Below are 144,179 nucleotides of genomic sequence, written 5' to 3'. Positions count from 1 at the left end.
TGTACTCTTTCACCTCCATCTCTCCATCTCCCCCCCGCTCACCTTTGGCAACCACCTTTCTACTCTCTATTTCTATGTATTCAAGTTTTTTTTTTTAAGTTTCCATGTATAAATGAAATCGTGCAGTATTTTCTATATGTGTCTGATTTGTTTCATTCACTATTCACTTAGCATAATGTCCTCTAGGTTTATCCACGTTGTGGCAAATGGCAGGATTTCCTTCTTTTTAAAAAATTTGTTTTTATTATGTATTATTATTATTATTATTATTTTAAATTATACTTTAAGTTCCAGGGTACATGTGCATAACGTGCAGGTTTGTTACATATGTATACCTGTGCCATGTTGGTGTGCTGCACCCATCAACTCGTCAGCACCCATCAATTCGTCATTTATATCAGTTATAACTCCCAATGCAATCCCTCCCCCCTCCCCCCTCCCCATGTTAGGCCCCGATGTGTGATGTTCCCCTTCCCGAGTCCAAGTGATGTCATTGTTCAGTTCCCACCTATGAGTGAGACCATGCGGTGTTTGGTTTTCTGTTCTTGTGATAGTTTGCTAAGAATGATGGTTTCCAGCTGCATCCATGTCCCTACAAAGGACGCAAACTCATCCTTTTTTATGGCTGCATAATATTCCATGGTGTATATGTGCCACATTTTCTTAATCCACTCTGTCACAGATGGACATTTGGGTTGATTCCAAGTCTTTGCTATTGTGAATAGTGCCGCAATAAACATATGTGTGCATGTGTCTTTATACAAGCATGATTTATAATCCTTTGGGTATATACCCAGTAGTGGGATGGCTGGGTCATATGGTACATCTAGTTCTAGATCCTTGAGGAATTGCCATACTGTTTTCCATAATGGTTGAACTAGTTTACAGTCCCACCAACAGTGTAAAAGTGTTCCTATTTCTCCACATCCTCTCCAGCACCTGTTGTTTCCTGACTTTTTAATGATTGCCATTCTAACTGGTGTGAGATGGTATCTCATTGTGGTTTTGATTTGCATTTCTCTGATGGCCAGTGATGCTGAGCATTTTTTCATGTGTCTGTTGGCTGTATGAATGTCTTCTTTTGAGAAATGTCTGTTCATATCCTTTGCCCACTTTTTGATGGGGTTGTTTGTTTTTTTCTTGTATATTTGTTTGATTTCTTTGTAGATTCTGGATATTAGCCCTTTGTCAGATGAGTAGATTGCAAAAATTTTCTCCCATTCTGTAGGTTGTCTGTTCACTCTGATGGTAGTTTCTTTTGCTGTGCAGAAGCTCTTTAGTTTAATTAGATCCCATTTGTCAATTTTGGCTTTTGCTGCCGTTGCTTTTGGTGTTTTAGACATGAAGTCCTTGCCCATGCCTATGTCCTGAATGGTACTACCTAGATTTTCTTCTAGGGTTTTTATGGTATTAGGTCTAACATTTAAGTCTCTAATCCATCCTGAATTAATCTTCGTATAAGGAGTAAGGAAAGGATCCAGTTTCAGCTTTCTACTTATGGCTAGCCAATTTTCCCAGCACCATTTATTAAATAGGGAATCCTTTCCCCATTTCTTGTTTCTCTCAGATTTGTCAAAGATCAGATGGCTGTAGATGTGTGGTATTATTTCTGAGGACTCTGTTCTGTTCCATTGGTCTATATCTCTGTTTTGGTACCAGTACCATGCTGTTTTGGTTACTGTAGCCTTATAGTATAGTTTGAAGTCAGGTAGCGTGACGCCTCCAGCTTTGTTCTTTTGACTTAGGATTGTCTTGGCAATGCGGGCTCTTTTTTGGTTCCATATGAACTTTAAAGCCGTTTTTTCCAATTCTGTGAAGAAAGTCATTGGTAGCTAGATGGGGATGGCATTGAATCTATAAATAACTTTGGGCAGTATGGCCGTTTTCACGATATTGATTCTTCCTATCCATGAGCATGGTATGTTCTTCCATTTGTTAGTGTCCTCTTTTATTTCACTGAGCAGTGGTTTATAGTTCTCCTTGAGGAGGTCCTTTACATCCCTTGTAAGTTGGATTCCTAGGTATTTTATTCTCTTTGAAGCAAATGTGAATGGAAGTTCATTCATGATTTGGCTGTTTGTCTGTTACTGGTGTATAAGAATGCTTGTGATTTTTGCACATTAATTTTGTATCCTGAGACTTTGCTGAAGTTGCTTATCAGCTTAAGGTGATTTTGGGCTGAGACAATGAGGTTTTCTAAATATACAATCATGTCATCTGCAAACAGGGACAATTTGACTTCTTCTTTTCCTAACTGAATACCCTTGATTTCTTTCTCTTGCCTGATTGCCCTAGCCAGAACTTCCAACACTATGTTGAATAGGAGTGGTGAGAGAGGGCATCCCTGTCTTGTGCCAGTTTTCAAAGGGAATTTTTCCAGTTTTTGCCCATTCAGTATGATATTAGCTGTGGGTTTGTCATAAATAGCTCCTATTATTTTGAGATACGTTCCATCAATACCGAATTTATTGAGCGTTTTTAGCATGAAGGGCTGTTGAATTTTGTCAAAAGCCTTTTCTGCATCTATTGAGATAATCATGTGGTTCTTGTCTTTGGTTCTGTTTATATGCTGGATTACGTTTATTGATCTGCGAATGTTGAACCAGCCTTGCATCCCAGGGATGAAGCCCACTTGATCATGGTGGATAAGCTTTTTGATGTGCTGCTGAATCCGGTTTGCCAGTATTTTACTGAGGATTTTTGCATCGATGTTCATCAGGGATATTGGCCTAAAATTTTCTTTTTTTGTTGTGTCTCTGCCAGGCTTTGGTATCAGGATGATGTTGGCCTCATAAAATGAGTTAGGGAGGATTCCCTCTTTTTCTATTGATTGGAATAGTTTCAGAAGGAATGGTACCAGCTCCTCCTTGTACCTCTGGTAGAATTCAGCTGTCAATCCATCTGGTCCTGGACTTTTTTTGGATGGTAGGCTATTAATTATTGCCTCAATTTCAGAGCCTGCTATTGGTCTATTCAGGGATTCAACTTCTTCCTGGTTTAGCCTTGGGAGAGTGTAAGTGTCCAGGAAATTATCCATTTCTTCTAGATTTTCTTGTTGATTTGCGTAGAGGTGTTTATAGTATTCTCTGATGGTAGTTTGTATTTCTGTGGGGTCGGTGGTGACATCCCCTTTATCATTTTTTATTGCGTCTATTTGATTCTTCTCTCTTTTCTTCTTTATTAGTCTTGCTAGCGGTCTGTCAATTTTGTTGATTTTTTCAAAAACCAACTCCTGGATTCATTGATTTTTTGGAGGGTTTTTTGTGTCTCTATCTCCTTCAGTTCTGCTCTGATCTTAGTTATTTCTTGCCTTCTGCTAGCTTTTGAATGTGTTCGCTCTTGCTTCTCCAGTTCTTTTAAATGTGATGTTAGAGTGTCAATTTTAGATCTTTCCAGCTTTCTCTTGTGGGCATTTAGTGCTATAAATTTCCCTCTACACACTGCTTTAAATGTGTCCCAGAGATTCTGGTATGTTGTATCTTTGTTCTCATTGGTTTCAAAGAACATCTTTTTTTCTGCCTTCATTTCATTATGTACCCAGTAGTCATTCAGGAGCAGGTTGTTCAGTTTCCATGTAGTTGAGCGGTTTTGATTGAGTTTCTTAGTCCTGAGTTCTAATTTGATTGCACTGTGGTCTGAGAGACAGTTTGTTATCATTTCTGTTCTTGTACATTTGCTGAGGAGTGCTTTACTTCCAATTATGTGGTCAATTTTGGAATAAGTGTGATGTGGTGCTGAGAAGAATGTATATTCTGTTGATTTGGGGTGGAGAGTTCTATAGATGTCTATTAGGTCCGCTTGGTGCAGAGATGAATTCAATTCCTTGATATCCTTGTTAACTTTCTGTCTCGTTGATCTGTCTAATGTTGACAGTGGAGTGTTGAAGTCTCCCATTATTATTGTATGGGAGTCTAAGTCTCTTTGTAAGTCTCTAAAGACTTGCTTTATGAATCTGGGTGCTCCTGTATTGGGTGCATATATATTTAGGATAGTTAGCTCTTCCTGTTGAATTGATCCCTTTACCATTATGTAATGGCCTTCTTTGTCTCTTTTGATCTTTGATGGTTTAAAGTCTATTTTATCAGAGACTAGGATTGCAACCCCTGCTTTTTTTTGTTCTCCATTTGCTTGGTAGATCTTCCTCCATCTCTTTATTTTGAGCCTATGTATGTCTCTGCATGTGAGATGGGTCTCCTGAATACAGCAGACTGATGGGTCTTGACTCTTTATCCAATTTGCCAGTCTGTGTCTTTTAATTGGAGCATTTAGTCCATTAACATTTAAGGTTAATATTGTTATGTGTGAACTTGATCCTGCCATTATGATATTAACTGGTTATTTTGCTCGTTAGTTGATGCAGTTTCTTCCTAGCCTCGATGGTCTTTACATTTTGGCATGTTTTTTGCAATGGCTGGTACCGGTTGTTCCTTTCCATGTTTAGGGCTTCCTTCAGGGTCTCTTGTAAGGCAGGCCTGGTGGTGACAAAATCTCTAAGCATTTGCTTATCTGTAAAGAATTTTATTTCTCCTTCACTTATGAAACTTAGTTTGGCTGGATATGAAATTCTGGGTTGAAAATTCTTTTCCTTAAGAATGTTGAATATTGGCCCCCACTCTCTTCTGGCTTGTAGAGTTTCTGCCGAGAGGTCTGTTGTTAGTCTGATGGGCTTCATTTTTGTGGGTAACCCGACCTTTCTCTCTGGCTGCCCTTAAGATTTTTTCCTTCATTTCAACTTTGGTTGAATCTGGCAATTATGTGTCTTGGAGTTGCTCTTCTCGAGGAGTATCTTTGTGGTGTTCTCTGTATTTCCTGAATTTGAATTTGAATGTTGGCCTGCCCTACTAGGTTGGGGAAGTTCTCCTGGATGATATCCTGAAGAGTGTTTTCCAACTTGGTTCCATTTTCCCTCTCACTTTCAGGCACCCCAATCAGATGTAGATTTGGTCTTTTTACATAATCCCATACTTCTTGCAGGCTTTGTTCATTTCTTTTTCTTCTTTTTTCTTTTTTCTTTTGGTTTCTCTTCTCGCTTCATTTCATTCATTTGATCCTCAATCGCTGATACTCTTTCTTCCAGTTGATCGAGTCAGTTACTGAAGCTTCTGGATTTGTCATGTGTTTCTCGTGTCATGGTTTTCATCTCTGTCATTTCATTTATGACATTTCATTTATGACTTTCTCTGCATTAATTATTCTAGCTATCAATTCTTCCACTCTTTTTTCAAGATTTTTAGTTTCTTTGCGCTGGGTACGTAATTCCTCCTTTAGCTCTGAGAAGTTTGATGGACTGAAGCCTTCTTCTCTCATCTCGTCGAAGTCATTCTCTGACCAGCTTTGATCTGTTGCTGGCGATGAGCTGCGCTCCTTTGCAGGGGGAGATGCACTCTTATTTTTTGAATTTCCAGCTTTTCTGCCCTGCTTCTTCCCCATCTTTGTGGTTTTGTCTGCCTCTGGTCTTTGATGAGGTGACGTACTGATGGGGTTTTGTATAGGTGTTCTTCCTGTTTGATAGTTTTCCTTCTAATAGTAAGGACCCTCAGCTGTAGGTCTGTTGGAGATTGCTTGAGGTCCACTCCAGACTCTGTTTGCCTGGGTATCAGCAGCAGAGGTTGCAGAGGGGAGAATATTGCTGAACAGCGAGTGTACCTGTCTGATTGTTACTTTGGAAGCTTCCTCTCAGGGGTGTACTCCACCCTGTGAGGTGTGGGGTGTCAGACTGCCCCTAGTGGGTGATGTCTCCCAGTGAGGCTACTCAGGGGTCAGGGACCCACTTGAGCAGGCAGTCTGTCCGTTCTCAGATCTCAACCTCCGTGTTGGGAGATCCACTGCTCTCTTCAAAGCTGTCAGACAGAGCCGTTCGCGTCTGCATAGGCCTCTGCTGCTTCCCCTGTTGTTTTTTAGCTGTGCCCTGTCCCCAGAGGTGGAGTCTAAAGAGGCAGGCAGGTTTCCTTGAGCTGCTGTGAGCTCCACCCAGTTTGAGCTTCCCAGCGGCTTTGTTTACCGACTTAAGCCTCAGCAATGGCGGGCGCCCCTCCCTCAGCCTCACTGCTGCCTTGCGGTTAGATCGCAGACTGCTGTGCTAGCATTGAGGGAGGCTCCGTGGCCGTGGGACCCTTCCGGCCAGGTGTCGGTATAATCTCCTGGTGTGCCCGTTTGCTTAAAGCTCAGTATTGGGGTGGGAATTACCCGATTTTCCAGGTGTTGTGTGTCTCAGTTCCCCTGGCTAGGAAAAGGGATTCCCTTCCCCCTTGTGCTTCCCAGGTGAGGCAATGCCTCGCCCTGCTTCAGCTCTCGCTGGTCGGGCTGCAGCAGCTGACCAGCACCGATTGTCCGGCACTCCCCAGTGAGATGACCCCAGTACCTCAGTTGACAATGCAGAAATCACCGGTCTTCTGTGTTGCTCGCACCGGGAGTTGGAGACTGGAGCTGTTCCTATTCGGCCATCTTGCTCCGCCCTCTATTATGTATTATTTTTAATTGCATTATTTTTTATTTATAAATACACATTATGTGTTATAAATACATTATATGTAATCAAATATATTACAATTATGTTATATATAATTTTATATGTATGATATATAATATAGACTAATGTATATAAGAGAATATGTAATATATAAATATATTTATTCACATATGAAATATTTATGTTTAGTATATTGATATTATTTTTCATGAATTTCTTTCTTTGTTAAGGCTGAATAATATATATCCATATTTTGGCTATTGTGATTAATGCTCTGATGAACATGGGTGCACTTTCGCTCTGTGTCACTACCCAAATCTCATGTCAAATTGTAATCTCCAGTGTTGGAGGAGGGGCCTGGTGGATGGTGATTAAATCATAGAGGCTGACTTCACCCTTGCTGTTCTCGTTTAGTAAATGAGTTCTTATGAGATCTCATTGTTGTAAAAGTATGTAGCACTTCCCCCATCTCTTTTTCTGTCTCCTGCTCCACAATGTGAAGATGTGCTTGCTTCCCCTTCTGCTGTGATTGTTAAGTTTCCTGAGGCCTCCCCAGCCATGCTTCTGGTATAGCCTGTGGAACTATGAGTTAACCTCTTTTCTTCATAAATTACCCAGTGTCAGGTAGTTCTTTATAAATTAACCAGTCTTGGGTAGTTTTTGTTTTTTCTTTTTTGTTGGTTTGTTTTTGAGATAGAGTTTCAGTGTCACCCAGGCTGGAATGCAGTGGCACCATCTTGGCTCACTGCAACCTCTGACTACCAGGTTCAAGTGATTCTCCTGTCTCAGCCTCCCAAGTAGCTGGGACTACCAGTGCCCGCCACCATGCCTGGCTAATTTTTGTATTTTTGGTAGAGATGGGGTTTCACTGTGTTAGCTGGGGTGGTCTTGAACTCCTGACCTCGTGATCCACCTGCCTCGGCCTCTCAAAGTCCTGGAATTACAGGTGTGAGCCACCACACCCAGCCTCAGGTAGTTCCTTATGGCAATGTGAGGACGGACTAGCATAGAAAATTGATACTAGAGAAGTGGAGTATTGCTACAAAGATACTTGAACATGTGGAAGCACCTTCAGAACTGGGTAATGAACAGAAGTTGAAACAGTTTGGAAGGCTTAGAAGAAGACAGGAAGATGAAGGAAAGTTTGGAACATTCTACAGACTTGTTGAATGGTTGTGACGAAAATGCTGATAGTGATATGGACAGTGAAGTCCAGGCTGAGGAGCTCTCAACTGGAGATGAGGAACTTACTAGGAGCTGGAAATAAGAAGTTTCTAAGCAGCAAAGCATTCAAGAAGGGACCTGGCTACTTCTAACAACATACACTCATATGCATGCACAAAGAGATTATCTGAAACTGGAACATACATATACATACATATTTTTTTAGAGGAAGCCTCTCTCTGTCAACCAGGCTGGAGTGCAGTGGTGTGATCTCGGCTCACTGCAACCTCCACCTCCCCGGTTCAAACAATTCCCCTACCTCAGCCTCCTGAGTAGCTGGGATTATAAGTGCATGCCACCACTCTTGGCTAATTTTTTTGTAATGTTAGTACAGACAGGGTTTCACCATGTTGGCCAGACTGGTCTCGAACTCCTGACCTTATGCAATCTGCCCACCTTGGCCTCCCATTGTGCTGAGATTATAGGTGTGAGCCACCGTGCCTAGCCTGGAACTCGTATTTGAAAAGGAAGCAGAGCGTAGATGTTTGGAAAATTTGCAGCATGATTGTATGGTAGAAAAGAAAAACCCATTTTTCTGGGGAGAAATTCAAGCCTGCTGCAGAAACTTGTATAAGTAAAGAGGAGCCAAATGTTAACAGCCAAGACAATGGAGGAAGTGCTGCCAAGGCATTTCAGAGACCTTCACAGCAGCCCCTCCCATTACAGGCCTAGGGGTCTAGGAGGGAAAAATGATTTTGTAGGCCAGGGCATCACTGCTCTGTGCAGCCTCAGGACATCTCAGGACAGTGCCCTGCATCTTGGTGACTCCAGCTCCAGCTGAGGCTAAAAGGTGCCAAAGTACAGCTCAGGCCATTGTTTCAGAGGGTGCAAGTCCCAAACCTTGGCAGCCTCCATGTGGTGTTAAGCCTGTGGATTGGCAGAGGGCAAGAGTTGAAGCTTGGGAGACTCTGCCTAGGTTTCAGAGGATGTATGGAAATGCCTGGATTTCCAGGCAGAATGCTGCAGGGGTGGAGTCCTCATGGGGAACCTCTACTAGGGAAGGGTGAAGGGGAAATATGGGATTGGAGTCTTCACACAGAGTTTCTACTGGGGCTGCCTAGTGGAGCTGTGAGAAAAGGGCCTCTGTTCTCCAGACCCCAGAATGATAGATCCACTGACAGCTTGCATTATGCACCTGGAAAAGCTGCAGGAACTCAATGCCAGCCCATGAAAGCAGCCAAGGAGGCTGTACCATGCAAAGCTACAGAGGCAGAGCTGCCTAAGGCCTTGGGAGCCCACCCCACATGTTAGTGTGGCCTGGATGTGAGACATAGAGTCAAAGGAGATTATTGTGGGGCTTTAAGATTTAATGACTGCCCTGCTGGGTTTTGGACTTGCATTGGACCTGTAGCCCCTTTGTTTTGGCAGATTTCTACCTTTTGGAATGGGAGCATTTATCCAGTGCCTGTATCCCCATTGTGTCTTGGAAATAACTAATTTGTTTTTCACTTTACAGGCTTATAGGTGGAAGGGACTTGCCTTGTCTCAGATGACACTTTGGACTTGGACCTTTGAGTTAATCCTGGAATGAGTTAACATTTTCGGGGAGTGTTGGAAAGGCATGATTGTCTTTTGAGATGTGAGAAGGACATGAGATTTCAGAGGGGCCAGAGGAGAATGTAATTATTTGACTCTGTGACCCCACCCAAATCTCATGTTGAATTGTAATCTACAGTGTTGCAGGAGGGGTCTAGTGGGAGGTGATTGAATCATGGGAGCAGCTTTACCGCATGCTGTTCTCATGATAGTGAGGTATCATGAGATCTGGTTGTTGTAAAAGTATGTAGCACTTCCTCCAGCTCTCGCTGTATCTCTTGCTCCACCATGTGAAAATGTGCCTTCTTCCCCTTCCACCATGATTGTAAGTTTTCTTTTTTATTTAGTTTAATTAATTAATTAATTTTACTTTACGTTCTAGGGTACATGTGCACAACGTGCAGGTTTGTTACATAGGTATATGTATGCCATATTGGTTTGCTGCACCCATTAACTCGTCATTTACATTAAAGTATTTCTCCTAATGCTATCCCTCCCCCTGCTCCCCACCCCACGACAGGCCCCAGAGTGTGATGTTCCCTGCCCTGTGCCCAAATGTTCTCATTGTTCAATTCTCACCTGTGAGTGAGAACATGTGGTGTTTGGTTTTCTGTCCTTGTGATAGTTTGCTCAGAGTGATGGTTTCCAGCTTCATCCATGTCCCTGCAAATGACACGAACTCATCCTTTTTTATGGCTGCATAGTATTCCATGGTGTATATGTGCCACAGTATCTTAATCCAGTCTATCATTGATGGACATGTGGGTTGGTTCCAAGTCTTTGCTGTTGTGAATAGCGGCACAATAAACATACGTGTGCATGTATCTTTATAGTAGCGTGATTTATAATCCTTTGGGCACATACGTAGTAATGGGATCACTGGGTCAAATGGTATTTCTAGCTCTAGATCCTTGAGGAATCATCACACTGTCTTCCACAATGGTTGAACTAGTTTACAGTTCCACCAACAGTATAAAAGCATTGCTATTTCTCCACATCCTCTCTAGCATCTGTTGTTTCCTGACTTTTTAATGATCGCCATTCTAACTGGTGTGAGATGGTGTCCCATTGTGGTTTTGATTTGCATTTCTCTGATATTCAGTGATGATGAGCATTTTTTCATGTGTCTGTTGGCTGCATAAATGTCTTCTTTTGAGAAGTGTCTGTTCATATCCTTTGTCCACTTTTTGATGGTTGTTTTTTTTTCCTTGTAAATTTGTTTAAGTTCTTTACAAATTTTTGGTATTAGTCCTTTGTCAGATGGATAGATTGCAAAAATTTTCTCCCATTCTGTAGGTTGCCTGTTTACTCTGATGGTAGTTTCTTTTGCTATGCAGAAGTTCTTTAGTTTAATTAGATCCCATTTGTCAATTTTGGCTTTTGTTGCCATTGCTTTGGTGTTTTAGTCATGAAGTCCTTGCCCATGCCTATGTCCTGAATAGTATTGCCTAGGTTTTCTTCTAGGCTTTTAATGGTTTTAGGTCTAACATTTAAATCTTTAATCCATCCTGAATTAATTTTTGTATAAGGTATCAGGAAGGGATCCAGTTTCAGCTTTCTCCATATGGCTAGCCAGTTTTCCCAGCACCATTTATTAAATAGGGAATCCTTTCCCCATTTCTCGTTTTTGTCAGATTTGTCAAAGATCAGATGGTTGTAGATGTGTGGTGTTATTTCTGAAGCCTCTGTTCTGTTCCATTGGTTTATATATCTGTTTTGGTACCAGTACCATGCTGTTTTGGTTTCTGAAGCCTTGTAGTATAGTTTGAAGTCAGGTAGCATGATGCCTCCAGCTTTGTTCATTTTGCTTAGGATTGTCTTGGCACTGCGGGCTCTTTTTTTGTTCCGTATGAACTTTAAAGTAGTTTTTTCCAATTCTATGAAGAAAGTCATTGGTAGCTTAATGGGGATGGCATCGAATCTATAAATTACCTCGGGCAGTATGGCCATTTTCACGATATTGATTCTTCCTATCCATGAGCATGGAATGTTCTTCCATTTGTTTGCATCCTCTTTTATTTCGTTGAGCAGTGATTTGTGGTTCTCCTTGAAGAGGTCCTTCACATCCCTTGTAAGCTGGATTCCTCGGTATTTAATTCTCTTTGTAGCAATTGTGAATGGGAGTTCACTCATGATTTGGCTCTCTATTATTAGTGTATAGGAATGCTTGTGATTTTTGCACATTGGCTTTGTATCCTGAGACTTTGCTGAAGTTACTTATCAGGTTAAGGAGATTTTGGGCTGACAGTGGGGTTTTCTAAATATACAATCATGTCATCTGCAAATAGGGACAATTTGAATTCCTCTTTTCCTAATTGAATACCCTTTATTTCTTTTTCTTACCTGATTGCTCTGGCCAGTACTTCCAACACTATGTTGAATAGGAGTGGTGAGAGAGAGGATCCCTGTCTTGTGCCTGTTTTCAAAGGGAATGCTTCCAGTTTTTGCCCATTCAGTATGATATTGGCTGTGGGTTTGTCATAAATAGCTCTTATTATTTTGAGATACATTCCATCAATACCTAGTTTATTGAGAGTTTTTAGCATGAAGAGCTGTTGCATTTTGTTGAAGGTCTTTTCTGCATCTACTGAGATAATCATGTGGTTTTTGTTGATGGTTCTGTTTGTGGGATGGATTACGTTTATTGATTTGCATATGTTGAACCAGGCTTGCATCCCAGGAATGATGCTGACTTGATCATGGTGGATAAGGTTTTTGATGTGTTGCTCAATTCAGTTTGCCAGTATTTTATTGAGGATTTTCACATCGATGTTCATCAGGGATATTGGTCTAAAATTCTTTTTTTGTTGTTGTTGTGTCTCTGCCAGGCTTTGGTATCAGGATGATTCTGGCCTCACAAAATGAGTTAGGGAGGATTCCCTCTTTTTCTATTGATTGGAATACTTTCAGAAGGAGTGGTAACAGCTCCTTTTTGTACTTCTGATAGAATTTGGCTGTGAATCTCTCTGGTCCTGGACTTTTTTTGGTTGGTAGGTTATTAAATATTACCTCAATTTTAGACCCTGTTATTAGTCTATTCAGAGATTCAACTTCTTCCTGGTTTAGTCTTGGGAGGGTGTATGTGTCCAGGAATTTATCCATGTCTTTTAGATTTTCTAGTTTGTTTGTGAAGAGATGTTCATAGTATTCTGTGATGGTAGTTTGTATTTCTGTGGGATCAGTGGTAATATCCCCTTTATCATTTTTTTATTGCATCTCTTTGATTCTTCTCTCTTTTCTTTTTATTAGTCTGGCTAGCGATCTATCAATTTTGTTGATCTTTTCAAAAAACCAGCTCCTGGGTTCATTGATTTTTTGAGGGGTTTTTTGCTTCTCTGTCTCCTTCAGTTTTGCTCTGATCTTAGTTATTTCTTGCCTTCTGCTAGCTTTTGAATGTGTTTGCTCTTGCTTCTCTAGTTCTTTTAGTTGAGATGTTAGCGTGTAGATTTTAGATCTTTTGTGCTTTCTCTCATGGGCATTTAGTGCTGTAAATTTCACTTTACACACTGCTTTAAATGTGTCCCAGAGATTCTGATATGTTGTGTCTTTGTTCTCATTGGTTTCAAAGAACATCTTTATTTCTGCCTTTATTTTGTTATTTACCGATTACTCCTTCAGGAGCATGTTGTTCAGTTTCCATATAGTTGTGCAGTTTTGAGTGAGTTTCTTAATCCTGACTTCTAATTTGATTGCACTGTGGTCTGAGAGACAGTTTGTTGTGATTCCTGTTCTTTTACATTTGCTGAGGAGTGCTTTACTTCCAACTATGTGGTCAATTTTGGAATAAGTGCGATGTGGTACTGAGAGGAATGTATATTCTGTTGATTTAGGGTGGAGAGTTCTGTAGATGTCTATTAGGCCCACTTCGGGCAGAGCTGAGTTCAAATCCTGGATATCCTTGTCAACCTTCTGTCTTGTTGATCTGTCTAATATTGACAGTGGAGTGTTAAAGTCTCCCATTATTACTGTGTGGGAGTCTAAGTCTCTTTGTATGTCTCTAAGGACTTGCTTTATGAATCTGGGTCCTCCTGTATTGGTTACATATATATTTGGGATAGTTAGTTCTTCTTGTTGCATCTTTTTAACATTATGTAATGCTCTTCTTTGCCTCTTTTAATCTTTGTTGGTTTAAAGTCTGTTTTATCAGAGGCCATGATTACAACCCCTGCTTTTTTTTTTTTTTTTTGCTTTCCATTTGCTTGGTAAATATTCCTCCATCCCTTTATTTCGAGGCTATGTGTGTCTTTGCATGTGAGATGTGTCTCCTGCATGCAGCACACTGATGGGTCTTGACTCTTTATCCAGTTTGCCAGTTGTGTCTTAATTGGGGCATTTAGCCCGTTTACATTTGAGGTTAAGATGGTTATATGTGAATTTGATCCTGCCATTATGATGTTAGCTGGTTATTTTGCCCATTAGTTGATGCAGTTTCTTCATAGTGTTGACTGTCTTTACAATTTGGCATGTTTTTGCAGTGGGTGGTACCAGTTGTTCCTTTCCATGTTTAGTGCTTCCTTCAGGAGCTCTTATAGGGCAGGCCTGGTGGTGACAGAATCTCTCAGCATTTGTTTGTCTGTAAAGGATTTTATTTGTCCTTCACCTATGAAGCTTAGTTTGGCTGGATATGAAATTCTGGGTTGAAAATTCTTTTAAGAATGTTGAATATTGACCCCTGCTTTCTTCTGGCTTGTAGGGTTTCTGTAGAGAGATCTGCTATTTTTCTGATGGGCTTCCCTTTGTGGGTAACCTGACCTTTCTCTCTGGCTGCTCTTAACATTTTTTCCTTCATTTCAGCCTTGTAAATCTGTTGATTATGTGTCTTGGGGTTGCTATTCTCATGGAGTATCTTTGTGATGGTCCTTATATTTCCTGAATTTGAATGTTGGCCTGCCTTGCTAGGTTGTGGAAGTTCTCCTGGGTAATACCCTGAAGAGGGTTTCCAGCTTGGTTCCATTCTCCCCATCACTTTCAGGCACACCAATCAGACGTTGATTTGGTCTTTTCACATAGTAGCATATTTCTTGGAGGCTTTGTTCATTTCTTTTCACTCTTTTTCCTCTAATTTTGTCTTTCTGCTTTCTTTTATTGAGTTAGTCTTCAATCTCTGATGTCCTTTCTTCTGCTTGATAGATTCGACTATTGATACTTGTGTATGCTTCACAAAGTTCTTGTGCTGTGTTTTAAACCTCCATCAGGTCATGTATATTCTTCTATAAACTGGTTATTCTAGTTAACAATTAGTCTAACCTTTTTCAAGATTTCTTAGCTTCCTTGCATTGGATTAGAACGTGCTTCTTTAGCTTGGAGGAGTTTGTTATTACCTCCTGAAGCCTACTTCTGTCAATTCATTGAACTCCTTCTTTGTCCAATTTTGTTCCCTTGCTGGCAAGGAGTTCTGATCCTTTGGAGGAGAAGAGGCATTCTGGTTTTTGGCTTTTTAGCCTTTTCACGCTGTTTTCTCCCCATCTTTGTGGAGTTCTCTACCTTGGGTCTTTGAAGTCAGTGACCTTTGGATGGTGTCTCTGAGTGGACGTCCTTTTTATTTATGTTGATACTGTTCCTTTTTTGTTAGTTTTCCTTCTAAGAGTGAGGCCCCTCTGCTGAAGGTCTGCTGGAGTTTACTGGAGGTCCGGTCCAGACCCTGTTTTCCTGGATATCATTGGCAGAGGCTGCAGAACTGCAAAGATTACTGGCTGTTTTTTCCTCTGGAAGCTTTGTCCCAGAGGGGCACCTGCCAGATGCCAGCCAGAGCTCTCCTGTATGAGGTGTCTGTCAGCCCCTACTGGGAGGTGTCTTCCAGTCAGTATACATGGGGGGTCAGGGATCCACTTCAGGAGGCAGGCTGTCCCTTCTCAGAGCTCAAATGCTGTGCTAGGAGATTCCCTCCTCTCTTCAGAGCTGCCAGGTAGGTATGTTTAAGTCCACTGAAGCTGCACCCACCACCACACCTTCCCCCAGGTGCTCTGTCTCAGGGAAGTGGTGGTTTTATCTATAAGTCCCTGACTGGGGCTGCTGCCTTTTTTAAAGAGGTGCCTTGCCCAGAGAGGAGGGAATATAGAGAGGCAGTTTTGTTTCAGTGGCCTTGCTGAGCTGCGGTGGGCTCCACCTAGTTCGAACTTCCTGGAGCTTTGTTTTCACTGTGAGGGTAAAACTGCCTACTCAAGCCTCAGCAATGGCAGACACCCTTCCCCCCACCAATCTTGAGTGTCCCAGGTCATGCTTAGACTGCTGTGCTGGCATGAGAATTTCAAGCCAGTGGACCTTAGGTTGCTGTGCTCCGTGGGGGTGGGACCTGCCAAGCCAGACCACTTGGCTCCCTGGCTTCAGTCCCCTTTCCAAGGGGTGTGAACGGTTCTGTCTTGCTGGCATTCCAGGTGCCACTGGGGTATGAAAAAAACTGCTGTGGCTAGCTCAGTGTCTGCCCAAATGGCCGCCCAATTTTGTGCTGGAAACCCAGGGCCCTGGTGTTGTAGGCACTGGAAGCAATCTCCTGGTCGGTGGGTTGTGAAGGCCTTGGGAAAAGTGCAGTGTCTGGGCCAGAGTGCACGATACAGTCCCTAATGGCTTCTCTTTTCTAGGAAAGGGAGTTCTCTCACTCCTTGCACTTCCCAGGTGAAGTGATGCCCTACCCTGCTTCAGCTCATGGTCCTTGGGCTGTACCCATTGCCCAACCAGTGCCAGTGAGATGACCCAGGTACCTCATTTGGAAATGCAGAAATCACCCGGCTTCTGCGTTGATTTCGCTGGGAGTTGCAGACTGGAGCTGTTCCTATTTGGACATGTTGCCAGCAAATCAGACTGACCTTTTTCAACTGTCAATTCCTTAGCTGAAAAATAGGAATTGCAGAAATATGTCTCTGGATTTCTGTGGAGGCGTATGGTGAGAAAACAAACTGGATCAAGGTACTACTGAAATGCTTTTAAAACAGTAAAATGGAATGTAATATAAAAGATGAATATTACCTTTGATTATCTTTCTAAGATCTTACCTTAAATGCTAAGTTTAATATGTTTGAAATAAAGTATTATGTTTCATGTATGATTATATATTTGTTAGTGGTAGGGATATGTAAATATATGTTATGTATATATAGTTATACATATATACATATATATACACATAACATGTATTTTACATATTCCAATCTATCTCTTCCTTGTGCTTGGCAAAGTTATACATAGTAGAAGCCTATAAATGCTGCTGAATAAATTATTAGATTTATCCTTTTTTAGCTCTATAAGGCTTTTCCTGTTTTGATTAATAATATTGCTTCCCTCAAAACTCTTGTTTTGGAGAATGTTAAAAAGCTCTTCTGTGTCTCAGCAACCATTAAGAGTTCATTGGCTGTTTCCTGATCAATAGGGTACAAGTAAAATGTGACCCATTGAGTGGCTGCTTGGTTCTCACTACTTATGTAAGTCACTGGCTGTTTCTCCCATTGATATTTAGGTGTGCCACAAACATGATATCTGAAAGATATTTAAATACCTAAGAACTATATGTGATTTTCACACTTTATAAGCATTAAAAAAATTAAAAGGTAAAATATTTAGAAGTTATGATTCTTGCTACATAAAAGCTGATGCTAGACAGAAGACACATGCACGTGTGCACGCCCACACATGATAATGATAAGCAATGTGCTGTCATATTTAAATGAATCATCACAGAAGATTGTGATTAGATTAGGCTGATTAGATTAACATATGTGATTAGATTAGGCTGATTAGAATCTGGAAAGGATTCATCAAAGAAATCACCCGAGGCAATGTTAACTTTGAATGAGAGACTGAGGGACACAGAAAATCCAGGGAACCATGGGCCGGGGACCGAGAAGAATAGGGCAGATACAGAGATTGACTGGATCCACATGAATGGGCATGGAAGGTGTGTCAAAACAGTAGGTGTAATTAACAGAGGCAACTGTTTGAATCTGAGTTCTGGATGACAGTTTTGAATCTGATAAAATAGCAGAGTAGGGGCATGAGTATCAGTAAAGGCATGATAAAAATGTTTATATTCTGAGGTATTGGGGGTTGGAACTTCAACATGTGAATTTTGGAAAGCACAATTCAGCCCATAACAAACTTTACAAAAATAGAATAATTCAGTCTGTATGTCCTTGTGTCTGACTTTTTACATCAGCATTTTGTCTTTAGAATTCTTCTAAGTTGTTTCATATATCTCAAATTTATTAATTTTCATTCCTATACAGTATTTCATTGTATGAGCATATAAAAATTTCTTTATATTACTATTGATACACGTGTAGGTTATTTCTAGTTTTTGACTGTTGGGAACAATGATGCTATAAATATAATTACACATTTACCCTGGTACACATGCACATACACACATATATGCACTTTTAATTTTTTTTTTTTTTTTTTTTTTTTTTTGAGGCGGAGTCTTGCTCTGTCACCCAGGCTGGAGTGCAGTGGCCGGATCTCAGCTCACTGCAAGCTCCGCCTCCCGGGTTCCCGCCATTCTCCTGCCTCAGCCTCCCAAGTAGCTGGGAGTACAGGAGCCCACCACCTCACCCGGCTAGTTTTTTGTATTTTTAGTAGAGACGGGGTTTCACTGTGTTCACCAGGATGGTCTCGATCTCCTGACCTTGTGATCCGCCCGTCTCGGCCTCCCAAAGTGCTGGGATTACAGGTTTGAGCCACCGCGCCCGGCCTGCACTTTTAATTTTAATACGATCAAATTTGCCCTTCTTTCCCTTTATGGTTAATGCTTTTTGCAGCTTATGTAAAAAAATTCTTCCCTTTCTTAAAATAATTAAGATTTTCTTCTATGTTATTAAAAACTTTATAATTTGGCCTTTTATATTTGGCCTATAATACATCTGAAGGTGATTTTTGTGTATGGTAGCATGTAGTAGTCCATTTCATTTTTTTTTTTTTTTGAGATGGAGTCTCACTCTGTCACCCAGGCTGGAGTGCAGTGGCACAATCTCAGCTCACTGCAACCTCTACCTCCTGGGTTCAAGCAGTTCTCCTGCCTCAGCCTCCTGAGTAGCTGGGATTACAGAGGCCTGCCACCACACCTGGCTAATTTTTGTATTTTTAGTAGAGAGAGGGTTTCACCATATAAGCCAGGATGGTGTCAAACTTCTGACCTTGTGATCTGCCCACCTCGACCCCCAAAGTGCTCAGATTACAGGTATGAGCTGCCACACCCAGCCCATTTCCTTTTTTCATAATGATACACATTTAATAATTTTACCCACACTATTCATTGAAAAGACTATGCTGCCATTTTCATAAATCAAGCATTCACATATTCTGTTCTGTCACTGTGTCTATCACCTATTACTTAGTTTTATAACAAGTCTTGATTTCTGGTAGAGTAAAACTTTATTTCTTCTTTTCCTCTTCCTTTTTCTCCTCTTCCTCCTATTACTTATCTTTGCATTTTGAAATACATTTTAGAGTCAGCTTGTCAAATTGTATTACAAAAAGGAAAAAAGTTAGACATGGTGGCTCACGCCTCTACTTCCAGCAATTTGGAATGTCAAGGTGGGAGGATGGCTTGAGAGCAGGAGTTTGAGACCAGTCTGGGCAACATAGTGAGACCCCTGTCTCTACAGAAAAATTAAAAAATTAGCCAGGCATGATTGTGTGTTCCTGTAATCCCAGCTACTTGGGAGGCTGAAGTGGGAGGATCGCTTCAGTCCAGGAGGTCAAGACTGCAATGAGCTGTGATCACACTACTGTACTCCAGCCTGGGTGAAAGAGTGAGACCCTGTCTCAAAACCCAAACCAAAACAAAACAAAAAGGAAAGGAAAAAAAGCCTATTAGGGTTTTGATTGAAGTTGCACCAAATCTACTGGTAAGTTTGGAGAGAATTAACAATTTATAATAAGAATTGAGAATGTATATTATTGAGTCTTCTAATCAATGGACTTGGTATATCCCTTCATTTATTCATTTTCTCAAATGCCTCTCAATAAAGTGTTATAGTTTTTTGGAGAATTTTTGCATGTAATGTCTTAGATTAAGGGTTATATAATTTTTTGACATTATAAATGACAGTTTAAAAACTTCATTCTTGGCCAGGCTCATGCCTGTAATCTCATTTTGAGAAGCTGAGGTAGGCAGATTGCTTAAGTCCAAGAGTTAGAGACCAGCCTGGGCAAAACCTCATCCCTACAAAAATTAACTGGGTGCTGTAGCATGCGCCTGCAGTCCCAGCTACTCAGGAGGCTGAGGGAGAAACATGGATTGATCCCAGGAAGTCAAGGCTGCAGTGAGCCATGATGGTGCCACTGTACTCAGTCCTGGGCAACAGAGCAGACCCTGTCTCAAAAACAAAACAAAATAGGCCGGGTGCGGTGGCTCATGCCTGTAATCCTAGCACTTTGGGAGGCCGAGGCAGGTTGATCACTGTCACGCACTGTGTGAAGAGACCACCAAACAGGCTTTGTGTGAGCAATAAAGCTTTTTAATCACCTGGGTGCAGGCGGGTTGAGTCTGAAAAGAGATTCAGTGAAGGGAGATAGGGGTGGGGCTATTTTATAGGATTTGGGTAGGTAAAGGAAAATTAGAGTCAAAGGGGTGTTGTTCTCTGGCGGGCAGGAGTGGGGGTCACAAGGTGCTCAGTGGGGGAGTTTTTAAGCCAGGATGAGCCAGGAAAAGGAATTTCACAAGATAATATCATCGCTTAAGGCAAGGACCGGCCATTTTCACTTCTTTGTGGTGGAATGTCATCGGTTAAGGCGAGGCAGGGCATTTGCACTTCTTTTGTGATTTTCAGTCACAAAAGTGTGATTTTCTTTTGTGATTCTTCAGTTACTTCAGGCCATCTGGGTGTATATGTGCAAGTCACAGGGGATGCGATGGCTTGGCTTGGGCTCAGAGGCCTGACAATCATGAGGTCAGGAGTTTGAGACCAGCCTGGCCAAGATGGTGAAACCCTGTCTCTACTAAAAATACAAAAATTAGCCGGGTGTTGTGGTGGGTGACTGTAATCCCAGCTACTCAGGAGACAGAGGCAGGAGAATCTCTTGAGGCGGAGGTTGCAGTGAGCTAAGATAGCGCCACTGTACTCTAGTATGGGCGACAGAGCAAGATTCCATCCCAAAAAAACAAAACAAAACAAAACATTGTTTTCAACTTCATTTAAAGCTACTCTTGGATCTCCTCTGTGGACTGTATGTCACAGAAGGCCACGGTGGCTAGGTTTTTCACGATAGGCATCTCCACAGTGCAGTGGCCTCAGTCCAGGAATGCCACTGGGGTCTGGGGGTTGCTGGGGTGCAAAGGACCTGTTCACGTTCTGAAAGCGGATACCTTCACAAATTCCGTTCAATCGCTGTCTCTTGACTTTGTGCTTATCCATAGGGCCATTATTTATTGAACTTTGCAACTCAGATTCAAAAACTAAAGCAACCCTCTAAGAGCTTAGGGAAACTTGGCTGAACCTGTGTGCCTGATGGCACAATGAACCCAGTGTAAATCTGTCCACAGACGCTGTAGGTCGCATGATGGGTGGTCCATCTTTTTAAGTAAATACAGCTTCATTGGTTCAAAACCTGTTTCCTTGCAAGTCTGGTACCATTGTGCAATCAACGAACCTCCTTTAGAGTCCACTAGAGGGGCCAGGAACGCCACGACCCCAGGTCTTTAGCTCCCTGAGTCTGCGATCACTTGGAGTGGAGGTGGCTCATACACAGTCCTGCCAGGTCCTTGCTGCTTCTCTAATCCTTGGTCGCAGGCTAGGGCCCCACCCAAATATCCCTTGTGGTCTTGTGTCTTCTCCTCTACCAGGCCCCGCAGATACGAGGGGCACCAGTGACCTCGCTGGTGTAAGGCCCTGCTGGGTCAGACCTCCACTTTGGTCCAAGCTGGCCCACCCAGCACTTTTCTTTTTTATTGAGATAAAATTTAGCACAGGAAAATGTATTTTTTCATTGTAAGTTGACAATGTACAATTGTATAAATTTATGGGGTATAAAGTGATATTATAGTTTATTAAAACAATGTAGAATAATTACATGAAGCTGGTTAGAGTGTGTGCATATTTGCAGTAAAGGGCTGCCGCTTTCTTATGTACTTTGACCTCATGTTTAATTACTTAGCTCTCCTAAATTGAGTTACATTAAATTAAATTAAGACAGGTGGTGCCGAAACCCGGGAGGAGACCCCTCCTCAGGGCTCCCCAAGGTCCGAGGAGCCTCCTCCTTCCACGCCGCAGACGGACCAGGACCTAGACTTCGCTTTCCACACCTCCAAGTCTCCTAGGGGTGAGTACCTCTTGCCTCCCTCTCATACTCCTTGGCCAGAAGTCCTGCTCAGGCCCAAGGCTTTTTGGTCACCAGGTGACCCACAGGAGAGTTCCCAAAGGTAGAGACGTCTGCCCAAAGGAACTCCATTCCAATCCGCGTGAGACCCGTCCAGGACAGAGACATCTGCTGGAGGTAATCTCCATTCTGGCTCCAGGAGCCTCCCCATCTCTAGTGGCTCCAAAGGATGCTTTGTAGCCAGATAGAGTTTGGTTTCCGCCTATAGGCAAGAGAAAGGCAATGGGAAATCCCCAATCCAAAATACCAAGAGACACCCATTTAGGGTGTCTTCTGGCCAATCTCAAAACTTTACAATTAGAACAAGATCTTAAACGAAAGCGACTAATTTTCCTCTCCACAGTGGCATGGCCGCAATACAAGTTAGATAATCAGTCTCAATGGCCACCAGAAGGAACCCTTGACTATAATATTTTACTTGATTTGTCTAATTTCTGCCAAAGGCTAGGAAAGTGGTCAGAAATCAGTTATGTCCAAGGCTTTTAGGACTTGCGCTCTTGCCCGGACCTGTGCGCCCAATGTTCAATGGCCCAGGTCTTGTTAGCAAAAACCTGGCCCTCGACCCCCACCTCAGCAACTGAGGAGGACTCCACTTCCATTTCAGATGGGGCCGATGGCGGGCGACCTCCCTCCCGACCTTCCAACCCCCCTTCATGGACCTCCCACCGCCCCCCGGACGCCCCTCCCTCAGCCACTCCCCTTACCCCTCCCTATGCACTTCCCACCGCCCCTCTCGACACTCCTCCCTCAGCAGCCACTCCTCTCACCTCTCCCATTGCAGCCCATACCGTTCAAAGACTACTATACCAAACCTTACAAATCAGCCTTCCACTAACCAACCTAACCCTGCCTCCCCTACCAATCTACTGGCCCCCGCTTCCGAGAGTTCGCTGGAGCCGAAGGGCTAGTTACAGTCCATGTCCCTTTTTCCTTGACTGATCTCTCCAAAATTGAACAACGACTTGGCGATTTCTCAGCCAACCCCACGCAATATTTCAAAAAATTTAGGTACCTTTGTCAGGCATATGATCTAACCTGGCATGACTTACAGGTCATTTTGTCCTCCTCCCTTAACCAAGAGGAACGAGAGTGCATTCTTGCAGCCGCCAGGCAACATGCAGATCAATGGCATTTAACCGATGCCACCGTCCCATTAGGAGAGATGGCTGTCCCGTCCATAGAACCAGATTGGGACTACCAACCACAGCAGCCTGGCTGCCATAGGAGGGACATTATGATTCAATGTCTCTTGGCCGGTATGCAGGCAGCCTCTAACAAAGTGGTAAATTTTGATAAATTAAAGGAAATTATCCAACACCCAGATGAGAACCTGGCTTCCTTCCTAAATCGCCTTACAGAGGCACTGGCCCAATTTACCCAGCTAGACCCCACTTCCCCATCCAGGGCAGCTGTCCTAGCCTCCTATTTTATTTCCCAGTCAGCCTCAGATATTCGAAAAAAGCTAAAAAAAAAAAGGTTGAAGATGGGCCTCAGACTCCCATACAGGACCTAGTGAAAATTAGCCTTCAAAGTTTTTAACTCCAGAGAAGAAGCAGCTGAGGCCGCAGAGCTAGACAAAGAGAAAAGAAGGGCCGCGCTTCAGGCGCAAGCTTTAGTGGCTGCCCTCCAACCAGCGTTTCCCACTCTGCCGGCAGGGAAGACACAAGTCTCCTAAGGGCTCCTACAAGTCTCCTAAGGGTTCCTGCTATAAATGCAGAGGCCCAGGACACTAGGCAAACCAGTGTCCCCAAGCCAAGCCGGCCACTCCATCTCGTCCATGCCTTAAGTGTGGCACAACCGGGCATTAGGCAAAACAGTGTCCAAATCCTCGCCTGCCTACCACGCCGTGCCCAACCTGCCAACAGGAAGGACACTGGAAGTCTGATTGCCCAGCCAGCAAGGCAGGAAAAGAGGCACTCTGTCTTTTTGACTTTTTGAGTTTTCAACATTTTTGCATTGATTCTTTCTCCTTTTGTGGGCTTATCTACGTTCAGTCTTTGAGGTTGCTGATCTTTGAATGGGGTTTTTGTGGGTCTTTTCTATTAATGTTGTTGCTTTCTGTGTGTGTGTGTGTGTGTGTGTGTGTGTGTGTGTGTGTGTTTTAACAGTTAGGCCACTCTTCAGTGGGCCTGCTGCAGTTTTCTAGGTAGGGGCACACTCCAGACCCTAGTCACCTTAGACCCTTCTGCACCTGGAGATATCACCGGGGAAGCCTGTGAAACAGCAAAGATGACAGCCTGTTCCTTCCTCTGGGAGCTCTGTCCCTGGGAGCACCAACCAGGTGCTGGCCAGAATGCCCCTGTGGGAGGTTTCTGGAGGTCCCTGTTGGGAGGTCTCACACAGACATGAGAAACAGACTCGGGGACCCACTTAAAGATGAAGTCTGGCTGCCCCTTGGCAGAGCAAATGTGCTATGCTGACCTCTGGCCTCTCCAGAGCCAGCAACCTGGAAAGACTAAGTCTGCTGAACTGCAGAGAGAGAAACTGCCCCTCCCCGCAGGGACTCTGTTTCAGGGAGACATCAGAGTTCTCTTTGTATAATCATGGCTGGAGTTGCTGAAATTCCTGCAGGAAGGCCCCACCCAGTGAAGAAGGATGGATCGAGGTCCCACTTAAAGAAGCAGATTGCCCATAATCTGGTACAGCAGCGGTGCTGCACTGTGGGGAATTTCTCCCAGTGCCCCCATACTGGCAGGCTATAGTGGCCAACTGCAACCACAGATATGGCAGCCAGCTCTCCCCACTCCCCTAACTTCAGTCCATGTCAGGCCATCTCCAGCCTGCTGCCACTGGCTGGCTGGAATTCCAAGCTAGTGGGCCTTGATTTGTGAGATGCTATGGGAGTGGGGCCCACAGAATGATGCCTCTTGGCTCCCTGGATTCAGCCCCTTCCTAGGGGCATGCATGAGATCTCCTGCTTTGTCAGAATTCCTGGGGCTGGAATATGCAAATCTCCTGGGGTTCTCTGCATGCTGAATGAATGAGTGGCTATCTGCTGAGATGCCACACAGCCCTGTGCTGTGGACCCAAGGCCCTGGTGATGTGGGCTCATGAGGGGATCTCCTGCTCTGTTAGGTTGCAAAGATGCCTAGGAAAAGCATGTTTTCCTGGGCAGGGTTGCACAGTCACTTGCTGCTTCCCTTGGCTGGGAGTGGGGTCTCCCCTGGCTCTGTGCCACTCCTGGGTGGGCTGTTACCTCATCCTGCTTTCCTCACTTTCCATGGGTCTAGCCATCTGCCTAGTCAGTCTATGTGAGAAACTGGATACCTCAGGTTTGTTTTCTTTCCCTCTCCCTTTCTCTCTTTCTCTCTTTCCCTTCCTTCCTTCCTTCCTTCCTTCCTTCCTTCCTTCCTTCCTTCCTTCCTTCCTTCCTTCCTTCCTTCCTTCCTTCCTTCTTTTCTTTTCTTTTCCTTTCTTTCTTTTCTTTTTTCTTTTCTTTTCTTTTCTTTTCTTTTCTTTTCTTTTCTTTTCTTTTTCTTTCTTTCTCTCTCTCTCTCTCTCTCTCTCTCTCTCTCTCTCTCTCTCTCTCTCTCTCTCTCTCTTTTCTTTTCTTTCTGTCTTTCTTCCTCTTTTTGAGACAGTGACTTGTTCTGTTGCATAGGCTGGAGTGCAGTGGTGTCATCACAGTTCACTGTAGCCATGAACTCCTGGGCTCAAGTGATCCTTCTGCCTCAGCCCCCTGAGTAGCTGGGACTATAGGTGCACCCCACTACACTTGGCTAATTTTTTAATTGTTTTTGTAGAGATGGGATTTTGCTATGTTGCCCAGGCTGGTCTCAAACTCTTGCATGTTTTCTTCTAGTAGTTTTAGAGTTTCTGGTCTTATGTTTAAGTATTTAATCCATGTTGAATTGAATTTTGTTTATAGTGTGATATAAGGGTCCAGTTTTATTTTTCTGCACATGAAAATCCGGTTTTCCCAACACTATTTATTGAAGATACTCTTCTTTTCCTGAAAATGTACATATCTTGTGTACAATTTGATGTTTCCAAAAGTTCCACACTCATGTAACAACCACCCAAATCAAGATAGAGAACGTTATCATTCATTACCTCTGAAAGTTCTATTGTGTTCCCTCTAGGCAATTGCTGTCCCCAGTTGTCCTAAAGAAATACTTATCTGATTGCTATTACCATAAATTAAAATTTTTATTTCTTGAAATTTCTATATGTGAAATAATATAGTATGTATCCTAGGTATATGACCTTTTTTTGCTAAGCAGTATGTTTTTGAAATTAATCGGTGCTGTTGATGACATTTTCTTGTGCATATCGGCCATTCATATATCCTCTTTTGTGAAGCATCTGTTTCTTTTGTCCATTTTTAAATTGGATGGTTTGTCTCTTCACCATTGATTTTCTAAGATTCTTGGCTGGGTGTGATGGCTTACACCTGTAATCCCAAAACTTTGGGAGGCCAAGGTGGGCAGATCACAAGATCAGGAGTTCAATACCAGCCTGGCCAATATGGTGAAACCCTGTCTCTACTAAAATACAAAAAATTAGCTGGGCGTGGTGGCATGCACCTGCAGTCCCAGCTACTTGAGGGGCTGAGGCAGGGGAATCACTTGAATCTGGGAGGTGGAGGTTGCAATGAGCTGAGAACGTGCCTCTGCACTCCAGCCTGGCAACAGAGGAAGACACTGTCTCAGGAAAAAAAAAAAAAAAAAAAAAAAAAAAAGATTCTTTGTATGTATTCTAGATATAAGTCCTTTGTTGGGTATATGTCTTGTGAATATTTTCTCCCAGTCTATTGCTTATATTTTCATTTTTTAAATAGGATCTTTCAATGCAATAAACTTTTAAAGACATTTCTGCCTCAAAATTATGAAGATATATTCTTAGTTTTCTTCTAGGAAATGTATAAATTTAACATTCATGTTTAAACCTAATATTAATTTTGATATTTGGTATGAAGTAGATGTTAAGGTTCATTATTTTCCATAAATTTATCCATTTGTGCTATTAACTTTTTTTGAGAGAACTGACATATTCTCTATCAGTCAGGATTCTACCCGAGAAAAAGAACCAAGAACCAGTAGAAGATTATACATATCTCTTACTGAGAGATAGAGAGTGAGTGGGAGGCCAGTAGGGGAAAGAGAGAAAGAGACAGAGAGAGAGAGAGAGAGAGAGAGAGAGAGAGAGAGAGAGAGAGAGAGGTATTATTGCAAGAAATTGGCTTACATTATTGTGTAACCTGGCTAGGTAAGTCCAAAGTTTGTAGGGCAGGCTCACAGACTGGAAACTTGAGGGCAGGAGCTGACATCACAGTCCACAGTAGAATTTCTTCCTCAGGCAAACCTCAGTTTTGTTCTTAAGGCCTTTCAACTAATTGGATAAAGTCCAAACACATTATCAAGGAAATACGTCTTTACTTAAGGTCAACTGGTTATAGATATTTATCCTGTCTACAAAATACCTTTGCAGCCACATCTAGATTAGTGTTTGATTACATAACTCAGTACTATAGCCTAGCCAAATTGACCCATAACTCTCAGTTTTATCACAGTTCACTCCTTATCAACTTGGCACCTATACACATCTTAAATCATACCTAATCTCTAAATAATAACAACAACCAAGTCATACTTCTACCTAATACAACTGTAAACATGCTAATTCTTTACTCAGAGGAGGATACAAGTCTTTGAGTGATGTTCACTGTTTTCTTTAATATTCTGTAATTTAAATACTGTGATACAAAGTGAAGTATTATGAATATCTCTTATGTTAGATGATAAAGGAATGAGAAAGAAGAAAATGAAAATATTAATACTTGTATATATAAAATGTTTGATAAAATAAGGAAAAAACACTCATAATTATAGTCCTCAGTTTTGCAAATGGTTATGTGGTCATAGCTAGTATTTATGACTACCTCCTTTGACTGTCCACCTCATATTTGCTTTCAGCAAGCAACTGACAGTGGTTCTTTGCCTAGTGTAATGACCCAAACCTGAATTCCTAAACAGTCTCAGCCATAGGGAGTCTTGCCTGGATTGGTCTTTTGTAGTTTTTCATTGACTTTCATCGTGGTAGTACTATGAGACACTCTAAAAGAACCCTCTGTGTTCCATACATGCTCTTTGTACTACCATTGTGTAGTAGCAGCTCAATTTCTCTTTGGTAATCAGTATCCGTCACCTCAGCCAGTGTAGTATCTTCCTTTTTTGCCTGTTGATTCAGAAGCATGTGGAGCCCACAGTGGCTGAGTGGGAATTTAACTTATAGTTTAATGGAATTGTTGTTGTGTCTCCTGGTGGGAATAATTCTGTCTAAAACTAAGGTCTCTAGAAGAGCAGAGCATAAAGTTATAGAAACAGGAATAAAAAATTTTGCTAGTGGATCACTAGGGGGAATAGTGAGTGATGCCATTCTCATTTTCATACCTTGATTTCTGGACCCATGAATCCTGGCTAGGGAAGAAACAGCTGTGTATGTTGAATGCTGATTTAGAGCATATACATCCTCCTGGAGGACACTGCTGCAGTCATGCAAGATATTGCCACCAACTTGGTACTGTAAGTTTCTTCAAAAGGCCATTCCAGCATTCTATCATGCTAACTTTCAAGATGATAGGGAACATGGTAAGACCAATGAATTCTATAAGCATGGACCCATCATTGCATTTCATTTGTAGTGAAGTGAGTTCCTTGATCACAAGTAATGCTTTGTGGATTATCATGATGGGTGGATAAGACACTCTATTCTGTAAGTTCACAGATGGTGCTTTGGCAGATGCATTTTATCCAGCATATGTGTTTCTTATGGTAAGAACAAAATGCTACTCTTTCCATGATGAAGGTGGTTCAGTATAATCAACCTGCTACTAGATGTCTGACCGATCACCCTGAGGAATGGTGCCATACTGAGGACTCAGTGTTGGTCTCTGTTGGCATATTGAACACTCAGCAGTGACTGTAGCTAGGTGGGCCTTGGTTAGTGGAAATCCATGTTGCTGAGCCCATGCATAACCTCTATCCCTTCCACTATAGCTACTTTCTTCATGAGCCAATTAAGCAATGACAGGAGTGTTGTGGGAAGTCAGGGACCCCAAACGGAGGGATCAGCTGAAGCTGTGGCAGAAGAACATAAATTGTGAAGATTTCATGGACATTTATTAGTTCCCCAAATACTTTTATACTTTCTTACACCTGTCTTTACAGCAATCTCTGAACACAAATTGTGAAAGTTTCATGGACACGTATCACTTTCCCAATCAATATCCTTGTGATTTCCTATGCCTATCTTTAATCTCTTAATCCCATCATCTTTGTAAACTGAGGAGGATGTATGTCACCTCAGAACCCTGTGATGATTGCGTTAACTGCACAAATTGTAGAGCATGTGTGTTTGAACAATGTGAAATCTGGGCACCTTGAAAAAAGAACAGGATAACAACAATGTTCAGGGAACAAGGGAGATAAGACTTTGGACTCTGACTGCCAGTGAGCCAGACAGAACAGAGCCATATTTCTCTTCTTTCAAAGGCAAATAGGAGAAATATTGCTGAATTCTTTTTCTCAGCAAGGAATATCCCTGAGAAAGAGAATGCACCCTGAGGGCAGGTCTATAAACGGCCCCCTGGGAGGTGGCCATCTTTTATGGTCAAACCTGAAGGGATGAAATAAGCCCTAGAAATATTGCTGAATTCTTTTTCTCAGCAAGGAATATCCCTGAGAAAGAGAATGCACCCTGAGGGCAGGTCTATAAACGGCCCCCTGGGAGGTGGCCATCTTTTATGGTCAAACCTGAAGGGATGAAATTACCCAGGCTTATTAGGATGAGGAAATTCCCACCTAATAAATTTTGGTCAGACTGGTTGTCTGCTCTCACACCTTGTCTCCTGATAAGATGTTATCAATGACAATGTGTGCCCAAAATTTCATTAGCAATTTTAATTTTGCCCTATCCTGTGGTCCTGTGATCTCGCCCTGCCTCCATTTGCTTTGTGATATTTTATTACCTTGTGAAGCATGTGATCTCTGTGACCCACACCCTAGTTGTACACGCCCTCCCCTTTTGAAAATCACTAATAAAAACTTGCTGGTTTTATGGCTCAGGGAGCATCATGGAACCTGCCCACATGTGATGTCTCCCCCGGACACCCAGCTTTAAAATTTCTCTCTTTTGTACTCTGTCCCTTTATTTCTCAAACAAGCTGAGATGCTTAGGGAAATAGAAAAGAACCCACATTAACTATCGGGGGCGGGTTCTCCCAATACAGGAGTAGCTGGGGAGAGGCTAGCTAGTATTCACAAAAAGGGTCATCCTATCCACCTGATGATTAAAATCCGTTCCTGCCAAGGTCACCTTGTAGTGAGCACTGAGATGGGCACAAATATCTTCTTACTTTTTTCCATTCAGAGAGTTCTATCCAGATACTTCAGCCCCAGGTCTCCTTGTTACTAATTTTCTAAACATTTTTCTTCCAAACCCTTGTCTACCCAGTAAAACCATTGGCCACAGCTCATGAAATGGTATAGACTTGTACCTCTGGCCTTCCAAGCAAAATGAACAAGTAGGTGCACTGCTTGAAGTTCTACCTACCTGGAGCATGTTGCCTCATCACTGACCTTCAGGGATGTTATAGAAAGGTGCTGTAGTGCTTCAGTTGTCCACTTTCAGATGATGCCTACATGCCATGCTGAACTACCTGTAAACCAGGCCCAAATTTTCTCTTCCTTAGTCAACTGATCATAAGAAACTCTCCATGAGGCCATAGTAGTCTGGAAGAGAGAAGGTAGTGTATCTGGAGTGGGGACAATGGGCATTTGGGCCACTTCTTCATGTAGGTCCAGTCAACATAATATCATCAATGTAATGACCAGTGTGATGCCTTACAGAAGGGAAAGGTGATCGAAGTACCTATGGACTAAATTATGACACAAGGTTGGAAAATTGATAGACTCCTGAAGTAGGAGAGTGAAAGGGCTGTTACTGGATTTCTCGGCTTAAAGCAAACTGATTCCAGTGCTATTTACTAACATGTATCAAAAACAGTATTTGCCAGATCAGTAGCTGCATACCAGTTACCAGAGGATATCTTAATTTGCTCAAACAATGAAATCATATCTGGAACAATGGCTTTAGTTGGAGTTGCCACCCGGTTAAGATTATGATAATTCACTGTCTTTCTCCAGAACCATTTGTTTTCTTCATAGTCCAAATAGCTGAGTTGAGTGAGGATGTGGTGGGAATCACCATTCCTGAATCTTTCAATTCCTGATGGTGAAAATAACATCTGCAATCCTTCCAGGAATATGGTATTACTTTTGGTTTCAATTTTCCTAGGCAGAGGCAGTTCTAGGGGCTTCTACTTTGTCTTTCCTACCATAATAGCTGCCACTATATAGGTCGGGGAAGCAATCTGAGAATCCTACCAGTTGCTGAGTACATTTATTCCATTATGCATTCTGGAACTGGGGAAATAAACACAAGATGATTTTGAAACCCTACTGGGCTCACTGGGAGACAGACCTGAGCTAAACCTCCATTGATCACCTGACTTCCATAAGACTTTACTCTGACTGGTGGATCAAAGTGGTGTTTTGGGTCACTCAGAATTACTGTCAATTTAGATCCTGTTACAGTAATTTCTCCAAAGTCCAATTATTTGCTCTTTCTCAATGCACATTCACTGTGGTAAAACATCAGATTTTGGGAAAGTCTGGAAGAAAGATTCACAGTATACATTTTTAGGAATTTAGCAGGGCAATTCTTTAAGGGGAACTGGATGCTTCTTCAACAGGGTTCTAGGTCTGTAAACTGTCTCAAATCCAGGAATAGATTGAGGGGTCATGATTCAATGTTTGGGTGATTCAAGTTAGACTTCTGTTCACTCGCTGTAGAACTCTTCTATTGTCTATACAGACCAGCTGAGAATTTGGTAGACTGGTCATCCATTCCTCTTGTAGGGACACTATGATCAGTGCCATAAGTAGATAAGAGTCAGATTATTCTGATTATTGCTTTAACTCCACTGTCCATTATGATAACTACGAACATTTTGCCTTTGGTGGCTAAGTGCTACAATTTGACCCTTGTTAACCTGGGATTCAATTATCTTCATTGCACTGAAGGATTCTAGTTCAGTTTGCATTATAATTTCTGACTTACAGAGAAGAACAACTGCAGAGTTCTTCAAGGATGCTGGGGATCCCCTTACAAATTTATTTCTCATAGCTGTGCTGAATGGTGATCCACTGGACCCTCCTTGGGATGTGTGAGCAGTTTTGATAAGATAAATTCATTCTGACATTTGAGTCTCTCTGAGTCTTTGAATCCCTTCATCTACAGTGTACCAAGAAGTTCTGGCATATTAACTTTGTTTGGTGCAGGCCATTTTTTATTCTGTGTTTCAGCCAAGCAACCACCAACTAAACAAACAGGCTCTTTCTAGCCCATCAAGCTACAACATTGAATTTAGAATTTCTGCTTAGTGAACTCATGTCAATAAATTGGCCTGATCCAACTTTGTATTCCATTCACCATTATCCCACACTTTTAGTATCCGCTCTTACACATATTACGCAGATTAGTATCTGCATGAATTGGAAATATCATGCAATCATTTTGGTGTTTAGGCTACCTCTTCACGGGTTACCCTTTCAGGCCTGCTGGGGCTTGAGTCTAGTTGTAGGTCTAGAAGCAAAGAAGGTTGCTGGGGGCCCTGCAGTGTCATGCAAGGCCTCAAAGGAGGCCATTATAGGTTCTTCAGGCAAAACAATTATAACCTCCACAGACAGGGCTGGAGGGCTGCTTCTACTGGCAAAGGAGCCACAACAGATTTTAAGGTTCAATCTTCCCAGCTGCATTGGGATCTACTCTATATGCTCCTATTCCAACATTCACAATTCCATTCCTTCCAAGTCCAGGCCCTCACTTTAACAGAAGACACCCTGCAATGTTGGGAATTCAATTTGTGTTGTAATTTTGCGACTTACAGAATGAAAGTCTGGGTTTGGTTTTCAGCAGTCTTAGTTGTAGCTACAGGAGATAAAGCTTGCTTTCTTTTTTTTTGAGATGGAGTCTCACTTCTGTTGCCCAGGCTGGAGTGCAGTGGTGTGATCAAAACCCACTGCAGCCTCATCCTCCTGGACTCAAGTGATCCTCTCCACCTCAGCCTCCCAAGTAGCTGGGACTGTAAGCACACGCCACCCACACCACAACTGGCAATTTTTTTTTTTTTTTTTTGTAGAGATGGGGTTTTGCCTTGTTGCTCAGGCTAGTCTCAAACTCCTGGGCTCAAGCGATACACCCACCTTGGCCTTCCAAAGTGCTGGAATTACAGCTGTGAGCTACTGCACCCTGCCTTAAGCATTTCTTTCAAGGCAGACATAGACACTTTCAGATAATTTATGTGGAGCTTATGTGGAATTTGAAGCCCTGAGTTGAGAATTTGAAGCCCTGAGATCATCCTTTTCTATCCCCAGTTTCTCCAGAGCAGTTATGAGCAGCCAACCAGTTGTTACATTCATTATTTTTACTAATGTGTTGTAAGGTATCAAATACGTGGCACTCAGACCATGCCCTTTATAAATATTTAATTATGAGTATTCAATGGCAACATCTTGCATATTTCTATTGCCGCATTATGCCATGACCAATGATCTCATTATCAATGGAAATAAAGTCATTAGTGCCTTTAAATCTAATCAGACGAGAAAACCAATTTCAGACAGACCAGAATCAATTTAGAAAACTCATCCTTAAGATTCTGTTCCTTTACAACCACTCTACGTACTAAAATCTGTGTTATTCACGTTTCTTCAGAGAAACAGAACCAATAGGACACACACACACACACACACACACACACACACACACACACACACACACACAGAGGGATTGGCTTACCTGTTTGTATGGGCTGACAAGTCCAAAATCTATAGGGCAAGCACGGAGGCTGGAAACTCTTGGGCAAAAACACAATGCTGTAGTTCCTAGGTGGAATTCCTTCTACTTCAGAAAAACCTGTTTTGCTCTTAAAGGCCTTTCAATTAATAGGATGAGCCCTGTCCACATAATCAAGGATAATCTTCTGTACTGAAAATCAAGTGACTATAGATGTGAACTATATCTACAAAATACCTCTACAGCAATACCACATTACTACTAGATCAAATAACCTGGGTACTACAGCCTAAACAAGTTGATACATCAAGTTAACCATCACAAATGAGAATAACTTAAATAATATTGATTTAATATGACTATCCTAAAAATTATATTACATTCAGGATATTTCAAAATTGCTGTAAGAGTAGATTTTTAAATATTCACATCATACAAAAATAAGTAGGTGAGGTGATGGATATGTTAATTAGCTTGATTTAATCATTCTACAATATATGCATATGTCAAATACATATATAAAAACATTACATTGCACCCCATAAATATATGCAATTATTATTTGTCATTTAAATACTTTTATGAGTGGTTTTACTTTCCTCACGTTGCATTTTTAAAAAAAAATTTAAAAAAATTTTTAAAAATAATTAAAAAAATGCAACATGAGGAAAGTCCCTTTGTCCCTTCTGTTACGTGTGAACACAGAGAGAAGTAGCCATGTATGAGCCAGAAAGTGAACCCTCACCAGGCACTGAATCTGCCAGCACTCCATTATTGAAAAATATAAAGTGAGCAAAGTAAAACCACTCATGTAAAAAAGTATTTTACTCTAAAAATATACATTGTAGAAATACTTATGAAGAAAAAAACCATAGACTGTCCCACGGGCCAGGCAGCTGCTCATCTCATAGGGGACCCATTTGAGCATAAACTTCCACAAAAAATCTAGAGGAAAACTAAGAAACAAAAACCTGTCTAGAGCAGCTACATGATTCTGGTGACTGTTGGCCTTATTACTAGTAGTCTGGGTGCTTTCATTGGTTTATAATATGGAGCCCTAAGTTCTTCAGATAAGACATTGTTACCTTTTTCTTTTCTTCTGTTTTTTTTTTGTTTTTTTTGTTTTTTTTTTTTGAGACAAGATCTTGCTTTGTCACCCAGGATGGAGCGTAGTGGCATGATCATAGCTCACCACAGTCTTGACCTCTCAGGCTCAAGCGATCCTTCCACCTCAGCCTCCTGAGTAGCTGGGACCACATGTGCATGCCACCATACCCAGAAAATTTTTATATTTTTAGTACAGACAGGGTTTCACCGTGTTGCCCAAGCTAGTCTCACTACACCTGGCCGTAGGCCATTGTTTCAACCAAGCATGGTAAATATGAAGACCCATATTCACTCAAATGTGTATGCCCTTAGAAGGGACACCATGATCCCACATCCCAGATGACATTACCTTGGCCCAGGAGTTCACTACTAGAGATTACATCACCTCAGATGATATCACTCAAGTCCAAGACCTAATCAATGGAGATGACTTCACCCTTTTATCAGGGATGATTTCATCCTAGATACTAAAACGTCTGCCCCAGCAACACCCATGGATTACCTTTCACAAGGCATAAATTGAACACAGGACATTTATTTCTTTTCTTTCTCTGATATTAGAGGTCCTATTATATTTCTGAGCTTGTTGACTGTTTAGCTTACCATCCTGGTATTCTCCTTGCTCTCTGCCAAAATGTACATCCTTACACTCCTATGCCTAAAGAAAAATCTGGTAGAGGTTTGCTATTGACTGAATGTGTCCCTCCAAAATTCATATGTTGAAACCTAATCTCCAGTGTGATGGTATTTGAAGGTGGAGCCTCTTGGAGGTGAATGGGATAGTTCCCTGACAAAACAGGCTCCAGAGAGCTCCTTTATCCCTCCTGTTATGTGTGAACATAGCCAGAAGGGACAAAGGTACATCTATGAACCAGAAAATAGCCCCTCACCAGACACTGAATCTGCCAGCTCCTTGATCTTGGATTTCCCTGCCTCAAGTACTGTGAGAAATAAATTTCCATTGTTTATAACTCATGTGGTCTAAGGCATTTTTGTTATAGTAGCCCAAATGGACTAAGACAGGATTAATACTATCTGTGCCATTCTAAAAATTAGAGGAGATTATTGCTTTCCCCAGGGAGCACCTGCCTCATCTCAGTTAACCCCTTGACCCCTGGAGAGAGAACCATACACTCCTCCATGCCTTCTCCCATTAACACCTCTCCAGCTTTCACCATGGCCTTCTGCCCTGCATCTCTAACTATAACCCCCTTTTTCCCCTTAGTTACACACAACAACCACACTGTCTCCTCTTTCTGAGACAGTTGTAAGGCTGGTGCTTTTACTTCCTTCAACTTGATAGAATTTGTGAGGAAACTCATCTAAAGTTGAAGTTGACTTTGTGTGGTCAATTTTGATTATAAAATCAAATTTTTTAGCCAACATTGCTTACAGATTCCCTATATTCCTTTACATATACTTTACTAACTTATTAGTTCAAACTCTCCAACAATATAACTGCTGGACCTGCCACCTTAACTTGAGAAATACAATGAGACATTATTGTCAAACTCATATTTTCACTTAACAGCTCCACAAAGATATTGTTAGAAACCCTCAAAATTTCAGGCCCATTTTATTGACTAATGCCATATAAGTGGGAACTTAGGACTCCTTATACCTCTAGTTGTGTTCCTCCTTTCTGCTATCATAACAATATTTTCTGTGCTCTTGAGGGCAATGTATGCTCTACTCTTTAAAAGTCCCCACTATTATCACCTTAAAGTTCTCTTAATATGATGTCAAACCATTAGAGGACAAATCATACTAATCATGCTTTTTATTTTCTATGTTTTATGAAGTTTTAACATCAGGTCCTCACTGACCAAGGAGAGATTGCTTCTCCCTCCCCGGGTTAACTGATTCCTAGAGATAGTAAATGACTTTCCTGTGAGCATGCCAGGCAGACCAAGCAATCCTGAGTTCATACTCTCACCCATCCTCTCTATCTGGCTCATACACTCCAAGACACAATATTCCTGTCCTAATCATCCCAGGGCAGCTTGGGTCAGTTCTTACACCCCAGAGCCTGCCGAGATAATTCAAACTAGCCAGTCCTAAACTTACTCAGCTTACCTACTCGGTCTTGCCCGTTACTTCCCACAGAAACTACAACAAAGGCTTTTGCTCCTGCTTCTCTTATGCCCCTCTTCCGGCTCCTGACCAACACGGGTGCTTCCCACATGGCCTGTATCACGCGGGGAATCTTGTTTGTAGGGGATAGTGAGTAAAAACCTCTTCCCTCATGACAAGAGTTTCTGTGTCTGCATGTCCTACCATACCTGATTAAAACCAGTCTCAGGTACATTTTATTGCAAGTAGTTTTTAAGAACTAATGGGTTAAGTTTTCTACATATAAGTTGATGCCTTTGTGAAGAGGGAAAATTTTACTTCTTCCTTTCCAACATTCTGATCTGTTTTCTCTTTTCTTTGTCATGTTGCATTTACTAAGTCCTCTACCTAATGTAGAGTAGAAGTGATGAGAGCTTACCTTATTCTTAAAACTGTTGGGAAATTTTTCCATCCTTCACCATTAAAGATAAAGCTAGTTCAGATTCTTTATAGATAAACTTTATTACATCCAGGAAATCCCCTTGTACTTTAATTTTACTGAGAGTTTTTACCCCCATAATGAAATGGTGATGAAATTTTTCAAATGATTTTCTTGAGTGTATTGAGGTGAATTTATGCTTAAATTTATCATTTAGTTAACAAAGGTGGACTTCAAATATGGATTTTAAAAAGTTAACATGCCTTTCTGTTGATAAATACCATTGGTTATGTTGTCTTGTTCTTGTCATATGTTGCTGGATCAATATATGTACCCTTTGTTAACACTTTGTATAAACATGCTCTTGAGACATACTGGTATGTTATTTCATATGATGCTTTTGGCATGTTTGGTGTCAGGGTGAGACTGGTGCTCTACAACAAATCAGGAAGTGTTCTTTCTTCCTCCTCTTTCTGAGACAGTTGTAAGGCTGGTGCTTTTACTTCCTTCAACTTGATAGAATTTGTGAGGAAACTCGCCTAAAGTTGAAGTTAACTTTGTGTGGTCAATTTTGATTATAAAATCAATTTTTTTAGCCAACATTGCTTACAGATTCCCTATTTTATCCTGTGTCATTTGTGTAACATTTAATACTTAGTGCATCTTGGGGCCTGTCCTTCGTTGAAAAGCTGTACACGTAGAGATCTCACTCCTTGTAGTTTCTGCTTCTCAGGTAATCCCCTCTAGGATCTGCTTGATTTGAGTGGCTTTTGAATGCATTCTGTGAATTATTTTCTGATGAATAAGTTGTTCAGAATTAATAATTGTTATCTGTAAGAAAGTGAGGCTGGACTAGTGACTCACCATTATTAGAAAGTGAAAGTCTCACACTGTATCAGTGAACAGAAATGAGAGGACCCCTCTTGCCTACAATACCCTTTTGCTCAACAGCGCCAAACAGTCTGCCCTTAAGTGAATCACTGGGAATTAGGCTGGACAACTCTGCTGCTAATTCCAAAGAATTTTGGATTTGGAATTTATTTATATTGGAAACTTCCCAGGACCTCTGATATGCATTGATATGATTTGGATATTTGTTCCACCCAAATCTCATGTTGAAATGTAATCCCTAGTATTGGAGACTGGGCCTAGTGGGAGGTGTTTGGGTCATGGGGGCAGATCCCTTATGGCTTCAGGCTTGGTGTTGTCTTTGTGATAGTGAGTGAGTTTGTGTGAGGTCTGTTTGTTTTACAATGTGTGGCAAGCCCCTGCAACCCCCACTCTCCCTTCTGTTCTCATTTTCACCCTGTGAGATGCCAGATCCTCCTTTTGCCCTCCACCATGATTGCAAGCTTCCTGAGGCCTCCCCAGAAGACAAGTAGATGCTGGCGCCATGCTTCCTGGACAGCCTGCAGAACTGTGAGCCAATTAAACCTCTTTTTTTTTTTTTGAGACGGAGTCTTGCTCTGTCGCCCAGGCTGGAGTGCAGTGGCCAGATCTCAGCTCACTGCAAGCTCCGCCTTCCGGGCTTACACCATTCTCCTGCCTCACCCTCCCAAGGTAGCTGGGACTACAGGCGCCTGCCACCTCACCTGGCTAGTTTTTTTGTATTTTTTAGTAGAGACGGGGTTTCACCATGTTAGCCAAGATGGTCTCGATCTCCTGACCTCATAATCCACCTGTCTCGGCCTCCCAAAGTGCTGGGATTACAGGCTTGAGCCACTGCACCCGGCCCTCTTTTCTTTATAAATTACCCAATCTCATGTATTTCTTTCTTTCTTTTTTTTTTTTTTTTTTTTTTGAGACAGGGTCTTACTTCATCACCCAGGCTGGAGTGCAGTGGCTCATTGCTGCCAGGGTCCAAGTGATTCTCATGCTTCAGACTCCTAAGGAGTTGGAATTACAGGCATGTGCCACCATGCCTGGCTAATGTTTTGTATTTTAGTAGATATGGGATCTCGCCATGTTACCTAGGTTGGTTTTGAACTCTTGGACTCAAGCAATCCACCCACCTTTGCCTCCCAAAATGCTGATTATTACAAACATGAGGCACCTCACATGTCCTCAGGTATTTCTTTATAGTAATGCAAGAACTGCCTACTACAGGCATTTCGTAATACTGGATCCACATACAGATAGGAAACCTGAGACTCTGTGGTGGTCAAACAGTCTGCAGTTTCAACAGTGTCATTACAAACTTTGATCTGGCTAACACCAAGGATCTGTGACACAGTTCTGCTGAGGATTCTGACAGCTACTTTGCTGAAAATGTTTGTGGCTCTGGACCAGGCTCAGAATCAGCACAACCTCATCTGTCATTTGTAGTGTAAGACGGGTCTGAGCCTCAGACACAGGACTTGTTGCCTAAATTCCTGAGACCTCAACTGTGCTTTCTTCTCCCACACCTTCCCACATGCCAACCCTGGGGATATGCTTGATTCTGTTTTTGCCCCTTGTGGCTGCTGAGCAGAACTACCTCTGTACTTTGTCCTCAAGCAGCAAAGTCCCACACTCAAGCTTTTGGGGAAGATGTCAATGATGACAATAGCAGGTGAAGCCCAAAGACAGCATTTTGGCAAGGAGGCGATATTGGGATAGGATTATTTTTCTTATGAAACGTTTGAGGGCCCCAGTGGCCATCAGGTCTCCTGATAAGTTGGAACGGAGGAAAGGAGTCACAAGTCTAAGTCTTCCTCCCTCTTTAGTGAGACTCTATAGTAGTTGCTTGTAATCCCAGCTGAGGCAGGAGGGTTGCTTGAACCCAGGAGGCAGAGGTTGCAGTGAGCCAAGATCTCGTCACTGCATTCCAGCCTGGGTGACAGAGTGAGACTCTGTCTCAAAGAAAAAAAAAAAAAGGAAAAGATGAGCTATAATATCTTGCTATGCCAGAAAGTAAGGAATTGCTTAAGGATTGAGGGGAACATGACAAAAGGACTCAGAATCCAGTCATTAGAAGATAATTTGAGCACCAAAGTAAGTAATGTTATAATGGATTATAACCCATTGAACACAACTGAATTCATGATTCCATAATGATATAAATAAATACATGAATACATTAAAAACTTGATGAGGAATATATAGTTATGTAGCATCAAAGAATCTACCCACAAAATATTTCTTTTTTTTTTTTTTTTGAGATGAAATCTCGCTCTTGTCTCCCAGGCTGGAGTGCAATGGTGCGATCTTGGCTCACTGTAACCTCCGCTTCCCGGGTTCAAGCAATTCTCCTGCCTCAGCCTCCCATATTTCTTAATTACAAATGCAGGAAGAATGACATTATGGTGGAGGACACAACCAGACATCACAATCAAAAATCAAAGTAAACATCACCCATAATAGAACAGATTGAAATTATTTGTCACTAGATATGATGCAATGAGAAGTCAAAGCACCTTCTATGATATTCCTGCCAAAGTTGCATAGCCAGAATCTGATTATGAAGAAACCTCAGATAATCCCAAATTGAGAGAAAGTTAAAAAATTCCCAACCTATGCTTTTCAAAAGTGACAAGGTCAAGGAGGTTGAGGAAAGACTGAAGAACTGTGTCAGGCTGTGGTTGACTAAGGAGACATGAAAACTAGTTGCAAAATGTGATTCAGGATTCTAAACTGGATTCCAAAATGAATATAATGAATATCATTGGGATTTATTGAGGAAACACTAATGGAAATGAGGATTAGATGGCCCTAATGCATCAATGTTAATTTCCTGAATTTGAAAGTTATATTTTGGTTATATAGTCAAATTGCTTTGCTTATAAGAGCTGTATACTAAAATATTTCAGGTTTGGAACTTCAGGTCCAAAATTACTCTCAAATGTTCAAAATAGAGAAAATTCTCTGTTTGTACCTCCAACTTTTTATTACATTTATAGTTATTAAAATTATATAAATATATATGCACTTGTGTATATATATGTATAGATATGCATACATATAGATATGCATATACATAGATAAATGATACATATAAAACCAACAATAGACTCATATCTAATCTATGCAAGCCCTTCACAAAAGATTTGATATTGCCAAAAGACATTTGAAAAAGCACCCGGCATCATGAAGCTCCACTGAAATGAAAATTGAAACTACAGTAAGATATTATTACACACACATCAGAATGGTTAAAATGAAAAAAGACAATATACTAAGGGTTGGCAAGAAAGAGAAGCAGTTGGCACTCTCAGTAAAATTGTAAATTTCTTAAACCATTTGGACAATTATTTGGCAGTCATTAATAAAAGTGAACACATGCACATCCAGCAATTATGCTCATAGTTGTATCAATAGAAATCCTTATATTGGGATAACAATGTATTAGAGTAACAACAGCACTATTCACGATAGCCACAAACTAGAATCAACTCAAAAGTCCATAACAATACAATGAAAAGATAAATTTTGGAATTGTTATAAAATAAAACACTCTAAAGTAACCCTAACTTACCTACTGCTATTTGTGACAACATGAATGAATCCTACAAACACAAAATTAAGTGAAAATACTAGATACTTAAAAATACATAATGTGATTCCATTTATATTAAGTTCACAAACAGGCAAAACTAACCTATGGCATAATACTGGAGATACCTAGTGGGGGAGGAAGGTAGGAGGAGACATAAAGGGACTTCTGGGGTCCTGGCAAAATTACTTTTCTTGATCTGTGTATTGATTACACAGATATGTTCAATTCATGATAATTCATTGAGCTATATACATTTAGGATGTTTCCAACATTCTCTTTGTATATTACATTCCAGTGAAAAGGTTTATTTAAAAAGAAGCAGTTTGCATTCGCCCAATTCCACCCAAGCTGAGGTTTGCATTACTCTGTCACTGTGGAGGGCTTCAGCCAGATGCCCTCCTGACAATCCATTTGGGCAATAATAGGAAATCTCTGCAATGTGACAATCACTGAACTGGGAATTAAAACCTGGATTCAAAAAAAAAAAAAAAAAAAGATTATGTGCTGATGCACTGGTGGCAGTTCACCTCACTTATTCACCAATTCCTTATTTCTAATAATAAAGTAGGGATTAGGTTAGTGGATCTCTGAGACCCCTTCTGTCTCTAACTGTCTATGTTTCTTTCATTCTTTGACGGGACCAGGCAGAAGTCTCAACAGAAAGGAGGAACAGAAACCCGTTTTTCAAGAAATAAAATGATTGTTTTAAAGAAAGCCAGTGAGGTCATTTTATCTAAAAGAAGGTAGTGCACTTCTTTTAGAGTTCAGAGCTATGTGAACCAAGCAGTAAAATAACTGTTTCTCTTTGTCTCAGATAAATTATTCACCACAACCTGGACTGACTCGAATCCCAAAGGTTACAAAACCACACCCTAATTGTAATCAACCTATGTTGCACATGTTGAGTTGGTTAATGTGTATTTGAAAGTCAGTGATTATCCTGAGTAATGAAATATTGCCTCATAGTACATGGTAAGTAAATGTTGGTGACTCTGGTTGAACTGAATTTCTTGCTTGGAGGGAATGATGTAAGAGTTAGGAGATAGGGTTCCAGCCTCGGCCCTATAATTTTCAGCCTCTGTGTCCTTGAACAAAATACTGAATCTCCAAGGCCCAGCTTCCTTATCTCTAAAGTGGGAATAATTTTACCATAGGCAAGGGTAATTGAGAGAATCAAAAGAGTTATGATGGGTATAAAAATTCTCTGTGAATTGTCAGAATCCCTGTAAACATGTTTGATAAATCATTGTTGATATGGGATCTTGACAAAACTTAAATTGTCCTTACTGCAGTTAGAAATAACTGCACGAATCCAGTATTATTTCCAATAGCCAAGATATAGAAACAACCTAAGTGTTCATTCACAAATAAATGGATGAAGAAATTGTGGTGTTTATTTATATACACAATGGAATATCTTTGAAACTTTAAAAGGAGATACTGCCATTTGCAACAACAAGGAATGAACCTGGAGGATATTATGCTAAGTGATATGAGCTAGATACAGAGGAAAAAAGATTGCATGATTTCACTTATATGAAAAATCTTTAAAAAGTCAAATACATAGAAACAGAGAGTAGAATGGTGGTTACCAAAAGTGGGAGGGGGAGAAAATGGAAAAAAGTGCGTTAAAGAGCCCAAATTTGTGGTTAGATAGGATGAATAAGTCTAAAGATCTAATAGACAGCAAGAGCACTATAGTTAATATACTATCCTGAAAATTTGCTAAAAGAGTAGATTTTAGGTGCTTATACCACAAAAAAGAAGGTAATTATAAAATTGATGAATATGTAAATTTAACTGTAGTAATCATTCCACTGTTTATGTCTACCAATGTTGTATACCTTAAATATATACAATGGAAATAAATAACTGTACTAGTCGTTTAGAATACCACAATGATATCTTTACAGAATATGCCTTTGTACAAGCATTGCCATTAATGATCCAGAAATGTGTGTATCATTTTAGTGATATATAGAGCCTCATGAGCACTAAATGTCATCTTCTGTTCAGGTCTGCACAACTGTGTTTGTTCTGTGCTGTGGGTCTGTTTAATGATTTCCCTACCTCCCATTCACCACTGAAGCACATCCTGTTGTTCTGCCTATAATTCCCCTTCCTTGCTGTGGAATATTTCATTCCATTATTTCTGACATAGACCAAAAAAGCAATAGAAACAGTTGTGTCTGGAGGCGAGTGGGAGGTGGAGAAGCCATAGTTTCTGAGCTCTTACCCACTTAATTCTCTGAGATTGGCTCTTTCCTCAGTTACACTAAGTTTCAGCTCTTCAGTAGTAACAGAGAGGGGAGAAACCCTAGCTTTTATTTCTTCTGTTGAGAATGTACAGCCCTGTTATTTTGTGAACAGTGTGGTGTAGATTCAGACTGATGAAAGTTTTTAGGATTTATTTTATTTTGCTGAAACTGTTCACAAGTCAGCTCAGGTGTAAGTGATAATATACTGCAGCGGGCATCAGAAGATCTCAGTTCAAATCCCAGCCTGCATTTATGAGCTGTGGAACACTGAATAGGTTATCTCTTCTCCTAGAGTCTCCCTTTCCCCATTTGAAAAATATGAAATAATATTCTCAGGTGTCCAGTGTTTTTCAGGGGGGTTAATGGAAAAAGGTGTGTATGTTTGCTTAGTTAATTGATAACCGGTTTAGCCATTTAAGATGAATGAGTTTGTTAGCTGCGCTATGTTTAGGCAGCTATAATGTTAGTACTACACTAAAATATTTCAAAAGGATCTCATTTTCAAGGAAAATGATCCCAGTGCTTGAGACAGCATTATAGTGTTACAGTCTTGCTGATCCTTAGCTCAGCTAGGTCCGAGTTGTTGTCTCATGCAGGAAGAATTAGGCACACAGACACCGGAGAGTGAGTGGAGTAGAATTTATTAAGTGAAAGGAAAACTCTCAGCAAGGAGAGAGGCCCTGAAAGCAGGTTGTGGATTGCTACTTCACAGTTGAATACCAGGATTTTTACAGAAAAGCTGATGAGGCTGGGATCTTTATTTGCATAAGGCGTGAATTCCTGGTGTTTCCACGCCTTCCTTCCATTGCGCATGTGGACTGTTAGTGTAAGCCGCTCCATATTGATTTAATTCTCTTACTGCACATGTGTTAAAGGTAGGAATTTTTCACTGCGGGCATATTTAGGCAAGCTCCCTGTGCAAGTTCCCTTATCTGCACAAAACATCTAGTGTAAGTACCTGGGGTTTGTGTGGATTGGGCAATGACCTGGAAGGGTTGGAGGTTCTCTGGGGACCCTTCCCTTACTGCCTGCCTAAAGCAAGCTGGCTATCTCCTCTCAATAGGATAAATATTATTTTATATACGAGGGATATAATACACAGATTCCCCTCAAAGTCATATTTCCAACTGTTCATCAATCTAAGAATCCAAAATTTTGAATACTTTTTTTGATGAAATAATTTATTTCATTGGTTCTCAATTTTGGCTGCACAGTGGAACCACCTGGGGTTTTGAAAAAAACCTAGGCCTGGCCGGGCACAGTGGCTCATGCCTGTAATCCCAGCACTTTGGGAGGCCAAGGCGGGCGGATCACCTGAGGTCAGGAGTTCGAGACCGACCTGGCCAACATGGTGAAACCCTGTCTCTGCTAAAAATACAAAATCAACCAGGCATAGTGGTGCATGCCTATAATCCCAGCTACGCCGGAAGCTGAGGCAGAATCGCTCGAACCCAGGAGGTGGAGGCTACAGTGAGCTGAGATCTTGCCCTTACACTCCAGCCTGGGCAACGAGAGCGAAACTCCAGCTCAAGAAAAAAAGAAAAACAAAACAAAACAAAAACCTGGGCTCTGCTTCAGACTAGTTAAACCAGAATCTCCAGGGTGGGGCATTGGAAATGAGAACAAGAAAAAAAGAACACCTTATTTTTATCTTTTTCAGTGAGCCAATGTTCATTCAGAAGAGAGATTAAAGTGCTTTTTGCTGACTAGTCACAGTCAGAGTTAGAATCACAGGTGGATTAACAGGGAGTGTTATAAAAGCCTTGAAGTGAAAGCCCACAGTTTTCTTACTAAGAAGAGAAGACTTCAATGGATCCAGCTGTGGCTCTGGTGCTCTGTCTCTCCTGTTTGTTTCTCCTTTCACTCTGGAGACAGAGCTCTGGAAGAGGGAGGCTCCCGTCTGGCCCCACTCCTCTCCCAATTATTGGAAATATCCTGCAGTTAGATGTTAAGGACATGAGCAAATCCTTAACCAATGTAAGTATGCTTTATGCTCCTCTAGTAATGTACAAGGTGTATTTAACGTCACGATTCCTAAAGTTTTATTTCATTTTAAAGTGATACATGGTAATTGAATATATTAATGGGGTGCAATATTACATTTTGACACATGTATACATTGTGAATTGATCATCAGGGTAATTAGCATATCCGTCATCTCAAATATTTGTCATTTCTTTATAATGAGGACATTTAGAATCCTCTTTTTTAGCTGTTTTGAAATATACAGTACATTAACATTAATAATAGTCACCTTGCTGTCCAGTAGAACACCCGAGCTTATTCCTCCTATCTAACTGTAACTCTGTACCTGTTGACCAAAGCATTCCCTTATTTGGCCCATTTCCAACTGCCAGCCTCTCGTAGCCACCATTCTAATCTCTACTTCTATGAATTCAACTTTTTAAGATTCCACATAGAAGTGAGATCATATATGATATTTGTCTCTCTATGCCTGGCTTATTTTATTAATATGATGTTCTCTAGATTCATCCATGCTGTAATAAATAAGAATATTTTTTCCTTTTTAAAAGGCTAAATAACATTTCATTGTACATATATGCCACATACAAAATCGATTAATTTATTGATGAACACTTAGGTTGTTTCCATATTTTGGAATAGGAAGGCCTGGATGTCTAGGCAAAGTTTGCTGCAGGGGTAGAGCCCTAATAGAGAACCTCTGCCGGGGAGTACAGAAGGGAAATGTGGGGTGGGAACCCCCACTCAAAGTTCCCACCGGGGCATTGCCTAGTGAAGCTGTGAGAAGAGGGCCACCATCTTCCGGACCCCAGAATGGTAGATCCACCAACAGTTTGGCTTGTACTGTGTGCCTGGAAAAGTCACAGATACTCAACACCAGCCTGTGAAAGTAGTCAGGAGTGGGGCTGTACCCTGCAAAGCCACAGGGGTGGAGCTGCCCAAGACCATGGACACCTATCTCTTGCATCAGTGTGACCTGGATGTGAGTCACAGAGTCAAAGAAGATCTTTTTTGAGCTTTAAAATTTGACTTTCCTGCTGGATTTCAGACTTGCATGGAGCAGTACCTCCTTTGTTTTGACCAATTTCTCCCATTTGCAATGGGTGTATTTACCCAATGCCTATACCCCCATTGTATCAAGGAAGTAACTAACTTGCTTTTGATTTTACAGGCTCATAGGCAGAAGGGACTTGCCTTGTCTCAGATGAGATTTTGAACTGTGGACTTTTGGGTTAATGTTGGAATGAGTTAAGGCTCTGGGGGACTATTGGGAAGGCATAATTGTTTTGAAATGTAAGGACATGAGATTTGGGAGGGGCCAGGGGTGGAATAATATGGTTTGGTTCTGTCCTCACACAAATCTCATCTTGAATTGTAGGTTTCATAATACCCACATGTTGTGGGAAGGACCCAGGTGGGAGGTAATCAAATTGCAGGGCAGGTTTTTCCTGTGCTGTTCTTGTGACAGTGAATAAGTCTTATGAGATCTGATGGTTTTATAAAGGGCTGTTCCCCTGCATATGCTCTCTTGCCTGCCACCATGTAAGACATGCCTTTGCTCACCTTCTGTCATGATTGTGAGGCCTCTCTAGGCATGTGGAACTGTGAGTCCATTAAACCTTTTCTTCTTTACAAATTATCCAGTCTCAGGTATTTCTTCATAGCAGTATGAAAATGGACTAATATAGTGTCTTTACATAATCTCTTTTTTTGGAGGTTTTGTTCATTCTTCTTTTATCTTCTTTATTTTTGTCTGAATGAGTTATTTTGGAGAACTGGTCTTCAAGCTCTGAGATTCATTCCTCAGCTTGGCCTATTCTGCTGTTAATACTTATTATTGCATTATAATATTCTTGCAGTGGTTTTTCAGCTCCATTATGGTGCTAGTTTGTTTCTTAAAATGATCATTTCATCTTTCATCTTACAACTAGTCTGTTAATTCCCTCTGGTCATTTGATTTTTCAATTGGTTGCCTTTAAACCTAGGTTCCTGGCTTAAAACTATTTTGCAAACTGAGATTATCATGCTACTATTAATTTGCTTGAGCCTTCCAACAAGAGAGTTTTTATGCAATCACTGTAAAATGGGGGAGCCCTAGAAGCCAGGTTTCTACACACTCTAGCTTGTTTTTTCTTGTGGTTTTACCTGTAACTTGTTAAATTTCTGCAGAAGTGCAATTCTTAACAGAAGAATGCTGGTCCAGCACTTTGAGATTATAGCCATTACCTACAGAACAGACAAAATTAACTTAACAGCCTGAGGACCACTTTTCTGAATCTTCCTTGTTGCTCAGATGTGGCTAAAAGGGTTTTGGCAGTGACTGCTAGTCACCGATCACTTCCTTCCAATGTGCAAGGGACCACATTGGAAGGGACTGTAAGGGACCAGTCCAAATCAAATAGATAATGCTTCTTCTCAGCACCACGAGACCTCAGCATTTATCTAAATGAGTTGAAAACTTATTTCTACACAAAAACCTGCACATGAATGATTTTAATAACTTTTTATTTGCCATTGCCAATACTGGAAGCAACCAACATGTCTTTCAATAGGTGAATAAAAAAGTTGTAAATCCATACAATGGAATATTGCTTATTGTTAAAAAAATGAGCTGTCAAGCCATGAAAAGACATGGGGGAAACATATGTATACCAGTAACTGAAATAAACTAACCTGAAAAGGCTATATACTGTATGATTCCATCTACATGACATTCTGGAAAAGGCAAAACTCTGGTGACACTAAAATATCATATTTTTAACCAAGGGCTTGAGGAAGGAGAGTAATGAATAGGCAGAGCACAGAGGACTTTTATGGGATTGAAACTATTCTGTATTATATTAACATGCTGGATACTGTCACACATTATCCAAAGCCCATCGAATGTACAACACAAAGAGTGAACCCTATATAAGCTGGACTTTGTTGATGGTGATGTGTCAATATTGGTCTATTGATTGTAGCTATGAAACCTCACTGGTGAGAGTAACTAATTGTTGGGGAGGTTACCTGTGGGTGAGAAGAGGGAGTATGTGGGAACTGTGTATTTTCCAGTTAGTTTTGCTGGGAACCCAAACCAATCCTAAAAAATAAATTCTAATTAAAAAATCCCCACTGTAATCCACAATTCTAGCCAAGCTGAGGTTTGCATTATTCTGTGACTGTGAAGGGCTTAATACTGATACTCTCCTGATCATTTAACTGAGATGTGTGTTTTACAGGATGGGATGTGCAATATCATTAAACTGGGAGTTGAAAAACTGAAATTCTCACACACTTTTGCATTGGTGGCACTTTATCTCATTGAGTCACCAAATGCTCATTCCTTAAAAATGAATCAAAATTAAAGTCCCCTTCTATCTTTAACTTATCTATGATTCTTTCATTCTATAAAAGGCCCAGGCAGGAGACTCAGTTCATCAAAAGGGAGGAGGGCAAATCAGGGATACTCACCTCCTAAGGAATAAAATAATTGCTGTAAAGAGAGCAGTTGAGTTTATTTTATCCAAAATAAGGTGGTGTAGTTGTGGTTCTTCTAGAATTTGTAGGTATGGGAGTTAGGCAGTAACTCTTTACCTTCGGTACGGAATTAACTAAGATCTAGACTCACTCAAGTTACTAAAGGCGTATAAAACTACACTCTCTGACCCCCATTTTAATCAATTTGCACTCACTGTAATTATTAACTAAATTAATATTTACTTTGCAAGTCACTCACTAGGCTGATCCATGAAATATCAAAACACAGCACACAATCAGTCAATGTTAGCAAACCCAGTTGAACTGAATGTTTTATTTGGGAGAAAGGGTGCAAGACTCAGAGGTTATGGGTTCCATAGCACCTGCAGACACCATGTCCTTGGTTAAGGTATTGAATTTCTGAGGCCCAGCTTCCTCATCGTTAAATTAGAGTACTTTTACCTTAGGCAAAAGTCATTGAGAGAATAAAGAGGAGTATGATGGGTGTGAAAATCTATATTAATTGTCAGAATCCCTGTAAACATGACTCATAAAACATTGTGTAACTGCATATTGATTTTTTTAATTTTAATTTTTGTGGGTATGTTGTAGGTACTTATATTTATGGGGTGCATTTGATGTTTTGATACAGGTATGCAGTGTGTAATAATCACAACAGGGTAACTGGGGTCAAGCCAAGCATTTATCATTTTTTTGTTGTAGGTACATTCCAATTCTACTCTTTTAGTTATTTTCAAATGTACAATAAATTATCATTGATTGTAGTCACCCTACTGTGCTATCAAATACTAGATCTTATTCATTATATATAACTATATTTTTACACTCATTAACCATCCCCACTTTATCCCCCAATTTCTGCTACCCTTCTCAGCCTCTGGTCATCATCATTCTACTCTCTATCTCCATGAATTTAATTCTTTTGATTTTTAGCCCCCACATATGAGTGAACATGTATTTGTCTTTCTGTGCCTGGCTTATTTCATTTAACATAATATCTTCCAATTATGTCCATGTTGTTGCAAATGACAGGATGTCATTCTTTTTTATGACTGAATAATATTCTTTTGTGTAAATGTACCACATTCTTTTTATCTATTTATCTGTTGAACACACTCCCAATCTTGGACATTATGTATAGTGTTGCAATAAACGTGGGAATGCAGGTATCACTTTGCTGTACTGATTTTTTTTCTTTTGAGTATATATCTAGCAGTCGGATTGCTGGATAATACAGTAGTTCTATTTTTAGTTTTTGAGGAACCTCCATACTAGGTTGCTGAAATGTTTTCCATAGAGATTGTACTAATTTCCATGCCCACTAACAATATACAAGTGTTCTCCTTTATTTTTTTTTTATTTTTATTTTTTTTTGAGACAGAGTCTTGCTCTGTTGCCCAGGCTGGAGTGCAGTGGCCGGATCTCAGCTCACTGCAAGCTCCGCCTCCCTGGTTCCTGCCATTCTCCTGTCTCAGCCTCCCGAGTAGCTGGGACTACAGGCGCCCGCCACCTCGCCCGGCTAGTTTTTTGTATTTTTTATTAGAGACGGGGTTTCACCGTGTTAGCCAGGATGGTCTCGATCTCCTGACCTCGTGATTCGCCCGTCTCGGCCTCCCAAAGTGCTGGGATTACAGGCTTGAGCCACCGTGCCCGGCCAAGTGTTCTCCTTTATCCACATCCTTGCTAGATGATGTCTCATTGTAGTTTTGATTTGCATTTCTGTGATGATTAATGATGTTAAGTATTTTTCATATATCTCTTTGCCATTTGTATGTCTTCTTTTGAGAAATTTCTATTCAAATCTTTGACCCATTTAAAAAACAGAATTATTTGATTTTTTTCATATTGAGTTGTCTGAGTTCCTTACATATTCTTGTTATTAATCCTTTGTTAGATGGATAGTGTGTAAATATTTTCTCTAATTCTGTGTGTTGTTGCTTCACTTTGTTGAATGTTTGCTTCACAGAATCTTTTTAAACTTGATATATCCCATTTGTCCATTTTGCTTTGGTTGTCTGTGCTTTTGAGATATTACTCAAGAAATCTTTGCCAAGACCAATGTCCTGGAGAGTTTCCTGGATACTTTCTTTTAGTAATTTCATAGTTTGAGGTCTTAGATTTAAGTCTTCAATTTATTTTAATTTGATTTTTGTATATGGTGAGAGATAGGGGTCTAGTTTCATTTTTTTCTGCATATAGATGTCCAGTTCCCCAGTACCATTTATTGAAGAAAATATCCTTCCTCCAGTTTATGTTCTTGGCACTTTTGTGAAAAATGAGTTCATGGTAGGTGTGTGGATTTATTTCTGGGTTCTCCATTCTGTTTCATTGGTCTGTGTATCTGTTTTAATGCCAGTACCATGCTGTTCTGATTGCTATAGCTCTGTAGTATAATTTGAAGTCAGGTAATGTGATTTCTTCAGTTTTTTTTTTTTTTTCTTTGGATAGCTTTGGCTATTCTGGGTCTTTTGTGGTTCCCTATAAATTATAGAATTTTTTTTCTATTTCTGTGAAGAATGTCATTACTGTTTTGATAGGGATTGTATTGAATATGTGGAGTGCTTAGGATATTATGGACATTTAAAAAGTATTAATTATTCCAGTCCATCAACATGGAATATCTTTCCATTTTTTGTGTACTTTTCCATTTCTTTTATCAACGTTTTATAGTTTTTATTGTAGAGATCTTTGGTCAAATTATTCCTAGATATTTTATTTTGTGTGTAACTATTGTAATGGGATTACTTCTTTTATTTATTTTTGATTGTTCACTGTTGGCACATAGAAATGCTACTGATTTTTGGATGTTGATTTTGTATCCTGCAACTTTACTGAATTTGTCAGTTCTAATAATTTTCTTGGGAAGTTTTTAGACTTTCCCAATTATGAGATTATATCTTCTGCAAACAAGAGTAATTTGACTTCTTCCTTTCCAATTTGGATGCCCTTTATATCTTTCTGTTGTCTGACTGCTCCAGCTAGGACTTCCAGTACCATGTTGAATAACGGTGGTGACAGTGGGCATCTTTGTCATGTTCCAGGTTATAGAGGAAAGGCTTTCAGTTTTCCTCATTCAGTATTATACTAACAGTGGGTCTATCATATATGACTTTTATTATGTTGAGGTATGTTCCCTCTATCCCCAGGTTTTTTAGGGCTTTTATCATGAAGTGATGTTGAAATGTATCAAATGTTTTTTCAGCATAAGCTCTTATCCTTCATTCTATTGGTATGTCACATTGACTAATTTGTGTATATTAAACCATCCTTGCATCCCAGTGATAAATCCCACTTAGTCATTATGCATCATCCTTCTAATGTATCGTTGATTTTGGTTTGCTAGTATTTTGTTGAGGATATTTGCATCAATATTTATCAGATATATTAGCCTGTAGTTTTCTTTTTTTGTCTGGTTTTGGTGTCAGGGTAATACTGCCCTTGTAGAATGAGTTTGGAAGTATTTCCTCCTCCTCCTCCTCCTCCTCTGTTTTTCAGATTAGTTTAAGTAGGAATGGTATTATTCTTCTTTAAATGTTTGGTAGAATTCAGCAGTGAAGCCATTAGGTTCTGGGTTTATCTTAACTGAGAGATTTTTTCTTAAGGCTTTGGTCTTGTTCTTTGTTACTATTCTGCTCAGGTTTTGGTTTTCTTCATGGTTCAATCTTGGTAGCTTGTATGTGTCTAGAAAATTGTCAGTTTCTTCTATATTTTCCAATTTATTGGCATGTCGTTGCTCATAGTAGCCACTAATGATCCTTTGAATTTCTGCAGTATCAGTTGTAATGTCTCCTTTTTCATCTCTAATTTTATTTATTTGTATTTTCTCTCCTTTTTTCTGAATCTGGCAAAAGGTTTATCAATTTTGTTTAACTTTTCAAAAAACAAATGTCTTGTTGCATTCGTCTTTTGTATTGCTTTTAAATTTCAATTTTATTTATTTCTGCTCTGATCTTTATGATTTCTTTTTTTCTATTAATGTTGGGTGGGTTTGCTCTTGCTTTATTTATTTATTTATTTTTATTATACTTTAAGCTCTAGAGTACATGTGCACAATGTGCAGGTTTGTTACATATGTATACATGTGCCATGTTGGTTTGCTGCACCGATTAACTCATCATTTACATTAGGTATGTCTCCTAATGCTATTCCTCCCCCTTACCCCCTGCCTACAATAGGACTTGGTGTGTGATGTTCCCCTTCCTGTGTCCAAGTGATCTCGTTGTTCAATTCCCATCTTTGAGTGAGAACATGCGGTGTTTGGTTTTCTGTTCTTGCGATAGTTTGCTGAGAGTGAAGGTTTCCAGCTGCATCCATATCTCTACAAAGGACACGAACTCATCCTTTTTTATGGCTGCAGAGTATTGCATGGTGTATATGTACCACATTTTCTTAATCCAGTCTGTCACTGATGAACATTTGGGTTGATTCCAAGTCTTCGCTATTGTGAATAGTGCCACAATAAACATATGTGTGCATGTGTCTTTATAGCAGCATGACTTATAATCCTTTGGGTATATCCCCAGTAATGGGATGGCTGGGTCAAATGATATTTCTAGTTGTAGGTCCTTGAGGAATCGCCACACTGTTTTCCACAATGGTTGAACAGTTTACAGTCCCACCAACAGTGTAAAAGTGTTCCTACTTCTCCACATCCTCTCCAGCACCTGTTGTTTCCTGATTTTTTTAATGATTGCCATTCTAACTGGTGTGAGATGATATCTCATTGTGGTTTTGATTTGCATTTCTCTGATGGTGAGTGATGATGAGCATTTTTTCATGTGTCTGTTGGCTGTATGAATGTCTTCTTTTGAGAAGTGCCTGTTCATATCCTTTGCCCACTTTTTGATGGGTTTGTATTTTTCTTCTAAATTTGATTGAGTTCTTTATAGCTTCTGGATATTAGCCCTTTGTCAGATGAGTAGATTGTAAAAATTTTCTCTCATTCTGTAGGCTGCCTGTTCACTCTGATGGTAGTTTCTTTTGCTGTGCAGAAGCTCTTTAGTTTAATTAGATCCCATTTGTCAATTTTGGCTTTTGTTGCCATTGCTTTTGGTGTTTTAGACATGAAGTCCTTGCCCAGGCCTATGTCCTGAATGATATTACCTAGATTTTCTTCTAGGGCTTTTATGGTTTTAGGTCTAACATTTAAGTCTCTAATCCATCTTGAATTGATTTTCCTATAAGGAGTAAGGAAAGGATCCAGTTTCAGCTTTCTACTTATGGCTAGCCAATTTTCCCAGCACCATTTATTAAATAGGAAATCGTTTCCCCATTTCTTGTTTTTGTCAGGTTTGTCAGATGGCTGTAAATGTGTGGTATTATTTCTGAGAGCTCTGTTTGGTTCCATTGGTCTATATCTCTGCTTTAGTATCAGTACCATGCTGTTTTGGTTATTGTAGCCTTGTACTATAGTTTGAAATCAGGTAGCTTGATGCCTCCAGCTTTGTTCTTTTGGTTTAGGATTGTCTTGGCAATGTGGGCTCTTTTTTGGTTCCATATGAACTTTAAAGCAGTTTTTTCCAATTCTGTGAAGAAAGTCATTGGTAGCTTAAAGGGATGGCATTCAATTTATAAATTATCTTGGGCAGTATGGCCATTTTCACAATATTGATTCTTCCTATCCATGATCATGGTGTGTCCTTCCATTTGTTTGTGTCCTCTTTAATTTCACTGAGCAGTGGTTTGTAGTTCTCCTTGAAGAGGTCCTTTACATCCCTTGCAAGTTGGATTCCTAGGCACTTTATTCTCTTTGAAGCTATTGTGAATGGGAGTTCATTCAAGATTTGGCTCTCTGTTTGTCTGTTACTGATGTATAAGAAAGCTTGTGATTTTTGCAAATTGATTTTGTATCTTGAGACTTTGCTGAAGTTGCTTATCAGCTTAAGGAGATTTTGGGCTGAGACAATGAGGTTTTCTAAATATACAATCTTGTCATCTGCAAACAGGGACAATTTGACTTCTTCTTTTCCTAACTGAATACCCTTTATTTCTTTCTCTTGCCTGATTGCCCTAACCAGAACTTCCACCACTGTGTTGAAGAGGAGTAGTGAGAGAGGGCATCCCTGTCTTGTGCCAGTTTTCAGATGGAATGCTTCCAGTTTTGCCCATTCAGTATGATATTGGCTGTGGGTTTGTCATAAATAGCTGTTATTATTTTGAGATACATTCCATCAATACCGAATTTATTGAGAGTTATTAGCATGAAGGGCTGTTGAATTTTGTCAAAGGCCTTTTCTGCATCTATTGAGATAATCATGTAGTTTTTGTCTTTGGCTCTGTTTATATGCTGGATTATGTTTATTGATATATGTATGTTGAACCAGCCTTGCATTCCAGGGATGAAGCCCACTTGATCATGGTGGATAAGCTTTTTGATGTGCTTCTGGATTCATTTTGCCAGTATTTTATTGAGGATTTTTGCATCGATGTTCATCAGGGATATTGGTCTAAAATTCTCTTTTTTTGTTGTATCTCTGTCAGGCTTTGGTATCAGGATGATGTTGGCCTCATAAAATGAGTTAGGGAGGATTCCCTCTTTTTCTATTGATTGGAATACTTTCAGAAGGAATGGTACCAACTCTTCCTTGTACCTCTGCTAGAATTTGGCTGTGAATCCGTCTGGTCCTGGACTTTTTTTGGATGGTAGGCTATTAATTATTGCCTCAATTTCAGAGCCTGCTATTGGTCTATTCAGGGATTCAACTTCTTCCTAGTTTAGTCTTGGGAGAGTGTAAGTGTCCAGGAGATTATCCATTTCTTCTAGGTTTTCTAGTTTATTTGCATAGAGGTGTTTATAGTATTCTCTGATGGTAGTTTGTATTTCTGTGGGGTCGGTGGTGATATCCCCTTTATCATTTTTTATTGCATCTATTGGATTCTTCTCTCTTTCCTTCTTTATTAGTCTTGCTAGTGGTCTATCAATTTTGTTGCTCCTTTCAAAAAACCAGCTCCTGGATTCAATGATTTTTTGGAGGGTTTTTTGTCTGCTCTGATCTTAGTTATTTCTTGCCTTCTGCTAGCTTTTGAATGTGTTTGCTGTTGCTTCTCTAGTTCTTTTAATTGTGATGTTAGAGTGTCAATTTTAGATCTTCCCTGCTTTTGTGAGCATTTAGTGCTATAAATTCCCCTCTATACACTGCTTTAAATGTGTCCCAGAGATTCTGGTATGTTGTATCTTTGTTCTTATTGGTTTCAAAGAATATCTTTATTTCTGCTTTCATTTCATTATGCATCCAGTAGTCATTCAGGAGCAGGTTGTTCAGTTTCCATGTAGTTGAGTGGTTTTGATTGAGTATCTTAGTCCTGAGTTCTAGTTTGATTGCGCTGCGGTCTGAGAGACAGTTTGTTGTGATTTCTGTTCTTTTACATTTGTTGAGGAGTGCTTTACTTCCAACTATGTGGTCAATTTTGGAATAAGTATGATGTGGTGCTGAGAAGAATGTATATTCTGTTGATTTGGGGTGGGGAGTTCTGTAGATGTCTATTAGGTCTGCTTGGTGCAGAGTTGAGTTCAATTCCTGGATATCCTTGTTAACTTTCTGTCTCGTTGATCTGTCTAATGTTGACAGTGGGGTGTTAAAGTCTCCCATTATTATTGTATGTGAGTCTGTTTGTAAGTCTCTAAGGACTTGCTTTATGAATCTGGGTGCTCCTGTATTGGGTGCATATATATTTAGGATAGTTAGCTCTTCCTGTTGAATTGATCCCTTTACCATTATGTAATGGCCCTCTTTGTCTGTTTTGATCTTTGATGGTTTAAATTCTGTTTTATCAGAGACTAGGATTGCAACCCCTGCTTTTTTTTTTTCTCCATTTGCTTGGTAGATCTTCCTCCATCCCTTTATTTTGAGCCTATGTATGTCTCTGCATATGAGATGGGTCTCTTCAGTACAGCATACCAATGGGTCTTGACTCTTTATCCAAAGTGCCAGTCTGTGTCTTTTAACTGGGCCATTTAGTCCATTTACATTTAAAGTTAATATTGTTATGTGTGAACTTGATCCTGTCATTATGATATTAGCTGGTTATTTTGCTCATTAGTTGATGCAGTTTCTTCCTAGCATCAATGGACTTTGAATGTTGACATGATTTTGCAATGGCTGGTACCTGTTGTTCCTTTCCATGTTTAGTGATTCCTTCAGGATCTCTTGTAGGGCAGGCCTGGTGGTGACAAAATCTCTAAGCATTTGCTTGTCTGTAAAGAATTTTATTTCTCCTTCACTTATGAAACTTAGTTTGGCTGGATGTGAAATTCTGGGTTGAAAGTTCTTTTCTTTAAAAATGTTGAATATTGGCCCCCACTCTCTTCTGGCTTGGAGAGTTTCTGCCAAGAGATGTGCTGTTAGTCTGATGGGCTTCCCTTTGTGGGTAACCCGACCTTTCTCTCTGGCTGCCCTTAACATTTTTTCCTTCATTTCAACTTTGGTGAATCTGACAATTATGTGTCTTATAGTTGCTCTTCTTGAGGTGTATATTTGTGGTGTTCTCTGTATTTCCTGAATTTGAATGTTGGTCTGCCTTACTAGGTTGGGGAAGTTCTCCTCGATGATATCCTGCAGAGTGTTTTCCAACTGGGTTCCATTTTCCCTGTCACTTTCAGGCACACCAATCAGACATAGATTTGGTCTTTTCACATAGTCCCATATTTCTTGGAGGCTTTGTTCATTTCTTTTTACTCTTGTTTCTCTATACTTCTCTTCTCACTTCTTTTCATTCATTTGATCTTCAATCGCTGATACTCTTTTTTCCAGTTGATCGAGTCAGTTACTGAAGCTTGTGCATTTGTCACGTAGTTCTTGTGTTATGGTCTTCATCTCTATCTGTTCTTTTAAGGACTTCTCTACATTGGTTATTCTCATTAGCCATTCGTCAAATCTTTTTTCAAGGTTTTAAGTTTCTTTTTGCTGGGTACATAGTTCCTCCTTTAGCTCTGAGAAGTTTGATTGACTGAAGCCTTCTTCTCTCAACTCATCAAAGTCATTCTCCGTCCAGCTTTGTTCCATTGCTGGCAATAAGTTGCATTCCTTTGGAGGGGGAGATGCGCTCTGATTTTTTGAATTTCCAGCTTTTCTGCACTGCTTTTTCCCCATCTTTGTGATTTTATCTGCCTTTGGTCTTTGACGATGGTGATGTACTGATGGGGTTTTGGTGTGGGTGTCTTTTCTGTTTGTTAGGTTTCCTTCTAACAGTCAGGATTCTCAGCTGCAGGTCTGTTGGAGTTTGCTTGAGGTCCACTTCAGACCCTGTTTGCCTGGGTATCAGCAGCGGAGGCTTCAGAAGATAGAATATTGCTGAACAGCGAGTTTTGCTGTCTGATTCTTGCTCTGGAAGCTTCGTCTCAGGGGTGTACCCAGCCGTGTGAGGTGTGAGGTGTGAGGTATCAGTCTGCACCTAGTGAGGGATGTCTCCCAGTTAGGCTACTCAGGGGTCACAGAGCCACTTGAGCAGGCAGTCTGTCCATTCTCAGATCTGAACCTCCATGCTGGGAGATCCACTGGTCTCTTCAAAGCTGTCAGACAGGGACATTTACCTCTGCCAAGGTTTCTGCTGCTTTTTGTTTAGCTATGCCCTGTCCCCAGAGGTAGAGTCTACAGAGACAGGCAGGCCTCCTTGAGCTGCGGTGGGTTCCACCCAGTTCGAGCTTCCTGGCAGCTTTTTCCCCCTACTTAAGCCTCAGCAATGGGAGGTGCCCCTCCCCTAACCTCGCTGCCTCCTTCCAGTAAGATCTCAGACTGCTGTGCTAGCCATGAGGGAGGCTCTGTGGGTGTGGGACCCTCTGGGCCAGGTGTGGGATATAATCTCCTGGTGTGCCCTTTGCTAAGACCCTTGGTAAAGTGCAGTATTAGGGTGAGAGTTACCCGATTTTCCAGCTGTAGTGTGTCTCAATTTCCTTTGGCTAGGAAAAGGAATCCCTTCCCCCTTGAGCTTCCTAGGTGAGGCGGTGCCTTACCCTGCTTCAGATCTCGCTGGTCGGGCTGTCCCCGTGGACCAGCACCAACTGTCTGACATGCCCCAGTGAGATGAACCCGGTACCTCAGTTGAAAATGCAGAAATCACCCGTCTTCTGTGTCACTCACGCTGAGAGCTGGAGGCTGGAGCTGTTCCTATTCGGCCATCTTGGGCGTGCCCCCTACTTATTTTTTAAGATGCATTATTAGATTTCTTTTCTACAGTTTTTCCTGTTTGTGATGCAAGCAGTTATAGCTGTGAACTCCCTCTTTGTACTCCTTTTGCTGCATTCCATAGGTTTTTGTATGTTATGGTTCCATTTTTTTTCCACAAATTTTTTCAATTTCCTTCTTAATTCTTTATTGACCTGCTGGTCTTTCAGGAGTGTGTTGTTTAATTTTCATGTATTTGTATAGTTTCCAAAATTTCTTGTTATTAATTTCTAGGTTTTTAATTTTTTATTTAGTTTTTTTCTTTTTGAGATGGAGTTTTGCTCTTGTTGCCCAGGCTGTAGTGCAATGGCACGATCTCGGCTTACCACAACCTGTGCCCCTGAGTTCAAGTGATTCTCCTGCCTCAGCCTCCCAAGTAGCTGGGATTATGGGCATGCACTACCACACCTGCCTAATTTTTGTATTTTTAGGAGCTATTGAGTTTCTTCCTGTTGGTCGGACTGGACACAAACTGCCGACCTCAATTGATCTGCTCACCTCGGCCTCGCAAAGTGTTGGGGTTACAGGCATGAGACACTGCACCTGGCCGATTTCTAGTTTTATTCCATTGTAGTCAGAGAAGATGCTTGATATTATTTCAATATTTTTGTATGTGTGTGAGAGGGAAACATTACGTTTCTTCCTATCTAGGACATGGAGCTGGTGCAGCCCACTCACCCTTTACAGAGACATCAATGAATCTTATCAGGAGCTCCTGTCAGCCATACTCATCAAACCCCATGCCTATGCTCATCACTGAGTTATTTATGGGCAAGCCAGCTTTGCCCAGCTGTGGCTCTGCATCCCCACAGAACAGGAAGCTCAGGGAACTGGGTACTCCAATGTCCAGCCTATCACTTGAAACAACAGAGAACATCTCACAGTAAACAAAGATCCACTACATACCCATCTGCTTGTGACACAGCTGGTTCTTACCTGTAAGTGCCATCTACTTGCTTGTAAGTTGAATCAGACAGTTTAATATAAAATCTGTTGACAAAGGGCATAGGGCTGTAGAAGAAAAGCCAGAAGACCTTACCCAATATACTCTACAGTCACACCCCATAGGAAGGGAGAGAAGGATAAAGGAAAAGAAAAAAATAAGAAAAGAAAAAATTCTATCCACAGAAAAATAGTTTAAAAAATTAAAAGTGGCAGCCTCTCCAAATGAGAAGGAACCATCATAAGAATTCTGACACCATGAAATATCTGAAAATTGTAAACCACCAAAGGATCATGCTAGCTCCCCAGAAATGAACTCTAAGCAAAATGGGAACTCAGAAATGACATATAAAGGATTCAAAATATAGATTGCAAAGAAGATCAATGAAATTCAAGATAAAATTGAAAATTAACACAAAAAACTACCAAAGCAATCTGGGAAATGAAGAAAAAGACAGACATCTTTAAAAAATCAATCAGAATTCTGGAATTGAAAAATTCGCTTAAAGAATTTCAGAATACAATGGAAAGATTTATAAATAGACTAGACCAAGCCAAAGAAAGAATTTCAGGGTCTGAAGACCAGTCTTTTAAACTAAACCAGTCAGATAGAAATAAAGAAAAATAGTTTTTAAAAATGAAGAAAGCCTTTGAGAAATACGTGATCATGTCTAGCAACCAAACCTATGAATTATTGGCATTCTTGAGAGAGAAGATAAAGTAAACAACATGGAAAATGCATTTGAGGGAATACTTCAAAAATTTTCAAGAAAAAAGAGCAGCAAAGTCTAGATGACAGCACATCAGTGTGCATGATAATTTGCTGAATATCTTAAGACCACTTTTGAGATCTACCACTCAGAAAAAAGTTCTTTTGAAAATACTACTGCTCCTTGACCATGCACCTAATCATGGCACCCATGAGCTCTGATGGAGGTGTATCAGGAGAGTTCTTTTCATTACTGACAACACAACTTTTATTTTGCAGTCATGAATCAAGTAGTAATTTCAAATTGTAAGTCTTATCATTTGATATATACAGTTCAGAAGGTGATACCTGCTAGAGATAGTCATTCCTCTGATTAATGAGGGCAAAGTAAATTAAAAACCTTTTCAAAATGGTTAAGAACATTGGTAATTCATGGGAGGATTCAAACTATCAATATTAACATGAGTTAGAAGAAATTGATTCCAACCCTCATAGATGACTTGGAGGTTCAAGACTTCAGTAAAGAAAGTAAATGCAGATGTGGTGGAAATAGCAAGAGAATTAGAAGTGGAGCTTGAAAATGTGACTAAATTGCTGCAATATTATGATCAAACTGTAATGGATGAGAAGTTCCTTCTTACAGATGAGCAATGACATTGTTTCCTTGACAATGAATCTACTAGTGTTGAACATTGTTAATATGACAAAAGAAAGGATTTAAAATATTATATAAATTTTGTTGGGGAAGAAGTAGCAGGATTTCAGAGGATTGATTCCAATTTTGGAAGAAGTTTTACTGTGGATGAAATGTTATCAAACAGCATCACATGCTATAGAAAAGTCTTCTCTATAAAATCTATAAAAAAAAGATTCTCTCTTTTTCTGTTGATTGGAATAGTTTCAGAAGGAATGGTACCAGCTCCTCTGTGTACCTCTATAGTATTCTGTGATGGTAGTTTGTATTTCTGTGGAATCGGTGGTGATATCCCCTTTATCATTTTTTATTGCATCTATTTTATTCTTCTCTTTTTTCTTATTTATTAGTCTTGCCAGTGGTCTATCAATTTTGTTGATCTTTTCAAAAAACCAACTCCTGGATTCATTGATTTTTTGATTTTTTTTTCTTTTGTGTGTGTGTGTGTGTGTGTGTGTGTGTGTGTCTCTATCTCTTTCAGTTCTGTTCTGATCCTACTTATTTCTTGCCTTCTGCTAGCTTTTGAATGTGTTTGTTCTTGCTTCTCTAGTTCTTTTAATTGTGATGTTAGGGTGTCGATTTTAGATCTTTCCTGGTTTCTCTTGTGGACATTTAGTGCTATAAATTTCCCTCCACATACTTCTTTAAATGTGTCTCAGAGATTCTGCTATGTTGTGTTTTTGTTCTCATTGGTTTCAAAGAACATCTTTATTTCTGCCTTCATTTTGTTATTTAAGCAGTAGTGATTCAGGAGCAGGTTGCGCAGTTTCCATGTGGTTGTGCAGTTTTGAGTAAGTTTGATCCTGACTTCTAGTTTGATTGCACTGTGGTCTAAGAGACAGTTTGTTGTAATTTCTGTTCTTGTACATTTGCTGAGGAATGCTTTACTTCCAACTATGTGGTCAGTTTTGGGATAAGTGTGATGTGGTGCTGAGAAGAATGTATATTCTGTTGATTTGGGGTGGAAAGTTCTGTAGATGACTATTAGGTTCACTTGGTGCAGAGCTGAGTTCAAATCCTGATATCTTTGTTAACCTTCTGTCTCATTGATCTGTCTAACATTGACAGTGGGGTGTTAAAATCTCCCATTATTGAGTGGGAGTCTAAGTCTCTTTGTAGGTCTCTAAGGACTTGCTTTATGAATCTGGGTGCTCCTGTATTGGGTGCATATATATTTAGGACAGTTAGCTCTTCTTGTTGAATTGATCCCTTTACCATTATGTAATGGCCTTTTTTGTCTCTTTTAATCTTTGTTGGTTTAAAGTCTGTTTTATCCAAGACTAGGATTGCAACCTCTGCTTTTTTTTGCTTTCCATTTACTTTGTAGATCTTCCTCCATCCCTTTATTTTGAGCCTATGTGTGTCTTTTCATGTGAGATGAGGCTCCTGAATACAGCACACTGATGGGTCTTGACTCTTTATCCAAAGTGCCAGTCTGTGTCTTTTAATTGGAGGATTTAGCCTATTTACATTTAAGGTTAATATTGTTATGTGTGAATTTGATCCTGCCATTACGATGTTAGCTGGTTATTTTGCCCGTTAGTTGATGCAGTTTCTTCCTCCCATTGATGGTCTTTACAATTTGGCATGCTTTTGCAGTGGCTGGTACCAGTTGTTCCTTTCCATGTTTAGTGCTTTCTTCAGGATCTCTTGTAAGGCAGGCCTAGTGGTGAGAAAATCTCTCAACATTTGCTTGTCTGTAAAGGATTTTATTTCTCCTTCCCTTATGAAGCTTATTTTGGCTGGATATGAAATTCTGGGTTGAAAATTCTTTCCTTTAAGAATGTTGAATATTGGCCCCCACTCTCTTCTGGCTTGTGGAGTTTCTGCCGAGAGATCTGCTGTTAGTCTGATGGGCTTTGCTTTGTGTGTAACCCATCCTTTCTCTCTGACTGCCCTTAACATTTTTTCCTTCATTTCAACCTTGGTGAATCTGACAATTATTTGTCTTGGGGTTGGTCTTCTCGAGGAGTATTTTTGTGGTGTTCTCTGTATTTCCTGAATTTGAATGTTGGCCTGCCTTGCTAGGTTGGGAAGTTCTCCTAGATAATATCCTGAAGAGTATTTTCCAGTTTGGTTCCTTTCTCCCTGTCACTTTCAGGTACACTAATGAAAGGTAGATTTGGTCTTTTCACATAGTCCCATATCTCCTGGAGGCTTTGTTTATTTCTTTTTACTCTTTTTTCTCTAATCTTCTCTTCTTGCTTCATTTCATTAATTTGATCTTCAATCACTAATACCCTTTCTTCCACTTGATTGAATCAGCTTCTGAAGCTTGTGCATGCATCATGTAGTTCATGTGCCATGGTTTTCAGCTCCATCAGGTCATTTAAGGTCTTCTCAACTTTGTTTATTCTAGTTATCCATTTTACTATTCTTTTTTCAAGGTTTTTAGCTTCCTTACCATGGGTTCAAACATCCTTTAGCTTGAAGAAGTTTGTCATTACCGACCTTCTGAAGCATGCTTCTGTCAACTCATTAAAGTCATTCTCCATTCAGCTTTGTTCCATTGCTGGTGAGGAGCTATGATCCTTTGGAGAAGAGGTGGTCTGATTTTTAGAATTTTCAACTTTTCTGCTCTGGTTTCTCCCCATCTTTGTGGTTTTATCTACCTTTGGTCTTTGACAATGGTGAACTACAGGTGGGGTTTTGATGTGTATGTCCTTTTTGTAGATATTGATGCTATTTCTTTCTGTTTATTAGTTTTCCTTCTAACAGTCAGGTCCCTCAGCTGCAGGTCTGTTGGAGTTTGCTGGAGGTCCACTCCAGAACCCGTTTGCCTGGTTATCACCAGTGGAGGCTGCAGAACAGCAAATTTTGTAGAACAGCAAATATTGCTGCCGAACAGCAAATATTGCTGCCTGATCCTTCCTCTAGAAGCTTCGTCTCAGAGGGGCACCTGGCTGTATGAGGTGTCAATTGGCCCCTACTGGGAGGTGTCTCCCAGTTAGGCTACATTAGATTCAGGGACCCACTTGAGGAAGCAATCTGTCTGTTTTCAGAGCTCAAACACTGTGCTGAGAAAATCACTGCTGTCTTCAAACTGTCAGACAGGGACATTTAAGTCTGTAGAAGATTCTGCTGCCATTTGTTTAGCATTGCCCTGCCCCCAAAGGTGGAGTCTACAAAGGCAGGCAGGCCTCGTTGAGCAGTGGTGGGTTCCACCCAGTTCGAGCTTCCTGGATGCTTTGTTTACTTACTCAAGCCTCAGCAATGGGGGATGCCCTTCCCCCAGCCAGGCTTCCACCTTGCAGTTTGATCTTGGACTGCTGTGCTAGCAGTGAGCAAGGCTCCATGGGTGTGGGACCTGCTTAACGAGGCACAGGATATAATCTCCTGATGTGCCGTTTGCTAAGACCATTGGAGAAGTGCAGTATTTGGGCAGTATTTCCCCAATTTTCTGGGTACAGTCTCTCATGGCTTCCCTTGGCTAGAAAAGGGAAATCCTCCAACCCCTTGTTCTTCCTAGGTGAGGTGATGCCCTGCCCTGTTTTGGCTTGCCTTACATGGGCTGCACCCACTGTCCAACCAGTCCCAATTAGATGAACCAAGTACCTCAGTTGGAAACACAGAAATCACCCATGTTCTGCATCGATCACCCTGCTCCTATTTAGCCATTGTGGAATTGAGGGACCTCTATTTTTATTATTTTTTATCTTTAGATATCAACAGTCTGATTGTAAAGTTTATATGGAGAGGCCAAAAAACCCAGAACAGCCAATGGTAAGGAGAACAAAGTCAAATGATTAACCTTACCCAATTCAAATTCAAGACTTATTTTGAAGCGACAGTAATGAATAGAGTGTGCCATTGGTGAAAAAATAGTCAAATAGATTAATGCAAATGAGTAAAGAGCCTGAAATAGATAATCAGAAATACAGTCAAGTGATCTTTGAAAAAAAAAGCAAAGGCAATTCAATGGGAAAAAACAGTCTTTTCCACAAAGACTAATGGAGTAACTGGAGAGTCACATACAGAAAAATGAATTTGGAAATAAACCTTACATCTTTAATGAAAGTTAACTTCTAAATATAAAATGCAAAACTATGAAACTCTGATAACATAAGGTAGGAGAAAATAAAGATGACCTTGATCTGACAATAGTTTTTAAAATACTACAATGAAGGTACAATCCATGAAATAAAGAATAACTAAGCTGACCTTTATTAAAATTTAAAATTTCTACTCCACAAAAGACACTTATCAAGGGGATGAGATGACAAGACACAGATTGGAACAAATATTTTCAAAAGATATATCTGATAATGACAGCTATCTAAAATTTTTTAAAACTCAATGATTAGAAATCAGACACCTTGTTTAAAAAAATGGGCAACTGATCTGAACAGATACCTCACCCAAGAAGACATACAGGTGGCAAATAAAGATATGAAAAGTTCTCATCATTAAATGTCATTAGGGACCTGCAAACTAAAACCCCAATGAGATATTATTACACACTTATACAATGGCTAAAATTCAAAACACTGAAAGAACCAAATGCTGACAAGGATGTGCAGCAATGAGAACTATTAGTCATTGCTGGTGGAAATGCAAAATGGTACAGACACTTCAGGGGACAGTTGGGCAGTGTCTAATAAAACTAAAATATGTTTACTATGTTATCTAGTAGTTGTGCTCCTTGGCATTTGCCAAATGAATTGAAAATATATTTCCACACAAAAATCTGCACATGGATATTTATAGCAGTTTTATTCATCATTGTCAAAAATTAGAAATCGCCAAGATGTTCTTCAATAGATAAATGAATAAACAACGTGGTAAACCTATACAATGAATGTTATTTAGTGTTAAAAAGAAATGAACTATCAAGACTTGAAAAGATGTGGAGAAACTTTATATATATTAGTAAGTTAAATCTTAAAAGGCTACATACTGTATGATTCCAAACACATGACATTCTGGAAAAGGCAAAACTATGCTGACACTGCAAAGATTATTTGTTGCTAGGGCTCACAAGGAAGAGAGGGTGAACAGGTAGAGCACAGAGGGTTTTAAGGTCAGTAAAGCTGTTTTATATGATACTACAATGGTGGATACATGTCATTATGCATTAGTCAAATGCCATAGAATGTACAACACAAAGAATGAACCCCACATAACCTATGAGCTTTGGATGATGATGATGTGTCAATGTTGGTTCATTGATTATAACCTATGAGAGTTCTTAATTGTGAGAGAGGCTGTGTATGGGTGCAGGGAAAGAGGCATGTGGTAATTATATACTTTCCACTTAGTGTTGCTGGAAACCCCAAACTGCTGTTAAGAAATACATTTTTCTAAAGCCTACTCTAACCCACCATTCTAGTCAAGCTGAGGTTTGTATTAATCAGTGACTGTGGAGGGCTTAATGTTGATACTCCATTGATCATTTGGACTGAAATGTGAATTCTATGAGATGGGATACGACATGTCACTGAACTGGGAATTGAAAAACTGGGATTCTAATTCTTATACGGAGGCATTGTGATACTGTCTCACTGAGTCAACAATTGCTCGTTTCTAAAAAAACAAAGCAAATCCTGTTTAGAATAGTTGATCTCAGATCCTTATGTCTTCAAATTATCTATAATTCTTTCATTCTATACACTGAAAGGTCTAAGGAGAAGCCTCAGCTCAACAGAAGAGAGTAGGAGCAGAGCTGAGACACCTAGCTGTCAAGGAATGAAATGATTATTCTAAAGAGAGCAACTAAGCTTATTTTACCCAAAATAAGGTAGCATATTTCTGTTAGAGTTCAGAGTTACATGAGTCAGGGACCAAGTTTTTGCTTTTCTTTAATCTATATAAAGGGTTCTCCAAGGTCTTTGACTTACCCAAGTACTAAAGGTTATAAAACCAAACTCTTCTGACCCCCAATCTAGTCAATTTGGGCTGTAATTATTAATGAAATTAATGTTTATTTTGAAAATCATTTACTAGACTGAATCACAAAATACTGAACCTTAGTACACAATCAGTAAATATCTGTGAACTCAGTTGAACTGAATGTTTTGCTTGAAATGAAAACTTCAAGATGCAGGGCTTATGGGTTCTAGTCTCATCTCTAGCAGCAGCAGACACCATGTTCTTGGGTACAATACTGAATCTTCAAGGCTCAGCCTCCTCATTCCTGAAATGGGTCAATTTTATTGTAAGCAAAGGCAATTGAGAGATTCCCAAGGGACATGAGGTGTGAGAATTCTCTGTAAATTTTAGAATCCCTGTTAAAAATGACCAGTAAAACATTGCACAATTGTGTCTTAACATAACTTAATTTTTCTTAATAAGACAACTGGAAATAACCTCAATGGGGAATTTAGAACAAATATGATGATATCTTTAAAGAAAATGGCTTTGCATAAGTATTGTCATTAGTGATCTAGTAAAGTGTATCTGTCTAGTTGTATTTAGGCCCTCAACTCAAAATGTCAGTTCCCATTAAGGTCTATACATCGAGGTGGTTTTGTGCTATGAGTCCATTTAGTGATTTCCCTACCTCCCACCCTCTATTAGATTCACAGCTGTTGTTCTGTCCATAATTTCCTTTGCTTGCTTTGCTTTACTACATTATTTTTGAAAATGAGAGACCAAAAACAATAGAAAGCAGCCGTGTCTGGAAGTGACTGGGAGGTCAAGAAGCCTTAGTTTCTCAAGTCCTTAGCATCAAATTCTCTGAGATCAGTGGTTCTCTCAGTTACACTGAGTGTTTCACCTCCACAGTGATGGAGAAGAGAGAACTCTTATTTTTTCTCATGAGCATCCCTGGGGCTGTTTTGCTTAGATAAATAAGGGGTTCTATTTAATGTGAATCCTGTTTTATGAACAGAATCAATGGGGTATATATTCAGAATGACTAATGTTTGGAAGTTTGTTTTGTTTCGCTAAAACATAGTTTTAGCAAACAATTTTTTTTTTTTTTTTGAATTTGGGTCTTCTGTTCTGAAGGCATCTCTAGATGTAAGAGATAATGCACCATGATGGGCATCAGAAGACCTCAGCTCAAATCCCAGTTCTGCCAGCTATGAGCTGTGTGGCACCAACAGGTGTCCTGTTCTCCCAGGGTCTCCCTTTTCCCATTTGAAAAATAAAAAATAACAATTCCTACCTTCATGTGTTTTTTCAGGGGGTTTAATGGTAAGGGTGTTTATATCTGCTAAGCTAATTTGCTTGATATATGTTTGGTTATTTAAGATATATGAGTTATGTTAGCTATTTCATGTTTAGGCTGCTGTATTTTTAGTAGGCTATATTAAATAGACGATTTCATTATAAAAGACAAAGTCTCCTAATCTTTGATATAGCATTGACATCCTTTCAAAATATACAAGGCATAGACTACATCAATTTTCCTCAAAATCATAAATTCCCAACTGGTTATTAATCTAAGAATTCAGAATTTTGAGTAATTGTTTTTCCATCAGATTATTTACTTCAGTGCTCTCAATTATGATGGTGCGTTGGAACCACTTGGGTTAACCTTTTTTTTTTTTTTTTTTTAATTACCAATACCTACGCTCCAAAGTGGGCACTGGAATGAAGGAGAACAAGACCAAAGGACATTTTACTTTTATCTTTATGAGGGGGTCAAAGTCCTTTCAGAAGGAGCATATAGTGGACCTAGGTGATTAGTAACTTTATATGTCAAAAAGGCACACACTTAATTAGCATGGAGTGTTATAAAAGGCTTGGAGCACAAGGTCACGGTTGTCTTAACAAGAAGAGAAGGCTTCAATGGATTCTCTTGTGGTCCTTGTGCTCTGTCTCTCCTGTTTGCTTCTCCTTTCACTCTGGAGACAGAGATCTGGGAGAGGAAAACTCCCTCCTGGCCCCACTCCTCTCCCAGTGATTGGAAATATCTTACAGATAAATATTAAGGACGTCAGCAAATCCTTAACCAATGTAAGTATGGTCCTTCAGTGGCTTGCAAAAGGTAAGTAAATTCACCTGTAGTTTTTGAATAAAATATATCCCTAGAGGTACATTGTTACAAGAGATCATTGTAAAGTAAAATACTTGGAAAGGCTTTTGTTGTCTTTTCTCCATCACTGCAGAGGTGAAACCTCAGTGCAACTGAGTCTGTCAGGGTCAGAAATACTGGAATGCAATCATGTATTTTGTGAGTAGAGAAAGATTTAGGTCTTTGCATGTTAGATTCAAAATAACAAAGTGTCAATAGTTTGAAGTGTTGTGTTCCTTCTTTATTTCATAGTCATTTGCTATAATTTTTGGCTGAAGGTAAATGGTAAGGGACGTGTTTGTTATTAGAGGTTTTATTATGTAGGTCCTCTACTATATTAGCCATGTGTTTTATTCAGAATAGCTGTGAAAATTGAACTTTTCTGAAGAAATAATTTATGACTGTTGTAAAGGAAATAGCTGTGGGTTCAGGACCAGCAAAAGCAGATAAGTAGTAGATGGGAAGTTATAGATTTCCATTATTGGATCCACAAATTAATGTTTTAATTAAACTATAGCTACAATATATAAACCCCAACATGACCTTAGGGTTTAGTAATAGTAGGAAGAGGGGTAGAAGATGTATAAGTATTAGGGTTTTCTTCTCCAGTGAAAGATGGTTTAACAGTGTTAATATGATATGTGAATACCCCTCATTGTGTAATAATTAACACATACAGAAAGTAAAGGGCTGCGATTAGTATAGTATAGTAAGCCTTGTAAGCATGCTGGTATGATTAGACCAAGAGAATTAGGTATAGTTATGAAGACTACTACTAGAGTGATGGTAGGGGGCAGGGCAAGGTTGGCAAGGCTAGTTAGGAGTCATCATGTGGCTCTCAGGGGGAGAAGTGTTTGAAGGCCCCATGTTATTAGTATGGTTTGGCTGTGTACTTGTTTGTAGTTTGAGTTTGCAAGGCAGAATAGTACAGATGAGGTTAGTCCTTGGGCAATTATTAGGGCAGTTGTGCCTGTAAAACTTCAGGTGGTTTGAATGAGAATAGCCATGATAATAAGGGCCATGTGGCTTATGGAAGAGTAAGTAATGAGTGATTTTAGATCAGTGTGGCACAGACAAATGGAGCTTGTTATGATTATTCCTCATAGGGGTAGTATGAAGGAGGAATAAGCTATAAACTCTGTTAGGGGGTTAAGGATTAAGGTGATTCGTATAATCCCATAGCCACATAATTTTAGGAGTACTGCTGTGGGGACTATTGATCCAGCAATGGGGACCTCTACGTGGGCTTTTGGGAGTCCTAGGTGGAGTCCATATGGAGGTGATTTTACTGTAAATGCTATGATGCATGCTAATCATAAAAGGCTATTAGACCAGGAAATTATTAGTTATTGAAGCTGCATATTTGTGTTAAGGTAGACACGAGAGTGCTGCTGATAAATTTCTCAAGCATGAGTGTTTGAATAAGTGGAGTTTCAAATTTGGGTCTTCTGTATATTAGCTGTGGGACACTGCAAATGAATTTGTCATTGTCTTAGCTCAGTTTGTTTGTTTAAAGTAGAGCGAATAGACCTGCTGAATATGTTGATGTGAGGATTAATTGTAATCTGTGTAGCAAGTGTCTGACCATTGCCTTGCACATCATAGGCCATCTGAGTGGCAAGTATAATAATCATCATCATGTTTATATATATAATTCAGAACTATTTGAGCCTATATGACTGAATAAAAGCATACAAATACAATGAAAATATGAATCTAAGTCAGGCTTAGTAAATGGATGAAATAGTGACTTCATTTGCTGTTACCTGTATCTCTTTTTCTAGCTCTCAAAAGTCTATGGCCCTGTGTTCACTCTGTATTTTGGCCTGGAACGCATGGTGGTGCTGCATGGATACGAAGCAGTGAAGGAAGCCCTGATTGATCTTGGAGAGGAGTTTTCTGGAAGAGGACATTCTCCATTGGCTGACAGAGCTAACAGAGGATTTGGTAGGTGTGCATGTGCCTATTTCAGCATAGGTCATGGGGATGGGGAGGATGGAAAACAGACTAGCAGAGCTTTTCATGCAGAGCTTGGCCCATCCACGTGGCTGCCCATTGTCAGCTTCCTTTTTCTTGCCTGGGATCTCCCTACTAGTTTCTGTTTGTCTTCCTGTTAGGAATCGTTTTCAGCAATGGAAAGAGATGGAAGGAGATCCGGCGTTTCTCCCTCATGACACTGCGGAATTTTGGGATGGGGAAGAGGAGCACTGAGGATCGTGTTCAAGAGGAAGCCCGCTGCCTTGTGGAGGAGTTGAGAAAAACCAAGGGTGGGTGAACCTACTCTGTATCACTGACCTTACTGGACTGCTGTCCCCTCTACTGGCATTCTTGGAAACATTTCAGGGGTGGCCAGATCTTTTATTATGAGTCCTGGTTGTTAGCTCATGTGAAGTGGGGGTTTGAGGCTGAGAGCCAAGGGAATTTGCACATATTTGTGCTGTGTGTGTACAGGCATGATTGTGCATACAGTGTGGGTATAAAAGGTTCATTTAATCCTATGTTCTCCTGAACTTTGCTTCTTTGTTTTCAAATAAGAAATCATGAATAATATAGGTTTTGAGTTCATTTTTTGAAAGAGTTAAAGAGCAGTGTTTTTCCCATTACCTATTCCAGAACAAGTCACCAGAGAATACTTGGCAAGTGGACATGGTGGGAATGACCCTATCACACCCCTAGGTAGCATGAACCAAATGGCATGTGCTTTTATTTAATTGGACTGTGTTTGTATGGTCAGCCTCACTGACTTGTCTGGGGTTTCTTTTAGGCCCGTGCTTGACGTTCTGGCCAGTAATGACATTCTACAGTTTGTGTTGCTTAGGCATATCTTATTACAGTTCTCATCAATTTTTATTTCTCTGTAAACAGAGCATTATTTAAAAAATAGTGTTACTTCTTGTTACTCTATTGATTTATGTGTTTTGAGTAAACATATGCTGTAGCATAGTTCTGTGAAATACACAAATGTCAATTTATAAAATGATTTATTTACCTACATTTTAATTATTAGTAATAACTGTAATCTGTATTCCTTAAGTACAATTTGGCTCCATTTCAGTTTTGGTTATCTTTTTCCAACCATATTTATGAAATTTTGGCTTCAAAATTTATGGTAATTATTATTTTCCACTGCCAACTCTGCTCACCTATGAAGCTTTACAATGAATCAGTTTATCAGCTTGGATGCCAAATTACCTTGTTTTTAAATTCTGTTTTCCATATGAAATGAAAGACTGAAAATCAGATTTGTCTGTGAATGATACACACACTCAACAGACTTCCAGCTGTTCAATGCCTTGCTCTTCATTCAGAGTACTTTTGATTAAAGTCACTATTTAGGGCCTATGGGTGTGAATTTGGAAGCTGTTTAAATGTAAAGTTTAATATTTCAAAATAATAAGAGCTATGCATAGCAAACTCATAGCCAATATCATATCAAATGGGCAAAATCTGGAAGAATTCCCTTTGAAAACCAGAGTAAGACAAAGATACCCTCTCTCACCACTCCTATTCAACATAGTATTGGACGTTCTGGCCAGGGCAATCAGGTAAGAGAAAGAAATAAACGGTATTGAAATAGGATGAGAGGAAGTCAAATTGTCTCTGTTTACGGATGACATGATTGTATATTTAGAAAACCCCATTGTCTCAGCTCCAAAACTGTTTAAGCTGATAAGCAACTTTAGCGACGTCTCAGGAAACAAATTCTATGTGCAAAAATCACAAGCATTCCTATACACCAATAATAGATAAGTAGAGAGCCAAATCATGAGTGAACTCCCATTCACAATTGCTACAAAGAAAATAAAATGCCCTGAAATACAACTTAAAAGGGATGTGAAAGACCTCTTCAAGGAGAACTACAAACCACTGCTCAGGGAATTAAGAGATGATACAATCAAATGGAAAAACATTCCATGCTCATGAATAGTAAGAATAAATATTGTGAAATTGGCCATACTTCCAAAAGTAGTTTACAGATTTAATGCTATTCCCATCAAGCTGCCATTGACTTTCTTCACAGAACTAGAAAAAACTACTTTAAATTTCATGCAGAACCAAAAAAGAGCTTGTAAAGCCAAGACAATCCTAAGCAAAAGGAACAAAGCTGGAGGCATCACACTACCTGACTTCAAACTATACTACAAGGGTACAGTAACCAAAACAGCGTGGTACTGATACCAAAACAGATATATAGACCAATGGAACAGAACACAGGCCTCAGAAATAAAGTCACACATCTACAACTATCTGATCTTCAACAAACCTGACAAAAACAAGCAATGGGGAAAAGATTCCCTATTTAATAAATGGTGTTGGAAAAACTGGCTAGCCATATGCAGAAAACAGAAACTGGATCCCTTCCTTACATCTTCTTCTTCTTCTTCTTCTTCTTTTTTTTTTTTAATTATACTTTAAGTTCTATGGTACATGTGCACAATATGCAGGTTTGTTACATATGTATACATGTGCCATGTTGGTGTGCTGCACCCATCAACTTGTCATTTACATTAGGTATATCTCATAATGCCATCCCTCCCCTCTCCCCACATCCAATGACAGGCCCTGGTGTGTGATGTTCCCCACAGTGTGTCCAAGTGTTCTGACCGTTCTGTTCCCACCTATGAGTGAGAACATGCAGTGTTTGGTTTTCTGTTCTTGCAATAGTTTGCTCAGAATGATGGATTCCAGCTTCATCCATGTCCTTACAAAGGACATGAACTCATCCTTTTTTATGACTGCATAGTATTCCATGGTGTATATGTGCCACATTTTCTTAATCCAGTCTATCATTGATGGACATTTGGGTTGGTTCCAAGTCTTTGCTATTGTGAATAGTGCCACAATAAATATACATGTGTATGTATATTTCTTTATAGCAGCATGATTTATAATCCTTTGGGTATATATCCAGTAATGGGATAGCTGGGTCAAATGGTATTTCTAGTTCTACATCCTTGAGGAATTGCCACACTGTCTTCCACAATGGTTGAACTAGTTTACAGTCCCACCAACTGTGTAAAAGCTTTCCTATTTCTCCACATCCTCTCCATCACCTGTTGTTTCCTGACTTTTAAATGATGGCCATTCTAACTGATGTGAGATGGTATTTCTGGTTTTGTAGTATTTGTAGCATTGTGGTTTTGATTTTCATTTCTCTGATGACCAGTGATGGTGAGCATTTTTTTAATGTGTCTGTTGGCTGCATAAATGTCTATAAATGTCTTCTTTTGAGAAGTGTCTGTTCATATCCTTTGCCCACTTTTTGATGGGGTTGTTTTATTTTTTCTTGCAAATTTGTTTAAGTTCTTTGTGTATTCTGGATAAAAGCCCTTTGTCAGATGGGTAGATTGCAAAAATTTTCTCCCATTCTGTAGGTTGCCTGTTCACCCTGATGGTAGTTTGTTTTGCTGTGCAGAAGCTTTTTAGTTTACTTAGATCCCATTTGTCAATTTTGGCTTTTATTGCCATTGCTTTTGGTGTTTTAGTCATGAAGTCCTTGCCCATCCCTATGTCCTGAATGGTATTGCCTAGGTTTTCTTCTAGGGTTTTTAAGGTTTTAGGTCTAACATTTAAGTCTTTAATTCATCTTGAATTAATGTTCGTATAAGGTGTAAGGAAGGGATCCAGTTTCAGCTTTTGCCATATGTCTGGCCAGTTTTCCCAGCATCATTTATTAAATAGGGAATTCTTTCCCCATTTCTTGTTTTTGTCAGGTTTGTTAAAGATCAGATGGTTGTAGATGTGTGGTATTATTTCCGAGAGCTCTATTCTGTTCCATTGGTCTATATCTCTGTTTTGGTACCAGTACCATGCTGTTTTGGTTACTGCAGCCTTGTAGTACAGCTTGAAGTCAGGGAGCGTGATTCCTCCAGCTTTGTTCTTTTGGCTTAGGATTGTCTTGGCAATGCAGGCTCTTTTTTGGTTCCATATGAACTTTAAAGCAGTTTTTTCCAATTCTGTGAAGAAACTCATTGGTAGCTTGATGGGGATGGGATTGAATCTATAAATTACCTTGGGCAGTATGGCCATTTTCACGATATTGATTCTTCCTATCCATGAGCATGGTATGTTCTTCCATTTGTTTGTGTCCTCTTTGATTTCACTGAGCAGTGGTTTGTAGTTCTCCTTGAAGAGGTCCTTTACATCCCTTGTAAGTTGGATTCCTAGGTATTTTATTCTCTTTGAAGCAATTGTGAATGGAAGTTCATTCCTGATTTGGCTCTCTGCTTGTCTGTTACTGGTGTATAAGAATGCTTGTGATTTTTGCACATTAATTTTGTATCCTGAGACTTTGCTGAAGTTGCTTATCAGCTTAAGGAGATTTTGGGCTGAGACAATGGGGTTTTCTAAATATACAATCATGTCATCTGCAAACAGGGACAATTTGACTTCTTCTTTTCCTAACTGGATACCCTTGATTTCTTTCTCTTGCCTGATTGCCCTAGCTAGAACTTCCAACACTATGTTGAATAGGGGTGGTGAGAGAGGGCATCCCTGTCTTGTGCCAGTTTTCAAAGGGAATTTTTCCAGTTTTTGCCCATTCAGTATGATATTAGCTGTGGGTTTGTCATGAATAGCTCATTATTTTGAGGTACGTTCCATCAATACCGAATTTATTGAGCGTTTTTAGCATGAAGGGCTGTTGAATTTTATCAAAAGCCTTTTCTGCATCTATTGAGATAATCATGTGGTTCTTGTCTTTGGTTCTGTTTATATGCTGGATTACGTTTATTGATTTGCGAATGTTGAACCAGCCTTGCATCCCAGGGATGAAGCCCACTTGATCATGGTGGATAAGCTTTTTGATGTGCTGCTGAATCCGATTTGCCAGTATTTTATTGAGAATTTTTGCATTGATGTTCATCAGGGATATTGGTCTAAAATTCTCTTTTTTTGTTGTGTCTCTGCCAGGCTTTGGTATCAGGATGATGTTGGCCTCATAAAATGAGTTAGGGAGGATTCCCTCTTTTTCAATTGATTGGAATAGTTTCGGAAGGAATGGTACCAGCTCCTCCTTGTACCTCTGGTAGAATTCAGCTGTGAATCCATCTGGTCCTGGACTTTTTTTGGTGGGTAGGCTATTAATTGTTGCCTCAATTTCAGAGCCTACTATTGGTCTATTCAGGGATTCAACTTCTTCCTGGTTTAGCCTTGGGAGAGTGTAAGTGTCCAGGAAATTATCCATTTCTTCTAGATTTTCTAGTTGATTTGTGTAGAGGCGTTTATAGTATTCTCTGATGGTTGTTTGTATTTCTGTGGGGTCAGTGGTGATATCCCCTTTATCATTTTTTATTGCGTCTATTTGATTCCTCTCTCTTTTCTTCTTTATTAGCCTTGTTAGCGGTCTGTCAATTTTGTTGATCTTTTCAAAAAACCAACTCCTGGATTCATTGATTTTTTGGAGGGTTTTTTGTGTCTCTATCTCCTTCAGTTCGGCTCTGATCTTAGTTATTTCTTGCCTTCTGCTAGCTTTTGAATGTGTTTGCTCTTGCCTCTCTAGTTCTTTGAATTGTGATGTTAGAGTGTCAATTTTAGATCTTTCCTGCTTTCTCTTGTGGGCATTTAGTGCTATAAATTTCCCTCTACACACTGCTTTAAATGTGTCCCAGAGATTCTGGTATGTTGTATCTTTGTTCTCACTGGTTTCAAAGAACATCTTTATTTCTGCTTTCATTTCGTTATGTACCCAGTAGTCATTCAGGAGCAGGTTGTTCAGTTTCCATGTAGTTGAGCGGTTTTGATTGAGTTTCTTAGTCCTGAGTTCTAGTTTGATTGCACTGTGGTCTGAGAGACAGTTTGTTATAATTTCTGTTCTTTTACATTTGCTGAGGAGTGCTTTACTTCCAATTATGTGGTCAATTTTGGAATAAGTGCGATGTGGTGCTGAGAAGAATGTATATTCTGTTGATGTGTCCTCTTTTATTTCATTGAGCAGTGGTTTGCAGTTCTCCTTGAAGAGGTCCTTCCCATTCCTTGTTAGTTGGATTCTTAGGTATTTTATTTTCTTTGAAGCAATTGTACATGGGAATTCACTCATGATTTGGCTCTCTGTTTGTCTATTATTGGTGTATAGGAATGTTTGTGATTTTTGCATATTGATTTTGTATCCTGAGACTTTGCTGAAGTTTCTTATCAGCTTAAGGAGATTTTGGGCTGAGATGATGGGGTTTCTAAATATACAATCATGTCATCTGCAAACAGGGACAATTTGACTTCCTCTTTTTCTAACTGGATACCATTTATTTCTTTCTCCTGCCTTATTGCCCTGGTCAGAAGTTCCAACACTATGTTGAATAGGAGTGATGAGAGAGGGCATCCCTGTCTTGTGCCAGTTTTCAAACGGAATGCTTCCAGTTTTTGCCCATTCAGTATGATATTGGCTGTGGATTTGTCATAAATAGTTCTTATTATTTTGAGATATGTCCCATCCATACCTAGTTTATTGAGAGTTTTTAGCATGAAGCGCTGTTGAATTTTGTCGAAGGCCTTTTCTGCATCTGTTGAGATAATCATGTGGTTTTTGTCTTTGGTTCTGTTTATATGATGGATTACCTTTATTGATTTGCATATGTTGAACCAGCCTTGCATCCCAGGGATGAAGTCAACTTGATTGTGGTGGATAAGCTTTTGGATGTGCTGCTGGATTAGGTTTGTCATTATTTTTTTGAAGATTTTTGCATCGATGTTCATCAGGGATATTGGTCTAAAATTCTCTTTTTTTGTTGTGTCTCTGCCAGGCTTTGGTAACAGGATGACATTGGCCTCATAAAATGAGTTAGGGAGGATTCTTCCTTTTTATTGATTGGAATAGTTTCGGAAGGAATGGTTCCAGCTCCCCTTTGTACCTCTGGTAGAATTCAGCTGTGAATCCATCTGGTCCTGGACTTTTTTTGGTTGGTATGCTATTAATTATTGCCTCAATTTCAGAAGCTGTTATTAGTCTATTCAGGGATTCAACTTCTTCTTGATTTAGTCTTGGGAGGGTGTATGTGTCCAGGAATTTATCTATTTCTTCCAGATTTTCTAGGTTTTTTTGCATAGAGGTGTTTATTGTATTCTCTGATGGTAGTTTGTATTTCTTTGGGATTGGTGGTGATATCTCCTTTATCATTTTTTATTGCATCTATTTGATTCTTCTCTCTTTTCTTCTTTATTAATCTTCCTAGCAGTCTATCAATTTTGTTGATCTTTTCAGAAAACTGGCTCCTGGATTCAGTGATTTTTTGAAAGGTTTTTTGTGTTTCTATCTCCTTCAGTTCTTCTCTGATCTTAGTTATTTCTTGCCTTCTGCTAGCTTTTGATTGTGTTTGCTGTTGCTTCTCTAGTTCTTTTAATTGTGATGTTAGGGTGTCAATTTTAGATCTTCCCTGCTTTCTCTTGTGGGCATTTAATGCATTTAATGTTCTAAATTTTCCTCTACACACTGCTTTAAATGTGTCCCAGAGATTCTGGTATGTTGTGTCTTTGTTCTCATTGGTTTCAAAGAACATCTTTATTTCTGCCTTTATTTTGTTTTGTACGCAGTAGTCATTCAGGAGCAGGTTGTTCAGTTTTCATGTAGTTGAGCAGTTTTGAGTGAGTTTCTTAATCCTGAGTTCTAGTTTGATTGCACTGTGGTCTGAGAGACAGTCCGTTAGAATTTCTGTTCTTTGTCATTTGCTGAGGAGTGCTTTACTTCCAACTATGTGGTCAATTTTGGAATAAGTGTAATGTGGTGCTGAGAAGAATGTATATTCTGTTGATTTGGGGTGGAGAGTTCTGTAGATGTCTATTAGATCTGCTTGGTGCAGAGTTGAGTTCAATTCCATCTGACTAAGGTCTCATATCCAGAATTCACAAGGAACTTAAAGAAATTTACAAAACAACAACAACAACAACAACAACAACAACAAACTACTGAGTCTGTCCTGCAGACCCTGGCCAATGGATGAAATGAGTACTCATATACAGATATGCAGTGTAAGAGCAGCTAGGGGACTGTCTGGCTTAAGTGGCCAGAGTGTAGCCTCGAGAAGCTGGAGCTGCATGCTTTTATTCAGTGCAGGCACAATGCTGAAAACCTGGAGCCCACATAATCTGTAGGTAATTAATATTTATTGTTCCCCTTTCAGGGAACATGAAGCAGGTATGATCAAAGGTCAGCTCCTGGTCAATATAAGTAAACAAGCCTGTTCATGATGACTTCCCCTTCCCTCCCTTGTGCATATTCTTGCCCTCTGGCTCAGGGTCAGAGAACAGCTGCCTTCATCTATTCTCACCTAAAGCTAGCTATGCAGATCCTTTTCACCTTTCAGAAGAGCTGTTCCTTTCCCTATACTTTCTCCCACCACTCTGACTGATCTCCTACAAACAAGTTCATCAAAAAGTGGGTGAGCAGACACTTCTCAAAAGAAGAGATTTAAGCAGCCAACAAACATATGAAAAACAGTTCATCATCACTGATCATTAGAGAATGCAAATCAAAACCACAATGAGATACCATCTCATGCCAATTAGAATGGTGATCATTAATAAGTCAGGAATCAAGAGATGCTGGTGAGAATGTGAAGAAATAGGAACACTTTTACACTGTTGGTGGGAGTGTAAATTATTTCAACCATTTTGGAAGACAGTGTGTTGATGCCTCAATGATCTAGAACCAGAAATTCTATTTGATCTAGCAATCCTATTACTGGGTATATATCCAAAGGATTATAAACCATTTTACTATAAAGATACATGCACATGTATAGTTATTGCAGCACTATTTACAGTAGCAAAGACCTGGAACCAACCCAAATGCCCATCAATGATAGACTGGATAAAGAAACTGTGGGACATACACACTACGGAATACTATGCAGCCATAAAAAATAATGAGTTCATGTCCTTTGCAGGGACATGGATGAAGCTGGAAACCATCATCCTCATCAAACTAACACAGGAACAGAAAACCAAACACCACATGTTCTCACTCATAAGTGGAATTTGAACAATGAGAACACATGGACACAGGGAGGGGAGCATCACACAACCAGGGCCTGTCGAGGCATTGGAGGGCAAGGGGAGGGAGAGCATTGGACAAATACCTAATGCATGTGGGGCTTAAAACCTAGATGACAAGTTCATAGATGCAGCAAACCACCATGGCACATGTATACCTATATAACAAATATGCGCAATGCTGCACATGTATCCCAGAACTTAAAGTAAAATAAAAAAATTTAAAAAGTTTATCAACCACTTGATTACAACTTTATTTCAGAGATCCTCCACCAAACAAGAAAACCTTTCCTATAATTTAATTGATTTAGCTATTAAATGATAAACTTGGCCTAATCAATGTCAAATTTCAAATAAGTTAAACTTGAAGGATGATTAGAGATGATGGGCATTTAGTTCCTAAAGAAGAAAATTCATTTTTAAAAAACTAAAGAAGAAACAAAAAACTCCTTTTATTAATTTCCTTTCCCTTTTTTATTTATTTCTTTTTTTTTTTTTTTGAGTCAGAGTCTCGCTTTTTTGCCAGGCTGAAGTGCACTGGTGCGATTTCGGCTCACTGCAACCTCTGCCTCCTGGATTCAAGAGATTCTCCTGCCTCAGCCTCCCAAGTAGCTGGGATTACAGGCACCCACGACCACACTCGACTAATTTTTGCATCCTTAGCAGAGATGGGATTTCACCATGTTGCCCAGGCTGGTCTTGAACTCCTGACCTCAGGTGATCCACCTGCCTCGGCCTCCCAAAGTGCTGGGATTACAGACGTGAGTCACCATGCTCCACCTAATTTACTTTTCCTTGTTTGCCTTGCCTGGGATTTACATTTCAAATAAAAAGTTTTTGTTTAATTTTTTTGACAAACATCTATGTTAGACATGCTATTCATTTATATTTGTTTTCCTTCTCATAAAACACATTCTGCTTCTTACATTTATTTTCTCAAATACATGAATTCACCCATAGTCTCTCTAGTTCCTCTCTACTGATTCAACGCATAATTCTTTCAGCTATTCATTATAATATAAAAAGCTTCGAAATCCCCAACCGTTCTTGCCCTTTCTATCTCAGTGCTTTGTTGTCTACAGACTTTGCAGACTGATGTGATTCCCTCTGAAACCTGAATTATTAGGTTTTTAAAAAATTCTCCTTTTTTTCCTTCCAAAGTAAAAGACAAATAGTCCAGGAATGTAAATTTAGCATTTGAGCAACCATTATTCAACCAGCTAGGTTGTAATGGTTACTTCAGAATTAATGTAAAAGTGGTATGTTGATTTTATGCATGCCGAACTCTTTTTTTTGCTGTTAAGGGAATTCGTAGGTAAAACACTGCTTAAAACTTCTAAACTATTATTATCTGTTAACAAATACAAAGTGTTTTATAACTACAGTTTACTAGTATTTTAAAATTGTTTCCAAATCTTTAGGCTCACCCTGTGATCCCACTTTCATCCTGGGCTGTGCTCCCTGCAATGTGATCTGCTCCATTATTTTCCATAAACGTTTTGATTATAAAGATCAGCAATTTCTTAACTTGATGGAAAAATTGAATGAAAACGTCAAGATTGGGAGCACCCCCTGGATCCAGGTAAGGCCAAGATTTTTGCTTCCTGAGAAACCACTTATGCTCTTTTTTTCTGACAAATTCAAAATTCTATATGGATCAAACCCTGAAGTGCATTTTTGAATACTACAGTCTTGCGCATACAGCCATGGGGTAAATATCTCAGAAAGATGGCAGAGCTCTTTATTTTATGCACAAGAAATGAATGCCCCAATATAGATCTGGCTTCTAAGTCCATTAGCTCCCTGATCAGTGTTTTTTCCACTAAACTCCAAAGCCCTGTTTCTATAAAGTACTTTGGTGACAGCCCCAAAGCGTGCTCATATCACTTCATGGACATCCAGGCACTTTGGAGGCTTCCATTACTCAGAAGGCTTGTCCTTCAATTCACACTTTGTCATATTATGTGGCAGAAATATCCTAATCTAAAAGACGTTGTCTCCTTCAAGGAGGGAGAATATTTGGAACCATAGAAGCTGCCAAAAAACACTGAATAGGGCAGGGGTGTTTGATATCTCAGTTGGGATTCTAGCTGATGAGATAGCTGGGTTAGGAATGACAAAATTATTGTTTTTTGTGTGTGTGTATGAACCATAAACAGACATCACACTTTTACCCTGTGCTGAACTGGCATGTTTTATACTCTGCCTAGATAATAACTGTGTGATTTTAGAGAAGTCATTTAACTGCTTTGGTGCACAGTTGGAATTTGAAGCATCTTTGAACCCCTCCAACTTCTAAAATACTAATTACATTTCAGAGGTTGCTTGATAGAATCAATATAGTAGGGACAAGCTTTGTACTATCAATCAGATTTTCCAAATTCTTTTAACCTATGCTGTCATCTATAAAACGTGAATGTAGTAATTGATACCATCTTATATTTCAAGATTGTAGAGAATTGTAAAAAGTAAGAGAATTAATATAAAGATGCTTTTATACTATAAAAAGGAGATATGAGTCTAGGAAATGATTATCATCTTTGATTCTCTGGTAAGAATTTTCTTCCTCAAATCTTTTATAATCAGAGAATTACTACATATGTACAATAAAAATTTCTCCATCAAGATATAGAATATATTTTAATTATATATATATCTTTAAATTACAACCAGAGCTTGGTATATGGTATGTATGCTTTTATTAAATGCTTTTAATTTAATAAATTATTGTTTTCTCTTAGATATGCAATAATTTTCCTCCTTTCATTGATTATTTGCCGGGAGCCCATAACAAATTACTTAAAAACATTGCTTTTTTGAAAAGTTATATTTTGGAGAAAGTAAAAGAACACCAAGAATCAATGGACGTGAACAACCCTCGGGACTTTATTGATTGTTTCCTGATCAAAATGGAGAAGGTAAAAAGTTAACAACAGCTTAGTTATGTGACTGCTTGCGTATTTGCGATTCATTGACTAGTTTTGGGTTTACTATGGATGTTTAAGCAGTCAAGGAGTAATGCTTGAGAAACATTTTAAGTTTTTATTGTATGGATGAATATCAAGTAAGCATCATAGAAAATATAAAATTAAATTGTTAAATATTTAGAATACATAGGCTCAATTGTTTAGGTAAATATAATCTACCTGAACAATAAAGATGGGAGAATAGGAAAAGCCCTGTTCTGCAGCTTCCAGTGATATCAACGCAGAAGGTCGGTGATTTCTGTATTTCCAACTGAGGTACCCAGCTCATCTCATTTGAACTGGTTAGACAGTGGCTGCAGCCCATGGAGAGTGAGCAGAAGCAGGGTGGGGCATCACCTCACCTGGAAAGCTCAAGGCACCAGGGAACTCCCTCCCCTAGCCAAGGGAAGCTGTGAGAAACCCTGCCATGAGGAACTGTGCATTCCTGCCCAGATACTATGCTTTTCCAACAGTCTCAGCAACCTGCAGACCAGAAGATTCCCTCAGGTGCCTACAGCACCAGGGCCCTGGGTTTCAAGCACAAAACTGGGCAGCTGTTTGGGCAGACACTGAGTTAGCTGCAGTAGTTCTTTATTTCATACACCAGTGGCACCTGGAACACCAGTGAGACAGAGCTGTTCACTCCGCTGGAAAGGGGGCTGAAGCCAGGGAGCCAAGGGGTCTAGCTCAACAGATCCAACCCCCATGGAGCCCAGCGAGCTAAGATCCACTGACTTGAAGTTCTCTCTGCCAGCACATCCAGTCTGAAGTTGACCCAGGATGCTGGAGTTTGGTGTGGGGAGGGGCATCTACCATTACTAAGGCTTGAGTAGGTGGTTTTCCCCTCACAGTGTAAACAAAGCCACAAGGAAGTTAGAACTGGGTGGAGCCCACTGCAGCTCAGCAAAGCCACTGTAGCTAGACTGCCTCTCTAGATTCTTCCTCTCTGGGCAGGACATCTCTGAAAGAAAGGCTGCAGTCCCAGTCAGGGCTTGTACATAAAGTGTCCATCTCCCTGGACAGAGCACCTGGGGGAAGGGGCGGCTATGAGCGCAGCTTCAGCAGACTTAAACTTTCCTGCCTGCCAGCTCTAAAGAGATCAGCATATCTCCCAGCACAGTGCTTGAGCTTTGCTAAGAGACAGACTGCTTCCTCAAGTGGGTGCTTGATCCCCAAGTCTCCTGATGGGGAGACACATTCCAGCAGGGGTCAACAGACACATCATACAGGAGAGCTTTGGGTGGCATCTGGTGGGTGCCCCTTTGGGATGAAGCTTTCGGAGGAAGGAGAAGGCAGCAGTCTTTGCTGTTCTGCAGCCTCCACTGGTGATACCCAGGCAAAGAGGGTCTGGAGTGGACCTCCAGCAACTCCAGCAGACCTGCAGAAGGGGGGCCTTACTGTTAGAAGAAAAACTAATGAACAGAAAGAAATAGCATCAACATCAACAAAAATCTCATACAAAGGTCACCAGCATCAAAGACCAAAGGTAGATAAATCCATAAAGATGAGGAAAAACCAATACAAAAAGTCTGAAAATTTCAAAAACCAGAATGCCTCTTCTCCTCCAAAGGACCACAACTCCTTGCCAGCAAGGGAACAAAACTAGACGGAGAGTGAGTTTGATGAATTGAGAGGAGTAGGCTTCAGAAGGTAGGTGAAAACAAACTCTCTGAGCTAACGGATCATATTCTATCCCAATGCAAGAAAGCTAAGAACCTTGAAAAAAGGTTAGATGAATTGCTAACTAGAATAACCAATTTAGAGAAAAACATAAATGACCTGATGGAGCTGAAAAACACAGCATGAGAACTTCGTGAAGCATACACAAGTATCAATAGCCAAATTGATCAAGCAGAAAAAAGAATATCAGAGATTAAAGATCAAGTTAATGAAATAAAGCATGAAGACAAGATGAGAGAAAAAAGAATGAAAAGGAACAAACAAAGCCTCCAAGAAATATGGAACTATGTGAAAAGATCAAATCTACATTTGATTGGTGTACCTGAAAGTGATGAGGAGAATGGAACCAAGTTGGAAAACACTCTTCAGGATATTATCCAGGAGAACTTCCTCAACCTAGAAAGACAGGCCAACATTCAAATTCAGGAAATACAGAGAACACCACAAAGATACTTTTTGAGAAGAGCAACACCAAGACACATAATCGTCAGATTCACCAAGGTTGAGATGAAGGGAAAAATGTTAAGGGCAGCCAGAAAGAAAGGTCAGATTACCTACAAAGGGAAGTTCATCAGACTAACAGCAGATCTCTTGGCAGAAACTCTACAAGCCAAAAGACAGCAGGGGCCAATACTCAACATTCTTTTTTTTTTTTTTTTTTTTTTTGAGACGGAGTCTCGCTCTGCCCCCAGGCTGGAGTGCAGTGGCGCTGACTCAGCTCACTGCAAGCTCCGCCTCCCGGGTTCACGCCATTCTCCTGCCTCAGCCTCCCGAGTAGCTGGGACTACAGGCACCCGCTACTATGCCCGGCTAATTTTTTTGTATTTTTAGTAGAGATGGGGTTTCACTGTGTTAGCCAGGATGGTCTCGATCTCCTGACCTCGTGATCCGCCCACCTCGGCCTCCCAAAGTGCTGGGATTACAGGCTTGAGCCACCGCGCCCGGCCCAACATTCTTAAAGAAAAGAATTTTCAACCCAGAATTTCATATCCAGCCAAACTAAACTTCATAAGCAAAGGAGAAATATCATTTTTTACAGGCAAACAAATGCTGAGGGATTTTGTTGCCACCATGTCTGCCTTACAAGAGCTCCTGAAGGAAGCACTAAATATGGAAAGGAAAAATCGGTACCAACCACTGCAAAAACATACCGAATTGTAAAGACCATTGACACTATGAAGACACTGTATCAACTAATGGGCAAAATAATCAGCCAACATCATAATGACAGGATCAAATTTACATATGACAATATTAACTTTAAATTGAATGAGATAAATGCCTTAGTTAAAAGACACAGACTGGCAGGTTGGATAATGAGTCAAACCCATTGGTGTTCAGGACACCCATATCATGTACAAAGACATACATAGGCTCAAAATAAAGGAATGGAGGAAGATTTACCAAGCAAATGGAAAGAAAAAAAAAAAAGCAGGGTTTGCAAACCTAGTCTCGGATAAAACAGACTTTCAACCAACAAAGATCAAAAGAGATGAAGAAGGCCATTACATAAAGGTAAAGAGATCAATGCAACAAAAAGAGCTAACTATCCTAAATATATATATAGTCAATACAGGAGCACCCAGATTCATAAAGCAAGTTCTTAGAGACCTACAAAGAGACTTAGACTCCCATACAATAATAATGGGAGACTTTAACAACCCACTGTCAATATTAGACAGGCCAATGAGACACAAAATGAACAAGGATATCCAGGACTTGAACCCAGCTCTGGACCAAGCGGACCTAATAGACATCTACAGAACTCTCCACTCCAAATCAACAGAATATACATTCTTCTTAGCACTACATTGCACTTATTCTAAAATTGACCACATAATTGGACATAAAACACTCCTCAGCAAATGCAAAAGATGGAAATCATAGCAAACAGTCTCTCAGACCACAGTGTAATCAAATTAGAACTCAGGATTCAGAAACTCACTGAAAACCATGCAACAACATGTAAACTGAACAACCTACTCCTGAATGAATACTGAGTAAATAATAAAATTAAGGCAGAAATAAATAAGTTCTTTGAAACCAATGAGAACAAAGACACAATATACTAGAATCTCTGGGTCACATGTAAATCAGTGTTTAGAGAGCAATTTATAGTACTAAATGCCCACAGGAGAAAGTGGGAAATATCTAAAATCGACACTCTAACATCACAATTAAAAGAACTAGAGAAGCAGGAGCTAACAATTCAAAACTAGCAGAAGACATGAAATAACTAAGATCAGAGCAGAACTGAAGAAGATAGAGACCCGAAAGCTCCTTCAAACAATCAATGAATCCAGAAGTTGTTTTTTGAAAAGATTAAGAAAATAGACCAGTAGCTAGACTAATAAAGAAGAGAGAAGATCAAATAGATACAATAAAAATGATAAAGGGCATATCACCACTGATCTCACAGAAATACAAACTACCCTCAGAGAATATTATAAACACCTCTATGCAAGTAAACCAGAAAATCTAGAAGAAGTGGATGAATTCCTAGACACATACACCCTCCCAAGACTAAACCAGGAAGAAGTAGAATCCATGAATAGACCAATAACAAGTTCTGAAATTGGGGCAGTGATGAAGAACCTACCAACCGAACCAAACCAAACAAAACAAAAAACAAAACAAAACAACAACAACAAAAAACAAAACAAAACACTGATTCAAAGCCAAATTCTATCAGAGGTACAAAGAGGAGCTGATCCTATTCCTTCTGAAACTATTCCAAACAATAGAAAAAGAGGGAATTCTCCCTAAATCATTTTATGAGGCTAGCATCATCCTGATACAAAAACCTGGCAGAGACACAAGAGAAAAAGAAAATTTCAGGTCAGTATACCTGATGAACATCAATGTGAAAATCCACAGTAAGATACTGGCAAACCAAATCCAGCAACACATCAAAAAGCTTATCACCACGATCAAGTTGGCTTCATCCTTGGAATGCAAGGCTGATTCAACATACACAAATCAACAAATGTAATCCATCATATAAACAGAACCAATGACAAAAACCACATCATTATCTCAATAGATGCAGAAAAGGCCTTCAAAAAATTTAATACCTCTTCATGCTAAAACCTCTAAATAAATGAGGTATTGATGGAACGTATCTCAAAATAATAAGAGCTATTTATGACAAACCCATAGCGAACATCATACTGAATGGGCAAAAGTTGGAAGCATTTCCTTTGAAAACTGACTCAAGAAAAGGATGCCCTCTCTCACCACTCCTATTCAACATAGTATTGGAAGTTCTGGTGAGGTCAGTCAGGCAAGAGAAGGAAATTAGGGTATTCAAATAGAAAGAGAGGAAGTCAAATTGTCACTGTTTGCAGATGATGTGATTGTACATTTAGAAAATCTCATCGTCTCAGCCTCAAATCTCCTTAAGCTGATAAGCAACTTCAGGAAAGTCTCAGAATACAAATTCATTGTGCAACAATCACAAGTATCCTAGACACCAATAATAAACAAACAGAGAGCCAAATCACGAGTGAACTCCCATTCACAATTGCCACAAAGAGAATAAAACACCTAGGAATCAATTTAGAAGGGATGTGAAGCACCTCTTCAAGAAGTACAAATCACTGCTCAAGGAAATAAGAGACGACATAAACAAATGGAAAAACATTCCATCCTCATGGATAGGAAGAATCAATATCATGAAAATGCCATACTGCCCAAAGTAATTTATAGATTCAATACTATCCCCATCAAGCTACCATTGACTTTCTTCATAGAATTGGAAAAAACTACTTTAAATTGTATGTGGAACCAAAAGAGAGCCTATATAGCCAAGAAAATCGTAAGCAAAAAGAATAAAACTGGAGATATCATGCTCCCGGTCTTCAAATTATACTGCAAGGCTACGGTAACCAAAACAGCATGGTACTGATACCAAAACAGATATATAGACCAATGGAACAGAACAGAGGCCTCAGAAATAAAGCCACACATCTACAACCATCTGACCTTTGAAAAACCTGACAGAAACAAGCATTGGGAAAGCATTTCCTATTTAATAAACGGGTGTTGGGAAAACTGGCTAGCCATATGGAGAAAAATGAAACTGGACCCCTTCATTAAACCTTATACAAAAATTAACTGAAGATGGATTAAAGACTTAAACATAAGACCTAAAACCACAAAAACCCTAGAAGAAAACTTAGGAAATAGCATTCAGGACATAGACATGGGCAAAGACTTCATGACTAAAACACCAAAAGCAACAGCAACAAAATCAAGTGAGATCTAATTAAACTAAAGAGCTTCTACACAGCAAAATAAACTATCATCAGTGTGAACAGGCAACCTACAGAATGGGAGAAAATTTTTACAATCTGTGCATCTGACAAAAGGTTAATATCCAGAATCTACAAGGAACTTAAACAAATTTGAAAGAAAAAAAAAACATCTCCATCAACAAGCAGGCGAAGCATGTGAACAGACACTTTTCAAAAGAAGACATTTATGTGGCCAAGAAACATGAAAAAAAGCTCATCATCACTAGTCATTAGAGAAATGCAAATAAAAACAACGAGATACCATCTCATGCCGATTAGAATGGCGATCACTAAAAAGTCAGGAAACAACAGATGCTGAAGAGGATGTGGAGAAATAGAAATGCTTTGACTCTGTTTGTGGGAGTATAAATTAGTTAAATCATTGTGGAAGGTAGTGTGGCAATTCCTCAAGGATCTAGAACTAGAAATACCATTTGACTCAGCAATCCCATTACTGGGTATATACCCACAGGATTATAAATTATTCTATTATAAAGATGCATGCACACATTTGTTTATTGTGGCACTATCACAATAGCAAACACTTGGAATCAACCCAAATGTCCATCAATGACAGACTGGATAAAGAAAATGGGGCACATATACACAATGAATATTATGCAGGCATAAAAAAGATGAGTTCATGTCCTCTGCAGGGACATAGATGAAGCTGGGAGCCATCATTCTCAGTAAACTAACACAGGAACAGAAAACCAAACACCGTATGTTCTCACTCATAAGTGGCAGTTGACAATGAGAACACATAGACACAGGGTGGGGAACATCTCACACTGGGGCCTGTCAAGAGGTGGAGGGCTAGGGGAGGCATAGCATTAGGAGAAATGCCTCATTATGTAGATGACAGGTTCATAGGTGCAGGAGACCACCATGGCACGTGTATACCTATTTAACAATCCTGCATGTTCTGCGCATGTATCCCAGAACTTAAAGTATAATAATAATAACAACAACAAAAATCTACCCAAGGAGAAACAAAATGCATGTTTTAGGTGAAATGGAAGCAATTATCAACAAGTTAGAAAATACAAAATATTATGTCATAGGATGAAAATGGGCATCATTATTACACACAGTTTATTTGAGAATGGGAAAGAATGGCTTAACCTAGGTGGGTTTCCTGCATTCCTGCGGATTGAAATAGGCCTTAAAATATTTGCTGTGAGAATCAGAGTAGGGGTTTCAGATGGGTTGGGATGCTTTACATATAGGTGTAGAGGTGTGTGATGGGAAAGAGTAGGTGGATGGAAGAGGGAAGGATTCATTGAGTGTAAACTAAAATGATTTGTACAGGTAAGAATTGGAATTTGGTGTCTATCAGATACCATGTAAACATCACCTCAGTTGTCACTGCACCATTTTTGAAAAGGCTGTTTTTCCCCCTGTTGAATTGTCTTGACAATCTTGTCAAAATCCAATTGACTATAAATGTGTGAAGGGTTTTTTTGGGGGGCTCTCAATTCTACTCCATTGATCTGTATGTCTGTCCTAATGCCTATAGTACACTGTCTTGAAGTCTTAATTACTGTACCTTTGTATTAATATCAACTTACTAAATCAAGGAGTGTGAGTCTTTTGTTGTCCTTTTTCAATGCTGTTTTCACTATTCTGGGTCCCTTGAATCTTCATATGAAATTTAGGATTAACGTGTCAATTTCTTCAAAGGAGCCAATGGGGATTTTGACAGGATTGCATTAAATCTGTAAAACAGGGAGTTAGGACATTTTAAAAATTGAAGTAAAATTCACACAACATACAATTAACCAGTTGAAAGCATACACCTACGTGGTATTTAATGTATTCACAATGTTGTGCAACCATCAGCTTTCTCTGGTTTCAAATGTTTTTATCACACCACAAAAACACATTATATTCATTAAATAATTACTCCATTTCCCCACTCCATCATGTAATAACCTCTAATCTTTCTGTCTCTATGGGTTTGCCTGTTATGGATATAAAAAGAACTCATAGCATATGCGACCTTTTGTTTCAGGGTCCTTACACTTACAATGTTTTGGAGGCTCATCTAAGTTGTAGCATACATCAGTACTTCATTCTTTTTTGTGGATAAAAATATTTTATTTTTCATGCACATATATCACAAATTGTTATTCATCTGTTTATGAACATTTGCATTTTTTCCAACTTTCGTTTTTATAGATAATCTTGCTTTGAACATTTGTGTATGTTTCTTTATGGGCATGTTTTCATAATTCTTGGGTATATACTCAGGAGTTGAATTGCTGGATAAAATGGTAATTTTATGTTTATCTTCTTGTATAAGAGCCAAACTTTTCTACGATGAATGTGGCATTTATATCCCTTCCAGCAATGTAGAAGGATTTCTATTTTTCCACATAATTGCTAATACTTGTAATTTTCTGTGTTTATTAAAGCCATCCTAGTGAATGTAAAGTGGTATCTCAGTATGGATTTATTTATTTATTTATTTTGAGACAGAGTCTCACTCTGTTGCCCAGGCTGGAGTGCAGTGGCATGATCTCAGCTCCCTGCAACCTCTCCCTCCTGGGTTCAAGCAATTCTCCTGCCTCAGTCCCCAGAGCAGCTGGGATTACAGGCATGTGCCACCACGTCTGACTAATTTTTATATTTTTGGTAGAGATAGGGTTTCACCGTGTTGGCCAGGCTGGTCTTGAACTCTTGATTTCAGGTGATCTGCCCACCTTGGCATTCCTAAGTGCTGGGATTACAGGTGAGGGCCACCACACCCAGCTCTCATTGGGGTTTTAACTTGTATTTAATGACCAGTGATTTTGAACTTCTTTTAATATACTGCTACCCATTTGTATATCTTCTTTGGAGAAATGTCATTCAAGTCCATTTCCTATTTAAATTAAGTTGCCTTTATTTTTCTTTTGAAGCTGTTAGAATTGTTTATGTTTTCAAAACAGTAAACTCTTACATATACATAATATGAAAATATTTCCTCCCATTCTGTCAGTTGTCATTTCACATTCCTAATTACATTCTTGATGCACAAAGTTCAATTTTCATGAAGTTTGGTTTATCTATTTTTTCTTTTGCTACTCTGGTATCAAATTTATCAATCTATTGCCAAATATGAAGTCATGAAGATTTACCTCTATGTTTTATTCTAAGAGTTTTATAATTTTAGCTCTTATATTTAAGTTTTTCCATCCATTTTCAGTTATATTTTTCATTTGGAGTGAGGTAGGGAAGGTCTGAGCTTCATTCTTTTGTATTTTGTCATTCAATTGTCTCATCACCATTTGTTGAAGAGATTCTTTCCTCTGATTGAATGGTCTAGGCACCTTTGATGAAACTAAATTGGCCACAGATGTTCAGGTTTATTCTTGATTTCAGTTTTATTCCCTTGGTCTTGATGTCTATCTTTATGCTAGGACCACACTTTTGATTATTATACCTTGTAGTAAGTTTTGAAGTTGGAAACTGAGAACTCACTGATACAGAAATTAAGAAGAAATTACTTAGGCAGATAGTAAGCATTTGGGAGTCCTCGGTAAGATTTTTCTTTTTAATGAAAAGCAACCCCAAATCATTTTCTGGCAAAGAGCAGCCTGTAAAATCGAGCTGCAGACATAGACAAGCAAGCTGGAAGCCTGCACCGGTGAATCTGGTAGGAAAGAACTAACTGTGACTAGGTATGTTCAAAATGGCGGCTCCATCTTCCCTTCCATTTGTCAGCCACATGTACAGTAAGGAGCAGACAAGATGGCACTGGTCAAGTGGAAAGTCCATTTGCATAATAAGATTAGAGTGAGGTGGCCCACCTTCCCTGTCCACTATATAAATGCCACACCCGATTGAACCAATTTTTGGGCTCTATGTAAATCAGACACTTCCTTTTCCAGCCTGCCTATAAAATCTGCTGGGTCTGCCTCCTTCACCCTCTTCCCCCTGTGTCATAAGAAGCTGCTCTTTTCTCTCCTTTCTTCTATTAAATGTTCAGCTACTTAACCCACTCAGATGTGTCCGTGTCCTAAATTGTCCTGGGGCATGATGACAAGTCTGTGGGTGTATATCCCAGAAAACGTAGCTGCTTCATTACCATGTAGTTGTATATAAATTGAATAATCAACTTTCCCATTTCTGGAAAAAAGACCATTGGTATTTTGGTAGGGATTGCATGACTTTTTAGATCACTTTGAGGTGTATTGCCATCTTAACAATATTAAGCCTTCCAGTCCTTGAACATGGGATAGTTTTCAATTTATTTAGGTATTAGATATTCTTTTCTCCTCTGTTGCAAGGGTCTGGTTTAGTTTAAAAGGCAAGTTTATCTTAAATTTTGTATTTAGTTATGACCATTGATTGCTTGATTTTAAAATGATACCATACTAAATGCCTTCTTTTTTAAAAAATTTTTTGACTTATTTTAGATTCAGGAAGTGCATATTCACATTTGTTACATGGGTATACTGTGTGATGCTGAAGTTTAGGGTACAAATAATGCTGTCACCCAGGTAGTGAGACGAGTACCCAATAGGTAGTTTTTCAGCCTTTGCCTTTATATCTCTCTACCCTCTATAGTAATTCCGTGTGTATTGTTTCCACCTTTGTGTCTCACTTTTACATGAGAACATGTGGTATTTGGTTTTCTGTTGCTGGATTAATTCTCTCAAGATAATGACCTCCAGTGGCATCTATGTTTCTGTAAAGACATGATTTTTTTAATGGCTGCATAGCATTTCATGGTGTATATATACCACATTTTCTGTTTTTTTTTTTTTTTTTTTTTTTTTTTGGGGGGGGGTGGATATGACCTTTATAGAGCTTATCCACCAGAGTGGAAATAATGTCTGTACAAAACCAAATGTTTGTTACTGTAACTTCTGCATCACAATTAAAATCCAAACAGTTTTTTAAAAACAGTCAACTCAATCAAAACCCACTACTTCAGAATCAATAGCTTCTTTGAAGCCACAGTAACACTTAAATATGGTTAAGACTCGAATGCAGAAATTTGATTGGTTGGAAAGCTAATTAAACTTCCAACTTGCTCAAATAGAATTACAAAAAGGCAAAATTGTGTTTTTCACAGAGATATAGTCCACTGGAATCACCAACACAGGACAGCTGTTAGAGTATTTAGAGTCCTGAGATAACAAGGAATCCAGGCATCCTTTAGACAGTCTTCTGTTGTGGTTTCTTCCCAATCAGAGATTTGTGGATGTGTGGAATGACACCATCACCAGCAATTGTAGCCTTGATGAGCGAATCCAATTCTTCATCTCCACGAATAGCGAGTTGCAAGTGACAAGGAGTGATACGCTTTACCTTTAAGTCTTTTGATGTATTTCCTGCCAGTTCGAGTACCTTGGTGGTGAGGTACTTCAGGATGGCAGCGCTGTACACAGCGGCAGTCGTGCCCACACGTCCATGACTGGTCATCCTAGATTTCAGGTGTCCATGAATAAGGCCCACTGGAAACTGCAAGCCGGCTCTCTGCGAGCGGGAAACCACCTTTGTCTTGGCCTTTCTGGAGTCCTTTCCAGCCTTTCGAATTCTGCCGAAGCTGAAGCAAGCAACCCAGAGAAAAGGCTAATTGGACCCACGGTGAGATCCCACCACCTACTCCTTCGTCGCAGCAAGATTCAAACTGCACCACATTTTCTTTATGCGACACATCATTGGTTGGCTCTATGTCTTTACTGTTGTGAATAGTGCAGGGATGGACATACGAGCACGTGTCTTTTTAGTAGAACAATTTGTTTTCCATTGGGTACATACCCAATAGTGGAATTGCTGCATCAAATGGTAGTTCTGCTTTTAGTTCTTTGAGAAATCTCCAAACTGCTTTCCATAGTGGCTGAACTAACTTACATTCCCACCAGTAGTATATAAGTGTCTTCTTTTCTCTGCAGTCTCACCAATATCTGTTATTTTTTAGCTTTTTAATCATATCCATTTTGACTGGCATGAGATGATATCTCACTGTGGTTTTGATTTGCAGTTCTCTGATTATTAGTGATGTTGAGTATTTTGTCATGTGCTTGTTGGCCATGTGTATGTCTTCTTCAGAAGGACGTATGTCCTTTGCCCACGTTTTAATGGGGTTACTTGTTTTTTAACTTGTTGAATTGTCTAACTTCCTTATGGATTCTCACTGTTGAATCATTGTTGGATTCACAGTTTGCAAGTATTTTGTCCCATTCTGTAGGCTGTTTATTCTGTTGGTAGTTTCTCTTGCTGTGCAGAAGCTCTTTAATTAGGTCCCACTTGTCAATATTCATTTTGGTTCCAATTGCTTTTGAGGAATTATTCATAAATTCTTTTCTAAAGCCTGTATCCAGAATGGTATTTTATAGATTTTTTTTTCTATAGGATTCTTTTAGTTTGAGGTTTTGAATTTAGATCATTAATCCATCTCAAGTTAATTTTTATATAAAGTGCAAGGAAGTGTTCCAGTTTCATTCTGCATATGGCTTGTCAGTTATCCTAGTTCAATATACTAAATAGAGAATTCTTTCCCTCACTGATTATTTTTGTCAACTTTGTTGAAGATGAGATGGCTATAGGTGTGTGGCTTTATTTCTGGCTTCTCTACTTTTGTTTAATTTGTGTTTTGTACCAGTTACATTCTCTCTTGGTTACTGTAAACTTACAATATAGTTTGAAGTCACCTAATGTGAAGCTTCCCAGTGTTCTTTTTGCTTAGGATCGCTTTGGATTTGGTCTCTTCTTTGGTTCTATATGAATTTTAGAATACAATGACATTGATAGTTTGATAGGAATAGCATTGAATCTGTAGATAGCTTTGGGCAGTCTAGCCATTTTAATGATATTGATTGTTTCAATCCATAAGCATGAACGGTTTTTCCATTTGTTTGTGTCATCTATGATTTTGTTCAGCAGTATTTTGTAGCTCTCCTTGTAGAGACCTTTTTGCCCCATTTGTTAGTTGTATTCCTAGGTTTTCTCCTGTGGCTATTGTAAATGGGATTGAGTTCTTGATTTGGCTTTCAGCATGAATATTTTTGGTGTATAAAAATGCTACAGATTTTTGAATATGTATTTTGTGTACTGAAATCTCACTGAAGTTGTGTATCAGTTCCAGGAGTTTTTGGAAGGTTCTTTAGAGTTTTCTAGGTCTGAGATAGTTCTTCTAGGTCTGAGATGGGTCTTCTACTTCTACTAGTAGAAGATGGGCCTCGCAGTCTTGAGGACAGTAGAAGGATGGGTCTTGTTTTTAATCCAACTTCCTGCTCTTTGCCTTTTATGTGTTGCATTTAGACTGTTTATCTTCAATGTTAACATTGATATATGAGGTTTTGATTCTATTGTGAAGTGGTTAGCTGGTTGCTTTGTAGTTTCTATAGTGTGATTGCTTTATAGAGTCTGTGGGCTATATACTTAAGTGTGTTTTTTTGGTAGCAGGTATTGTTTTTTCATTTCCATATTTAGAATTCCCTTAATGATCTCTTATAAGCCTGGTCTAATGGTAACAGATTTTCCTGGCACTTACTTGTTTGGACAAGATTGTATTTCTTTGCTTTTGAAGCTTAGTTTGGCAAAATATAAAATTCTTTTTTTGAATTTTTTTTCTAAATGAATGTTGAAAATAGGCTGAGCATCCTTTTAGCTTAACAAGGTTCTCTGTGTATGTAATCTGACCTTTTTCTCTAGTTGCCTTTAAAATTACATTTTAGCCTTGGTTTTGGACTGCCTGGTGAGTAAATGCCTTGGTGATGCTAATTTTGTATAGTGTCTCACATATATTCCCTGGGTTTATTGTATTTGGATGTCTACCTGTCTAGCAAGTTTGGGAACATTTTCTCAACTTATTAGCTCAAATATGTTTTCTAGATTGGTTACTTTTACTTCTCTCTCAGGAATGCCAATAATCCCTAGGTTTACTCCTTTTAAATAATCATGTATTTCTTGAAGACTTTGTTCATTTATTAAAATTATTTTTTCTTTATTTTTGTCTGAGTTAGTTCAAAAGACTGGTGTTCAAGCTCTGAAATTGGTCCAGTCTGTTGATAAACCCTGCACTTGTATTCTGAAATTCCTTAAGTGAGTCTTTCAATTCCAGAAGTTTTGATTTCTTTTTAAGATGTTTATCTGTCGCTCCATTTCCTGGACAGCTTTAGTGGTTTATTTGCATTGATTTTCAATCTTGTCTTGGATCACTAAGCTTACTTGCAATCCCTATTTTGAATTGTTTATCTGTCATTTCTGAGTTGCCAGTTTGGTTAGGGTTCATTGCTGGGGAGTTCATGTGATCCTTTGGTGGTTTTACAACATTAAGACATTTCATGGTGCCAGGATTCTTATGCTGGTTTCTTCTTATTTGAAGAGACTATCCCTTCTGGTTTTTGAAATCATTTTTGTGCAGATAGAATTGTTTTTCCTCTCCCTATTTTTTTTCTTTCCTTTTTCTCTCCTGCTTCCTATGGGGTGTGACTATAAAATATGCTGTGTAGGGCCTTTGACTTTGATTTTATAGCTGTGTTCACCTCTGTGGGTAGTTTTATATTGGCCTGTGCAGTTTGACATACAAATCAGTAGATGACACTTATGAGCAAAACCCAGCTGTGGCTAGTACAACTTGATCCAGCACGGCTTGATCCTTGTTTTCTGGGGGAACTTCTCTGTTTTCTCAGACCATATGTTAATCATGGAATTCAAAGTAGTCTGGGCTCCCCGCTCAGCCCCAGGGGGATCAAGATGGGTGTTGCTGGACTGGGCAGTCCTATCTACAGGTCCCCTAATGGCAGGCACTAGCATCAGCCCTGAGAGACAACTGATTTTTGCATTGATCTTGTACTCTGAAATTATGCTGTAATCATTAGCTCTACTTGTTTCTATCTGTACTGTATAAGATTTTTCTATATACAGAATCATGTTATCTTCAAATACACATAATCTGAATTTTTCCTTTCCTATTTGAATGTGTTTTATTTCATTTCTTGCCTAATTGCTATGGCTAGAACTTCGAATACTATATGTAATAGCAGTAAAAATGGGCCAGGTGTGGTGGCTCACGCCTGTAATCCCAGCACTTTGGGAGGCCGAGGTGGGCGGATCACAAGGTCAGGAGATCGAGGCCATCCTGGCTAACATGGTGAAACCCCATCTTTATTAAAAATAAAAAAGATTAGCCGGGCGTGGTGGTGGGTGCCTGTAGTCCCAGCTACTCGGGAGGCTGAGGCAGGAGAATGATGTGAACCCAGGAGGTGGAGCTTGCAGTGAGTTGAGATTGCACCACTGCACTCCAACCTGGGCGACAGAGCGAGACTCTGTCTCAAAAAAATTAAAATAAAATAAAATAAAATAAAATAAAATAAATTAAAATAAAATAAAGTAGTAAAAATGGACATCCTTGTTTTTTTCCTTTTCTTTCTGATTTTAAGTTATAAGCTTTTAGTCTTTCACAATATAGTATGCTTTAGCATTGGGGTTTTCATAAATATACTTTATTTGGTAAGGGAGTTTTATTTCATTTAGAGTTTTCTGAGTGTTTTTGTTGTGATGGGTATTAAAAGTTGTCAATTTTTTTTTCTGCATCTGATGAGATGAACATGTTTTTCTCTTTTATTCTTTTTTTTTTTTTTTTTTTTTTTTTTTTTAAGACGGAGTCTCGCTCTGCTGCCCAGGCTGGAGTGCAGTGGCCGGATCTCAGTTCACTGCAAGCTCCGCCTCCCGGGTTTACGCCATTCTCCTGCCTCAGCCTCCCGAGTAGCTGGGACTACAGGCGCCCGCCGCGTCGCCCGGCTAGTTTTTTGTATTTTTTAGTAGAGACGGGGTTTCACCGTGTTCGCCAGGATGGTCTCGATCTCCTGACCTCGTGATCCGCCCGTCTCGGCCTCCCAAAGTGCTGGGATTACAGGCTTGAGCCACTGCGCCCGGCCTTCTCTTTTATTCTAATATGGTGTAGTACACTGATCGACTTTCTTGTTGAACCACTTTTGCATTTCTGGGATAAATCTCACTTGTTTATTGTGCATAATTTTTTAAATTTTGTAAAAAAAATTGTGGCAAAATACACATAACATTGAAGTTTCTGTATTAATCGTTTTAAGTGTATAGTGTACTGGTATTAATTACATTCACATTGTTGTGCAAACGTCACTGCCATACATCTCTAGAATTCTTTTCATCTTGCAAAACAGAAACTTTATACCCATTTAATAATAACTCTTGGCTGGGCATTGTAGATCATGCCTGTAATCCCAGCACTTTGGGAGGTTGATGTGGTCAGATTGCATGAGTTTAGGAATTTGAGACCAGCCTGGGTAACATAGCAAAACCGTCTCTACCAACAGAGTCATCAACAAACAAAACCAAAGTAACATAATTTCCTCAACTATGCAAACTAATTTATATTAATAATTCCATGAAGTGCGTCCATAGTAACACAAGAACAGAAGATGGGCCTTGTAAAGGTGGCCCACCACATTCTTTGAGGTCTTTGTCAGTCTTATCTGCCAGAGACTGTGTAGATTAGCTGCAGTTAAAATTCTCATTACCTTATCTCTTGCCCTGAAATTTATCTGAAGTCAAAGGGAATGGGTTGCCCAAAGAGAAGTGTCCAGAGGTGTAGATGATGCAGGAAGAAATGTTGTAGAACCCCACCCCCACCTCAAATGATAACTCTACATTTCTCCCTTCCACCATCCCATGGCAACCAACATTCTACTTTGTGTCTCTATAAAATCGAGTGTGCTGGGTACCTCATAAAAGTGGAATCATTACATATTTGCTCTTTTGTGACAGGTTTATTTCACTTAGCCTAATGTTATGTTCTAAGGGTTCACTCATGTTTTCGCATATGTCAGATTTTTCTTCCTTTCTAAGGGTGATTAATATTCTGTTGTATGTATAAACCAAATTTGCTTACCCATTTATCTGTTGATGGGCACCCAGATTACTTTCACCTTTTGACTTTGTGAGTAATGCTATTATGAATATGGGTAAACAAATATCTCTTTGATGTGCTGTTTTCAATTCTTTTGGGTATATACCCAGAAGTGGCATTTCTGGGATATGTGGTAATTCTATTTTCAATTATTGAACTGCCTTAATATTTTCCTTAACAGCTGCACCATTTTACATTTCCATCAGTAGGACATGAGGGTTCCAATTTCTCCATATTCTCACCAACACTTGTTGTCTTTTGTTTTCTTAGCCTTTATTTATTTGATTTAATGATTATTTATTTAGTAATAATTTATAAATATTAAAAATTATAATGCAATGTATAAAACATTGTATATTATAAATATATTATAAATTTATATTATATATCATATATAAATTTATATTATTGATATATTATAATACATTTATAATTTATTATTTCAGTGGGCACAATAATTGTACATATTTATGGGGTATATTGTAATATTTCAGTACATGTATACAATGTGTAATGATGAAGCAGGATGATTAACATATCTATAACCTCAAATATTTTTCATTTCCTTATGCTGGAAACATTAAAAATCTGCTCTTCTAGCTATCTTAAAGTATACAATAAAGTGTTGTTAATTATAGTCACCCTATTCTGCTATAGAACACTATAACTTATTCCTTTTATATAGTTGAACTTTTGTATCTGTTAACCAATTTCTGGCTATCTCCCTTACTTCTTTACCTCTACTAACTACTGTTCTGCTATTTCTTTCTTTCTTTCTTTCTTTCTTTCTTTCTTTCTTTCTTTCTTTCTTTCTTTCTTTCTTTCTTTCTTTCTTTCTTTCTTTCTTTCTTTCTTTCTTTTTTATTGTACTTTAAGTTCTGGGATACATGTACAGAACATGCAGGTTTGTTACATAGGTATACATGTGCCATGGTGGTTTGCTGCACCCAACAACCCGTCATCTACATTAGATATTTCTCCTAATGCTATCCCACCCCTAGTCCCCTAACCTCCTGACAAGCCCTGGTGTGTGATGTTCCCCTCCCTGTGTCCGTGTATTCTCATTGTTCAACTCACACTTACAGGTGAGAATATGTGGTGTTTGGTTTTCTGTTCCTGGTTTAGTCTTGGGAGGGTGTATGTGTGAAGGAATTTATCCATTAATTCTAGATTTTCCAGTTTATTTGCATAGAGGCGTTTTTAGTATTCTCTGATGGTAGTTTGTATTCCTGTGGAGTCAGTGGTAATATCCCCTTTATCATTTTTTATTGTGTCTATTTGATTCTTCTCTCTTTTCTTCTTTATTAGTCTGGCTAGCAGTCTATCTATTCTGTTAATCTTAACAAAAAACCAGCTCCTGGATTCATTAATTTTTTGAAGAGTTTCTGCATCTCTATCTTCTTCAGTACTGCTCTGATCTTAGTTATTTCTTCTCTTCTGATAGCTTTTGCATTTGTTTGCTCCTGCTTCTCTAGTTCTTTTAATTGTGATGTCAGGGTGTTGATTTTAGATCTTTCCCTCTTTCTCCTGTGGGCATTTAGTGGTCTAAATTTTCCTCTAAAGACTGTTTTACCTGTATCCATGGGATTCTCGTACGTTGTGTGTTTGTTCTCATTGATTTCAAAGAACTTGTTTATTTCTGCCTTAATTTCGTTATTTACCCAGTAGTCGTTCAGGAGGAGGTTATTCAGTTTCCATGTAGTCGTGCAGTTTTGAGTGAGTTTCTTAATCCTTAGTTCTAATTTGATTGTACTGTGGTCTGAGAGACTAAGATTTCTGTTCTTTTACATTTGCTGAGGAGTGTCTTACTTTAAATTAAATTGATTTTAGAAGAAGTGCGACGTGATGCTGAGAAGACTGTATATTCTGTTGATTTGGGGAGGAGAGTTCTGTAGATGTCTATTAAGTCTGGTTGGTCCAGAGCTGAGTTCAAGTCCTGAATATCCTTGTTAAATTTTCTGTCTTATTGATCTGTCTAATATTGACAATGGGGTGTTAAAGTCTCACACTATTATTGTGTGGGGTCCTCAGTTTCTTTGTAGGTCTCTAATAACTTGTTTTATGAGTCAGGGTCCCCCTGTATTGGGTGCATATACATTTAGGATAGTGAGCTCTTCTTGTTGCATTGATCCCTTTACCATTATGTAATGCCTTTCTTTGTCTTTTTCTTTAATCTTTGTTGGTTTAAAGTCTGTTTTATCAGAGACTAGGATTGCAACCCCTGCTTTTTTTTTGCTTTCTAATTGTTCGGTAAATCTTCTTCCATCCCTTTAATTTGAGCCTAGGTGTGTCTCTGCACGTGAGATGTGTCTCCTGAATGCAGAACAATGATGAGTCTTGACTCTTTATCCAATTTGCCTGTCTCTGTCTTTTAACGTTGGCATTTAGTGCATTTACATTTAAGGTTAATATTGTTATGTGTGAATTTGATCCTTTCATTATGATGCTAGTTGGTTATTTTGCCCATTAGTTGATGCAGTTTCTTTATAGTGTCAAAGGCCTTTACAATTTGGTATGTTTTTGCAGTGGCTGGTACCAGTTGTTCCTTTCCATGTTTAGTGCTTCCTTCAGGGTCTCTTGTAAGGCAAGATGGTGGTGACAAAAATCTCTCAGCATTTGCTTGTCTGTAAAGGATTTTATTTTATTTTTTCACTTTGAAGCTTAGCTTGGCTGGATATAAAATTCTGGGTTGAAAAGTCTTTTCTTTAAGAATGTTGAATATTGGTCTCTACTCTCTTCTGGCCTGTAGGGTTTCTGCAGAGAGATCCACTGTTAGTCTAATGGGCTTCCATTTGTGGGTAACCCGACCTTTCTCTCTGGCTGTCCTTAACATATTTTCCTTCATTTCAACCTTGGTGAATCTGACAGTTATGTGTCTTGGGGTTACTGTTCTCGAGAAGTATCTTTGTGGTGGTCTTTGTTTTTCTGAATTTGAATGTTGGTCTATTTTGCTAGGTTGGGGAAATCCTCCTGGATAACATGCTGAAGAGTGTATGCTAACTTGGTTCCCTTTTCCCCATCAATTTCAGGTACACCAATCAAACGTAGGTTTGATTTTTTCAAACAGTCCCATATTTCTTGGAGGCTTTGTGCATTCCTTTTCATTTTTTCCTCCAATCTTGTGTTCAGGCTTTATTTCATTAAGTTGATCTTTAATTTCTGATATCCTTTCTTTCACTTGATCGATTCAGCAATTGATACTTATGTATGTTTCGTGAAGGTTTTGTGCTTTGTTTTTCAGCTCTATCAGGTCATTTATCTTCTCTCTAAACTGGTTATTCAAGTTAGCCATTCATCTAACCTTTTTTCAAGGTTCTTAGCTCCCTTGTGTTGGGTTAGAACATGCTCCTTTCTATCAGAGGAGTTTGTTATTACCCACCTTCTGAAGGTTACTTCTGTCAGTTCATCAAACTCGTTCTCTGTCCAGTTTTGTTCCCTGTTGGCAAGGAGCCATGATTCTTTGGAGGAGAAGAGGTGTTCTGTTTTTTTGAATTTTCAGCCTTTTTGCACTGGTTTTTCCTCATCTTCACTGATTTATCTGCCTTTGGTCTTTGATGTTGGTGACCTTCAGATGGTGTTTTTTTGTGGACATCCTTTTTGTTGATGTTGATGCTATTGCTTTCTGTTTGTTAGTTTTCCTTCTAACAGTCAAGCCCCTCTGCTGCAGGTCTCCTGGGGTTTGCTGGAGGTCGACTCCAGACCCTGTTTGCCTGGGTATCACCAGCGGAAGTTGCAGAGCAGCAAAGATTGCCATCTGTTCCTTCCTCTGGAAGTTTGTCTCATTGGGGCACCCACCAGATGCCAGCCAGAGATCTCCTTTCTGAGGTGTTTGTTAACCCCTGCTTGGAGGTGTCTCCTATCAGGAACCACAGGGCTCAGGGATCCACTTGAGGAGGCAGTGTGTCTTTTAGTAGAGCTCAAGCACTGTGCTGGTAGATCTGCTGCTCCCTTCAGAGTCAGCATGCCAGAACATTTAAGTCTGCTGAAGCTGCACCCACAGCTGCCCCTTCCCCCAGGTGCTCTGCCCCAATGGGATGGTAGTTTTACCTATAAGCCCCTGACTGGGGCTGCTGCGTTATTTTCAGAGATGCCCTGCCCAGAGAGGAGGAATCTAGAGGGGCAGTCTGGCTACAGCTGCTTTGCTGAGGTGCAGTGGGCTCTGGCCAGTCCAAACTTCTCAGACGTTTTGTTTACACCATGAGGGGAAAATTACCTACTCAAGCCTCAGTAATGGTGGATGCCCCTTCCCCCACCAAGCTCGTGCATCCCAGGTAAACTTCAGACTGCTGTGCTGGCAGCGAGAATTTCAAGCCAGTGGATCTTAGCTTGCTGGGCTCCATGGGGATGGGATCTGCTGAGCAAGACCACTTGGCTCTTTGGCTTCAGCCCCCTTTCCAGGTGAGTGAAAAGTTCTGTCTCACTGGTGTTCCAGGTGCCACTGGAGTGTGAAAAAAATCTCCTACAGCTAGCTCGGTGTCTGTGCAAATGGGTGCCCAATTTTGTGTTTGAAACCCAGTGCCCTTATTGTGTAGGCACCTGAGGGAATCTCCTGGTCTGCAAGTTGTGAAAACCATGGGAAAAGCATAGTATCTGGGCCAGAGTGCACTATTCTTCATGGCACAGTCCCTCACTACTTCCCTTGGCTAGGGGAGGGAGTTCCCTGACTCTTTGGGGTTTCCGGGTGAGGTGATGCTAAACCCTGCTTTGGCTTGCCCTCTGTGGGCTGCACCTATTGCCTAAACAGTCCTAATGAGAGGAGCTGGGTACCTCAGTTAGAAATGCAGAAATAACTTACCTTCTTTGTTGATCTTGCTGGGAGCTGCAGATGGAAACTGTTCCAATTCGGCCATCTTGCCAGCCACCCCCCTTATTTAGTTTCTTCAAGGTAATTATTTTGAATTCCTTTTTTGAATATTTGTTGATTTTATTTTCATCGAGTTCTGTTATTTGAGAGTTATTACATCTTTTTGGTGGTGTAATATTTCTTGATTTTTCATGTTGTGTCCCTGCATTGATGTCTATGCATGTGGTGGGACAATGGCTATTCCAGTTTCTAGAGTGGATTTCATAGAGAAAGACTTTCATCTGAAGTTGAGTGTTTGTGTGCAGGTGATGAAGTGTGGGTAAGTCAGTTTTTGAATAGATGCCATGTGATAGTATCTGTGTAGTTTCTCTAGCTGTGGTCAACATCAGGAATAATTTTGGGTGCCTCGGTGGCCTAGGCTGTAGAAGTTTGCAGCAGTATCAGGAGTAGTGTAGGTTGTTAATGTCCCTGGTGTCAAAGTATTTGGGTGTCCTCCTATTTTTATTTTCCTGAAATTGGGTGACTTAACCTAAGGGATTCCTTTTGATGTCAACTCTGACATGGCATACATGCAGCTGCATTGGTGCTGGGTTACAGGTATACGTCCTTGAAGTTGTCATAGAAGCATTACTCTAGACTCAAGATCTTTTAATCAGGTACTGTGACACCTGGGTCTTGGGGTACAGGTTCATTCTGTGTGGCAGGGTTGAATGTAGATTGCCCACAGAGCCAAGATCTGTGACTCGATAGCACACCCTAGCAGCTGAAGCCCACAGACTGAGTTGTAGCTGTGAGTCTGTTTCTGAGGGTGAGGTGCAGGACAATGCCCTGGCCTGCCTCTGAGGTAGAGGGGTGCTTTTTAGATTTGAGCCCAGCAAGTAGAATATGGCTACTATCATTAATAAGGTAGGATAGACACATAACTGCTAAAGAACCAAGCTCAAGTCAGCAGATGGAAATGTTAATACTGGTTTGTGAGTGCACTGTTCTTACTTAAGAGTAATTTTTAACATGACAAGCTTAGAAAACGGTGTGAAGCTGATGTTACCAAGGGAGAGGACTGTCTTCATCTAGTAAGTAGACATGTTGAGTGGATCTAGTCTATTTCAGTGGTGGTGATTAAACAATATTCAACGTGACATACGTCACTTAGAGACTCTGAAAATGTAATTAATTTATTACTGGCCTAGAGACTGGTTAAAAAGTAATATGTTTTGTATATTGATGATCTCTTTCAACTAAGTATTCCTTATTCGTTGCTTTCTTTCTCCTAACTTTCAAATTATGAAAACTCCAGTCTTTGAGCCTTGGCATATGCATTACCCTTACTCTCTCCTTTATCCCCTGTGACAATTAATCCCTTTATTCTCCATATTCATCATTGTCCTTTCTCTTCATTTTGTATATTTTTATTTATTCCTGCACTACTGCACCCTAGAAAAAGTTATCTGTTGCCTCCCATCTCGATAATAATAGTGTGGGCCCATCTTGTCATTGTAAACCCATTCTCTTTCTCTATAATTTATCCTAGGTTTTGCTGTCATATTGCTTTTTTCATATTTGTTTTTACAAAATTTCAACTTTATAATGAATCTGGAGGCAATATTAAGTCCATGTACCTTTCTGACAGAAGAAGATAATTGCAGACTCTTGATTCAGGCTCACAGTATCTAATGATATGGCCCTAATTTACCTTTTTACTAATTTAGATTGTAGTTGTCTACAGGTAATAATGGCTTTATCACATAATGTCTTTATCTCAAATACAGGGAGTCTCACGGTGGGGCAATCTAGGGATAATACAGCAACCCCAAAGCAGCAGAGAGTCAAGGGCCTTTCTTTTTTCCCACTAAATTTAGTATACAGACCTTCATTTTCATGATTAAATCCCAGGATGGGGTCTATTCTACCTCCTACTTCACATTTGTGTTTTGAGTATGAAAGAGGAAATGAAAGTGGACCTAGAGACCTTCTGCTTATATCTTTTGGCAAAAATAATAATAATAATAATAATTATGCTGTGTGACTCCGCTAGCTGCAAAGAGCCTGATGAATGGAATTTTTAGGCAAGCATGGAATAAGGGGGTAGGAAATAAAATTTGGGCAAGTTGGTTTGGTTTACAGCTTCTGCTATACCATACAGTATTTTTTTTCTAGTAGTATGCTTTCCAGCTTCTATATTGGTAACTATATAACAATGTGAGTAATTTTGAATTCACTGTAATCAAATATGCTGGTAAATAATTTGTCAGATAATTGTATCAAATCATTCCTAGGAAAAGCACAACCAGCAGTCTGAATTTACTATTGAAAACTTGGAAAACACTGCAGCTGATTTGTTTGGAGCTGGGACAGAGACAACAAGCACAACCCTGAGGTATGCTCTCCTTCTCCTGCTGAAGCACCCAGAGGTCACAGGTATGATCACAGATGAAGAGTTAATTGACTTTCAGAAAAGATGTTGGAAGATGTTGCTAGTGTCCTCCTTCCTGTTTCTCTTAGAGAAGCTTCGTTACTTAAACCCTGCTCCCAGCTGTAATCTGTTCCAAACTAATGGTGTGATTAAAATGGGATATCTTGGCCTGGCATGGTGGCTCAAACCTGTAATCCCAGCACTTTGGGAGACTGAGGTGGGTGGATCATTTGAGGCCAGGAGTTCAAGACCAGCCTGGCCAACATAGGCAAATCCCGTCTCTGGTAAAAAGGCAAATTTAGCCAGGCATGGTGGCACACGGCTGTAATCCCAGCTCCTCGGGAGGCTGAGGCACCCGAATCGCTTGAACGCAGGTGACAGAGGTTGTAGTGAGCCAAGATTGTGCCACTGCACTCCAGCCTGGGCAACAGAGTGAGACTCTGTCTCAGAAAAAAAGAAAAGAAAAAAAGGGGGCGCGGAGCAAGATGGCCGAATAGGAACAGCTCCAGTCTCCAACTCCCAGCGTGAGCGACACAGAAGACCGGTGATTTCTGCATTTTCAACTGAGGTACTGGGGTCATCTCACTAGGGAGTGCCGGACAATCGGTGCTGGTCAGCTGCTGCAGCCTGACCAGCAAGAGCTGAAGCAGGGCGAGGAATCGCCTCACCCGGGAAGCGCCAGGGGGAAGGGAATCCCTTTTCCTAGCCAGGGGAACTGAGACACACAACACCTGGAAAATCAGGTAACTCCCACCCCAATACTGCGCTTTAAACAAAGGGGCACACCAGGAGAATGTATCCCACACCTGGCCGGGAGGGTCCCACGCCCACGGAGCCTCCCTTATTGCGAACACAGCAGTCTGCGGCAATCTAACCGCAAGGCAGCAGCGAGGCTGGGGGAGGGGCGCCCGCCATTGCTGAGGCTTAAGTAGGTAAACAAAGCCACTGGGAAGCTTGAACTGGGTGGAGCTCACAGCAGCTCAAGGAAACCTGCCTGTCTCTGTAGACTCCACCTCTGGGGACAGGGCATAGCTAAACAACAACAGGGGAAGCAGCAGAGGCCTGTGCAGACGCGAACGACTCTGTCTGACAGCTTTGAAGAGAGCAGCGGATCTCCCAACATGGAGGTTGAGATCTGAGAACGGACAGACTGCCTGCTCAAGTGGGTCCCTGACCCCTGAGTAGCCTAATTGGGAGACATCCCCCACTAGGGGCAGTCTGACACCCCACACCTCACAGGGTGGAGTACACCCCTGAGAGGAAGCTTCCAAAGTAAGAATCAGACAGGTACACTCGCTGTTCAGCAATATTCTGTCTTCTGCAACCTCTGCTGCTGATACCCAGGCAAACAGGGTCTGGAGTGGACCTCAAGCAATCTCCAACAGACCTATAGCTGAGGCTCCTGACTGTCAGAAGGAAAACTATCAAACAGGAAGGACACCTATACCAAAACCCCATCAGTACGTCACCATCATCAAAGACCAGAGACAGATAAAACCACAAAGATGGGGAAAAAGCAGGGCAGAAAAGCTGGAAATTCAAAAAATAAGAGCGCATCTCCCCCTGCAAAGGAGCGCAGCCCATCGCCAGCAACGGATCAAAGCTGGTCAGAGAATGACTTTGACGAGATGAGAGAAGAAGGCTTCAGTCCATCAAGCTTCTCAGAGCTAAAGGAGGAATTACGTACCCAGCACAAAGAAACTAAAAAATCTTGAAAAAAGAGTGGAAGAATTGACAGCTAGACTAATTAATGCAGAGAAGGTCATAAACGAAGTGACAGAGATGAAAACCGTGACACGAGAAGTACGTGACAAATGCACAAGCTTCAGTAACCGACTTGATCAACTGGAAGAAAGAGTATCAGCGATTGAGGATCAAATGAATGAAATGAAGCGAGAAGAGAAACCAAAAGAAAAAAGAAGAAAAAGAAATGAACAAAGCCTACAAGAAGTATGAGATTATGTAAAAAGACCAAATCTACGTCTGATTGGGGTGCCTGAAAGTGAGGGGGAAAATGGAACCAAGTTGGAAAACACTCTTCAGGATATCATCCAGGAGAAGTTCCCCAACCTAGTAGGGCAGGCCAACATTCAAATTCAGAAAATACAGAGAACGCCACAAAGATACTCCTCCAGAAGAGCAACTCCAAGACACATAATTGCCAGATTCACCAAAGTTGAAATGAAGGAAAGAATCTTAAGGGCAGCCAGAGAGAAAGGTCGGGTTACCCACAAAGGGAAGCCCATCAGACTAACAGCAGATCTCTCGGCAGAACCTCTACAAGCCAGAAGAGAGTGGGGGCCAATATTCAACGTTCTTAAATAAAAGAATTTTAAACCCAGAATTTCATATCCAGCCAAACTAAGTTTCATAAGTGAAGGAGAAATAAAATCCTTTACAGATCAGCAAATGCTTAGAGATTTTGTCACCACCAGGCCTGCCTTACAAGAGACCCTGAAGGGAGCCCTAAACATGGAAAGGAAAAACCGGTACCAGCCATTGCAAAAACATGCCAAAATGTAAAGACCATCGAGGCTAGGAAGAAACTGCATCAACTAACGAGCAAAATAACCAGTTAATATCATAATGGCAGGATCAAGTTCACACATAACAATATTAACCTTAAATGTTAATGGACTAAATGCTCCAATTAAAAGACACAGACTGGCAAATTGGATAAAGAGTCAAGACCCATCAGTCTGCTGTATTCAGGAGACCCATCTCACATGCAGGGTCATACATAGGCTCAAAATAAGGGGATGGAGGACGATCTACCAAGCAAATGGAGAACAAAAAAAAGCAGGGGTTGCAGTCCTAGTCTCTGATAAAAAAGACTTTAAACCATCAAAGATCAAAAGCAACAAAGAAGGCCATTACATAATGGTAAAGGGATCAATTCAACAGGAAGAGCTAACTATCCTAAATATATATACACCCAATACAGGAGCACCCAGATTCATAAAGCAAGTCCTTAGAGACTTACAAAGAGATTTAGACTCCCATACAATAATAATGGGAGACTTCAACACTCCACTGTCAACATTAGACAGATCAACGAGACAGAAAGTTAACAAGGATATCCAGGAATTGAACTCATCTCTGCACCAAGCGGACCTAATAGACATCTATAGAACTCTCCACCCCAAATCAACAGAATATACATTCTTCTCAGCACCACATCGCTTATTCCAAAATTGACCACATAATTGGAAGTAAAGCACTCCTCAGCAAATGTAAAAGAACAGAAATTATAACAAACTGTCTCTCAGACCACAGTGCAATCAAACTAGAACTCAAGACTAAGATACTCAATCAAAACCGCTCAACTACATGGAAACTGAACAACCTGCTCCTGAATGACTACTGGGTACATAACGAAATGAAAGCAGAAATAAAGATGTTCTTTGAAACCAATGAGAACAAAGATACAACATACCAGAATCTCTGGGACACATTTAAAGCAGTGTGTAGAGGGAAATTTATAGCACTAAATGCCCACAAGAGAAAGCAGGAAAGATCTGAAATGGACACTCTACCATCACAATTAAAAGAACTAGAGAGGTAAGAGCAAACACATTCAAAAGCTAGCAGAAGGCAAGAAATAACTAAGATCAGAGCAGAACTGAAGGAGATAGAGACACAAAAAAGCCTCCAAAAAATCAATGAATCCAGGAGTTGGTTTTTTGAAAAGATCAACAAAATTGACAGACCGCTAGCAAGACTAATAAAGAAGAAAAGAGAGAGGAATCAAATAGACGCAATAAAAAATGATAAAGGGGATATCACCACCGACCCCACAGAAATACAAACTACCATCAGAGAATACTATAAACACCTCTATGCAAATCAACTAGAAAATCTAGAAGAAATGGATAATTTCCTGGACACTTACACTCTCCCAAGACTAAACCAGGAAGAAGTTGAATCCCTGAATAGACCAATAGCAGGCTCTGAAATTGAGGCAATAATTAGTAGCCTACCCACCAAAAAAAGTCCAGGACCAGATGGATTCACAGCTGAATTCTACCAGAGGTACAAGGAGGAGCTGCTACCATTCCTTCTTAAACTATTCCAATCAATAGAAAAAGAGGGAATCCTCCCTAACTCATTTTATGAGGCCAATATCATCCTGATACCAAAGCCTGGCAGAGACACAACAAAAAAAGAGAATTTTAAACCAATATCCCTGATGAACATCGATGCAAAAATCCTCAATAAAATACTGGCAAACTGGATTCAGCAGCACATCAAAAAGCTTATCCACCATGATCAAGTGGGCTTCATCCCTGGGATGCAAGGCTGGTTCAACATTCGCAAATCAATAAACGTAATCCAGCATATAAACAGCACCAAAGACAAGAACCACATGATTATCTCAATAGATGCAGAAAAGGCTTTTGACAAAATTCAACAGCCCTTCATGCTAAAAAGGCTCAATAAATTCGGTATTGATGGAACGTGCCTCAAAATAATAAGAGCTATTTATGACAAACCCACAGCCAATATCATACTGAATGGGCAAAAACTGGAAAAATTCCCTTTGAAAACTGGCACAAGACAGGGATGCCCTCTCTCACCACTCCTATTCAACATAGTGTTGGAAGTTCTGGCTAGGGCAATCAGGCAAGAGAAAGAAATCAAGGGTATGCAGTTAGGAAAAGAAGAAGTTAAATTGTCCCTTTTTGCAGATGACATGATTGTATATTTAGAAAACCCCATTGTCTCAGCCCAAAATCTCCTTAAGCTGATAAGCAACTTCAGCAAAGTCTCAGGATACAAAATTAATGTGCAAAAATCACAAGCATTCTTATACACCAGTAACAGACAAGCAGAGAGCCAAATCAGGAATGAACTTCCATTCACAATTGCTTCAAAGAGAATAAAATACCTAGGAATCCAGCTTACATGGGATGTAAAGGACCTCTTCAAGGAGAACTAGAAACCACTGCTCAGTGAAATCAAAGAGGACACAAACAAATGGAAGAACATACCATGCTCATGGATAGGAAGAATCAATACCGTGAAAATGGCCATACTGCCCAAGGTTATTTATAGATTCAATGCCATCCCCATCAAGCTACCAATGAGTTTCTTCACAGAATTGGAAAAAACTGCTTTAAAGTTCATATGGAACCAAAAAAGAGCCCGCATTGCCAAGTCAATCCTAAGTCAAAAGGACAAAGCTGGAGGCATCACGCTACCTGACTTCAAACTGTACTACAAGGCTACAGTAACCAAAACACCATGCTACTGGTACCAAAACAGAGATACAAACCAATGGAACAGAACAGAGTCCTCAGAAATAATACCACACATCTACAGCCATCTGATCTTTGACAAACCTGAGAGAAACAAGAAATGGAGAAAGGATTCCCTATTTAATAAGTGGTGCTGGGAAAATTGGCTAGCCATAAGTAGAAAGCTGAAACTGGATCCTTTCCTTACCCCTTATACGAAGATTAATTCAAGATGGATTAGAGACTTAAATGTTAGACCTAATACCATAAAAACCCTAGAAGAAAATCTAGGTAGTACCATTCAGGACATAGGCATGGGCAAGGACTTCATGTCTAAAACACCAAAAGCAACGGCAGCAAAAGCCAAAATTGACAAATGGGATCTAATTAAACTAAAGAGCTTCTGCACAGCAAAAGAAACTACCATCAGAGTGAACAGGCAACCTACAGAATGGGAGAAAATTTTTACAATCTACTCATCTGACAAAGGGCTAATATCCAGAATCTACAAAGAACTCAAACAAATATACAAGAAAAAAACAAACAACCCCATCAAAAAGTGGGGAAAGGATATGAACAGACATTTCTCAAAAGAAGACATTCATACAGCCAACAGACACATGAAAAAATGCTCATCATCACTCGCCATCAGAGAAATGCAAATCAAAACCACAGTGAGATACCATCTCACACCAGTTAGCATGGCAATCATTAAAAAATCAGGAAACAACAGGTGTTGGAGAGGATGTGGAGAAATAGGAACACTTTTACACTGTTGGTGGGTTTGTAAACTAGTTCAGCCATTATGGAAAATAGTATGGCAATTCCTCAAGGATCTAGAGCTAGATGTACCATATGACCCAGCCATCCCACTACTGGGTATATACCCAAAGGATTATAAATTATTCTACTACAAAGACACATGCACACGTATGTTTATTGTGGCACTATTCACAATAGCAAAGACTTGGAATCAACCCAAATGTCCATCTGTGACAGAGTGGATTAAGAAAATGTGGCACATATACACCACGGAATACTATGCAGCCATAAAAAAGGATGAGTTTGCGTCCTTTGTAGGGACATGGATTCAGCTGGAAACCATCATTCTTAGCAAACTATCACAAGAAGAGAAAACCAAACACTGCATGTTCTCACTCATAGGTGGGAACTGAACAATGAGATCACTTGGACTCGGGAAGGGGAACATCACACACTGGGGCCTATCATGGGGAGGGGGGAGGGGGGAGGGATTGCATTGGGGAGTTATACATGATATACATGATGAATTGATGGGTGCTGACGAGTTGATGGGTGCAGCACACCAACATGGCACAAGTATACATATGTAACAAACTTGCATGTTATGCACATGTACCCTAGAACTTAAAGTATAATAAAAATAAATAAATAAAAAAATAAAAATAAAAAAAAAGAAAAGAAAAAAAGGTAAAAGGGGCATGTTTGCACAGTAGAGGAAGATAACTGAGAGAAATGAAGTCAGACAGCAGTAGCAAAAGCAATAGAGCTCTGGTCCAAGGTGGGTAGGGCATCCCTGAAAAAAACAGATAATGATTTATGGCAGGAAGAGACAAGATAAATTGGCCTGGTATTACATGTTGGTTTTATTATGAGAAGCCCATTTTTAAATAGCAAATATGTTTTTGAAGATAACTTTTCTCATTCTCAAAATTTCAGGTTCAAATGCTGGAGTAGGGAAACTGGAAACTCCACTTATTGAAAGATAAATGGTAATCCTAGAAATGTAGTGAGTCTGCCTGAGAAAATTCCTAGTCTGCTAAGTATTCTAAAAAGTTAGATTCATAAGGAAGGTAATTCTGTTTACCAGAAGAGGTACCTAAAGAATGTTCCATTTAGGCAGAATATGTACCTGAGACAGTTTCCATGAAATTGGTGTTGGACAAAATAAGATTTTTTTTGAGGGAGTCAATAATTTTATCTTTTATGTACAACTTTACTTTAGAAATTTACTTTTAAGGACTTTTTATTATGCTGCAGATAAGAAATATTCTTTTTTTCTCCTCTGTCAGTATCCCCCATTGAAATGACAATAACCTAATTACAAATAAGAATTAGGCCTTTTTTTTTGAACAGTTACTAGCCTGTAGAGTTCTACAAGATTTTTTGTCAACTTTCATTATAGATTAAAGGGTTCAAATACAGGTTTGTTACATAGGTAAGTTGTATAATGCTGAGGGTTGGGGTCCCAGCTATTCCATCACAATGACAGTAAACATATTACCCAGCAGATGGTTCTTCAGCCCACATCGCTTCCCTCCCTCCCCCATCTAGTGATCCTCAGTGTCTATTGTTCCCATCTTTAAGTTCTTGTGTATTTAATGCTTACCTCCCACTTATAAGTGAGAACATGTGGTATTGGTTTTCTGTTCTTGTATTAGATTGCTTAGGATAATGGCCTCCCACTTCATCTATCGTCCTGCAAAAGACATAATTTTTGTTCTTTCTTATGGCTGCATAACATTCCATGGTGTATGTATTAGTTTGTTCTCACGCTGTTAATAAAGACATACCTGAGACAGGGTAATTCATAAAGGAAAGAGGTTTAATGGACTCTCAATTCCACATGACTGGAAAGGCCTCACAGTAAGTCTCTGGTAGATACTTATTCACTATCACAAGAACAGCATGGAAAAGTCCTACCTCCATGATTAAATTACCTCCCATTGAGTCCCTCCCATAACATGTGGGAATTATGGGAGCTACAATTCAAGATAAGATTTGAGTGGGGACACAGCCTAACCATATCAGTGCATATTTATCACATTTTCCTCATACAATCCACTGTTGATGGGCACATAAGTTGATTCTATTTCTTTGCTATTGTGCATAGCACTACAGTGAACATATTGGGGTGTGTGTCTTTTTGATAGAATGAATATTTTTGGGACATATACTCCATAGTGGGATTGCTGGGTCAACTCATAGTTCTATTTTAAGTTCCTTCAAAAATATCAAAACTGGTTTCCACAGTGGCTGACCTAGTTTGCATACCCATCAACAGTGTAAAGGCATTTCCATTTCTCTGCAACCTCACCAGCATCTGTTGTTTTTGGACTTTTTAATATTAATAATTGCTATTCTGACTGGTGTGAGATGGTACCTCATTGTGATTTTGATTTGCATTTCTCTGATGATTAGTGATGTTGAAGCACTTTTTCATGTTTGTTGGCTGTTTGTATGTCATCTTTTGAGAAGTACCTGTTCACATCCTTTGCCCATTTTAATTGATTTTTTTTTGTTTTTTGCTTGTTGATTTAAGTTTTTTGTTTTTTTTTTGTTTTTTTTATAGATTTTGGATATTAGACATTTAGGTTCTTTAAGATAGGAAGAGTACAGGAGATAGTCAAGAAGACTTTAACAAGTTTCTAAAACACAGAGAGCATATAGAGGATGATAAATCTGTACAGAGAGGATAAACTTGTAACCAAAAAGTCAGAAGAGAAAACTTTATCAAGGAGGAAAAGTTAATCAGTGTCCCTAAGTCTCTCCAATTTGGAAGTTTCAAGGGTTAAAGAATGGTGGAGAATGAGGCTGAAAAAGGAGGCTTTCCCTGCCTACGTTTCCTCCACAAGTCTTTTCATCAGGTAACTGATTTCTTCCCACAAGAAGAAGGAGGCTCACTCTCTAGAGAAACTGAGCTTAAGAAGCCCTGTACTCAGAGACACAGGGCAGTGCCAGAAAAGACATGAGGTGTAGGCTTGAAAGGCAGATTTGGTATGGGTCTACTCCTTCAATTAGGAGACTCTTAGCTCTTTTATGCATCTTGCTTCCTAAAATTCAGCAGCTAACTTTATCCAACACAAAGGGAACTGATCTAGAGAAATGACATTTTTCTTTCACCATCTTAATGGAAAATTCTCTTCAATGCCCAACAGAGTGAATGAAATGAAAACATATACTGCTAGACACAGGGTTATGGAATATGGGGACATGAGAATTAAAGGGAAAATCATAAAAACTTTCAGATCTATACCAGGTTATATTGAAACAATTAGGATTCAGAATTCTCAAGAAGAACTATTAATATTATCTTGTATATTAATAGACATAGGGTGTTTTCATACTTGCATGTTTGCCAAAAATTTTACCTTCTATTTTCCCTTTCTCAGAAAAATATTGGAGAATACGCTTCATTCAAATGCCTGAAACCTAGTTAGAGAAAGTCCTGAGCTCCAGCAATCAGGAAACCTCACGTAGGAGAATGAGAATGTCAGGGAGGCTGCCTAGCACCAGACCTAGAAAACAACTACTTCAGAATGGACCTGATGGATAATTCAGAAGTGAGAGGAGACAGCAAGAACAAAAGAGATGTGACAGATTTTATGAGAGTTTCCAATAGCTCAAAAAGGAGTTTCAGACATCTGCTTGAACATTTGTCAATAATTCTAACTTGGGAAACAGAAATTACAAATTGAAATAAAGAGACATGGTTAAGCCCAGGATAGTACTAAAAATAAAATTTAATCACAGTTGTCTTACCAGAGAACCATATTTGTGTAGTCAGAGTGATGTAAGCAATGAATACTGATATAAAAATTGTCATCTAAATATATTCTGGAAAAAGGAGTGTGGAAAAGTGAGTGTGTCTATCTGAGGGTGTGTTCAAATATAAGGTGAAGTTGAAGATTAAAATTCTCATCTCTCATAATAAAAAATTATTAATATAATCCACAAAAAGATAAGTAAGAAATAGAAACAGAGTCTTTATTTAAAAATGTGAATGTATGTTCAGAAGAAGCTGCTAGAATGTTGAAAATGGTGAATTTGGAAAGTGTGAGAATGAAGAGTATACCATTGCAATTTGCGACCCCTCCGACACACAGATGTGCAAATACAGTCACAGATATGCATAAATCTGATAGTATAATTTAATGTTTAAGCAACATGTTATTTTGATATGAAATTAATCCCTGTTTTTTTCCAAGACAGTAATTTCATGACTAAATTATATGCTTACTTTTTATTTGCAAACATTTTATTATTTTTATTTGTATTAATTATCATATATACTAATGTACATGTATATACAGATTTTTCATCTTTTATCTTTTTTAGTTTTTATGGGTACATAGTAGTATATATTAATATATTTGGGGGTACATGAGATGTTTTGATACAGGCATGCAATGTGAAATAAGCATGTCATGGAGAATGGTGTATCCCCTCAAGCATTTATTCTTTGAGTTACAAACAATTAAATTACATTCTTTAAGTTATTTTAAAATGTACAATTAAGTTATTATTGACTATAGTCACCCTGTTGTGCTACCATATAGTAAGTCTTATTCATCCCCACCTCCCCTCCCAGCCCCCACTACCCTTTCGAGTCTCTGGTAACCATGCTTCTATACTTTGTGTCCATTAGTTCAATTCTTTTGTTTTGAGATCCCACAGATAAGTGAGAACATGCTATGTTTATCTTTCTGTGCCTGGCTTATTTCACTTAACATAATGATCTCCACTTCCCTTCATGTTGTTGCAAATGAGTGAATCTCATTCTTTTTATGACTGAATAGAACTACATTGTGTATATGTACTACATTTTCTTTATACACTTGTCTGTTGATGCATATTAAAGTTGTTTCAAAGTCTTAGCTATTGTGTACAGTGCTGCAACAAACATAAGAGTGCAGATACCTCTTCGATGCACTTATGTCCTTTCTTTTGGGTATATACCCAGCAGTAGGGTTGTTGGATCACATGGTTGCTTTATTTTTAGTTATTTGAGGAATATTCAAACAGCTCTCCATACTGGTCATACTAATTTACATTCCCACCAACACTATACAAGGGTCGACTTATCTCCACATCCTCACTAGCATTTCTTATTGCCTGTCTTTGGATATCAGCCATTTTAACTGGACTGAGATGACATCTCACTGTAGTTTTGATTTATATTTCTCTGATGATCAGTGGTGTTGACCACCTTTTTGTATGCCTCTTACCCATTTATATGTCTTCTTTTGAGAAACATCTATTCAAATCTTTTGCCCACTTTTGGATTGGATTAGTATATTTTTTTCCTATAGAGTTGCTTGAGTTTCTTATATATTCTGGTTATTAATCTCTTGTCAGATGAATAGTTTGCAAATATTTTTCTCCATTCTGTGATTGTCTCTTCCCTTTGTTGATTGTATCTTTGGCTGTGCAGAATCTTTTTAACTTGATGTGATCCCATTTCTTCATGTTTGCTTTGAATGCCTGTGTTTGTAGCGTATTGCTCAAGAAATTTTTGCCTAGACCAATGTCCTGGAGATTTTTCCTAGTGTTTTCCTATATTAGTTTCAGAGTTTGAGGTCTTAGATTTAAGTCTTTAATTGATTTTGAGTTGATTTTTGTATATGGCAAGAGATATGAGTTCAGTTTCATTCTTCTGTGTAGGATATTAAATTTTCCCAGCACATTTATTCAAGAGACCGTCTTTCCCTCAGTGTACGTTCTTGGCACCTGTGTTAGTCTGTTCTCATGCTTCTAATAAAGCCAACACAAGACTGGTAATTTATAAAGGAAGGAAGTTTAATGGTCTCACAGTTCCACATGGCTGGGGAGGCCTCACAATCATGGGGGAAGCTGAATGAGGAGCAAAGTCATGTCTCACATGGCAGCAGGCAGAGAGCTTTGCAGGGGAACTCCCATTTATAAAACCATCAGATGTTGTGAGATTTATTCACGACCATGAGAAAAGTATGGAGGAAACCACCTCCCTGATTCAATTATCCCCACCTGCCTCACCCTTGACTTGTGGGGATTATTACAAATCAAGATGAGATTTGGGGTGGAGACACAGCCAAACCATATCAGCACCTTTGTCAAAAATGAGTTCACTCTAGGTCTGTGAAATTGTTTCTGGATTCTGTATTCTGTTCCATGTTTCTGGATTCTGTATTCTGTGCATGTGTTTGTTTTTATGTCAGTACCATACTGTTTTAGTTAGCTCTGTAGTATACTTTGAAGTGAGATAATGTGATTCTTCCAGTTTTGTTCTTTTTGCTTAGGATAGTTTTGACTATTCCGGGTCTTTTGTGGGTCCATATAAATCTTAGGATTTGTTTTTTCTATTTCTGTGAAGAATGCCATTGATATTTCGATAGGGATTTTATTGAATCTGTAGATTGTTTTGATAGTATGGACATTTTAACAATATTGATTTTTCCAATCCATGAACATGAAATATTTTTCTATTTGTTGTGTCCTCTTAAATTTCTTTCCTCAGTGTTTTATAGCTTCATTTTAGACATCTTTCAGTTCTTTGGTTAAATTAATTCCTAAGTATTTAATTTTACTTATGGCTATTGTAAATGGGATTACTTTTTAAATTTGTTTTTCTTTTTGTTCACTGTTGGCATACAACAACACTACTGATTTTTATGTAGATTTTGTATCCTTCAACTTTACTGAATTTGTTCATCAGTTCTAATAATTATCTTGTGGAATCTTTAGGTTTTTCCTAATATAAGGTTATATCATCTGAACACAAGGATATTTTGACTTCTTCCTTTCCAATTTGGATAGCCTTTATGTCTTTCTCTTGTCTGATTGCTCTTGCTAGGTCATCCCGTACTATGATGAATAACAATGGTGACAGTGGGCATCCTTGTCATGTTCCTGATCTTAGAGGAAATACTCTTGGTTTTCCCCATTCAGTATAGTACTAGTTGTGGGTCTGTCATATAGCTTCTTTATGTTGAGATATGTTCCTTCTATCTCAGGTTTTTTTTAATGAATTTTTATCAGGAAGGGACGTTAAATTTTATCAAATACTTTTTAAGCATCAACTGAAGCGATCATATAGCTTTTATCCTTCATTTTTTTGATATGATGTATCATACTGCTTGATTTGCACATGTTGAACCATCCTTGCATCCGAGGGATAAATTCCACTTGGTCATTGTGAATGCCTTTTTATTGTATTGCTGAATTTGGTTTGCCAGTGTTTTGTTGAAGATATTTGCACTAGTGTTCATTAGGTGTATTGACCTGTAGTTTTCTTTTCTTGATGTGTCTTAGTCTGATTTTGGTATCAGGGTAATACGGGTCTCACAGAATGAGTTTCGAAGTATTCTCCTTTATTTTTTGGAATAGTTTGAGTAGGATTGGTATTAGTTCTTCTTTAAATGTTTGGTAAAATTCAGCAGTGAAGCTAGCCAGTCTTGGGGTTTTCTTTACTAGGATATTTTTATTTCTCATTTGATCTTGGTACTGGTCATTGCATGTTCAGGTTTTGGATTTTTTCCTGGTTCAAACTTGATGGGTCATATTTGTCTAGTGATTTGTCCATTTCTTCTAGACTTTCCAATTTATTGGCATATAGTTGCTTATAGTAACCACTAATTATTCTTTGAATTTCTGCAGTATCAGTTGTAATGCCTCATTTTAAATTTGTTTTTATTTATTTGAATCTACTGTGTTTTTTTTTAGTCTGGCTAAAGGTTTGTCAATTTTGTTTAACTTCTCAAAAAAGCAACTTTTTGTTTTATTGATCTTTTAGTTTTCTTCGTTTAAATTTTATTTGTGCTCTGATCTTTATTATTCCTTTTCTTCTATTAATTTTGGGTTTAATTTGCTTTTGGTTTTCTAATTATTTAGGATGCATCATTAGATTGTTTATTTGTCTATTTTCTCCATTTTTGATGTAAGTTCTTGTAGCTATAAACTTCCCTTTTAGTACTGGTCTTGCTGTAGCCCTTGGTTTTGGTATGTTGTGCTTCCATTAAAATTCGTTTCAAGAAATTTTTCAATTTCCTTTTTAATCTCTTCATGGGCCCACTCTCCATTTATGAGTATATTTTAAAATTTCCATTTATTTGTGTAGTTTCCAAAATTCCTCTTTTTATTGATTGCTGGTTTTATTACACTGTGGTCAGAGAAGATGCTTGATATTATTTCAGTTTCATTGTATATTTTAAGACTTGTTTTGTGACCTAACATATGGTCAATTCTTGACAACAATCCATGTGCTGCAGAAATGGATGTGTATTCTGTAGCAGTTAGATAAAATATTCTGCAAATATCTATTAGATCCATTTGGTCTATAGTGCAGATAAAGTTCAATGTTTCCTTGTTGGTTTTCTATCTAGATGACCTGTCCAATGTTGAAAATGGGATGTTGAAGTCTCCAGCTATTATTTTACTGGGGACTATCTCTCTCTAGTTCTAATTATATTTCTTTTATGTATCTGGGTGCTCCATTGTTGTTTGCATATATATTTAAAATTGTTCACCAATAGTGATCTTCTTTGTCTCTTCTTATAGTTTTTGTTTTGAAATCTACTTTGTCTGTTTTAAATATAGTAACTCCTGCTGTTTTTCTCTTTTCTATTGGCATGTACTGTCTCATTCCATTCCTTTATTTTTAGCCTATGTGTGTCTTTATAAGTGAAGTGTGTTTCTTTTAGGCAACAGATTAATGGATCTTGTTTTTCCATCCAGTCAGTATGTCTTTTGATTGGAGATTTTAGCCCATTTACATTCAGTGTTATTATTGATAAGTAAGGACTTACCCCTGCCCTTTTGTTATTTGTTTTCTGGTTGTTTTGTGGACTTCTCTTCCTTTTTTCAATCCTTCCTATCTTCCTTTATTGAAGATAATTTTCTCTGCTTATATTTGTATAGATTTTTCTTAATGCCTAGTTTATGGTAGTTACACATTTGTGCATCTGTAACAGTCCTCTCTTTACATTTGCATATACTTCCAGCACTATAATTTAAATTTCTAATGATGTTTGGATACCTTCATCATGATTCATGTACCCCTGAATTGGGACAACAAATGTGCCATTTTTCTCCTTTTCCATCAGTTTTTTCTTGTGTCTTATCAGCTAAAGTCCAGGAAGAGATTGAACGTGTGATTGGCAGAAATCGGAGCCCCTGCATGCAGGACAGGAGCCACATGCCCTACACAGATGCTGTGGTGCACGAGGTCCAGAGATACATTGACCTCCTCCCCACCAGCCTGCCCCATGCAGTGACCTGTGACATTAAATTCAGAAACTATCTCATTCCCAAGGTAAGTTTGTTTCTCCTACACTACAACTCCATGTTTTTGAAGTCCCCAAATTCATAGTATCATTCTTATCCTCTACCATCTCCCCGTGAGAGAAGTGCATAACTCATATGTATGGCAGTTTAATTGGACTTTCTGTTGTTTCCAGCTTGGGGCTACAAAGTCTTGTAACAGGTTCTTGTGTCTGGCAGTGTGTGTTTTCCAGATTTATTATCTTTCTTCAAGATTGGTTTGGCTACTCTTAGGTGCTTATATTCCAAGGTATTAGTTTGTCAATTTGCCAAAACATTGGGCTGGAATTTCTGTCAGGGTGACATTAAATTTGTAAGTCAGTTTGGAAAGAACTGAATCTTGACACGTTGAGTCTTTCTATTCCTCAATATAATTATGCTTCCAATTTATTTGGGGTTTCTTTTATTTTCCCAGGAATGTTGTGATTTGTTGTCATGGCTTTCAAGTCTTTGGTTTTCGCTAGATAATTAATATTTTTGTTGTGGCACATAATTAGTTTTTGTCATTCTGATGATGTTAATCTGTCAACTTTGCTAAATTTACTAATCACTGTTCATAATTTATTTCTGCATTCATTGTAATTTCTGTGTAATTATACTGTATCTGGGTTAATATTGTTTTATTACTTATTTTCCATGTCTCATGGGCTTAATGTCTCTTTATTGCATTAATTATTGCATTGGCTAGAATTTCTAGGAGAGTGTTGAATAGAATTGGTGACAGTGGGGATCCTTGTTTCTCATTTCTAATCTGCAGGAAACAGTGGAAGTTTTCCATTTCAATATTGAGAATGATGCTTGAAGTAGATTTTGGTAGATATTTTTTATCAGATTAGAGAAGTTTGCTGTCATATATATATGTCATAATTGTGTGTTAAATCTTATCAAATCAATTCTCTGCACCTATTTATATAATTGTGTGTTAGTCCGTTTCCATTGCTATAAAGGAATATCTTTGACTGGGTAATTTATAAATAAAAGGGTTTTATTTTGGCTCATGGTTTTGCAGGCTGTGCAAAAGGCATGATGGGGGCAGGCATCTGCTCCTAGTGAGGACTTCAGGTAGCTTTCAATCGTGGAAGAAGGTGAAGGGGAAGCAAGCATGTCACATGGTAAGAGAGGGAGTAAGAGAAAGAGGAGTGGAAGTGACTTTAAACAACCAGCTTGTGTGTGAACTAACAGAATATGAACTCACTTATTATCATGAGAAGAACTTTAAGCCACTCAAGAAGAATTCACCCCCATGTCTTAAATGCCTCCCACCAGACTCCACCTCCAATATTGGGAATCACATTTCAACACGAGATTTGGAGGGGACAAATATCCACACAACATCAGATTATATGTATTGGGCTTACATTCCTCACTAAAGAGAAATAAGTATGCGCATAGAGATGAATTGACCTTCTTCATATTGTTTAGGACTTCAGTGTTTACATTCACAAGAGATTTGGTTTATAATTTTCTTTCTTAGAATTTTCAAGAGTTTTGATATTAAGATTATGCCAGCCTAATAAAACTAGGCGAGAAAAGTTTCCTAATGCGAGTCTGATTTTATTGCCGTTCCCTCTCCCCACTTTCCTTCTTGTGATCACTTAGTTGTATCTTTGAAATGCCTGATAACTTTTGGTTAAATACCAGATGCTATATATAAGAAATTGCAGAATTTCAGAGGTTTATATTCTTCAAAGAAAGATTCATTCCTCTCCCATAGGCAGTCATAATGACATAACACCTGTTGTTATGATTCAGAATTGGACATAATGTGAACCCATTCGAAAATTGAGTGTCAGTGTTAGCTTAGCTCTCTGAGGTTCTCCTACCTCTGGAACCTTGAGACCAATTTTTGTCTTGGCAGCTTTACAATGCCTTCTATCACATGGTTTCTGTATTTATCCAGACACTCCAGTTGCCATCTCAAACCTACTTTTTCCAGTTAAAACCAATACATATTATTAGTGAAATAAAAAATAATATAACTGAAACTTGTATTTTCAAGGGGAAAAAGCAATGAGATTAGTAAGGTTGCAATTACTGTCATCTTTTGAAGAAGACAGAATTGATAATTTACTGAGAGATTATGGGGCTTACCCTAATGGTCACCGATTTAGTACAAGAGATAAGACTTCAATGCACTCTGTTTTCACAAACACAGGAGGTAACCAGGAGAAGGTTTTTGTTTCTCAAAACTAGGGTCTGAGGGTAATAGTAATGAAACTTACTTCTTCTCCTAGAACTAATTAAATGAGAAATATACTGAAGAATCAGGCAGGAGCTGCCAGTCTCCCCAGTTCACTGCATCAGCTTTGGTGAACTGCTGGAGGGGAACGATGCATCTGATGAGCTTTTCCATTCACCCCCATGCAGGGCAGCTCATGCTGAGAAGCCAGAGCCCAAGAGAATCACCCATTGAATCCCTTCTTCATGGAATAGCCCAGTACAGAAAAATGCAGCACTGTGTGGCCAATTCTACCCTCTTTACATATCAGATACATGTGTTCTTCTGCTACAGGCTGGATCCATTTATCTAGCTGGAGATAATAGTCTGAGATAGGAATTGGCAAACTGTTTCTGTAATGGGCCAGACAATAAATATTTTAGACTTTTCCAGCCATGTGGTTTCTGTTGCAATACTTGACATCTCTTATTGTAGCATGAAAGCAGTCATAAACAATCTGCAAATGAATGAGTATTGATATGTTCCAAGTTTTATAGAAACAAATATAAATTTCCTATAAAATGTTTGTTTCAAAAATATTATTTCTTATTTGCATTTGTTCAATGTGAATACTTTTAGCTCACATACTATACAAAAACAGGTGGCAGGATGGACTTGTGCAGGGAGTACTTTTTATTGATGCCTAATATAAGACATTTCTGTCCAGTAGAATTTTCTGCAACTATGTGTGATTGATTTGTGCTTTTGTGTCCTCTTAAAGAATATTTGTCAGCACAAGATTCCAAAGACTGGCTTTTAACTTTCCCGGAATTTTTTTGTTTTAGCTCTTATATTTAGATCAATGACATATTTCAAATGAATTTTTATTTGTAATATGAAGTAATAATGATCTTGCTTCAATGTCTATAAATTTCTAGTTATTCAAGTAACATTTGTTGAAATAAATCTGCTTTGGTTCTTAATAACATTTTAATATAGTACTTGTTTATAAATATTCAAGGGAATATTTTTGAAAAACCAAATTATAGACTATTGATATGAAAATTTAGGGGGTAGAATTTTTCCTTACCTTTTATTATAAAATATTTTAAAATAACATTACACACACATATGTATATGTACATATGGCAGTATGTATATATATCTACTTCGATATCTGTCCATTCATCTATTTATGCTTCAGTACTTCAGTATGTATAGCACAATAACAATGGTTTTCTCCTACATAATAATAATAGCATTCATACTGTAGAGTTATTAATACAATAATATTATTAACTACGCAGCTTATATTTAAAATTTTCCAATTTTTAAAGAATATGTTAATCACCTTTTTTCTTGCAATTCACTCTCCAGTCAAGAAACAGGCACATAATTTCAGTATCCTGTTATTTTCATCTCCCGTAATCAAGAAGAGTCCATTTCCTCTGTTTCCTTTCGATACGTTGACCTCTGTGAAGAGTTGAGGCCGTTAGTCATTTAAATTTTCCTGGGGCTCATTTTGTATGATTGTTTTCTAGATATTATATTCCAGTTATGACTTTGGCAAGAAAACTACATAGTACTTTGAATATTCCACTGAATCACAGTGGTGAGGCAGAGGCACATAATGTCACATATGCCATTATTGGTTATGCTAAGATTCTCACCTAGTAAGTTGGAATCTGCCAGATCTCTCCATTGAAGGGGTTCTGTTTTTTATGTGTGAATGATGAAAATCTATGGCATGGTACTTTAAGACTGAACACCCTCCTTCCCAAATTACACATCCAATAGTTTTATCTTTCATTAATGATCCTCACCTGACCTGATGATCTTGACCTGAATGGTTACAAATAGGTGATTTTTCTAATTTCATCATTCCTTCTGTATTTTTAAGCTAGAATAAATCTGTAATGAATATCTCTCCCATATCTTTAAATGAAGACAAAGAAACTGCATGACAATGACAAGAGCTCAATAGTTTTATCCTTGCCACTACATTTGTTACCATCCCAGAAGATGTCATTTGAAACTCAATCATGTGTTTATTCACAAATGCCCTGTGAAAAGATACTGTGTCCATTTCCCGTGTCAACAGAGACTTCAACTTTAAGTCATACTCTACACATAAGGTTGGTGAAAACCAAAGTGATGGAATAGAGCAGCAAGTGTGGACAGCCACTAGTGTCCAAGCTTGATGAAAAGGAAGACAGATTCAGAAGGTTGCACCCAAGTATCCAAGTACTCAGGACTTCAAATGTGATTGCAGGGCACTTTAGCAAGATTATTGTCACTGGCCTTAAGCTCATGCCTCTTATTACTTGGTCTATCCATCTGGAAATGGTACTGTTCTTCTTTGGAATGGTGTGTCCTCATCAGCACATCAAAAGATTCAACTACGTGATCACCACTGTTTCTTCAACCTTCATGACTTCTTTACAGCTCAGTTCATCTATGTCTCTTGTTTCTAGGGCACAACCATATTAATTTCCCTGAGTTCTGTGCTACATGACAACAAAGAATTTCCCAACCCAGAGATGTTTGACCCTCGTCACTTTCTGGACGAAGGTGGCAATTTTAAGAAAAGTAACTACTTCATGCCTTTCTCAGCAGGTAATATAAATGTATTTCTATTTGTGTTTCAGGGTATAAGATAAATTTTTTGATCAGTTGGAACTTGCGTGTGCCTCCTCTGCAGTGGTACAATTACTCTTCCTACACGATCAAGAGCACTGTTCTGAATGTCTGTGTGCTCCCTGCTCATGATACATCCTAATTATTGGGCCAGATTAGTGGGCTTTGGGGAGTTAATCCAATTCTTCCAAATTGAGAAAGCTGAGGTATAGATTGGTTGAATTCTGCCTCTAGGTACACCACTGAGGTACCCAAGAACTCCTCCTAGAAGATAAAACTAATTACATTTTCCTCACTAGCCATGAGGAAGTTATCTCACTCCAAAACTTCACTGAGTGTTTTCCATATGGTGTCCCTCACCCCCTAGGCTGGGCCTGTAGGATAAAATTATCCTCAAACACTGAAGAGGGTCTTAAAAGGCTCGCTTCTGAGTTTGGAAAGCAGAGTAAACAGATCATTGTAGTTCAATAGGACTGAGGCTGTGATATAGGAAAGAACAGGCCGTTGGGGTTTGGGAGGTAGATGGAAAAGCTGTCTGCTTCTTGTTCTCTTATACCCCAAAGTGAGGCATAAGTAACATTTTAATAACAGTAAAGACATTTGAGCTACCTCAGAGGAGGCAGAGAGGATGAAAGGAAGAGAATGCAGGGCTGTTAAAGGAGATAATGAGCCACAGGAGCAGGACATTAGCTCTAAATAACGGATATTAGAACCTTTGCCAAATAACCGTGGATGGGATGAGGGGGACATTGGGAACGTAGCAGGAGCCTCTGGGGTGATGCAGAGCACCACGCTCTTCCCCTAGTCATGGCCATGTATCTTAGATGTTGGATCTCAACACCTGAAATGTGTGTGCTGAGCATCTGGTGATAGAATCTCCTTCCTTCCTTCTGTGGCCTTTGATATCTGCTTTATATCTGGCACTGTAGATACCAAGACAACAAGAAAAGAAACTTTCCTTCAAGCATTCACATTTGGCACATGTATTAGTCCATTCTTACATTGGTATAAAGAACTACCTGAGACTGGGTAATTTATGAAGAAAAGAGTTTTGACTCACAGTGCTACAGGCTGTACAGGAAGCACGACTAGGAGACCTCAGGAAACTTACAATCATGGTGGGAGGCAGTGCGGAAGCAAGCACATCTTTCCATGGCAGAGCAGGAGAGAGAGAGCAAAGAGGAAAGGCTACATACCTTTAAACAACCAGATCTCATGAGAACTCACTATCATGAGAACAGCAAGGGGGAAATTATCCCTCATGATTCTATCACCTCTCACCAGGTATCTCCCCCAACAATGGGAATTACAATTTGACATGAGGTTTGGGTAAGGACACAGAGCCTAACCATATTACACTCTAATAAATAAATAAATCAGTAATTATTATACTAGGTGACCCATGTTGTCTGTTTCTTTGGCCATGACAAAATATCCAAGACTAGGGAATTGATGAATAATGGAAATTTATTTCTCACAGTTCTGAAGGCTGGGAGTTCCAAGATCGAGGTGTCAGCAAGTTCAGTGTCTAGTGAGGGCCTGTTCCTTATAGATAATGCTCCCCCTGTATCCTTATATGGCAGAAGGGCAAAAAAGGCAAAAGGGGAGAAATGGCTCCCTTGCATCTCTTGATGTTATTATTTTAGCAAGGACAGAGCCCTCCTGACTTATTCATTTCCTAAAAGGAGCCATCTCTTTAGTAATGTTGCATTGGGTATTATGTATCAACATATGAATTTGGGGGAGGCATATTCAGACCATAGCACATTTTTCAATGGAAGCATAAATATAATGTTGAGGAAACCCAGAGAAAGCAACATTTTCTTGCTCAAGGAGATGAGAAAAAGGGTAAAAAAGGAGATAAAATTTGACCTATGTCCTAACTGTGGTAATAGAAAAGTTCATCTTGACCAAAAGGAGCAGCATGCTGTAAAACTTGAAACCTTGTGGTGTGCTGGAGGCTGATGACAAGTGGCTATGCCTAGAGTTGACAGTATCGGATTTGAAGAGTATAAGGAGTGATATGGATTATCAGACTGGAAACAGAATGTGAGGTCCAGGTCAATCCATTGGTACCTTATCCTATAGGACAGACAGGGAAGCCATTTAAAGTTTTAAAGTGAGAAGGTGACATGTTTAGCCATGTGCTCCTGAAAGTACCTAGGGGAAAAAAAATCTTTGACTGTATATTGAGCCAGAAATACAAAGGGAAATACAGTATGTTAGCTTCCTCCTCTAACCCTTCTCAGTTCAATCCACTTGACAAGGAATGTATATTTCTAAAGAAAGATTGACAAAGGCATTTAAAGTCTGTACAAAGATTTTAATAAAGTGTTTGGCATGTAGCTGGTACTCAATAAATATTTGTTCAATATAGGGTGGCTGTTAAGATCTGATATTAGGTGAAGTGTAAATATGTCCACTCATTTTTCAGTTGCCTACCCATCCATCCATTCATCCATCTATCCACCCATCCATGCATTCATGCATGCACCCATCCACCCATCTATCTCCTAATCCCTCCTATGATTCACTGAACAGTTATTGCATATTCTGTTTGTGCCAGGTACAGAGACAGTGTTTGTCACTGTCACAGTTACACATGAGGAGTAACTGCTCTCTGTGTTTTCTATTTTCAGGAAAACGGATTTGTGTGGGAGAAGCCCTGGCCCGCATGGAGCTGTTTTTATTCCTGACCTCCATTTTACAAAACTTTAACCTGAAATCTCTTGTTGACCCAAAGGACCTTGACACCACTCCAGTTGTCAATGGATTTGCCTCTGTGCCACCCTTCTACCAGCTGTGCTTCATTCCTGTTTGAAGAAGAGCAGATGGTCTGATTGCTGCTGTGCTGTCCGTGCAGTTCTCTTTCCTCTGGGGCGTTATCCACCTTTCACTATATGTGATGCCTTTTCTGGCCTGTCATCTCACATTTTCCCTTCCCTCAAATCTAGTGAACATTCAGCCTCCATTAAGGAGAGTTTCTTATGCTTTACAGTGCAAATATATCTGACATTCGCCATACTCTGTAACGGTTGCATTGACTGTAACATAATGCTGATATTTATCTAATGTTGTTATTAACATGTTATTATTAAATAGAGAAAGATGATTTGTACATCATAATTCAAAGGCATTTCTTCTCTGCATATTCTAAATAAAAAGCATTCTTATGGGGCGGAGCAAGATGGCCGAATAGGAACAGCTCCAGTCTCCAACTCCCAGCGCGAGCGACACAGAAGACCGGTGATTTCTGCATTTTCAACTGAGGTACTGGGGTCATTTCACTAGGAAGTGCCGGACAATCGGGGCTGGTCGGCTGCTGCAGCCTGACCAGCAAGAGCTGAAACAGGGCGAGGCATCGCCTCACCTGAGAAGCGCAAGGGGGAAGGGAATCCCTTTTCCTACCCAGGGGAACTGAGACACACAACACCTGGAAAATCGGGTAACTCCCACTCCAATACTGCGCTTTAAGCCAATTGGCAAACCAGGAGAATATATCCCACATGTGGCCGGGAGGGTCCCACACCCACGGAGCCTCCCTCATTGCTAACACAGCAGTCTGCGGCGATCTATCCACAAGGCAGCAGGGAGGCTGGGGGAGGGGCGCCCACCATTGCTGAGGCTTAAGTAGGTAAACAAAGCCCCTGGGAAGCTCGAACTGGGTGGAGCTCACAGCAGCTCAAGGAAGCCTGCCTGTCTCTGTAGACTCCACCTCTGGGGACAGGGCATAGCTAAACAACAACAGGGGAAGCAGCAGAGGCCTGTGCAGACACAAACGACTCTGTCTGACAGCTTTGAAGAGAGCAGTGGATCTCCCAACACGGAGGTTGAGATCTAAGAACGGACAGACTGCCTGCTCAAGTGGGTCCCTGACCCCTGAGTAGCCTCACTGGGAGACATCCCCCACTAGGGGCAGTCTGACACCCCACACCTCACAGGGTGGAGTACACCCCTGAGAGGAAGCTTCCAAAGTAAGAATCAGACAGGTACACTCGCTGTTCAGCAATATTCTATCTTCTGCAACCTCTGCTGCTGATAACCAGGCAAACAGGGTCTGGAGTGAACCTCAAGCAATCTCCAACAGACCTATAGTTGAGGGTCCTGACTGTTAGAAGGAAAACTATCAAACAGGAAGGACACCTATACCAAAACCCCATCAGTACGTCACCATCATCAAAGACCAGAGACAGATAAAACCACAAAGATGGGGAAAAAGCAGGGCAGAAAAGCTGGAAATTCAAAAAATAAGAGCGCATCTCCCCCTGTAAAGGAGCGCAGCCCATCGCCAGCAACGGATCAAAGCTGGTCAGAGAATGACTTGGACGAGAGGAGAGAAGAAGGCTTCAGTCCATCAAACTTATCAGAGCTAAAGGAGGAATTACGTACCCAGCGCAAAGAAACTAAAAATCTTGAAAAAAGAGTGGAAGAATTGACAGCTAGACTAATTAATGCAGAGAAGGTCATAAACGAAGTGACAGAGATGAAAACCGTGACACGAGAAATACGTGACAAATGCAAAAGCTTCAGTAACTGACTCGATCAACTGGAAGAAAGAGTATCAGCGATTGAGGATCAAATGAATGAAATGAAGCGAGAAGAGAAACCAAAAGAAAAAAGAAGAAAAAGAAATGAGCAAAGCCTGCAAGAAGTATGGGATTACGTAAAAAGACCAAATCTACGTCTGATTGGGGTGCCTGAAAGTGAGGGGGAAAATGGAACCAAGTTGGAAAACACTCTTCAGGATATCATCCAGGAGAACTTCCCCAACCTAGTAGGGCAGGCCAACATTCAAATTCAGGAAATACAGAGAACGCCACAAAGATACTCCTCCAGAAGAGCAACTCCAAGACACATAATTGCCAGATTCACCAAAGTTGAAATGAAGGAAAGAATCTTAAGGGTAGCCAGAGAGAAAGGTCGGGTTACCCACAAAGGGAAGCCCATCAGACTAACAGCAGATCTCTCGGCAGAAACTCTACAAGCCAGAAGAGAGTGGGGGCCAATATTCAACGTTCTTAAAGAAAAGAATTTTAAACCCAGAATTTCATATCCAGCCAAACTAAGTTTCATAAGTGAAGGAGAAATAAAATCCTTTACAGACAAGCAAATGCTTAGAGATATTGTCACCACCAGGCCTGCCTTACAAGAGACTCTGAAGGAAGCCCTACACATGGAAAGGAACAACCGGTACCAGCCATTGCAAAAACATGCCAAAATGTAAAGACCATCGAGGCTAGGAAGAAACTGCATCAACTAACGAGCAAAATAACCAGTTAATATCATAATGACAGGATCAAGTTCACACGTAACAATATTAACCTTAAATGTTAATGGACTGAATGCTCCAATTAAAAGACACAGACTGGCAAACTGGATAAAGAGTCAAGACCCATCAGTCTGCTGTATTCAGGAGACCCATCTCACATGCAGAGACATACATAGGCTCAAAATAAAGGGATGGAGGAAGATCTACCAAGCAAATGGAGAACAATAAAAAGCAGGGGTTGCAATCCTAGTCTCTGATAAAACAGACTTTAAACCATCAAAGATCAAAAGCAACAAAGAAGGCCATTACATAATGGTAAAGGGATCAATTCAACAGGAAGAGCTAACTCTCCTAAATATATATGCACCCAATACAGGAGCACCCAGATTCGTAAAGCAAGTCCTTAGAGACTTACAAAGGGACTTAGACTCCCATACAACAATAATGGGAGACTTCAACACTCCGCTGTCAACATTAGACAGATCAACGAGACAGAAAGTTAACAAGGGTATCCAGGAATTGAACTCATCTCTGCACCAAGCAGGACCTAATAGACATCTATAGAACTCTCTACCCCAAATCAACAGAATATACATTCTTCTCAGCACCACATCGCACTTATTCCAAAATTGACCACATAATTGGAAGTAAAGCACTCCTCAGCAAATGTCAAAGAACAGAAATTATAACAAACTGTCTCTCAGACCACAGTGCAATCAAACTAGAACTCAGGACTAAGAAACTCAATCAAAACCGCCTAACTACATGGAAACTGAACAACCTGCTCCTGAATGACTACTGGGTACATAACGAAATGAAAGCAGAAATAAAGATGTTCTTTGAAACCAATGAGAACAAAGATACAACATACCAGAATCTCTGGGACACATTTAAAGCAGTGTGTAGAGGGAAATTTATAGCACTAAATGCCCACAAGAGAAAGCAGGAAAGATCTAAAATGGACACTCTACCATCACAATTCAAAGAACTAGAGAGGCAAGAGCAAACACATTCAAAAGCTAGCAGAAGGCAAGAAATAACTAAGATCAGAGCAGAACTGAAGGAGATAGAGACACAAAAAACCCTCCAAAAAATCAATGAATCCAGGAGTTGGTTTTTTGAAAAGATCAACAAAATTGACAGACCGCTAGCAAGACTAATAAAGAAGAAAAGAGAGAGGAATCAAATAGACGCAATAAAAAATGATAAAGGGGATATCACCACTGACCCCACAGAAATACAAACAACCATCAGAGAATACTATAAACGCCTCTACACAAATCAACTAGAAAATTTAGAAGAAATGGATAATTTCCTGGACACTTACACTCTTCCAAGACTAAACCAGGAAGAAGTTGAATCCCTGAATAGACCAATAGTAGGCTCTGAAATTGAAGCAACAATTAGTAGCCTACCAACCAAAAAAAGTCCAGGACCAGATGGATTGACAGCTGAATTCTACCAGAGGTACAAGGAGGAGCTGGTACCATTCCTTCTGAAACTATTCCAATCAATAGAAAAAGAGGGAATCCTCCCTAACTCATTTTATGAGGCCAACATCATCCTGATACCAAAGCCTGGCAGAGACACAACCAAAAAAGAGAATTTTAGACCAATATCCCTGATGAACATCGATGCAAAAATTCTCAATAAAATACTGGCAAACCGGATTCAGCAGCACATCAAAAAGCTTATCCACCATGATCAAGTGGGCTTCATCCCTGGGATGCAAGGTTGGTTCAACATTCGCAAATCAATAAACGTAATCCAGCATATAAACAGAACCAAAGACAAGAACCACATGATTATCTCAATAGATGCAGAAAAGGCTTTTGACAAAATTCAGCAGCCCTTCATGCTAAAAACACTCAATAAATTCGGTATTGATGGAACATACCTGAAAATAATAAGAGCTATTTATGACAAACCCACAGCTAATATCATACTGAATGGGCAAAAACTGGAAAAATTCCCTTTGAAAACTGGCACAAGACAGGGATGCCCTCTCTCACCACTCCTATTCAACATAGTGTTGGAAGTTCTGGCTAGGGCAATCAGGCAAGAGCAAGAAATCAAGGGTATCCAGTTAGGAAAAGAAGAAGTCAAATTGTCCCTGTTTGCAGATGACATGATTGTATATTTAGAAAACCCCATCGTCTCAGCCCAAAATCTCCTTAAGCTGATAAGCAACTTCAGCAAAGTCTCAGGATACAAAATTAATGTGCAAAAATCACAAGCATTCTTATACACCAGTAACAGACAAGCAGAGAGCCAAATCAGGAATGAACTTCCATTCACAATTGCTTCAAAGAGAATAAAATACCTAGGAATCCAGCTTACAAGGGATGTAAAGGACCTCTTCAAGGAGAACTAGAAACCACTGCTCAGTGAAATCAAAGAGGACACAAACAAATGGAAGAACATACCATGCTCATGGATAGGAAGAATCAATACCGTGAAAATGGCCATACTGCCCAAGGTTATTTATAGATTCAATGCCATCCCCCTCAAGCTACCAATGAGTTTCTTCACAGAATTGGAAAAAACTGCTTTAAAGTTCATATGGAACCAAAAAGAGCCCGCATTGCCAAGACAATCCTAAGTCAAAAGGACAAAGCTGGAGGCGTCACGCTACCTGACTTCAAACTATACTACAAGGCTACAGTAACCAAAACAGCATGGTACTGGTACCAAAACAGAGATATAGACCAATGGAACAGAACAGAGTCCTCGGAAATAATACCACACATCTACAGCCATCTGATCTTTGATAAATCTGAGAGAAACAAGAAATGGGGAAAGGATTCCCTATTTAATAAATGGTGCTGGGAAAATTGGCTAGCCATAAGTAGAAAGCTGAAACTGGATCCTTTCCTTACCCCTTATACGAAGATTAATTCAAGATGGATTAGAGACTTAAATGTTAGACCTAATACCATAAAAACCCTAGAAGAAAATCTAGGTAGTACCATTCAGGACATAGGCATGGGCAAGGACTTCAGGTCTAAAACACCAAAAGCAACGGCAGCAAAAGCCAAAATTGACAAAAGGTATCTAATTAAACTAAAGAGCTTCTGCACAGCAAAAGAAACTACCATCAGAGTGAACAGGCAACCTACAGAATGGGAGAAAATTTTTACAATCTACTCATCTGACAAAGGGCTAATATCCAGAATCTACAAAGAACTCAAACAAATATACAAGAAAAAAACAACCCCATCAAAAAGTGGGCAAAGGATATGAACAGACATTTCTCAAAAGAGGACATTCATACAGCCAACAGACACATGAAAAAATGCTCATCATCACTCGCCATCAGAGAAATGCAAATCAAAACCACAATGAGATACCATCTCACACCAGTTAGAATGGCAATCATTAAAAAATCAGGAAACAACAGGTGTTGGAGAGGATGTGGAGAAATTGGCACACTTTTACACTGTTGGTGGGATTGTAAACTAGTTCAACCATTATGGAAAACAGTATGGCAATTCCTCAAGGATCTAGAACTAGATGTACCATATGACCCAGCCATCCCACTACTGGGTATATACCCAAAGGATTATAAATTATTCTACTACAAAGACACATGCACATGTATGTTTATTGCGGCACTATTCACAATAGCAAAGACTTGGAATCAACCCAAATGTCCATCTGTGACAGACTGGATTAAGAAAATGTGGCACATATACACCATGGAATACTATGCAGCCATAAAAAAGGATGAGTTTGCGTCCTTTGTAGGGACATGGATGCAGCTGGAAACCATCATTCTTAGCAAACTATCACAAGAAGAGAAAACCAAACACTGCATGTTCTCACTCATAGGTGGGAACTGAACAATGAGGAAACTTGGACTGGGGAAGGGTAACATCACACATTGGGGCCTATCATGGGGAGGGGGGAGAGGGGAGGAATTGCACTGGGGAGTTATACATGATAGAAATGATGACCTGATGGGTGCTGACGAGTTGATGCCTGCAGCACACCAACATGGCACAAGTATACATATGTAACAAACCTGCACATTATGCACATGTACCCTAGAACTTAAAGTATAAAAAAAAAAAATAAGCATTATTATTTGCTGAGTCAGTTTATTAGACCTTCCTTCTTTTATGCATAATGCAGGTCAGAAATTAAAGAAAAATAGAGTTCCAGGAGGCCATGCTGGTTCTCAAAATGATAAGGACAGAAAGGACAAAGGGGAAGAGGGTAGGGAAGCTATTTTTGCTGAGTGTGAGAGTTACCTGAGGATTGGTTTTGAAAGTGAGAAACTGTCCAGGAGCAGCTCCAACCTGTAGGGAAATATTCAGAGGATCAACCAAAGGGAGGAATGGACATTAAATGTTAGAATTCTTATATCCACATTGGTGTTCCTTTTTTTTTTTTTTTTTTGAGATAAAGTCTTGCTCTGTCACCCAGGCTGGAGTACAGTGGTGGGATCTCGGCTCTCTGCAACTTCCGCCTCCCAGGTTCAAGTGATTCTCCTGCCTCAGCCTCCTGAGTAGCTGGGATTACAGGTGCATGCTACCACGCCTTGCTAATTTTTTGTATTTTTAGTACAGACGGGTTTTCACCGTGTTAGCTAGGATGATCTCGATCTCCTGACCTTGTGATCTGCCCGCCTCAGCCTCCCAAAGTGCTGGGATTACAGGTGTGAGCCACTGCACCTGGCCTGGTGTTACTTTAAAGTGTCATTACTTTATCTCTAAAGAATCAGATTACTTTTGTTACTTCATGTTTCCAACTCATAATGATATAATAAAGCATAAATATATGCTTTCATATTGCTTCTCATGTGTCCTGTCATGCTTCTCTCTTCAAACATGAACAAAATTTCTTTTCTTTTCTTTGTTTTTTTTTTTTTTTTTTTTTTTTTTTTTGAGATGGAGTCTTGCTTTTGTTGCCCAGGCTGGAGTGCAATGGCATGATCTTGGCTCACTGCAATCTCCACCTCCAGGGTTAAAGTGATTCTCCTGCTTCAGCCTTCCAAGTAGCTGGGATTACAGATGCCCACCACCACACCAGGCTAATTTTTGATATTTTTAGTAGAGACAGGGTTTCACCATGTTGACCAGACTAGTCTTTATCTCCTAACCTCAAGTGATCCACCCACCCCGGCCTCCCAAAGTGCTGGGATTACAAGTGTGAGCCACCACGCTTGGCTGGACAAAATTTCTAAGAAGAATTACCAGGATTTAATCTTTCTCAGCTTCTCCTATATTATTTTACTTTTAACCTAAGTGGGATTATAATTTTATGCTTTGGTCCTAATATAATTAGCCTCAGGTCATCTCCAAAGCATAGACAGTTAAGTATGTTATGTTAAATTATGTTCACCACTCTCCTGTCTTCTACTTGAAATGTAAGAAATAAGAAGTAACATAATTTGTAATGCTTCTCACAGCTTATCTCCCAGAAGAAGCTACTTACACTTTGGAATACATTTTAAAGATAATATGTGGGTACAGGTGTACATATACATCTATATATTTATGCATACATTATGTGTGTATTTATAAAATATATACATTTATGTATGTATATATATATTTATGTATATATATATAATATATCTACATTTATATATGTATATATATCTTATGCAAACATATATACAGGGTTAAATGTTTATAATATTGGGCTTATATCACACATCTTGTATTAAAACTTGCTATTTTCCTATCAAGTAATATGTCAGCAAATCCTCTAAGGTGATAGAAACATAGGCAAAAGATTCAGAGAGATAATAGAGGAGAAAGTGGAAATGGGTATTACATTAATGGGAAGATCCAAATGGAAATTACACATTATACCTTTTAAACCTTCTTCAGTGGGAAATGAAAATGTATTAATGTCATGTTAGTAGAGGTGTTGGCAAACACCCCTAGGTGAGATAAATCAAGGAATTTTCAAGTCTGTTTTCTCCTGGAGACTGTAGTGAATAATCTGTTTTTCTGCCTATTTCAGCTCCTAAAGGCTGCCTGCATTCCTTGGCTCATGAACTCTTCCCTCTTTCACTCCAAACACTTGCTTCTGTTGTCACATCTCCTACTCCTACTACTGACTCTTATTCTCACATCTCCCTTACATTAGAAATGCAAAATGCTTTTTCCCTGGTGCCACAAAGAAATAACACTCAAACATTAATTTTCTCATCAAGGCAATTTTTACTTCCTGCAGAAAGAGTGCCCCTTGCAGATGGAACAATGTCAAGAGCACCCCTGGACAGAAGAGGGGAAGTGAAGTTGTTCTTATTCCTGATGCAGGTAGCCTCTACTGTGTGTCACTCACCTATTGGCTAGGGTTGGACTGCACAGTCTAAGCTAATTCAAAATGGCTATTTTACAAAAGAGCAGGAGTATAAGCTGGAGTCGTGAGGCATGGAGTTTGGCAGGAAGCGCAGTTACAGAACTGGTGGCTCAGGGTGAGTCAGGATGGAGCAGGTGACCAGGGGTGACTCATGTCAAAGCAGGTGACTAGGGGAACAGATGTGAACTACTGATTAGGACAGGTGGGAAAGTTGTTTACTGAAATTAGAAGCAAGGGGGTGAAGGGAACCAGGAATTAAACTTTAAAATGGAGAATCAAAGAATAATAGAGCTGAACATACTGACATACTGATTCTTTGAAGAGAAACTTGGTGTTCACTATATTTAACAATCCCTCATTTTGAATTTTTACAGTTCTTTCTCTTCAAACTTCCTTAACATGTCTTGTCTTGGTTGTTCTGCATGATTCTCTAAAAGAAAAAGCTTCTCTGAATAAGGTGGAGGAGAATTAAGGGAGGTTTTAGTAAATGTTGCCTGTATACGTCTGTGCATCAGCCCACAGATGCATGGTATGACATAACACCCAACAGGAATGAATATACCTACTATGACTGTGAGAGAAGTAAGAATTGAGGCTATGATTTTTTTTTTCCATTTACTGAATGATTTTTCTAGCCACCTTTTAAAGGGGTCATTTACCCCTGAGTTTTTGCCTAACTCATTGGACAGAGCAGTTAGACCTTGCAATGTATTTGTTATACTTCCATCAGGGGCAGTATTGTTTGGGATGAAGGTACAACATTGAGTTTTAATCATAATGCAAACTCCTCCTCTTTCTGCTGATATAATGTCTAAGGCTATTTTATTTTCACAAGCCATATGGCTAGTAGCCCCTAATTGCTCTGCTGTTTCTTTAGCAGTATCTCTAGTATAGTTAATAAACCACTGTTGATCATAATAGATGCAATTTATCCAGTCTACATTTTTATTAAATTTCACCAACTAGAATATTGACTGAAATCCTGAAGCTATTTGATCATGGGCTTTAAATTCATCTGGTAGTCCTTGTTGAGCTCTAATAGCATTTATATAAACATGGGGATCAAAGGACCCATATAGGACACTTCTTCTTTTATGATTTTCTCCTTTTCTTTGTAATCGTGTTGACAGAATGCTAGAGGGAAAGGGATGGCGAATTGGACTAGAGCTCAAGAGCTGCTCTAATTACTTGGCAGAGTACCCAGCAACAGTCCCCCATAATACCACCACACTTATGCTCAGCGATGAACAAGGACAGACTGATTGGTAAGTTCTTGAAGAGGCTTGGTTTCACTGCCTCCTGTTAAATCTTCAAGGAATGCTAACTTTTCCCTCTGCTGTGAAAGGCATGAGGTGAAGTTAACATCAGGGGCTGGAGACCAGATGGCCCTTGAGGGCTGACCCACAGGGCTCTTAACCTCAGGGAACAGCAGTAAAAGAGTCTTGCATGACTCATCGCCCCAGGCTGTGGGGTTCTGGAAGAGAGCTACCATACAACTCATGCCCGGTCCCTGAGAAGACCACCCAAGTGGAAAGGGAACAATCTGGGTCTCTGGCCTGCCTATTGCACGACCGTTACCATCACTTTTGTTTAGTGTTCAAACAGAATATTTTATCCATTCCAACCAAGCATTTGCATCTTGATACCCTGTTTCAATTGCTACAGTTTGTTTTAAATAGTTAACCTCTACAACAACTACTTTGGTTTTATCATTGGATATATAACAAGAGAAGTTTTGGTTAGAGGAGAATTTAGGAGAGGGAGGAAAGGGTGCAGGAAGTGAGGGGGCAATGAAGCACATTTCAAAGGATCCTGAGACTTCTGCTCCTATATCATAGAAATGGCTTAACAAAGGGGAAGAACTCTGGGGAGCACAGATGGTAAATCTGTACTGGATTACATTGGTTTAGCTGACAGTGGGGAGGGATAACTCCTTTAGTAAAATGAATATATGGTTTTAAGAAATTGCAAGTACTGGTTGGGGTGGTCCATCCTTGCTCTTTAGTATTTTATAGAGCATTGAACCAACTTTGGCAGAGAAACTCTGATCTAGGAGGACAAGATTTCCAGTTTATACTGCAATCTTCATCAAACTCTTCTCAAACTAACTTATCCAAGTTAACAGATTTTTAGTCTGAGGAGAGTTAGGAAGGGTAAAGATACTTTTCAGAAGTGGAGAGTTGCCTCTAACTTGTCAAGTCTCCACAGGGTCTAACAAGGCAAGCATCAAATGTAATACTTTGCTCTCTAACTTGTGACAATGATGTGGTCCCCAGACTGACTTTGGTGTGCTGGAAACTCTAGAGGTGGCACCTGTGCTAAAAGACCTTTAGTTCTGGCCGGGCGCGGTGGCTCAAGCCTGTAATCCCAGCACTTTGGGAGGCCGAGACGGGCGGATCATGAGGTCAGCAGATCGAGACCATCCTGGCTAACATGGTGAAACCCCGTCTCTACCAAAAAACACAAAAACTAGCCAGGCGAGGTGGTGGGCGCCTGTAGTCCCAGCTACTCAGGAGGCTGAGACAGGAGAATGGTGTGAACCCGGGAGGTGGAGCTTGCAGTGAGCTGAGATCCGGCCACTGCACTCCAGCCTGGGCAACAGAGTGAGACTCCGTCTCAAAAAAAAAAAAAAAAAAAAGACCTTTAGTTCTGAGGGAAGGAAAGTGGAATATAAACAAAGTATATAATTTATGAGAAACTGATTTTTTGTTTGAAATGTAGAGAGATCAGTAGTAGAATGTAAATAAGGCCATCTATAAAGCATCTCATAAGGGATAGGCCTTTGTCTTTTCAGGGAGCAGTTCAGATTCTCAACAGGGTAATAGGCCTCCCTACTTTCCTTGATGAAGGTAGGTGTCAGAGATTATGATATTCCCATGTTATATCCAGTACCTGGGCTCATTTCTTAATGACATGTGCAGTGAAATGAGTCCTATTATCTGAATAAATCTTTTCTATTAATCTAAACTTGGTTATAATATTCTCAGCTAATACTTTGACTACACTATTAGCAGTTGCACTTGAAAAGGAAATAGCTGGGGGGCGGAGCAAGATGGCCGAATAGGAACAGCTCCAGTCTCCAACTCCCAGCGCGAGCGACACAGAAGACCAGTGATTTCTGCATTTTCAACTGAGGTACTGGGGTCATCTCACTAGGGAGTGCCGGACAATCGGTGCTGGTCAGCTGCTGCAGCCTGACCACCGAGAGCTGAAGCAGGGCGAGGCATCGCCTCACCTGGAAGCGCAAGGGGGAAGGGGATCCGTTTTCCTAGCCAGGGGAACTGAGACACACAACACCTGGAAAATCGGGTAACTCCTACCCCAATACTGCGCTGTAAGCATACAGGCACACCAGGAGAATATATTCCACACCTGGCCGGGAGGGTCCCACGCCCACGAAGCCTCCCTCACTGCTAACACAGCAGTCTGCCGCGATCTATCCGCAAGGCAGCAGTGAGGCTGGGGGAGGGGCGCCCGCCATTGCTGAGGCTTAAGTAGGTAAACAAAGCCGCTGGGAAGCTCGAACTGGGTGGAGCTCACAGCAGCTCAAGGAAGCCTGCCTGTCTCTGTAGTCTCCACCTCTGGGGACAGCGCACAGCTGAAGACCAACAGGGGAAGTAGTGGGAGCCGGTGCAGACGCGAACGACTCTGTCTGACAGCTTTGGGGAGAGCCGTGGATCTCCCAACGTGGAGGTTGAGATCTGAGAACGCACAGACTGCCTGCTCAGGTGTGTCCCTGACCCCAGAGTAGCCTAGCTGGGAGACATCCCCCACTAGGGGCAGTCTGACACCCCACACCTCACAGGGTGGAGTACACCCCTGAGAGGAAACTTCCAAAGGAAGAATCAGACAGGTACACTCACTGTTCAGCAATATTCTATCTTCGGCAACCTCTGCTGCTGATACCCAGGCAAACAGAGTCTGGAGTGGACCTCAAGCAATCTCCAACAGACCAACAGACAGTCCTTCTGACTGTCAGAAGGAAAACTATCAAACAGGAAGGACACCTATACCAAAACCCCATCAGTACGTCACCACCATCAAAGACCAGAGACAGATAAAACCACAAAGATGGGGAAGAAGCAGGGCAGAAAAGCTGGAAATTCAAAAAATAAGAGCGCATCTCCCCCTGCAAAGGAGCACAGCCCATCGCCAGCAACGGATCAAAGCTGGTCAGAGAATGACTTGGACGAGATGAGAGAAGAAGGCTTCAGTCCATCAAACTTCTCAGAGCTAAAGGAGGAATTACGTACCCAGCGCAAAGAAACTAAAAATCTTGAAAAAAGAGTGGAAGAATTGACAGCTAGACTAATTAATGCAGAGAAGATTATAAACGAAATGACAGAGATGAAAACCATGACACGAGAAATACGTGACAAATGCACAAGCTTCAGTAACCGACTCGATCAACTGGAAGAAAGAGTATCAGCGATTGAAGATCAAATGAATGAAATGAAGCGAGAAGAGAAACCAAAAGAAAAAAGAAGAAAAAGAAATGAGCAAAGCCTGCAAGAAGTATGGGATTACGTAAAAAGACCAAATCTACATCTGATTGGGGTGCCTGAAAGTGAGGGGGAAAATGGAACCAAGTTGGAAAACACTCTTCAGGATATCATCCAGAAGTTCCCCAACCTAGTAGGGCAGGCCAACATTCAAATTCAGGAAATACAGAGAACGTCACAAAGATACTCCTCGAGAAGAGCAACTCCAAGACACATAATTGCCAGATTCACCAAAGTTGAAATGAAGGAAAGAATCTTAAGGGCAGCCAGAGAGAAAGGTCGGGTTACCCACAAAGAGAAGCCCATCAGACTAAAAGCAGATCT

The 144,179-nt window shown here is 39.6% G+C and overlaps 1 protein-coding gene and 1 pseudogene across 2 annotated transcripts; one reads left to right on the top strand and one right to left on the bottom strand.

The window, feature by feature from the left end:
- Window positions 1-44,602: 44,602 nt before the first annotated feature.
- Window positions 44,603-130,943, top strand: LOC104666123 (cytochrome P450 2C9). Of its 2 annotated transcripts, XM_030940963.1 has the most exons (10): window positions 44,603-44,674; window positions 45,385-45,701; window positions 71,437-71,599; window positions 71,770-71,919; window positions 82,057-82,217; window positions 83,377-83,553; window positions 107,542-107,683; window positions 122,776-122,963; window positions 127,604-127,745; window positions 130,406-130,943. In XM_030940963.1, exons 2-10 carry the CDS (start codon window positions 45,534-45,536, stop codon window positions 130,585-130,587), a joined length of 1,473 nt encoding a protein of 490 aa, XP_030796823.1. In that variant the 5' UTR covers window positions 44,603-44,674; window positions 45,385-45,533; the 3' UTR covers window positions 130,588-130,943. The 2 variants fall into 2 exon arrangements, with proteins under 2 accessions (XP_030796823.1, XP_030796822.1); XM_030940962.1 differs by lacking the exons at window positions 44,603-44,674; window positions 45,385-45,701 and adding an exon at window positions 69,402-69,594.
- On the bottom strand, window positions 94,725-106,335 carry LOC115900410 (annotated as a pseudogene).
- Window positions 130,944-144,179: the final 13,236 nt, after the last annotated feature.

Source organism: Rhinopithecus roxellana, chromosome 11 (genome assembly GCF_007565055.1).
Source record: "Rhinopithecus roxellana isolate Shanxi Qingling chromosome 11, ASM756505v1, whole genome shotgun sequence".
In the NCBI taxonomy this organism is placed as follows: Eukaryota; Metazoa; Chordata; class Mammalia; order Primates; family Cercopithecidae; genus Rhinopithecus; species Rhinopithecus roxellana.
The sequence above is the reverse complement of the archived record's forward strand: the minus strand, read 5'-3'. Positions and strand labels throughout refer to the sequence as shown.

Excerpts from the sequence above, each read along its gene's own strand:
- LOC104666123 (XM_030940963.1), top strand. The coding sequence starts at position 45,534 with ATGGATCCAGCTGTGGCTCTGGTGCTCTGTCTCTCCTGTTTGTTTCTC. Across the intron at positions 71,920-82,056 it reads GGAGTTGAGAAAAACCAAGG|GCTCACCCTGTGATCCCACT; the intron begins GTGGGTGAACCT and ends CCAAATCTTTAG. Across the intron at positions 127,746-130,405 it reads CTTCATGCCTTTCTCAGCAG|GAAAACGGATTTGTGTGGGA; the intron begins GTAATATAAATG and ends TTCTATTTTCAG.